The following is a 144,179-nucleotide window of genomic DNA, read 5'->3' as shown; positions in this document are numbered from 1 at the left end:
ATGGAACAAGTACAGATTCCATCGGTTGTCTCTACTGGGAGAAAGGGAGGAGATGAAAAACACCTTAGTGAGTGAAGCAAGGGACTCATTCATGCATCTTATGCGAGGATTTCTTTATTTATTGACGGGAGACTTGGAAGTTACTCCCACATATATACATTCCAGGCAAATCTGCCAAGTTTACATGGAGCTGTTGTCTCCATGCAACAGCTACAGAAACTGGTGTTTTCAGGTCTTCACCCAGAGATGGGACATTTCTCTTCCCAAGCACTAAGCCCCAAAGAAAGGCTTCAGCACCTGTGTTCCCTGTTCCATAGTTCTGCTGCCTCCCACCCTCTCCCTCCAGAGGCCAACAGGTCTCTCATTCTGGGATGTATCTTGCAGGAGAAAATTGATTGGTGGCAGAATGGGTCATAGGAATCATGTCTGCAGCCTCACTCTGTGCTGCTTCTCCAAATGAGGACTCCAAACTATGATGTTCCATGCTCAACAAAGCAAAACAATGTTCCATGGCATCCAGACTAATTAAATTATCATGCCATAAGGCTACTTTATCAGATGTCTGAGGTACAATCAATGCGAGAAAGATTTAAAAACTTGCCACACTAACGGGATTGCAAACTGTCTGGCAGCTGAAACTATCAAGTTACACAACTTTTGAAAATAAAACGAATTTTAAAAACCAACAAGGAAAATCAGACAAATATTGTTTCTTTGTGTAGGTTGTAACCAAACCCACTAATGTGGAAGCACTTCTGCCTTAAAAGCAAATGGTTTCATGTGTAATTGAGGCCCAAACATTGAGCTACAAACATGACTTACAATGTGTGGAGGAATGCAAAATTACATGCTTTCATTTTAAGCTGAAAACACTCATCTGACAAGATACTGCACCTAGTCTGCACACAATAGATAATGCACTTTCAATGCACTTTCGAAGTAGATTTTCCTGTTCTGCGCAGGAAAATCCAGCTGCCAAAGCACATTATCCTACGTGTGCGGAATGGGTCTAGAAGACCAAGTTTTTTTAAGTTATACATTTCTGACTAAAGACAACTCGCTCCTAACTGTGATTTTGGCACTATGTTGCTGTGTTGTAAAAGAAAAATGGAGGTTGAGTGCCATGTCTTGGGAGAAATTTCTCACTTTGGGTAGTATAGCCTGGAGACCATTCAGAAGCCATTTTGTGAGACAGAACTCCAAAGGTGCACAGTGATTTTAAAGGAGTGGCACAAAGCCCTTGTTTTTGATGGTAGTCAACAAGCCTCACATGAGAGTTTAATTTCCCCCAGAGTCACTTGTACCACTTTATCATTGTGATCATAAAACACGGGTAGAGGCTTCACTTTTGTTTCCTCAGAATACTCTGTGGAGCTGCTATTGGCTCCATTACATGCAGCCATGTAAGTCAAAGGATGTCACATCGATCCATTATGCATGGAGGGGAAGGCCCACCTTCAAGCTGGAACGACGCCGGCAGAAATCCCTGATAACGCATGCCGCCGGCAGCGGCCAAGCGCAGGTTTCATGCAGGTCGCCGAAAAAGTTGTGTCAGGGAAATGCAGAAGAAAGCAAAGCCTGCCGGCCAGCCAGAACACAACCATATGCAACACCTGAGAGAGAGCATGCATAATTGGGGAGGGCTGCTGCCACCGCGGCTGCCCTGCGCTCCATCCTGCGGTCTCTGGCCCCTCAACTGCTGCGGGCCGCTGTGCCCTCCCTTGCCCTCTGCATCTGCTGGCTCACCCCCCTTCCACTTCCAGTGGCCTGGATGCACCGAGTGAACCCACCATACACGTTGTCCGCGCATGCGCGCACCCTTGGCAACCCAGCTGTCGGGCGCTTCTGGTGCAGCGGCCTGCTTGACGGGCCGGGTCTGGGAAACCCCGCGCTGCTCTCCCGTCCTGTTTGCTCCGCATTGCCATCTCTTTGGCTGCCGCCCCGGGCTGCTCCGGATATTGCTGCCATGCCATTCATACACAGCTTGCCGCGTAGTTTCCTCCTCCGCATCTTCTATCCGACCCCCACCCGCCGTAGTGGCGGCCATGCATAATGGGTCTAATAGAGGCAAATCAGCTGTAGAGAATGGTCTGAAGAAGCAAAAATGACACAGTAGGGAAGGCTGCTTGCTGTCAGACCTTTCCTCAGAGAGGCAGTTTATAGGTTATAGAGGCAGTAACATTTCTCCATACAGTACCCCAATATCTTAGTGCAGGGCATTGCTTGGAGCAAGATGGATTCCAATTAGGCATCAGCCTAGGAAAACAATTTTAAAATGTGGGTCAGAGTTGATGACTCACTATATCCTCTCCCTGCCCTGCAGAGATATATGGCTACAGAACAATGGATTGCCCCAGACCTATTGATCCAGTTAGTATAATCATATCATCACTCCAGCTTTACTTCCTCTCACCCACTACACCTTGATTAAATGGCCATTAATTTGCAGATATCTTATCACCTTCTTGATTCCTCTTCCCATCTAGTACCTGTAAGTTGTCAAGTTTTTCATACTTTTTTTCATACCTCCAGTTTAGTCATTTTCTGCCAAACGTGTCATCCCCATCTGAGGGTTTGCTTTGCCCTGTAACTGGACCGCCCTGTTGCCCCAGGTGTGTGTGCGCCTTGGGCTCTCCTCTCTCTCAAAAGATTGGTCGTTTTGCTGCTTCTGCAGAACTTTCAGATTGGTAATTAGTGCCCTTTCCTAAAAATCTCATTCCTTCCTGTTTTCTTGGTTAGTTCTGTGTTTCTGTGTGAATGTGTTTTTTAAATTGTTATTTTCCTTTTAATAAAAACCTTTCTAGCTGAATATCTGCCTGTTTTATTTGAAAGTTCTCTGAAGGGAAAAATCCTGTTATACATAGATGGAGAATCTCAGTTATCTGCCTCTCATTCTCTCTCCTTTGCTAATTCCCCCAACTAATTCCCCCAACTAATTCCCCCAACTAATTAGGAGACTGCTCATTCTACCACCTGCATCAAGCTGAACTACTACCACCCTACTTGGCGCAGTGTATCTGCAGGGCCACCTCATAGCCTATACTCCCCAAAGAGTTCTATGCTCTGTCACTTCCAACTGGCTAGTGGTCCCTGCCCCTAAAGAAGTTCATCTGACCTCAACCAGGGCCAGAACCTCTCTATCCTGGCCCCCACCTGCTGGAATGAGCTCCCCAAACAGATCAGAGCCCTGCCTGAGCTATTGCAGGCATTTGGTTGAGGTCAACCGAACCAACATCATCTGCTGGGCCCCCCAGAAACACCTCCCCATGAATGGAATCATGATCTGACCAATTTGTGGGACCTATTTTTGCTATTGGATTGCATTGAGCCTTCGGGGAAGAGCGGGATATAGATATAGATATAGATATAGATATAGATATAGATATAGATATAGATATATAGATATATAGATATATAGATATATAGATATATAGATATAGATATAAAATTTATTTGACATTATTGTATTATACTGTACTTACCCCTATGTTTCATGTAAACTGTCCTGAGCAGCAAGGGAGGGTAGTATATTAATATAATAAAATAAATTTATATCCTGCTTTCCTTTCTTTGTGGAATTCAAGATGGCTTCCATCAGAATCTCAGAAGGCATCCTGTGCAGGCACTGACCAGACCAGCTTAACTTCAGCAAGGAGACTATTGCCATGCACCCCTTTTGCATTTCTTTCTGTCTCTCCTTTGCTTTTAAGTTCTAAAACAAATGTCTTTGGAGAAAAGCCAAAGCACTGCAATGAATGGAGCTGATGAATGGAGCCAAGTTTCCTGTTGACTAGCTATTGAAAAAATTGCAACAAGGATTCTCAATTTGATGCCCAGCAGGTCCCCCCAAAGAGTTACAAGGTAACATTGCCCTGTACTCTACCATTTCTTAACTCCAAGTCAAGGATGCAACTGTCAAAACTTTAATAAGAGGCAAAACGAATTGTCAGCCATTACCCTTAAGAAGATCAAGTCTAGCCAGTAATAGTTTTGCATTGTTGTTAAGTTTTTGATGAGTAGAGTTGGCAGATATCCTTTTGCTGGAGAATAGGCCAATTACCTGGCAAGATTAAGGGTCAAAGCAGACACAAATGAGAGCCAGTTTGGTGTAGTGGTTAGGAGTGTGGACTTCTAATCTAGCATGCCAGGTTCGATTCTGCACTCCCCCACATGCAGCCAGCAGGATGACCTTGGACTCTCCACAGCACTGATAAAACTGTTCTGACAGAGCAGTGATATCAGGGCTCTCTCAGCCTCACCCACCCCACAGGGTGTCTGTTGTGGGGAGAGGAATGGGAAGGCGACTGTAAGCCACTTTGGGTAGAGAAAAGTGGTATATAAGAACCAACTCTTCTTCTTCTTCTTCTTCTTCTTCTTCTTCTTCTTCTTCTTCTTCTTCTTCTTCTTCTTCTTCTTCTTCTTCTTCTTCTTCTATGCAGCAGTTGCCCATTGATTCCTGAAGAAGTCATGGGAGGGAGAGACAGTGCAGTACAGGCAGGAAAACTCTCTTCCCCCCCCCCCCCAGCAGCACTCTCTCTCCTTCCAGAGCTCCACAGCAGAAGTGTTGTTGTGTCCCCAAAAGCAAAATATTTTTTTAATTATTTTGGAGGGGAAATGATGATCAGGACTTGTGTGTATGAGTGGGTGAGGTAGGAAGTAAGGGGGAAATATCAGGAGAAGGATTCATTCTTCCCTCCCTCTCCCCCATCCATGTTTTTGGGGTGTCTGATGGCAACTGGCATCTGCAAACACGGGACTGCCCATGTCACAATGGGCAGTATGTGTGCTGCCCTGCTAGAAAGGAACACTCACTCCAACAGAAGCAGAACCCTGCAAGACAAAATTGTTGTGGCAACAGAACTTATTCCTGTTGTTCCTGGATTTGATCTCGTGCCTTGTGAAGGAGAAAATGCAGAGGCCAAGACTTTAACTGTGAAGAAAGGTAAAAACATCCCGGGGACTAGAAGTCCCAAACCTGCTCCTTCCAAATAAACTGCAAAGCAGAATGTCGGAAGGAACGTCTTCACCCGTAGACTGAGATATTGCACAGGAGGCACCAGAGCATGTCTCCACCTCTGGAACCACACCCATCCTATCATGCAGTAGCACCCTCCATGTCACTGATAAGACTGCAGAAATAGTGGAGGCTGATATTATAATTTATATAGCCTTTCTGATGTGCCAGGCATTTTATAATCTTTATATACTGTGTTGTGTTTACAATATGCCAGTGATACAGTATATAGTCACGACTGTTCCCATTGTACAGATGGAAACAAATGAGGATTTGTCATCCAGCTTGTTTCAAAACTAAGTCACACAGGATCTTAGGCTGGTTGCCAGAAAACCCAGCTGTCTACTTCCCCCAAAAGGCTGTATCCTGTGTCGCTTGCTCTCATCAAACCAATATATAGCCTTTTGATTGTCTGAGAAAAGTGGATGCCTATGGGCAATCACAACAGAGCAGCATCAGTGTAACATCCCCAAACATAACATGTGATGATAGAATTTAAAGTTATAGTAAAAACAAGGCATGGGCCATAAAGTGTTTCAAGTTCCTTCAAGTTTATGTCAGATAAGAACCTGCATGCTTAGCAAAAAAAAGTACTGCTCACATACTAATTTGCTTCCATTTATCAAGATCAAGAAGACTGCTTGGGAGGCATCAAGAACCCATCCTCAGCAGGCCTATTTGGAATACTACTCAGGACTATGGGGCTTCTTCTTAAGAACGCATTCCTAGGATTGCCTGCAAGGCTTCCAGTTTTGATTTACACTTTTTGGGACCAAATCCTTTCCCCTCCCCTCCTTTCTCACTGGCTAGGGTTGCCAAGCAGCCCCCCCCCACCCATGGTGGCCAGCTCCTGCCCTCACCCTACAGAGCAGCAGGAGGCTCCAAGTGCCCTTGCTGCATCAGCACCACTGGAGGAATTTCCCACGTTTCCATTGGATTTGGGATAGAGATTTAGGGAACTCATAAGCACAGGTGCAACAGTGGCATTTCTAGCCACTCAACCAGAACTGATGTGATGGGGTTTGTGCTGCTCCCCCTCCGCATACTCTGCCCACAAAAGCTCTTGGGGGATGACCTAGACGCTCACTGGCACACACTACTTGGTGGACAGCCTCTTTTCAGAGTGTGTTCAGCAAGCCATGTGTGCTGCATGGGAGGCTTTTGTCATCTTGCATGAAGGAGAGCCTCATCAGCTGCACTCCAATGCAAGTCTGAGGAAAACATTTTCTTGTGTGTTTTAAAGGCATTGGCCTGTTTTCTTTAACATACTAGATCAAAGCCCGTCCCTAAGGACAGGTTTCGAAGGGCCCCCACACCCTGCAGCCGCAGGGACCCCTGCTGGCCTTCCCTCCCCGCCGTCCATGGGGAAGCACCCCCGCCCACCCCCTCCCTGCCCAGGCCCCAGCTTCTCGGAAGGCCCTGGGGAAGCCATCCCCGGCCCCCTCCCCATTTGCAAAATTAACACACACATACAGAGTTGATTTGCCATCTAATGCTGTGGCTGCTTTATTATGTTACTAGTAATCAAGCCCGCTGTAGAAGGAGGCCAGTACTGAGGTGGGAAAAGTCCTCCGAAAAGCTTTCAGAGGTGCTTCTAGAAAAAAGACAAGCAGCACATAAAATCGTCCCCTCCAGATTCAGCTGAAAGCTGCCATTGGTTTTCTCCATAGAATCTTAATTTTATATCAAGAGCAGAAGAACTGTACTGTCTGGGTACTATTCAATATATCAAGAGTATAGGTTCCATTTGTTGCAATTTCCCCTTTTTTTTAGTTTAATTGATTATGTATCGTTTCCTGTTTCCACACTGTTGTACATCATTTGGTTAGCCTTGGAAAAGGCACTACATGAATTATGTTCTGAGATTTTAGGATGATTCTTTCAGGACATTTCATGAATCAAATAGTTAATTGTAATTTCTTGTTCCTCGGTGCCCTGATGGTGAGGTGCTTAAATACAGCTTTTCATTTTGTAGCCAGCTGGAGTAACCTCTGTTTAAAAAATCATAGTTCAGGATTACAGCAGTATTTCATAACTATACTCATATTAAATTTAAATGGCAGCAGTTTGATCTTCTACAAAGTGAAAAAGTACCATTCCTTCCTTCCCACATGACAAGATTTGATCATCCAGAAATGCTGAGGGAGAACCCAGGAACTCAAAGACCGTTTATGCACTGGAGGTTTCATGCCAGGCTGCAAGCTGGAGTTTTAGTCATGGCACGTTTTCCCACCGCTTCCTGCACCCACATGGGGGAGCATTTGGCCTGGTTCATCTCATCCACCCCCGATTTGTACTCCTGCATGGGAGCTGGGGCAGTGAAGTTCCCAGTGCGTAAATGGTCAAAGACCAGAGAGCCATATGGCACCTCAGCACTACTGTGCGTGCCCACATGAGGCAATCTGATTCTGTAATTACTTGGAAAATGACACAAGCCAAGCCTGAGACATGACACAAAAAATGCTGGAACATAACAGGTTGCTCGCCATGTTATTTGGATTGTTGGATTAAACTGAGAGACCTGCTCATGGTAATTCCAGAACTAAATGGCAGCATGGAACCACCCATGAAGACAGGCAGAAGTGTGCTTTCTCTCAGGTTGACTTTCTAAGCTATAGCAGTCTTAATTATTTCTACACTGTGATGGGGGAGGGGTTGTAAATATGACAGTTTAGATTATTTCCATGCTCAAAATATTTGGACAGTGTGTGTCAGTGATTACACACACATACATACACACATACACACCCCTATTTTTTCTGGTTTTGAAATCTCTAAATTTTTTGGATAAAAACTGATTTTGTTTCTGTTTAACTTCTGATTGGCACACATATGCTGATTTATCACTTCCTTTTACTCTTTTATTTTCTAGTGTTGCAGACCATTCAATAAATATGCTTTGATTTATATTTTTAATGCATCATGTTTAATTGTTTTTACAATTTAATTGTTTTTACATTCTTTTATTTTATAAAGCACATGAAGCTTCTTTGGAAATGTTCTTTAACTGTATGAAACAAACTAAAAGTTTCCTTTTTGATGGGTAAATAGGAAAAACTCAAGAAAAAGGAACGAACAGATCAGTTTCCTAAACTTGTTAGCATCAGTAAAGCTCACTTTGATAGCCTGTGAATTAAAATAAATGTAATTCTGGAAAAAATTATTCATGAAGAACATATTATCCTTACAGTTGGATTATTTATGGGTTTTATGGGATTTATGCATCTCTATGCATTTATCAAATCAGCCTTAGTTACATTATTAGGTAAAACCTCAAAGATTGTAATGAATATGTGCTTTATTATTTATTTATTTATTTATTTATTTATTTATTTATTTATTTATTTATTTATTTATTTATTTATTTATTTATTTATTTATTATATTTATATACCGCCTTCCCCGGAGGCTCATCTCTAGATGGATTAATATAGCTGTTAAATTATCCTCCAAACTTTCTCTGAATTTGTACAACTGATTCAAATAGGGTACATAAAAAGCAGCTGGTCTTTATTAGTGAAGTAAATGGAGACAAATGTCTATTCTACATCCTTTAATAGCATAAAGCTGCCACTGTCAGTTGAAAATTTTCACTTCGGTTGAAATTAAAATATACTTTTGAAGACTGTTCCTACCACCATGGCTCTTCACAGAGTCTAGAGGCCAAAAGTGTTGGCCAAACCAGTTGTTCGGTCACTGGGGTATTTTGTATGTATTGTTGAAATAAAAAGCATGTCTTTACATCTCTTTGCCATCTTTATTGCCCTTGATCACCTTATTCAAGATTTCCACAGTCATCATAAGTATTTTATAAAAACTAAAACTGGAGAAAGATATACATTAAAGTAAAATGATACCAATTCACAACCAACAGATATGGATAAGAGTGAAAAGGTTGTTCTTTATGAGACAAGTGTGCTAAAATATGGACAGAAGTAAAATGTGGGCATTTGCCACTAGGGGGCCAAATCCAGAATTGTCTCCAATATTCTCCAAAAATGGTGTATTCAGGCTTGTAATATTTGGATATCTTCTGTGGCCAATTCATCAACAGATCACTGATGTATTCTTGCTCATCTATGAAATGTTACTCTTTCAGAGAGACTTGAGATCATTGCACAAGGGAGTTCCACAATTACACGCATCAATAAAATATATTATTTAGAATCTGACAGTGAGCTGATTTATTGATTGTCAATTCTAAACAGAATGATAATTTTCTAGGTCCTTTGTGAAGTCATTGGACTTAGAATGTTGTAATTGTTTAGGAGTGCCCTGTGTGACAGAGATCTACACTAACATCTGTAGGGGATCTTCATGTAGTAACACGATTTATTTTTCTCAAATTTTTTATAATAAAATCAGAATCCAGTAGCACCTTTAAGACCAACAAAGATTTATTCAAGGCGTGAGCTTTCGAGTGCAAGCACTCTTCGTAAGACTAAGAACTGACCATCATAACAGTAGGAATATATAAGCAGAAGTTAATCTTCTTACATTAGTTAACTGTGTCACAGCATCCAAACACAGGTCAGTGGTGTCCCTCTTTACCAATCTTAAAATCTGGTCACCTTATGGAAGCAGAAAGAAAGAGAACTTTGACAGAGAAGCGGAAGTGGGGAGAAAGCAAAGGCAGGCGAATGCCCTCCTCTCACAAGTTCCTTGCGAGTCCCCACTTGTGCTATAATATCACTGCATTCTAAATTTGAAAAAAAAACAGCTAGAGGGCAGGGTGGCAACTATTTTGCTCCCACATGTGTACTCTGAAAAATCCCTATTTAAGCTGGAATAACCAACTGAAGAGTTCATGTATTTATCTACAGGCCACAAACTGCACTTAAAATCATTGTTTCTTCTTTGGCTGCATATCTGCCTTCTTGTGTTATTTCTCGGAGGATGTACAGATCACCAGAAGCGCGATTTTTGCTTTTTGCACCAACAATGATCTCGGTATTATATTTTTATTAGGATTGTGACTCCTTAACTTTTTATGTTCATTTAAATTAATATTAAATCTCTGGTGTAGGATCCAGTAACAGATGCCTGGTCATCTTTTATTATGACTTTAAATGCAAAGACCCAAACAATATTTCATCTATATAGAGAGCATTGCCTGTTCACAGTCCTGCTCAAGGTAGCTCACAAAAAAATTATAATATTTAAGACCAGGTTTTAAATATTATATATATTCATCCCTCCAAGATGCTGAAAACTAATATTATATCTTCCTCATCCTCGTATGATATTTCACAGACAGTTACTTTGTTCAGAACTTTGTCCTAGAAACAGATGAAAATACCTAAAACAATATAATAATTTAATCTCAGCCAAGTCTATGCTCTGAACTAGCTCTATCTTTATTGCATCTTCTGTCACCTCCCTCCCCCATGCTGCCTTTATCTACACAGTGAGAAACAATTGTAAAGTAGACCCTTCTGAGTTCTCTTTAGATTCTCCAGATGAAGGTGATACCTGCAATATCCTTCTTATCATCATTCGTATTATCAAGAAGTCCCTGATCTGTTCAGGTCATTTCCCCTCGCTCATTCTTACACATGGAGTTCTAGCATACGATTGAAGAGCAAAGATCCCAGAGACCAAAATAGATGCAGTACAAAATATCTGTGAAGTGCGTACCTAGAAGTGTGATAAACTAGGTTGTATTATAAATAGGTATATTTATCAGATATGGGGTTTGCAGCAGTTCCCTGTTGTTTGGTCAGTGGCACTTTTTCCTTCTCACTTCCTCTGTTTACTGTCTCAAAAAAAGCCTCAGGGCAGTAAAGCAAACAATGAAAAGTAGTCACCACCTGTATGACGCCCCATCCCACTTCCCTCCCTCAGAGGCAGATTTTCTGTTTCCCTTTCCCTGTACTGACTGAGCCATCTTAGTAATGTGTTTTCTTCTTTGCTTAAGAACTCTGGCTGTCCCACCCTGTCACAGTATAATATTTTAGTTGTTGGCTCAGCCGAGAAACCTGAGGGAAGGATCAGGAAAACAACTTAAATGGCATTTGAGGCCTTTTGAAATTCAAAAATAACAAATGAGTTTATTTAACATACTGAGGAAATGTTAGGCGAAATCAGGGGTTGGAATTCCTGAGGTAAAACCTTAAGCACACAGGCTTAAGTTCTTACATTTCAGGCTAATGAGAGTTTCTTAAGCATTTTATAGTGTCTTAAATCTTGAGAGACTTTTGTTCCAGTGTTTCCCCAAATACTCTAGTACACTTTCTTTGAGTATCCTCTAACTCTTCTGGTTTCCAGAAGGCTGGTACTAAAATCCCTTCTCTCTAAACACCAATATTCATCTTGAGTTTTTAACTGACTCATAAGGTCTCATAAGGCAGTTTCTAGCCACAACAGACCAGGAATCTCTCTGCACTTTTCAGAGCTAACTCTGTGGGCAATTCCGCATTCGTCCAAAATAGCACAATGGTTACTAATTGAAATCGCTACAGTTTTGCCATTATGCACAACGTCTTTGACAATCTGCAACACTCCTGAAACCAATCTGCAAAAAGCGCTTCATTGTAGCGCTTTCAGGGAAATCCCAAAAAGTGGATTCACTCTCCGGAAAGCGCTACATTCCTGCAACCAATCTGCAACACTAGCTGGAAAGTTCTGTGCGTTACCATTGTTGCAGTTTCTGCAAAGTGCCTCCCCCTAGCTCTCTCCTCTGATCTTCCGGCAAAGCGATCGACATTTTTTTTTCTCCGAGCGAGAGGAGATCAACGCACCGGCAAGCCTTCGTTTACCCAGCGAGGCTTCCCTGGCTGCAGCCCCTCTGTTTAAAAGTCACCAAGCACAAGCATTGCAGAGGCCCGTTTGCTGGTTTATTTTCACTTTATTTTTCACACTGTTTTCAGTCGAAAATCCCGCCCGTGAGGGGGGGGGTTTCACTCGGGGGGGGTGTGGCAACGATGAAACGGCAGCTCAAACAGCACCTGCTAGCTGGATGGGTCTCTCCCTTGCAACGAATCAATGCAAATTCGTTGCAACGGGTGTGTGGGGTTTTTTTTAAACCTTCCTTAAAGGGAAAGGGGCTGTTTGGGAGCATGATAACGGCTGCCCATTGGCTGCTTGACCGCCAGGGGCGGGACACAGCTTAGCAATAGCACTTCCTGGCTAGCGATTTTTGCAGAGACCGGAACCCTGTGGGAAACGATAGAAACGCAACTGGATTCCACTACAAAGGCAGGTATGCGTTACGCCGAATTCCACTGTTTAAAATGGCAATTTTTCGTTCAGCAAACAATTTGCTACGTGGATCCCAGTGCGGAATGGCCCTGTATTTGACTGGGTAGGGAAATTCTCCTCTCACTAGAATATCTATTCCTGTTCTTTTGCCTGAATGGGAGTCTACTCCAACTTTTCCCAGTTATTCTGTCTCTGTTAAACTCCTCTCAGTCAGTTCCGAATCCCAAATGTGTCAGCACTCAACTATTCTCAGCTAGGGCTGAAACCAGACTGAACCGTCTCTATATCCAGTCCAGTTGTCTTTCTCTGGTCAGCTAGTTCTAAACAGTCAGATTCTTTATAGAATCATAGAATCATAGAGTTGGAAGGGGCCATACAGGCCATCTAGTCCAACCCCCTGCACAACGCAGGATCAGCCCAAAGCATCCTAAAGCATCCAAGAAAAGTGTGTATCCAACCTTTGCTTGAAGACTGCCAATGAGGGGGAGCTCACCACCTCCTTAGGCAGCCTATTCCACTGCTGAACTACTCTGACTCTGAAAATCCTTTTCCTGATATCTAGCCTATATCGTTGTACTTGTAGTTTAAACCCATTACTGCGTGTCCTCTCCTCTGCAGCTAACAGAAACAGCATCCTGCCCTCCTCCAAGTGACAACCTTTCAAATACTTAAAGAGGGCTATCATGTCCCCTCTCAACCTCCTTTTCTCCAGGCTGAACATTCCCAAGTCCCTCAACCTATCTTCATAGGGCCTGGTCCCTTGGCCCCAGATCATCTTTGTCGCTCTCCTCTGCACCCTTTCAATTTTATCTACGTCCTTCTTGAAGTGAGGCCTCCAGAACTGCACACAGTACTCCAGGTGTGGTCTGACCAGTGCCGTATACAATGGGACTATGATATCTTGCAATTTTGATGTGATGCCCCTGTTGATACAGCCCAAAATGGCATTCGCCTTTTTTACCGTTGCATCACACTGCCTGCTCATGTTTAGTTTATAATCCACAAGTACCCCAAGGTCTCGTTCACACACAGTGTTACCTAGAAGCGTATCCCCCATCCAGTAGGCATGCTTTTCATTTTTCTGACCCAGATGCAGAACTTTACACTTATCTTTATTAAATTGCATCTTGTTCTCATTTGCCCATTTTTCCATTGTGTTCAGATCTCGTTGAACTCTGTCTCTATCTTCCGGAGTATTTGCCAGTCCTCCCAATTTGGTGTCATCTGCAAACTTGATGAGTAGTCCTTCCACCCCCTCATCTAGATCATTAATAAATATGTTAAAAAGTACCGGGCTGAGCACTGAGCCCTGAGGTACCCTGCTACTCACCTCTCTCCAGTCTGATGAAACACCATTGACAACAACTCTTTGAGTGCGGTTCTCTAACCAATTCCCTATCCACCTAACTATCTGAAAATCCAGATTGCAGTCCTTCAATTTATCCATCAGAACATCATGGGGAACCTTATCAAAAGCTTTACTGAAATCCAAGTAAACGACATCAACAGAATTTCCACGATCCAGCAAACTTGTCACTTGGTCAAAAAAGGAAACCAGGTTGGTCTGACAGGACCTGTTGGAGACAAATCCATACTGACTTCCTTGGATCACCAAATTGTCCTCCAGATATTTGCAGATCGCTTTCTTTAATATCTGCTCCATTATCTTCCCCACAACAGAGGTCAGACTCACTGGTCTGTAGGGTCCCAGGTCACCCTTCCTCCCTTTTTTGAAGATCGGAATAAGGTTTGCTCTCTTCCAGTCCTCTGGGACATCTCCAGTCCTTAAAGAGGTCCTGAAGATGATGGACAAGGGTTGTGCAAGTTCTCTGGAAAGTTCTTTGAGCACTCTCGGGTGCATTTCATCCGGCCTAGGGGATTTGAACTCATCCAGTGCAGCTAAATGCCTCTCAACAACCTCTCTGTCCATGTCAACCTGCCACCCAGACACTATCTCTTGGCTACTGCCATCTCTAGATGTGCCTAAACCCTTTGACCTGTGGGGAAAACGGAGCAGCTGGTCACTCAAGGCTGTCTGGCTCTATGAAGAATTGACCCTTATTTATGTATTTTCACAGCATGTTTACACTTCTTAAAAGTGCAGTCTGTCACAAACTGCTTCTCCCTGTCAGTTCTAAGTAACATTCCACCCTTTCATGAAAGCCGTATGTAAGAAACCGCTTTGTAGCATGCCAAGAAGGCCCAGAGATCCAGGTTGCTTAAGCCAAGTTGCTTAAGCCAGGGGTGCCACCTGTAGAGGAACATAAAATGAGACCAGAAAGAAATGATATATTGCATATGTCATGATGTAAACATTATGTATCAAATTCTCTGTCTTTAGTTATAGCACACTTCTTAATACTTAATAATGAATTGTTATTTGTAAGAGGGAACAGGTGACAAATCTTTTAGTGGCTACTCAGCATGAGGAAAAGAAGTCAGTTGTTGTCACATTTAAAAAATGTGTTTTGCATTAAAATTATAGCACATGGCGGGGTTATTGTGTTTGCATGACTTTCCTATTTTTTCATATATACACCTTGGCAACACATACCGGAGGTAAAACTCTCAGGGGTAATGTCTCCTCACTCCAGGGCACTTCTTCCCCCAAGGTGCAGAGGGAAAGGCACCCTAATCTAGAGGTAATTGACATGCTCCTTTTCAGATGGGGCTGGAGGAGGGAAGAACTAGGGGAGGGAAGAACCAGGTGAGTGCATGGTGTTGCAGAGAGGGCTCCTTGCATCTAAATCCAGTGAAGTTGCTACCAAAAGTTCATTCAGATTCAGCTTGGAAAGGTAAACAACACAGGGTGGTTAACTGGGACCTTTGGTGCATTCTGAATGCCCATCCCTATGCTTAGCTTTGGAAAAAAGACGGATCCATTATGCCTCCAGATGGAATAGTGTAGATACAGGGCATAGTTTTCTGGATATTTCAACCCAGAACACACCAATTTAGGAACATCACTCTTACAGTCTCCATGATTTTTATTAATTTATTTGCATTTACATACCACCCTCCCTTGTGGCAGTTTACAGAAAATGTTAGATAGGTAATGGGTGCAAGTAAATTTGGGAATGGTGTCAACAATTTTAACATCAATTTTAGCAACAGTCATGACTTAATATAGTGTATTCAGGTAACTATATCAACAAATCTTAATGTCAGTAACAGTCATTGTATGATATACTATGTTTCAGATAACATTTTTGTAATTCCATAGAGCATGTTCATCTAGATAGAAGGGAGGGGGCTATATTTTATGCAGAGATTTCAGACTACATTTATTCATTCATGTGACTCCAGATGGAAAGAGAGTCTCATGTGGACAAGCAAACATTATTCTTGAGGTGAGAACAACATCTTTTACTCTTCTTCTACTCTCAATTCCTATGCAACATTTGCAAAATGCATTTCTTTTTAGCTTCCACTCTGGAGATTCAGGGTTAATAGCATCCTGGGTTGTTCTCACATTCTTTTAATTGATGGAATGCTGCTTCCTATAAAGGGGTGAATAACAATAATTACACACTGGTTGTTGTAAACTCTCTGTAAAAACATGCCAAACATATTACAACTTTATTAAAAACATAGTTGTACATATGTAAGCAAGTAGCCCTTGACATGCCTAAGGCCCAAAGATGTTTTCATCTATAGACTATGAAGATTTTGAGGGGTTTTTTTTTGAAAGCAGGTACATGTTTTCTAAAAGCCTTACATAATTTTTCCCCAATCCTAGATCAGCCAGCAATAACACAATCAACAGAAATAGTAACATATAAAAGGAAATCTATAAATAGCAATAAAGATTCATAGTCCCATTCTTAACTAATGTCCATGATAGGTTCATAATTTTTTTAAATTAACCTTTCTTGTCAAACAAAAGATTTAACCTTCCTTATTAAACAAGATGACTTACAGAGTTTAGCTAGCATAAAGGCGGTTTCATTAGAATGATTTGAATGAAAGGACATTAAAAATTTGTTGGATTTGCCTTGAAAATTAGATAGAATCGGAGTGATGTATAAATAACAAATGTTCTTATCAAATAAACGATCCGATTGTACATATTTAACTGTTTCAACCACATTCAGTTGGCAAGGACAAACATATTGGGAACAGGGGGGAGTTTTCTTAAAGCAAAAAGGCACAAGATCCAGTTTATATGAACATTTTAAGTTTATCTGAATGTCTACCTGTTATTTACAAGCCCTGATCTGGATAGCCCAGTCCAGCCCAATCCCATTAGATCTTGGATGCTAAGGAGAGTTGGCCCTCAGTATTTGGATGACAGACCACCAAGGGATACTAGGGTTGCCATGCAGGGGCAGCCAATGGCCAACCACCTCTGTTCATCTCGCACCTCATCTCGCATTTGCTGGCAGGGTCTCATGGGAATCGTAGTCCATGGACATCTGGAGGGCTGCAGTTTGACTACCCCTGCTAGAGGGTAGACATAAGTTGCTTGTGACTTGATGGAATAGATATAGATATAGATATCCTTTAAAACTGACCGTTTTCTCCCAGGCCAACCCCATAACCCATAATGTGGGCTCTCTATTTATGTATTACATTTTGATTCCTCCCTTCCTCCAAGGAGCTGAAGATTAGGTACATGGCTTTTCCATTTTCTATTTTAACCTCACAGCAATCCTATGAGGTAGGTTAGGGTTAACAAGAAAAACTGGCTTAAAATCATCAACCATCAAGCCCACAGAATCAAATTGTATGATTTAGGCAAAAGACAAATTCAAAAGTGGTTTTAGCAGAGGGCAATCCATGTAGAATCATAAATGCTTAAAATATAAGGTGTCAATGAAGCCTAAAGAGGAAGAAAACCTGCACAGGTGGGTTATTTGGTGGTGCTCGAATCTTACTTAATTTAAGGGGTGAAAGAGGCAAAAATATACATACACATATATTTTATATAGCCACAAGATGGCATTAGAGAGGCACCAAAGAACTTTCAGTTGACTTCAACCTGTTATTGCTTCTCATTCATTAACCTTCTTTTGCATGATCATTGTGTATGCAAAATTAGCATAAAAACATGACCAGAACTTAAGAGCTGTCTTACAAGGTGGCACCCTGCCAGAAGCCTTTTTCTCTTGACCAACAGCAACAACAAAAATCAACCAAGTGAGATTAGGGTAACATTTGGATTTGGATGCTAATCATACTTTGCTGAAATCCCAGGCTTATTATTTAGGTGCCTGATTTAGGTAGGTAGCCACGTTGGTCTGAAACCTTCAAGATGGTTGGATTGATACTTTTGGTGTGTTGATATTGTGTTATTGTGATCCATGGCAAATGTCAACAATCCCGTTACGTGCCAAAAAGTCGCTGTGTAGCTTTTATGTGAAATATGGACAGAAGGGAAAAGTCGGGGGGGGGGGGAGATAGAGGAAAGTGCACAGGTCTCCCCCCCCCCCGGAAGCTTCATCACTGACAAGTATTTCTTTGCCTTCATAGTGGCAATAAAAGCAACATGGAGATTCCTTGCTGTACAGAAGATGTCCTAAGGAATCAGTGGCAGAACCTGTGTCCATCCAAGAGCAGGAAAGGTGCTCCGCTTGGTGAGCCTTGTGACTGCCAAATGCACAGAAACGTGAGGTGCACAAATCAGCCTGTGGGGCTTTTAAACACTGTCAAGTGAAACACTGATGTCTCAGCATCAAGTCTACTTGAAATCATATCTGCTCCTGTGCAGCTGCTTCATTTCACCCAGTATCCCCCTTGCATACGGCATATTTGGCAACAGCCCCAGCTTCAGCTTGTTCAGCGGTGCCTTCCTGGAGAGGTCAGGCTTTTTACCCTCTTGGCTTTCTGGTGAGGTTGTCATTCCAGGGAGTTCTCAAGACACAGGATGGGTTTCAAATGTATATATATATAATCTGAATAAAATGTCTTTGTGTTTATCATTTTTCAAAGTATTGTGGTTAGCTACTTTGGTTCCTGAAGTGCTCAGGCAAAAGGCAGGTGTATAACTGTTTTAATTAAATTACAGTGGCTGATTACAGAGTCAGGAGCCCCAGAGGGCTATTTTAAGTTCTCAACATTAAAATGTTGTTACTGATTTACAGCCCCTTCTCAATCAACAGCAGGCCCTCCGTCCCATAAAGGGGAGGGAAACCTTTCATATTGACCTGAAAGTATAATCTCTGCTTCCCTTATCAAAATGTAAAGCACTCTCTCCCCAATACATTTGGTACTTGTCTAGCTGATAGACCAAAAATGTCAGCTTGTGGACTTCACTGCCTGCATAACAAGGGACTTTAGTGACGGATACACACAGAAGCCCCCAGTCTCACACCTTGTTCTTTACACACTTGACTGAACCTGACATGCAAGCAGAGGGCTTAGCAAGACCTCACACTCAGTTATTTGACTATCCAGTAGATACAATAAAAACAAGGTATTCGTTCCAAAAACATGAGCACGGAGCCATTTCATACTCATATAGATGTTGATGGTATGAATTATAAACAGGAGTCTAGCAGCTGACAAGATTTTATTCCAGCATAAACATTCACGATTACAGTCCACGGTTCACAAAAGCTTATTTGGGCCACTACAGACTAATACAACAACACCTCTAGAATTATTACATATAAGTTACTAGTTATTTGCTCGTGTGTGACCAACTCAATTAACCCCATAACAAACCATTAATCACATCCTCATTCCCTGTTTTTGCTGTCTCCTTTTCAGGCTTTGACCTTTCTTGATGATATCCCCTCATTTCTCGTGGGTTCTCCTAGATAGGATGGAACTTCACTGAATCACACAACTTATTTAATATACACCCTGAACTTTCAGACTATAACTTTGTTGGTGAGAACAGATTGAGTGGATCCATTCTTTTTTGTGTTATGCATCTGCTAAAGAAACAGGAGCCTTGTAGAAATCTTGTGTTCATTTGAGTTGTGGTTCCTTGCCAATGTGCATATAAACAGATCCTCTGACAGAAGAGATGAGCCCTGGCAAGGAGCCCTGTCTTAAACTGAGTCCCCAGCATGCTTTGAGAGTGATCATGCCTTCTAGCAATCATCTCCACCCTCCCTTGAATTAGCAGATCAGGGATTTGCCTCTCACATACTGACAGGATGATGATGATGATGATGATGATGATGATGATGATGATGATGATGATGATGATGATGATGTTCAGCGATTCTATAAGAAAGTCTTTGCCATGAGCCCCTATCTCTGACTGCTACTTTCAGTTGGTTCATGGTCATTCCTGTATCAGTTTTGATCATGTTGAGCCAGCGGATCCTTTGGTGGCCATGTTTCCTTTTGCTGCTGACCATACCGAGCATTAATAATTTTTCTAATGAGTCTGATCATACCGAGCATTAATGATTTTTCTAATGAGTCTGATTGCATGATGTATCCAAAGTTAGTGAGCTTTAGCCATAATATCTTGCCTTCTAATGACATAGTTGGTTTACTCGTCTTATTGGTAACTTTGGCTGTCCAGGCTTGTACCTCTGCCTAGGAGTAGCCTTACAGTTCCAAGGTCAACAGCCCCACCTTCCAATAGCAGTAGCAGCTCTCAAAAATAGACCTGACTGAATGAGCAGCAGACCAGATAAAATGCCCAAACAGACCCAGACAAAAACATTACTCTCTAACAGGCTACAGGCACCCGCTTACCCTCATATTCTGGTCCTCTCACAAAGCAACCTCAGTTAATGCTCCCCAGTAGTTGATCAGTTTAGGGAAGGCAAAACAAACAAATAAAAAACAACAAAAAAAACCCCACTCACCTTCCCAGCAGCTCTTTCCTGGGTTCTTTCTTCCAGCCCAGCTTCTAGCGGTCTTTATTTTCAGGCTCAATTGCAACATGTGGAATGGGTGTAATGGGTTGTCAGTCTCCAAGTGGTGTCTGGAGATCGTCCAGAATTACAACTGGTTTCCAGTTTACAGAGATTAATTTCTCTGGAGAAAATGGCTGTTTTGGAAATTGGACAGTACCACATTATATTAGAGGTGCCACCCTCCAGGTGGGACTGGAGAGAGACCGTCAGTCCAACAAGAATGCAAGCTGATAGAAAAACTGACCAGGCCAGGTTTCACAGTCCCAATTTTAAAAGGAGCCATTTAAATGAGAGAAATCTCACATTTCCAATTATTGGTTTATTTCTCCTCAATGGGAATCCAAAGCAAAAGTATATGGTTCTCCTCTCTTCCTTTTTATTCTCACCACAACCCTGTGAGGTAGCTTAGGCTGTAAGTGTGTGACTGGCCCAAGTGGTGATTTGAACCTGTTCTCCCAGATACTAATTTGACACTATAACCCAGCCTTTCTCAACATTTTTACCATTGAGAAACCCCTGAAACATTCTTCAGGCTTCAAGAAACCCCAGAAGTGAGGCAATCTTGCAGAATATGGTTGGAAATCATAGCTGTGTACACACCTGCCCATGGCCCCTCCCCTTCCCACCCCCTCCAGGCCCATCATTGGCCATTTTGGGAGGGGGAGGACCAGTTGAAGCCTGATAGATGTTTGATACATTTTAAAAATATATTTTAAAAATAATTAACTCCCACCCATTCAGGAAACCCTTCCATGGCTGTTCTGACCATTACACCAGGTTGACTTTCAGATGAGTCAGTGTGTGTGCGTGTGTGTGTGGGGTATAAACAGATACTATGGGATTCTAGCAACTATAATCCAAGGCTATACTGAATGAACTTTCAGGAGCAAAAGTAACAATAATCTGAAACAAACAAGAATCTTGTGGCATCAGGATGAATTTTTTCAAGGAGAAATCTGGACTAAACGCTGTGGACAAGAAGAGGATGATATCCATGAACATTTATGCTAGAATAAAAACGTATTATTCTTCATTGTGTGAAAGTGTTCTCTGTTTTCATTTCAACAGACTAACACAACTTCTCTTCTGCTATTCTGTTAATTTGAGTCTACACAAGGGCAAAGAATCTAGACTTCTAATTCATGTCGCTCAGACCAGCTCCAGACTACCATAAATTTAATAAATAACACCCCCACACATGTGCACACACAATCCATACTGAGTGCTCTTTTATCATCTGGAGCAATATTTTTAGTTCCTATTTTACTAACAGCTACACATTTACTTTGGGTGCCAAAAGGATTAAGGAAGTGGCAATCACTAATTGCCTGTTATAGTTTAACTTTTTTTTTTTGCCAGCTAGATCTGTGCAACTCAAATATCCACTTTCGCTTGAAACCATACAAGGAAATATGGGTTTGCATCAGTTTTGTACTAGCAGATTAGTCACTCTTCCAGGAAAACACTTTTTTCCTTTTGTTTCCTTAGTAGCGCAATCCTATGCAGAGTTACTCCACTCTAAATGCATAGAAGTCAATTGGTTCAGACTGGAATAACTTTGTGTGGGATGTACTGTTAGTCACTGAACACATATTTTCAGTTTATTTACTGCTGTGTTTTCTTTTTTCCAGAAAAGATCCTTAAATCACAATTAAAACTTGCAAAAGGTGTTTAATTAAAGGGCATAAAATGTTTTAACCAGTTATGCATGTTTAATTCTGTCAGTGTCTCCTGTGAGCATTGAGCTATGCTAAGCCAATCTGCATACTGCAGAGTACACAAGAGTCTGATGTCTCCACCCTATGTTAGACACAAAGTCACATGTGAGTTCTCTTCAGTTCCTACTTATACAGTGCCTTATTTGGATCAGGACTAAGGCACAAATGGAGGAGGAGCTACATCCTTCTCTCTAGTGCCACTTTCCTGGTTTGAAACAATCCTGAGGGAAACTATTTGAGGAAACCCATGTGTGAGAAAAGCATGTTCCCTGTGGTTTGAAATGAGCATTTTTTCCCGCTCTAAACAATTTTCCCCACAGTCTAATTGCTCTTCAGACATACCTGCATACGAATGCTAATGGGTCTAGCTATCAGATAGCCAACATGGTACAGTGGTTAAGAGTGGTCTTTAATCTAGAGAACCAGCTTTGATTCCTCACTCCTCCATATGCAGCCAACTGGGTAACATTAGACAAGTCTCTTAGGGCTGTTCCCACAGAGCAGTTTTGTTAGAGTTCTCTCAGCCCCACCTATCTCACAGAGTTATTCTGCATGGCGGCAGCCACACTGGTCCGCTGCTGGGAGTTTGTGATGGGTCCATTTGCCTGCCACTTCCTATGTCTACAAGGAGGGCCATTTTTGGTGGTGGAATTTGTCCACCCCACATTTCTGCCTTCACATGAGGCAGTTGGGGCAAAAAGGTTCTGTTGTACAGGGAGGTGGTGAGGTCCTTCAATTTTATTTTCATGGAGGTGGGATTGTTTAGCAACACATTCACACCTTTGTGAAAAACATTAAATGCCCCATTCAGCTCTGTGCTGCCATGAAACACTGCAGAGATGACTGGGGCATTTTCTGTCCCTTCTGGGACATGTACGAGGGGGAGGAGCCAGGTCTGGAAGTCCTGACTCTTCCCTTTCCACATGGGCCTGCATGGGATAGGTCCCACTGGCCCCTGGGGAGAAAAAGGGAAAGCGGAAATATCCACATTCCTTTAATGTGGAGCAATGGAGGACCTAAAGCAAGCCAAGCCTAACATCTGATAGAGTAGCGATCCCCAACCTGTGGGCCGCGGACCACATGTGGTCCTTTGACTAATTGGAGGTGGGCCCCGAAGGATGCCTTCTTCCCCCCCCCCTTGGCCCTTTACTTCATCCTCCCGGCCCTTTACAACACACTTCGGGTGTCATTGTCTCCCATCACTCCCAGATAGGACTATCTCGTTGCAGAGAAACAAGCTCTGGGTTCTCATTGATTTGTCATTGTCATGAGTTAAAATTTCCATGAAAATAAAATGTTCCTTATGTTCATTGTTGTGGCGTGTCTGTATCTTATTTTGAAGCGATGTTTAAACATTGCCATAGCGATCAGAGAGCGTTAGGGCAGTGGTTGAGAGTAGAGGAGTAAACTACCCCCCCACTGGGCCTCAGTAAAAGGCGTTGAGTGGTCCCCGGCGTTGAGTGGTCCCCGGTGATAAAAAGGTTGGGGACCACTGTGATAGAGCATGTAAAGTGAGTGGGACAGAAGGATTTGCATTTCTACCCCATTTCTTTTGAAAGCTTTTGCTCTGTCTGGTACTGTTCTAAAAGTACGCTCGTAAAATTTTTCTTTTTAGAAAACAATTTATAACTTTGGATGCTGGCAGCAGTTCTCTATACCACATAGACCTCTACCATCTCATACACAGTATTGTAAAGAGGAGTCCTAGGGAGGGAGGCTGGCAACTGGTAAGCAACTATTCCTCCAAGGGCCAATCTGCCAGTAAATTGTCTTTATTGTGGCTAGGCACTGTGCAGCAGGAGACACAGAGGAAGGCCTCAGAATTGAAAAGAAAAACTGTGAGTTCTGACCCTCTTAGAGGGCAATTCCATATAAAGGTCAGTGCTGGCAGAAACAAACCTCAGGAGTTGGGAACCCCTTGGAGTAGGCTGGGTAAATTAGGGCCTGCAGGGCAAAGTAGGCCCATTCCACCCTACCATGTGTTCCTTGGGCTACACATGAGCCACATATTATCCCCCGCCCCCACAATTGGTGTAGATTGGGAAAGTAGCTTGGACAGATGAAAGGCTGAACTTGTGTGACATTTAAATCAAGAATCATGCATTCCGTTTCAGAATGCCATCTCTGCAAATGAACTCTCCAACTGCTTCAGTCCTGAGACCTAACTTCGTGTAGTTTTTCTAGGTCCATATCCTGGCAGTTAAGACTTGCACAAAAAGATACTGCAGTTTTTCTGCTCACTAAAGAGCTATAACAGAAAACCGGAGATGTTCAGGGCCAAAATAACTTATGCATGTGACATTAGGGTCATTAGCTACCAATCTGACTTGCAGTCAATGAGACTATGTGCTCATTTTGACTTTCAGTGGTCACAAGGAAGAGTTGTACAATTGGCTCTTATCTGGGGTGCTAGTTCTTACTCACTCTGTTCTATGATGTTGAAGTGAAGATATTTTTCATCTCACTGTTTTATGATGTGAAGATGCACTGTTTCTTCCAGATAAATAAAAGACTGAAATACATTTAGTGTGGTTGAAGTAAACTTTACTTTAAAAGCTGTGTCATTGTTGAAGTTGCTACATCATTTTCAGGGGAAACCATACAGTAGCTCTAGGAATCACCAGAAACTCTGGTTTTATCCCCAGTTCTTCCCCATGGAAATGATGTTGCATTCCCCACGCCCATGTTCCCACCCCGATCCTCCTGCCAGTTGCCTATTTCCTAAGCACTCTAGGGCCCAAATCAGGGAACACTTGGTAATGTTAGTTCCCTGAAGTCATGTGTGATTGCATGTTTGTGCAGGGGCCTCAATCTGATATGTATTATGTCATCTAGTTTGGCCCTCTGAACTGGCATTTCTCTTTATTAGCCGCCTATAGCTGGGGGGGGGGGGCACTTAGTGCACTCACCTTGCTGAATCTAAGCTGGACTAGATTTCAGTCTCTGCATGGATGGGATTCCTATAATCTTGTGTAAGCTACTTGGAGGCTTGGAGACGCAGAATATAACTTCAAATCTGCTATACCAAGCCTGTGCAACAGAAGGACATTGGTTTTTAAAAAGCTGGGGAGGGAATGTCCGGTAGCCCATTGCACAAAGGATAATGGTGGCTCCTTATACCTCAGTTGTGCCATCAATGCTGAGCAGCAAGAGGGAATCTAACTGTACATGAAGCAAGAGTCGGCATATGGAAAATGCTTCTGTTTTGGCTGCAGCGGCTGAAGTAGGACTGGATTGCCCCACACTCCTATCAGTCAGTAGCGGCTGGGAAGATGCAGGTCACAAACGACAGACTGTGCAGATTCCAACGAGTCCAATCACAACAGTAACAACCTCGACAGCAAGGTCAGTGTAAACGAATGCCTCCGACTCCGTGGTGCTTTCCACCACTCCTTTCTCTGTAGATTCTCCTGTGCGCTCCAAGCACATGGCTTAGTTGTGGTCTACTTTTAGCATCCTTGGCAACCACTGTGCAAGGTAAATGGCATGCATCTGCATTAAAAGGCTTTGCTGGACCAGTCGCCCATGAAGCATTCTGTCCAGCTTCACAGGCCATTGCAGTTCCCTTGCTGTTAATGAGCAGCACGAAGTAAACAAGACTCCCTCCTGAACTGCCTTGACCCAGACTTGGAGGAAAGCAGCTGGCCACCTGCCCACGCTCCTGTTCAGCCACATGGCTCAGGAGCCCAACAAGCTGCAAGGGTTGCATTTTCCCAGCTGCGTGACCCTGCTGCTGAACGCCTGGCTGACTATCTACATGCAAGCCCAGCAAGGAGACCAAACAAAGCAGCTTCAGCCAAATTGTGCTTTAGGGAAGGATCATTAGAAATGGAGAAGCTCCGAGTTGCCAGATGTCCCTACATTTTAAAGAGATGTACTTAATTGGAGGGAGTTGCCTCGTACTTCAAAACATGCCATTCCAAAGAAACATACAATGATTGTGGCTGTGGCAGGGTATTTCTGGCTATGCTGGCCTGTCAGTCTTCACAGGGCTGTATAAAATGGATTTGAGCCTTGCGTCAGCTTGTGGCTTCCTATTGTCCATCCCTGGCATCAAACAATAGGGGAGTCCCTGGTTCCCCTCAGCTTTCTGTCTCTCATTCTAACGGTGCACACTTCAAGAAGTACTTTAAAATTCCCTGGCACTATCCTGCTGGTACAATACTTGTTTTAGAAGGAGAGTGGAAAGGCCTCTCCTTTCTACAAGACAGCTTCACCCCCAATGATAAAGGTTCTGATTGCTTTGGAGGTGTCCTTCTCTGCTAAGGTCCCTCCCCAACCTCCACACTGTTATATCAGTATGATGACAATATGCCAATCTGCATGCCATGGTTGCCGCTCACTTTCTTATTTAAAGGCGATTTCTAGCCTCTTTCATTGCAGAGTTGTGCCATTCCCCTAATATCTCTGTAATGAAAGGGTCCAGAGATTTACTTTTTAAGAATAACAAAATATCTGATAAAACCCTAATAAAACCCCCATTAAAACAGGACAACAATCAAGAACAAACCTAAGCAATATGGTGGAAATACATCAATCCCACAACCAGTCTCTAATAGGGGGTGGGAAGAGGGGCCAAGATAACAATGGTCCAACATGGGGGAGTGCCCAAACCGATCTTCCTCATTACCCCAGCCTCAACCATAGACCTGGCGGAAGAGCTCTATTTTGCAGGCCCTGCGGAACACAGGGCCCACAGCTATCATGGAAGCTCATTCCACCAGGTAGGGGCCAGGAGCGAGAAGGCTCTAGCCCTGGTCAAGGCCAGGCGTACTTCCCTGGGGCCGGGAATGACCAGTAAGTTTGAACCTGCAGAGCGTAAAGCTCTGTGGGGGGCATAGGGTTATAGGTGGTCCCTCGGGTATGTGGGTCCCAGACCATGGAGGGCCTTAAAGGTCAAAACCAAAACCTTGAACTGGTTCCGGCTAGCAACTGGCAACCAATGCAGCTGCCTCAGCACAGACTGGATATGGGCCCTTCACGGTGTTCCTGTGAGGACCCTAGCAGCCGCATTTGGCATCAGCTGCAGTTTCCAGATCAAGGACAAGGGCGGGCCCATGTAGAGCGAGTTATAGAAATCTATTCTGGAGGTGACTATTGCATGGATCACCGTGGTCAGGTGTTCAGGGACAGGTAGGGCACTAGTAGCCGAGCCTGGCAAATCTGGAAAAATGCCTGTCAAGCTACCCTCTTGACCTGTACCTCCATGCTAAGTGAGGCATCTATGATTACTCCCAGATTCCTTGGCTGGGGCACGGTCGTAAGTTGCGTCCTGACGAGGACGGGTAAGCGTGCTTCCTGACCTGACCCCCTACCTTCCAGCCACAGGACCTCCATCTTGGAGGGGTTGAGTTTCAGACGACTCTGCTCAAGCCATTCAGCCATTGCTTCCAAAAAATCTGGTAAATGGTTCTGGGGGGGAGTCCGGGTGGCCGTCCATGAGGAGATAGAGCTCGGTGTCATCGGCCTATTGATGACAACCCAACCCAAACTCTACACCAGCTGGGCCAGAAGGCTCATAAAGATGTTAATGATGATGTGGGGGGAGGGAATGGCTGCTTCTGGGGGTTCAGGTAGAAGAAACCACAGGTGAAAGCTGTGTTGCTGTCATTCTGTATCAGAAACCTCAGCAGCAATGGGGGAGGGGGGACAACACAAGCCTGTCACCATGTGCATATCCCAAGTGGTGGATACCATCCCGCTGTTCTCCACCCTCATCACTAGCAGCATGGAGAATTGCAAGGGAAGATCCACGTCTCAGTAGGTCTGTGGCTTCGCAAATCACCTGGTGGTAGAAAGTGCCATTAAGTCCCCGCTGACTTATGGCGACCCTGGAGGGTTTTCAGGCACGAGATGGACTGAGGTAGCTGACCATTGCCTACCTCTGTGTCACAGCCCTGGACTGCCTTGGAGGTCTCCAATCCAAGAACTAACCAAGGTTCATCCTGCTTAGTTTATGACATCTGATGAGGTCCAGCTAGCCTGGGCCATCCTTTCCCTCCCAGATTTCCCACCCATACCGTGAATTCCATTCTGTAATTATCATGAACCTGCTTCTTCCCTGCTTATTGTCTATGTCTGTGAAATACATGTAATTTTTCCCGTTTGAGCTGATTAGCACTATTAAATTATGACATCAGCAGCACACCTGGCTGTGTCGTGCTGGTGACCAGCATAGCATGCATAGAGCTGATCTTTTTGTACCCTGCTTTTTACTGTCTGAAGGAGTCCCAAGCGGCTTACAATCACGTATTCTTCCTGTCCCCACAACAGACACCCTGTGTGGTAGGTGGGGCTGAGTGAGCCCTGAGAGAACTGTGACTGGCCCAAGGGCATCCAGCTGGCTGCATGTGGAGGAGGAGCAGGGAATCAAACCCAGCTCTCCAGATTAGAGCCTGCAGCTCTTAACCACTGCACCATACTGGTTCTCCTTACATAGGTAAATATCCAGATAAGGAGGCTAATGAGCTGTTTCCACGTAATAAATACTCTTTGTTTAATAGCATGTACATGCTGAGTTCTGAAAACAGTCCTGCTGACAAAAAATGGCTGGGTACAGTCCACTTGCACAAGCAGATAGGCCCTTCTGCTCCTGCCATTAGCTCTCTGGCTCCAAAGAGCCCCATGTTGGGACACACAGCAGGCAGCAAGGGGAGGTAGAAAGGATCTGTTCCACAAAGATCTAACCCAATGCTTGGAACAAAAAAGCTGCATTTTAATTTCCCCCTTCTTCAAGGGTTCTTGCAGAGAACATCCTCTTTTCTTTGGCTACCTGAGGACTCAAGCGTAAAGCTTTTGTGCTGCAGTGATGTGGCCTGGGAGGGAACACAACGGCAAGCTGGAGAAGAGACAACAACAACAGGAAGGTTACTGACAAGTTTCACCCAGCAGGAAGGAGGTAATGCAAGCAACATGAGGGAGACCTGAAGATTCATCAGCAAGGAAGACACTGAGCCAGGCTAGGCAATACCGATAAGAATAACCAGGGCAGCAGGATGGTGAGCAGACAGAACTCATAGTGCTCAGCTAAGGCAAAAAAAAGTGTCACGATCCCAGCTTCTTTGGAATCTCACCTGTGACTGACTGTGGCCTTTATACCCATATTTCATGACTGTTGCTCAAACAGATATTTTGAAGACCTCGGCTTCTTTCCCACACAATTCAGAGAAAGTCAGAATATTAACGAGTGGTTGTTCAAGCAACATGGAGTTAGGACCCATTTCTAGATTGGCCAGCCAGCAGTGTGTGTGTGGGGGGGATCCCTCCCCCCAGCATTTCCTTCTGCTACTCTGAACAGTACTGTTAGAAAAATAAATTTTAAAAATGGCCATCAGTTGACAGTGTGACATCACTTCCAGAAAAACTCAGATGTGACATTATGTGACATCATGCTTCTCTAGAGAAGTGTGACGTCACTTCCAGATTTTTCTGGAAGTGATATCAGACCATCAGTTGATGGCTGAGCTGAACTCCTCTTGCACAGGTGGAGGGGCACTTACCCATGCCCCCATCCCCTGGTCTCCCATAGGCCTGGCAACTCTAAGCAGTTCTCATGTTACAGAGTCTATCTGGTGAACATGTGGAATGCCCAGAGATGTGTCCTATTGAGAACTTACTTTTCAGGCACAGCACAGACAGGGCCAGTGTGGATCAGGCCCATGACATACAGGAAGAACAGAATGGCCCTGAGAGTTGCTATTCTTGGGGAAAGTCATGTGCAGTCGCCAGTATATGATAGCTTCCTCATGTGCATGATTTATCTCAGAGCATCAGTACTACAATTAGCCTGTTACAAGGGGGGAAATTCATGGCATATCACAAGTAGATCAATTCATGGGACCCCATTTCCTCTCAGTTTCTCCTTTGTCAACTGCTGCCAATGCAAAACAGGATTCTCTTGCCATAGGTAGGCATGCAGATGGGAAAATTTCAGCTAATGCATCTCCTCCCATTACTGCAGCCCTATTAGGGGAGACATGGTACTAGTGAAAATAATTCCTTTCGGGCAGTTACAGAAGTCACAGGAACCCCACTTCCGAGTGAATACAGCATACCTTTTTCTCAGCATCAACTCCCTTGTGATGATGGCTCTGCCTACTTCTTCAGCAACCTTGCATGGAAGAAATGAATACCATGGCAGTTCTCCTCTACACCCCAGGCACCCCTTCTGTTTATAGTGTACAAAGATTTCACGCTTTGCCATTGCGCGGGCATAACTCTATTTTTACTAATGTGTGGAAATTCCCTTTATTTTCACTTGGAGAAAAGGGAACTCTGCACACAGAGGGTAGCTCCTTGCCAAGTTGCCAAGATTGCCTGAATTTTTATGAACGAATGGTGTTAGAAGGAGACCACAAATAGTCTCAGTATGGACCAGTGAGTCTGACCTCTGATGTGGGGAAGATAATGGAGCAGATATTAAAGGGAGCGATCTGCAAACATCTGGAGGACAATTTGGTGATCCAAGGAAGTCAGCATGGATTTGTCTCCAACAGGTTTCCTTTTTTGACCAAGTAACAGGTTTGCTGGATCGTGGAAATCCGGTTGATGTCATTTACTTGGATTTTAGTAAAGCTTTTGATAAGGTTTCCCATGATATTCTGATGGATAAATTGAAGGACTGCAATCTGGATTTGCAGATAGTTAGGTGGATAGGGAATTGGTTAGAGAGCCACACTCAAAGAGTTGTTGTCAATGTTGTTTGATCAGACTGGAGGGAGGTGAGTAGCGGGGTACCTCAGGGCTCGGTGCTCGGCCCGGTACTTTTTAACATATTTATTAATGATCTAGATGAGGGGGTGGAGGGACTACTCATCAAGTTTGCAGATGACACCAAATTGGGAGGACTGGCAAATACTCCCGAAGATAGAGACAGAGTTCAACAAGATCTGAACACGATGGAAAAATGGGCAAATGAGAACAAGATGCAGTTTAATAAAGATAAGTGTAAAGTTCTGCATCTGGGTCAGAAAAATGAAAAGCATGCCTACTGGATGGGGGATACGCTTCTAGGTAACACTGTGTGTGAACGAGATCTTGGGGTACTTGTGGATTGTAAGCTAAACATGAGCAGGCAGTGTGATGCAGCGGTAAAAAAGGCAAATGCCATTTTGGGCTGTATCAACATCAAAATCACAAGATGTCATAGTCCCATTGTATACGGCACTGGTCAGACCACACCTGGAGTACTGTGTGCAGTTCTGGAGGCCTCACTTCAAGAAGGACGTAGATAAAATTGAAAGGGTACAGAGAAGAGCGACGAGGATGATCTGGGGCCAAGGGACCAAGCCCTATGAAGATAGGTTGAGGGACTTGGGAATGTTCAGCCTGGAAAAAAGGAGGTTGAGAGGGGACATGATAGCCCTCTTTAAGTATTTGAAAAGTTGTCACTTGGAGGAGGGCAGGATGCTGTTCCCGTTGGCTGAAGAGGAAAGGACGTGCAGTAATGGGTTTAAACTACAAGTACAACGATATAGGCTAGATATCAGGAAAAAAAATTTTCACAGTCAGAGTAGTTCAGCAGTGGAATAGGCTGCCTAAGGAGGTGGTGAGCTCCCCCTCACTGGCAGTCTTCAAGCAAAGGTTGGATACATACTTTTCTTGGATGCTTTAGGATGCTTAGGGCTGATCCTGTGTTGAGCAGGGGGTTGGATTAGATGTCCTGTATGACCCCTTCCAACTCTATGATTCTATGTATTCTTCACCTTTGTGTCAATTTTAATTAATGTCATCTTAATGTTTTGTATTTATTATTTCTATTTTGTAAGCTGCCTTGGGTAGCTTCATCGAGAGGTGGCATGAACATGTTCTAAATAAATAAATAAATAATGCACACGCGCGCACACACCATCACTACTACAGGACTGGGGCAGACCTAGATTATGGATCAGTCATGACTGTGTCTAATTTGAGCATCAGAGTTAAAACCTGGGGGTTAGAGCCTAACTATCACCAAAGGAAATAATAACAATCTCCTGCAGTCCGTTCTGACTCACAGAAAGTAGATTCCCAGGGTCACAGGATGCAGGTGAATTAATAGACATGGGGGGCTCTGCTGGGAAGAAAGAATGAGGTGACCCTTTTTGCCTTTTCCAGCTGCAGAGTTGTGCTGAAGAGGGCCATGTGCTGTCTGTGATTGTCAGAACTTTCTTTGCACTTTAGCCAAGTGAGAACTGAAGGGAGTTACCCTACAGCTGAAAATACTCCCAAGAAAATAAACATTTTCCCAAGCCCTGCAGTGTATTTTCTCATGCCCTGGTGTCAGGGGCAGTTCTCACCTACAAAGAGTGAGAAAGGAGGGAGAAGAGGCCACTCATTTGGTGGTTAGCATTGAAGACATTTTAGTGCAATAAATGATTGCAGATGGCGTAGTTCAGCCCGTTTGCCTGCTAGATAAACCTGATACAGCGTGAGAGACTATAGTTGCTAAGGCTAAGCAGAGATCTAACAAATTAAGCAAGCTTAATTCAGACGGTCTTCAAACAATGCCTCCACCTGTTTTTCTGTTGCCTGACCATCTGCTGCTCTGTGTTACCTGCTGCAGTAGCAGCTTTCCCAGGCAGTAGAGTTTAAGTCATGTCATATCACATCTTGTCACTAAAGACAACAATGACATCAGCTCAGCTAACCTTGATAGCCCAGCAATTATAGAGTGGTACACAACTCGGCAAAGTGGTTTACAAGAGTCACTATAGCTTTGTCATCTCGTGCGTTGGGGAGATGGCAGATAGCTTCCAGCCAGATTCTGTTAATTATGCATCAGAGATAATATGACATTGCAGGTAGCAAACATTTACAGCTCTGCTGAGTGACCAATTCAATTGAAGTCCAAAAACATTTCTCTGACAGAACAATTGTAAGAGTTGAGCAGTTCAAATATTCCAGGCTGTACTCTACCTCAGTGCTATCTTTTGTTAATGGCAGATTAGTCCAAAGGTATAGATGCTAATATTTATATCCTCTGCCTTCCTAAGGCAGTATGCCACAGAGACCGATTATCTTATGCCCAGGAATCTGAATGTTTAGATAACCAGATTTGGATACAGTTCAGGGTTTTTTATAGTAGACTCCATTCTCTCAGCCATCAAAAGTATTACATATACCAAAACCTAAACCTGTCCTCCCAACTGCAGCCCCCCCCCTCCAATTGAGCTGTGGGCCCTGCTGGAGCTTCTAGCATTCCACCAGGTCTACAGCTGAGGCCAGGGCAGTTAGATAAATTGGGTTGCCCCCCGCCCGCCCCCCCCCCCCCAAAGTGCTTAGCAGCATCTAGGCAAGGTGGTATCGATTATACCCCTCTTCTAACCCTATTATTAGATGTTTTGGAGATAGTTGATTGTTTAATACCGCTATGTTTCTGTGCTGCTATTGTTGTTTACATCCTGTATTTTAATGTTTTTTTTATTGGGGTTTTAGAGAAGGACAATTGTAACCCGCCACAAGCTGGCCTTGGGAGTGGTGGGAAATAAATTTAATAATAAATAAATATGTTCTTTTTGTTTGGGGATGTTAGTTTTGCCATTCAGCCATGTAGCCAGAGTTTCTGTCCACTACGTATAGGTATAGAGTAGAACTTTTAACCATGCACCAACTTGCAGTAGATAGAGTCTCTGACTATAGTCAGGACCAAATTGCACATTACATCTTCCCCAGGTCTTCCCGAGATTCATATGACCAAAAATGTACTGCAGGTTACATGCTGGGAATTTAATCCTTGGCCAGGGTCACCAGCTCTGGGTTGGTAAATATCTGGAGACTTTAGGGGTAGAGCTTGGGGTGTGGAAGGACTGCAGTGTTATATAACGCTATGGAATCCAGCCTCCAAAGCAGTCATTTTCTCCAGGAAAATTGATCTCATTAGTCTGGGGATGACCTGTAATTCTGGGGGATCCCCAGGTCCTACCTGAGGATTGGCATCCCTAAGCACACATAAGCCCAAATGGGAACATGATGAAAGTGCACAGGGAGAAGAGACTTCTGCCTTCTCTCCCTGCACCATTTTCCTGACCTGAAATAGCTCTGAGAGCATGCTATCTGCCGTTTGCCCTAGTTTTCCCTGAAGAATTGGTCCAAAGTCCATGTCAGGTTGGTAAAATGGCAAGAGGCTTATACCCCCTCTTTCCATGTATGATGGTCACAATGCCAAGTGTGGCCATATATTCCTGAGGTGACATTCCCAGCACAAGAGTTATAATATCTGTTTGATTGTAGGGATCTGGGAAAAACAAAATGTGTTAGATAATGCAGCAAACCAGTGCTCACCTTTCTTCTCTAACTGTATCTCCTTTCATATTTCCTCCTTCAAACTGTAATTCTAAATCTTGCTTTGATCCCTGTTCAGTATCTCAATCTGTGGAAAGTCAACAAACATCACTTTGCATTCAGGCAACTTTCTTTCACTCACCCACAGACACTGCCTGTAAAAATCTGGTCTGTGGGCAGATCATTTCCTGCCATCATCAGGAAGGAACAAGTAACAGTAACAAAGGTAGGTGAACTTGATCATTAGTAATCTTAGGGGGTTGAAAAACTGCTTACAAAAGTGACTCGGAAATCAGAAGAAATGTGTCTTTACCACATACAATCTCCATAAAACTCTCCTCTTTCCTGCTTACACATTCCAAATTTCGGGGGAGGGGGGGTGGAGGAGAACATAACCTTTCCAGATTTTGCATTGTAAAAAATTAGTAAAATATATGCCAATTTTCCATATTTGGATAACTGATCTGAATTTTTGTGGTTGTGGAGTTTTTATTTATAGAAATGTGTAAGAAAATGCCATCATTAAAAAACAAACCTAGAAATGAAATAGAAAACAAAGATGATGTTAATACAACGGGCTACTTCCTGTATTTCAGACTATTGTTGCTTCCATCCTGCCTGCCATTAGCTTCTTGCTCTACTTCCCTTGATGCCAGGTGAGGGAGTTATGATGTCCTCTCTAATTTCCACTTGTTTAGGCGCTTTAAGAAGAAATCCATACTAAGTCTATTCAGAAATATTATTTAATGACTCTTAATCATAGAAAAGAATCTTAGGATTACAGCATTACTATCCCAGACTTGCCTTTGCCCTATATATCTGTTTAGAGAACAACTGGAGACCTTTGAATCTAAATTCCAAGAGATCTATTCTGGTACAGTGGTTAAAGTGTAATATTGGGATGGGTTCAGATCCCCACTTACCCATGAGATTCACTGAATAACCAATTATTCAGTCTCTTAGCATCATAGGGTTTGGGGAAGGACAAAGTTGAGGAGGGGAGAATAATACCTATTCCCTTGCCTTCTTGGAGAAAGAATTAAATAAAAATGCAATAGACAAACCATTCTGAGATCCATGAGCATTAAGGTTTAAGGAAGAGCTCCATACATTCAAGCTCTGTTTTGTACATAATTTCATATCACCTAATTAAACATGAAGCCCTGCCTTTAAACCATGCTCTCTGACAATAACAAAAAATACCATCCCCCATGTAAATCTCAGCAGTGAAAGCTAGTACATGTTATGAGGAGGAGGCAGAACAAAAATGTTGAGACAACAGTGGTATTTACTATAGTAATCTGAGAGCAGTCCCAGGCTGGTCACATGACAACAAGATCAGGCTTATAGGCCAAAGAAATGCTTACAGAATGCAATGGGGGGGGGGCTTCTCAGCTACAGAAAAAGTCAGCATCTACCTGCTTCGCCTAATGTATGGAGGCATGTGTTCTGTATGTGTAATGGGCATCAGAGAGAAGGTAAACATGGACTTAAGTGTAGCTTACATGTACTCCTTCCACTAAATAATGCTACCTAGTGTGGCTTGTAATGGCTATTTACTTAGTTAGGAACTCAAAAGTTGAGCTGAACAATAAAAATAATGTAAAACTTGTTGGTTGTTTATTATGGTGCACAATTAAAAACAGAATAAAAACTTCTTAAAAACTATACCGAACTAACAGTACATAGAACCAAGGACCAAACGTGTTTCGACCCTTCTGGGTCTTCCTCAGTGGTCAAGATTATGATGATACACTCAATATATAAATGTACCTATATAGAACTCTCTATAATGTATAGCTCAATGGTTGAGTGGGATCCTGAAAGATAAATATTGGAAAATATCAGAATGAGCATAATTAAAAGAAGAGTCTAATATGTACATCATTCAAAAATAAGTGATGACTTACTGTAATGTGTAAATTTTATCCTTTTTGGAGACAAATTCCTAAAGTCACCACTCTGTAAAAATAAGAAACAACTGCCAGCTTTATTAATATCAGGACCAGCACAGATTCAGGTGGGTACTCATGTTGGTCTGAAGCAACAGAACAAGGTTTGAGTTGGAGGACTACCAAGTTGTACTTCTGTGTATTTCAATTAATGCTGAGGGAGCAAATCAACTACTTTTCTGTTTTCTAAGGGAAAGTGGCCAATTTTGGCTACTCTGGCATCTGAAGCTCTCTCATTGCCTTAAAGTCTGCAGTCCTTTCTGGTCTCCGTGTCAAGATGGCTATAATTTGCAGGTTATGAAACATCTGCTCCCCTGTATCTTTTGTTTTGAACAACCAGCTTGATGAAGAGTTGATGAAAAATTTGAGTGACAGGCTGCTTCAAGCAATCTGATTGGTTAGCATCATTTAAGCAGATAAAGACTTCTGAACTGGATGCTGAGGAGTCAGGGCCCTTCTGCGCCCTGAAAATAAAGTGCAACACTTACCCCCTGCAGACACTATATTTTTGGCGTTTCAAACAACGTTGTCTGCATCCAGCGTTCCAGCAGCAATCTGGCAGTCACATCCTCCATTTTAACTCACTAGTTGGGGAATTCCCTAGCTTTGTTGCATGTGCGGGAGGAGAGCAACCAGCAACCACCAGCAAGATAGCAGTGCATAACAATGTGGCCAGAAGTAGCGCAATGTCTGTCTCTAGCACCTGCCCTCGAGCCCGCTTCTCTTTCCCTTCTCCCTGGAATGGGGCTTTTTTTTGGGGGGGGGGAGCAAGCTGCCTGGACCAACGAATATGCATTGGTCCATAAAGGCAGAACAAAAAAAATTCCCACCCACCAGTTGACACACACAGCATGCCTCTCAACCTCCCCCCCCAAAAAAAAATGTCCATCCATACTAATATGTCCATCCATACTATTTTGAGCCATCAGCCACTTTATATTACTACTTGTATTGAGGTTGTGAAAGAAATACTACTTAGATTTATTACATTTAAAAGAAGAGAGGACTTGCCACTGAGGAAAAGATAACAGAAAACGGATTTTATCTGGCTAACATCCTTGGAATGAAATAAACTAAAAGTAAACTCAAGAAAAGACATTGTTTAAAAACATTTTTATTGTTGTTTAATGCTATAAGGATAGGTCTTTTCTTCTTGGTTTAAACTTCCAAAACAGGCTGGCTAAATTATGCACTATGCATCTATGGTTATATGCATAGGCATATCAATGGATAAGTTTTACTTTTAAAAAAAGATTGTTTTCCCTTTAAAGCTAGGAGAAAGCTGATTGGCTGACTGCCATGATTGACAGGCAGGGGAGACTTGCTGGTATTGCGAGTCCCTCTCCACAGCCATTTTAATCAGCTGTGCGGAGTGCCAGGAAGTGTGAGAAAGCAGGAGAAGAAACCAAGAAAGAGAGGAGGTGAGAAATGGTGGAGGGCACATTTTTCATAGCATTAAGTAATTGCGGTTGCTTAACACTATGTTTTTAGAAGTGCAGAATGACCCTCAGAATCAGAATGACTGGATTGAGTCTGATTTCAGTCCTAGCTGAGAAGAGACTAGTACTGATAGTTTTGGAACTCAGCCATCACTTAGAACAGCTTAACACAGACAGGAGAATTGGGAGACAGTTGGCAAGAACTCATGGGTAATAGATGGAGATCCCCATTCTGGCCAAAGAAAAGTGGTATGTCTTCTAGTGAGAGAAGCATTTCCCTATCCAATCAAACAAAGAGTTGACTCTGAAGAGTACAGAGAAACTGCCTGTAGAGATCTAAAGAGTCAGTTAAATACTCAGAGTACTCGTGTTTCAAAAGAAGGGGGTTGGGTACTGGAAAGAGTGTACCTGCCTTCTGGAAATCTGAAATGTCAGAGACTATTCAAAGAAAGTACACTAGAGTGTTTGGGAAAACACTGGAACAAAAGCCTCTCAGCACAAAATTTAAGTAACTATGAATGGCTTAAGGAATTTAAAAAGTAATCTGAAATATGGGGAGAGAGGCAAGACAGATAATGAATCTGAGTTTGAATCACTACTATGAACATCAGTCATTTACATTGCAATGGTGAGAAAAAGTCATTGGTCAAAACTTCCTGTGACTTCTATTTTAATGTTTCATCTTTTGTAGGTTCCTGACAGAGCAAAACACTGTCTAGGGTAACAGAGAACTGTGTACCTCCCCTAACATGTAGCTGTCTTCATGGAATGCCGGTGCAGGTTAAGCGGCCAGACGTCCAGTGCCAAATCTGTAGAAATATGGGTTGGCCAGTTATTACATTGCTTGGGTGCGGACTGCTTGTCACATTTGCACAACAAAATGTTTCGGTTGCAGGAGGTGGCATAAAAGGGATGACTAAAAATAGGTGGCTGACCCATTCCACTCACTTCCCAAACAAAACTGAAGTTCAAAACTTTAAAGCTTGGTCTGAAACAAAACTCACTTAGCAAGTACCAAGAAATGAACAAAGCCAACACTTAAAATATGCTTTTTGTTGAGGAAAACAGGGCAGAGATTTGACATGATCCTTGTTTATATAGTTTTCATTGTGAAAATCTGGACTCTGCTTCTCAAGGCTAGAAAGTCCTTGTGACATGAATAGCTCTAGTGCTGAGATCTTCCTGCTTCGATATGGGTTCAAAGTTTCTCATGAGCCTTTATGTCAATAATTTACAGGCCTAAGAAGAGTGTGGTTTTGTGTTTTAAATAAGGTAGTGTTAAGGGCCACATAGATCACTCCCAAACAATGAACTGAAGGAGCCGTGGGACAGCCAGTAGAGAATTGTTTTATGCTGCTAACCCCACATTGAGGATACAATCCCAGATTTTTTTTCTTCAGACCACTTTAAAGAGCAAACAGGAATCAAACCAAACATTAAGGGATATGTATGCCTCCGTGCATTGATAATGCTGCATATCTGGCAGGTGGTAGTGGACTAACGCCCTGAACTTGATAGCCCAGGACAGCCTGATCTTGTTAGATCATAGAAGCTAAGCAGGGCCTGCCCTGATTAGAATTTGGATGAAGGGCCATCAATAAATACCACGATATTTATGCCGAGGCAACGGCAAACCACCTCTGAACATATCTGGCTTTGAAAAGCAGAGTTACCATAAATAGGCTGTGAACTGACATTAAACAAAAGTGGTTAATAATGGTTAAAAATTACTGGCTCAGAGAAACCAGAAATTATAACTAGCCCAGATACCCATCTCCTGTGCTGCTGCTCCCTGTCTTCTACCCCTCCCCCATTGCAGTAGTGGTGCATTTCAGTTTTGTTTGATTGTTTTAAACCCTTTTATTGAAAATTTAAAATTTCCTAGGAGATACTCAAATCTGGAAATAAATCTCTTCTGTCAATATGGACCTGATCCACAGATATAAGTATCCTCAGATAGGCCCACACTGGCTTATTAGAACAGAACATTCATAGGTTAGAGTGTCACTGGGATGCATTTTGGAATTGCTTCACTGGCAGCACCATGCAGCAATTGCAGTTCTTCCCTACTTGAGTCCATTCCTCACATTTATAACCCATTCTTCCAGTAATCCACTCAGGATAACACTTATGCACCCATTCATCCTTGATCCTCACAATAGCGCTGGGGGTTATGTCAGTATGTAGAAAGTCTGCAGCATTTATAGCTTGGCACAAGTAATAAAGGCCCCTGGAATTTTATACCCTCACTTTCCCCTCTCAATGGCCTTGAAGGACCCTAGATGGAATTCTTTCTCACCAGCAGGTCCATTTGTGGGGAGCTGTTGTATTATACCTAAGAACATGCCCTATTTGCACTTCATTACATCCATTATTCTTGTCTTCCAGCATCTCCTATCTTAATTCTCTCTCCTGAACATGTACTTAGTCATAAAAGTCTCACACCCAATCCAACCACACTCCTTTATTGCTTCTCAAGAATCTGCATAGCTTTCACTTGTCTCAGCTCCCTGCCTTTCCCTCATCCTTTGCCCTAGTAAATCTTGTGTTCCTTTAAATGAACCATATTTATCTGCTCACTTTCCCTACCATTCTCCAACTTATTCTTTGTTCCAGACATACACATAACCCTTTTCTTTGTCTTTTCTCATCTATTTTAACAATGTAATTATCAATCTCAAAAACACAAAGGACATGACAGTTGGAGTTTAGAAGTGAGGCAGACAGATTAAGCTAGGTTCCCCCAAATGTTGGGTAATTTGGGATGTATCAATGGTAAATACCTTCTGACAGCAGAAAAGCACGAAAATTCTCAAAATAAGACTAGGGGTGAAATTATGGAATACCAATAATACGTTTTAATCTCTGATGTGTCCTTACTTAATGGAAAGACATCTATTTTTTTTAATGAAACTTATTTCAGCATTACTTTTTATTTTGTTTCCAAATACAGACTACTCAAATATTATTGTTACCATCGGTTCTTAAAATGGCCTAAATCTACTGTTAGTTTCATCCGTATCCATAGTTTATATATTTGTGAAACAGCCTGGGGGGTAGAACGTGTCCGGCTTTCAAAGTTGGAATAGGGCCAATCAGGGTGCAGCCAGCAATGGCCTGCTAACGATGGCCTGCTAACGAAGGCCTCTTGGACTGCTAGGCTGTGCCTGCTAACGAGGGCCTCCCTGCCTGCTAAGCGGGGCCTGCTAACGAGGGCCTCCCTGCCTGCTGAATGCCTGCTAAGGAGCTCTATCCTGGGCCTGCTAACAAGCTGGCCAGCCCCCGCCCGCCCCACTTGATCGGGCTGTGAGCTGCAGCCCAAAGCCACCTTAAGCTGCCTGGCTGGGAGCCAGGGGAGGGGACCCTTTCAAGGCCCGTTCTTAGGAACGGGCTTTGAAGCTAGTTAATAAAATAAAATGGTAAATCATGAGATTAAATACAAAAGTGAAGGAAAGACCTACGCTATTATGGAATCAAGAAAAGAAATTTAATCCCAAATCAGAGAGATAGGAAAGGTTCTCAAAAACAAAGCAGGAGAGGAAAATATCAAATTGCTAAGTGAGCAAATGATGACAAATATTTCACATATTTGACCTGGCAGTTTGCAGAAGCACCTATTTTATAAAAGTGAGTGAAACGAAGACTGATTTGAATTCTTACTCAGCAAAAATGGAAGGAGGAAAGACAGGAGATTTCCAATACACCCAGAAGAGTGATAATAAAATTTTTAAAATCAGGCACAGAAAGAACACATTTCATTACCAGCTTCAGGGGATACTCACAGAGAATGGCACAAATGCAGAAAGTGTAAGAGGAGATGATAAACATCACACAAATAATGAACTAGATATATAAAATAATAAATGAAGTATGCGTTATTGGCACATAATTGTCTTATATTCAGCATGCTCTTTGCCTCTATAATTTGGCAAGAGTAATTTTGTACATGCAACGGTGATTTTTAGCATAATTAGGACCAAACAGAAATAGTTAGGTGGATGCAATGAGAGCAGTGGCTGGATGACAGAAAGAACAACAGAAAAGGATCTGTTAATGAACAGGAGTGTAGTGCAATCATGGCACAAGTAAGGAATATGGGTCTGGCCCTTGAATCTGTCACCAAGAAGCATAGAATGCCATTACAACCATTATGTTGTTACCTTATATACTAGGAATCCTGTGCTCCTTTGGTTGTATGTGCAGCAGTGAAGGAGACGATGTACACCAGTGGAGGAGTTTTGCCTGAACCCCCTGCCATAATGCCAAATATCTGAAGAAAGGTTGTGATTATTTAGTGACAAAAGCAGGATACTCTACACATGCTTTAAGACACAATTAATTAAGAATCTTTCACAGGCTCCCAAGTTTGGCTTTGGAAATCACAACAGGATCCAGGGTTTCCAATCTGGTTTAAATGAAGGTTTATCCATAACTTGTCATTGCCATTATCCAATTGCTATTATACATCACTCCTCAATACATTATTTATCCTGAGGCAGGACAGATGCTGTTGCCATGAATAATCTTGCTGTTTCCCCTTAATTTCTTACAATCACTATAGCTACTGCTATTACAATTGCAAGGATAAAGTTTGATGTGGGGATTCTGGAGGATAGCAGCAGCACTGTCATTTTATTGGAGGGATCTCTATTGCATTATCACAATCATCTGGGGAGCCATTTCACACAAACCACTTCCTACAGGGCACAGTGCCCACACTGTTCCCTTTGTTTATGAACTGGGCCTAAAGGCTGATGTGGCATGTGTGAAAATCAACTCCATGTGTTTCTCCACATGGAAGCTGTAAGATCTGTTGTTCTTCAGCTGACATAAGCACATTTAAAGGCCCAATTAATTTGCAAAATAAATAGATTAAGTGCATGCATATTCACATAAGTAGATCTGCACACTTTAATCTCTTAAATTTATAGTCAGGGTAATATATGCTGGTTGAAGGAGCAAGCCTTGTTTTGGAGAAGGGAAGGGGGAAGTTGGATTTCAGAACCATTTGTCACATCCTGCACCACAATTGCAACTTTTAACATATTTGTCGGCTCTCTGCAATAGCTGATTTTTTTGTTATTGAATCATACCCAACTTTGCACAAATAAAATGATGTCTTCTTATTACTAGAAAATGTGGGCTTTTAATTATTCTTTTACTTCTACTTTGTTTTCTGTGGTCCAGGAAATCGAGGGTTAATTCTGGGTAAATTTGGTAGCCTGGTCAGCATGTGTGCTTTTGCTCTGTCAGAGTTCCACATGCACTGGCAGATATTGGGGGGGGAGGGGGAGAGATACAGCCCATACTTTGTCACTAGCCCCCTCTGCCACTAAATAGGAATTAAATAGGAATACTGTGGTATTCATTACACACTGGAATCTCACACACTTATGAATACACATCACTTGATCCAAGGTATCTAGCAGCTGAATGTGTGAACTGATTAGACCCAAATGTATCATGTTTGAGATGGAGTTGTATCTGTGGAAGTATATGTGTATGCGTGAGGCACACACACATGTGCAAGTCAACGATGCTTCAGTCATCAAGTGATGGGCATGCTTGTGCAAATACAGCCTGTTATCCTGAGATGACAGCTGAAGCAAGCACCCCCCTCCCCCCACACACACTTGTTCTTTGCCTTGGCCTTGAACAGAACTGACCTTTGACTTGTAAACCACAGTCTGAGGCTGCAAAACTTTGCAGAAATTTAATGGCTGATGAGTAAGATTTAGGTTACAAGCAGGAAAAGCCATTGTGAAAGGCTGATGGCCATGATTTTGTTCCACAAAAAATCTGTGGTGTGGATGTCACAGCACTACCAGTGCCTCGTGTCAGTTGTCACGCAGAGGAAGACTAGCTGGGGCCAATCTTCCCATACCATTAGGCTTTTCTCACTGAAACTGCTCTTCCTCTTTAACAAAACAAAAACAAAAAACTGTAACGTACCGCAGAAACTGCAGCACAGGCCTTATTGTCCAGTAGTGCCAAACACCTGCTAAAAAGGATCGTTGCCCTGAGATGAATGTGCAGCAAGCAGTTGGTGCCTCATTAAAATCGAGCCATACGTGTGACCTAAGGCCACGGGTCACTAGAGTCGAGAAGCAGCGCCTGTGCTCAAAGACCTGCAAGAGTTCTCATTTTAAAAAGCGCCCATAAAACCCTCTCACGTGTGTGGCCCCAACCCACCGCGTCCTTGCGCGCCGACAGCAGCCGCCATGGGGAGCCCCAGCAGCACATTGCGATCCCAGGCCGCCGAGAGTTAAAATGCACCGCCGCTCGCTGCCTTGTGGCTTTTGTAACCTGCTTACGAATTGCTATTTATTGTGAAAGGGCGATCGGCAAAAGCATTAGGGCTGCAAACAGAAGCTTACGGTCAATCCCTCCAACTCGCCCCCGCCCACAAAAAAAACAACGGGGGGGGAGGATGTGCACAACAAGAAAAACAGCTGAAGCAGAGAACCAGCCGCCGCTCGCTCTCCCACCGCAAGCCCCGCCCCTCCCAAATTTCGTCACCTTCCAATCAGCACAAGAGAGAGCAGGGAAAGTTACTGACCCAGCTTTCCCGGAGCTCGCTCTGGCGGTGGGAGGGGGGCATCGAGTCATGAGCGACGGCTTATTTGCATGGCCCAATCGGGTGGCCGCATGCAAACGAGAGGCGAGACGGTTGGCTAGGGGTTGGCAGGATAACTCCAGCCCAGGGAGCCTTTGTCCCTCAGACGCGCTGCGCGGAGCTCGGCCTGGGCGGCTGGAGGCGAGCCGGGCTGCGGAAGCCGCGGGCCGGTCGAGCCCCATGCACGGAGGCGGCCAGTGGGCTTGAGGGCGGAAGCCGGGCAGAGAGGAGGCAGCGCGGCTCTCCCTTTCCCTCCTTGCAAGGGGTTTGCGGCTGCAACATGACTCTGGAGGAGCTCGCTGGAGACCACCAGACTTTGGGGAGGTATAAAGTGCGGCTCCAGCTTGGCAGGGCTTCACCTTGTGCTGGAGGCAGGTCGCGCTGCCTGGGTGGGACCAAACGGAAAGCGACGGTGCAAAAAATGCCTGAAGGGGATCTGAGAAGAGGCGATGGGGGGGGGGGAGGAGAACCGCGCGTGCGTGTGTTTGGGTGTTTTTTGGTGTGTGTGAGGCAAAATCGGAGAGGCTGTGGAGAAGTGTGTGGGGCGGGGGAGGTATGGGTTGTTCCTGACAGGAGAGGAATCGGTGCCTGCTTAAATCGGGATCACTTCGGCGGAGAAAGGATTCCGCTGTGGCTGCATCTGACGCCCACGACTGCTACATGCGTTTGGTCACTTGGGATTAAAGGGTGTGTTCAGTTCAAACCCTTCATTTTGCACCGTGAGGAGGGTGCAGGGAGGTTATGGATGCTGCCAAGTAGCCTCTGAGAAAGTGATGCATGGTTACTTTATTTGCTCCCTCTTGTCAGGAGTTTGTGTTTTTCTTGGTTGTTCCTGTGAATCTTACAAGTCACTCTGGCTTTTTTCAGCATGGAGAAAGTAGGGGATGCCTTGGAGGAAGTCCTAAGCAAAGCCCTGAGTCAGAGAAACATCACTATTGGAGTATATGAAGCTGCCAAACTGCTTAACGTGTGAGAATTAATTTTTTTTCTGGGGTACCTTATTGTGGGTTGATTAATAACCACTTTCCTTGGGCTGCAGTGTCAACTGTCTTATGTTGTTTTTTTTCTTGTTCTATCTGAGGAGACTCCTGTGCACTCAAGATCAGTTGTGTGCTCAAGGTCTGAATTTTATGGTTTGTGGATAGGGTTCAAGTTGCTAATGTGGCCAAACAGATAGTGTAAATATTTGTTCATCTGTGTTATGCATGCTCTACAAGCATTGAGTGAGTTTCTCTATGGGCCAGATTTCAGAAGAACATCTAGCCCTTTTACCCAGAATGCCAGAGTTCCAAGCACCCAGTGACAGTTGATACAATGGGAACTGCTGGCCAGTGGTTTTGAAAATGTGCCCTTCAGTTTAGTGCATAAAGTAATCAAGTAAAACAAAATCCCCTTTTTCAATTGAATCAGAGTATTGAACACTGAGCACTTGAAAAATCAATTGGTTAGTGAAGGATCAACCACATCCAGTATAGTGTACCTGTACTTCATTTTGTGTTCAGCCAGAATTATTAGCTACATTTCTTTGCCCTCTGACTTTAGCATGGGAGGGGCTGTGGCTCAGTGGCAAAGCATCCACTTGGCATGTAGTTCCTGTTTTGTCCCATTTCTGTTATTGTCAAATGAATAATTGTTTATGGGGCTGTGACTGACTCTGCCTGCATTGTTTTATCCCTGCAGGGATCCAGATAATGTAGTGCTTTGTCTGCTGGCTGCAGATGAGGAAGACAATCAGGATGTTGCTCTACAAATTCACTTCACCCTGATCCAAGCGTTTTGCTGTGAGAATGACATTAACATTCTCAGAGTGAGCAATCCAAGCCGGCTAGCCGAGCTGTTGCTCTTAGGAGCAAGTGGGGGAGGTGAACAGCCTGCAGATCTACACTGCATACTTGTGACGGTAAGTGCCCAGCTTTATAAACAGCTAGAGAACTGAATGAGGGTGGCCTAACTGCTGCTTCAGGGCCTTGGTCTTGGCTGCAAAAGTTGCATTTCCTTGAGATAAACTTGAATTGCAAATCTATCTAAAATCTTTAGCCATCATTCTCTCAAGATGAGTTCCTCAGTTTAAGCTGTAGGTAGTGTGGAGACCATAAGGAAGGCCGAGCGTCAAAGAATTGAGGCTTTTGAACTCTGGTGCTGGAGAAGACTCTTGCGTATCCCTTGGACTGCAAGGCAAACAAACCGGTCAGTCCTAGAGGAGATCAGCCCAGACTGCTCCTTAGAAGGCCAGATCCTGAAGATGAAACTCAAATACTTTGGCCACCTCATGAGACAGAAGGACTCCCTGGAGAAGAGCCTAGTGCTGGGAGCGATCGAGGGCAAAAGAAGAAGGGGATGACAGAGAATGAGGTGGCTAGATGGAGTCACTGAAGCAGTAGGTGTAAACTTAAATGGACTCCGGGGAATGGTAGAGGACAGGAAAGCCTGGAGGATCATTTTCCGTGGGGTCGCGATGGGTCGGACACGACTTCGCACCTAACAACAACAAAGTGTGGAGATTCATTCAGTACCCTTTCATTGGTACACTTGGCCATTTCAGGTTTACAAGGCAGGAGTCTGAACTTTAGATAGGCTTTCTTCTGTACAAATCTCATCACAGTTCCTACTTTGCTCACTAAAATTTTCAAAGCACAGATATGTTCAAACATGTTCCATCCTGTTGACAACAGGAGAAGACAACTCCATGAGTCACCTTCCTACAGTAACTCCCTGCCTATATTTGTCATTACTTATTACTAGTTGGCTCAGAGGTCATTGTTAGATAGCTTATTGTAACCATGATGAAAACACACTATTACTCAATGCTGAGGTGTTCACAGAATTAAATGTGATTTGTAGGCGGTGGAAATCATACTCTAAAACACATGCTTATGTTTTTTGGTTCCAATTTTCTATGCCAGTACTTTCACGGTATTTACTCAAATGCAAGACTAGGTTTTTGTGCAGGTATGTAAAAAAAAAGGTGTCATCTGATACAGATTAGTTATGACAGTAATTCATTAGTTTGTATAACCTCGTTTTCCTTTTCAGTAAATATTGCATTGTAAGTTTTTGAAGTCAAATGATTAGAAATGTGCTTAGAAGGGAAACTTGGTGGGGTGCTATGGGGGGGGGGGATAGGTCACTTTACCTCCAGGTATGAAATTACAGAAGTGTGAGGTTTACCTTACCTAAAGCTGCTATTTTGCAAACATTCACATGTGATTTTTTTCTGATTGTTCATAGAGATTGAAGAAAATAGACAGCCGAATACTAAACATTTACTTCCTGCTTAACATAGTACACTTTAGTAGAACCAAAAATTGTAATCAAATTGTATTAGAACTACTGCTTAAATTTGATCATAAACCTTACTATAGGCAACTTCATAAAATAGTCTGAATTACTTGAAGAAACTTGTGTAAAAATTATACTCCTGACCTCACAAAAAAGAAAGAATTCAAGCACCTATAAGGATTTCAATTTGATAATCTATTACTTTCACTTTTCTCTTTCCTACTAAGAGAAACTTAATGCATAATACACAGTAATATATACTGTTGCAAACATATACAGAAAGCCAGATCTAAAAATCCTGCAAAAGGTGTTTGGTTGTGACAGAATAAAGGAGTCAAGGGTCTGTTTATTGATTTTGTTTTACAAAATTTATGACGCACTTTTCTGCCCTCACAAGGGCTACCAAAATAGCTAGCAGTTTAAAACATATGAGAAAATTGTATTTTAAAATCATGAAAAGCCCACACCCCTCAAAACACACACCATTAAAGCAATTAACAAGAAAGTTAAAATACATACATACATACATACATACATACATACATACATACATACATACATACATACATACATACATACATACATACATACATACATACATACATACATACATACATACATACATACATGTTATAAAAAAGAGTAATTAAAACATTGGTTAGGAAGGAGGGATCACTGGAGGAATGTAAGATAAATCTTTACCTGATGGCAGAAGATGGCAACAGAAGGAGACTGATGAATTACATTATAGAACACCTTGGGGCATCTATAGATAGGCTTGTTTTATTACTGCCAGAATTTCATTTTATGCTGATTTATTGGTCCTTTTCACTGTAGAATCCACATGCCTCTCAATGGAAGGATCCAGCCTTGAGTCAGCTGATCTGCTTTTGCCGGGAAAGCCGTTATATGGATCAGTGGGTCCCAGTGATCAACCTTCCTGAACGATGACAATACATGGACTGAGTTGAACTGGATCTTTAAAAAATTTGCACTGAAGTTTTAAAATACTTTAGAAGTTTGCTCAGGAAGTAATTTCTCAGCATAACACAAGGATTACAGTCACTGATATCAAGTGGGATGGTTGAGGTTGAGCTGTACATTGTGTGAAGCTGAAGGATGTTTGACTGCGCTGTTGGGAAAAGACTGAACGCAGAAGCTGTGTTAAAGGAGCAAAAGGAAGTCCTTGGAGAAAGTCAGGCCTCTTTGAGAAGGTTCTGAAAAGAGGGCAGCGACATTCTTGTGAGAGCACTCCAAGAGCGCTTGGTTGGAGTTGTAAAAGAGCAACTTTTTTGTTTCCATTTTTAAGTATCTTTCTCTCATATGAGCTTAAAGTTAATAATTTTTAAAACCATTCTATTTTGTTTGAACATGCTGATTTCTTACGTTTTTATTCTAAGAAACATTAAGTTATTTTATGATATTGATGAAAGATTTATTTATGCCAGGGATTTTCAAGAGCATTCAGCTTGCACCATATGTATTTAAAAAGTTTGAATAGCTACACTTTAATAAATTGTTTGCAATTAGATTGTTTCACTGAAATAAAACCTTAAAAGCCACTGAACATGGGAATATTTGATTTGTAACACACTTTTTTACAGCACAGAGAATTGGGCTTTGGTGACACAGTTCTTAGAAGGCTGATAGAGGCAGGATCCATTTCTGGCTGAGGTAAGACATCTCTAAGGCCTATTATGCACGGCCGCCGAAATGGCGATTTCGGGTCACATGGAAAACGCGGAGGGGGAAGACGCGAAGCAAACCGCTTACAGGACGGGATGCAATGGCGGCAAAACCCAGAGTAACCGATTGTGCACGCGGTGACCCTGGCGCCACTTCTGGTTGCGCCCCGGTCACCCGGAAGCTCCGCTTCCGCATTTCACTAACGCGGCTTTTTCGGCAGCCTGCACTGAATCTGCAGCCGGTTGCAGCTGGTGCCGTGCATTATTGGTGATTTTAGGCAATGCCATTCCACCCCGAATGCGTGCTATCCCCCCCATGCATAATGTGCCAATGTGGTCACTCAAGGAGGGGGGCAATTTTTTAATATTTACATAATATTTCTGCAAAAGTTCTTAACAGCTTGGTATTTGGTCTGCAAAGAATGGGATGAACAGAAATTGTAGGATATTGAGGAAGGAGAGATGTTAAACTTATTTTAACAACAACAAAAAAGCTGGTTGACTAGTTCTGTACTACACAGCTGTTGAAAAATAAATATTTAAAGAAAATTTGGGGGGGGGACTTGTCACAAACAACAGCTCAGGAAATACCCAGAGGCAGCGGGGACAGTCTTAACCACATTTGGACAAAAGCAATTGCAACAGCAGCTCTTTGCACTCTCCTAGTAAATACCCCATTTTCCCAGATGGAAACTACTGCACTGTGTGCTTGGGAAAACAATGCAAAAGCAAGGCAATCCTGATGTTGTTTACATGTGTGCACAACAAATGTTCATGTATCGAACAGATGAAGGCGAATCATTTTCTGTACTTGGATTAGTGGCTTTATACAAGAGTTTCACTCCCAAAAAGTACTGCTTTGTTTTGATATAGGTGATAGCTGAGAGATAATGCAGCTAGCGGATTTGTGGCCATTAACAAACCTGTGTTTGAGACCTCTGAATACAGGTAAAGATAGGTGGGAAGGTGGTTAAATCTGCAAACAATTTATATCCTTTAGTAATACCCAACCATTTGTCATGGATCAATTCATGATGCTCAATGGCAGGGTCTGGTTTATGCTAAATATCTTGTAAGGGGAATCCCTTATAGCAGTGATCCCCAACCTTTTTGTGGTCGAGGACCGCCTCTGGGGGTGGGGGAGAGCCGGCGGCCTGGGCACCGCGCACGCATGGCAGCTGTGCATAAACGTGCATGCGCGTTTTTGCCAGCAGGTGGCGCAAACATGCATGTGTGGCAGCTCCACGCGTGCGCATTTGCATTGCTGGTGTGCCGGCGGCTGCGCCTGCCTCTTCCCCCCCCATCACAGCAAGCAGCTAGCTGGGCCGCGGCCTGGCAAGCTTCTCGCTGCGGGGGGGGGGGGAGGCAGGTGCGGCCGGCGGCAGCCCGGTACCGGGCCACAGACCTGGGGGTTGAGGACCCCCGCCTTATAGTACACCTATACATAGTACAGGGCATACCTCCAGGTCTTATAATATGGCCCCTACCACTAGCAATAGTGTAAACAGCACATTTAAAAGCAGCCAAACATTGTAATCCTATCTTCAGGAAACATTTAAGGTAGATAAAATCTCATCCATAAGTTATCTTAGACTTGGTTATCATACTGAACTTGTTCACCATACTGTTATCATACTGAACTTGTACACCATGCAGGCAAGTCCTGAGGTAAGATGTGGATGGTGTTGAAATTTATTTAAGCCTCCAAGATCAGTATTAGTGTCTCATGTTGCATTGCACACAAAAGCTGCATGAGGAGGAGAACAGCTGAACATGACTAATCAGTTTTGAGAAGCTGGCTCCCAGGAAGATTCATCGGTCTCTAGCGATGGTTGTTTTCTGTTACTGGGTGAAGCCTTTTCACACTGTTATGGAAAACAAGGAGTTAACATGGAGCATAACTGGAAGAATAACATGGCATTAGCAATAAAGGAAATTATACCATTATTTGAAACATGATATTGTACCTTTAAAATGACTTGGTGCTGTACATTATAATATTTATTAAATTTATATTCTGCCACTTCTGGTGATCCGGCTTGTGGCAGGTAACAACATAAAAACCCACAACTATAAAATCCCAATAAAACCTTGCTCCCCATACCAGTACATCTGTTCCTGGGGCAGCAGGGGGCTATGCCAATAAAATCTCCCACTGACAGATGGCATGTTCTAAGGGGGGGGGGGTCAACAGAACATCCTGCACCAGCAATATGAAGTATGAGCCTCTGAAAGAATACACAAGGCTTTTTTTGGGGGGGGGTATTGTTTTCCACATTTAAGGGCAGGAATGTCAGACACTGAAACTGCAATTTTGGAACTTGCCCCGCAGGGAGATTCTGTCTTCATCTATACCTGCTGGTGGCTGATAACTGAGGACTTGTTTGGTTTTCCCTCACAAAGTCCCTGTTTTTGTGTTTGTGTCTGTTTCATTTAATTGTACTGAGTACTTATTGTATTTTAAACACTAATGTCTGAAATATTTGGGTTGTTTTAAAGTTTGCTGCCTTGGAGACATGCCGTTGGCTGAAAAAGTATCAGAAATGTTTTAAATAAACATACTTGATTTTAAAAAGGTTAAGTTCTGTAGAGGATTGGGCCCATCCTCCAAGGACAGCCACCATGCAATCCTGCAACTGACTGAATTTGACTGGAATTAGTGAGGACCATTCAGCAACACTACCAGCTGGAGCTCTACAGCTGTAGTCCTGATCATACAGATCTGTAATTAACTACTGATGCAATTAAAGAAGATATTCACATTACTGTTCTAAAGCAGATGTTATTAGTCATTGGCCCAGTTTCAAATAACATGATAAAGGGATGAGGGTTTCATACAGTGGGTTTCCTTATGTTAATAGGCCATCTCTGAAGTGCTATGGTCATTTCAAACAATGCCATTTCAGTAGTCTTTGCTTGCTGATTCTCAGTCTCTGACAATTGGAGGCATTCTGCCTCTGAACCCAGAAGTCACATTCGGTTACCATGGCTAATGGACAACCAGGGTTCATTCAGGTATTTATAGGCAAATTTGGTACAGCTCCTTTCTTCTCTAACCATATCTCCTTTCATTTGGTCCTTCCCCTTTGACTCTACCATTTCTTCTTTAATCAAACAATTTTCCATTTCAGAAGCTTATTCTGATGAACAGAAATCATGCAAAATTTTCCTTTTTTAGTTGCATGAAAGCAACATGGAAAGCCATCATGTGGATGATTTTCATCCAAAGGCTTTCAGCAGAAATGTTTAGGTTACTACACCATAGTTAACATAGAAAAAGAGTCCATATTTCCTAAATCAGGTGAGTCTTAGAATTTATCAAGTGCAGTTTGTTTAAAATTCCAGAGAAACATTTGGAAAAAAGACTTTTGTATCCTCATCACTCCCATTCTGATTTTCAACACATTTACAACTAAGGAATAACTTCTACCATGCTTTAGATGGCTATGGCACTTCGTTGTAGGCACTTCTGTCATTCTCTAACTCAATGTTTTTTTATATTACTGTTCCTAGTTGTACCTCATACAACCTGAACGATGGACCAGTAGCAGCCTTGCATTTCTATAGGTATGTGCAGGAAAATCACTCTGGGAAACCTCAAGGGGAAGGGCAGGGAGAGGCAAGGCTTGGTATGAATTATTGCTGGTAATTTAATTGTTCTATTACCTCTTTTATGATCCCTGGCCTGCAGCAACCTGAATCTCTGCTTTTCACCACAGCTTGAGTTTCTTTTAATTTATATATATATTTTTTTTCCAGAAAAGATAGAAATAGAGTAGATACCTATAATAAACATTGGTGAAGCAGTTGTTTAGAATCTAATCATATTAGAACATGCCCCTTTCCCCATCTATATTACTTTTTTAAATAGTTCAAGTAAGGTCCCCATTGTTCCTGAAAGGCTTCTTCCGATTTTCCATTAACCATTAATGTCAATTTAGCCATCTTGGCGAGATCCGCCAATTTGCTCAACCAGTCTTCTATTGACAGTAGCTCCTGCGTTTTCCATTTTGCCACAGCTGGAGATTCTTAGTCAAGTTTGCAATGGCAATGGTTAATCTTTAAGGTGACACTGGACTTTTGTTCTATAAAAAACACAATTATTCACAGCTGGGACATTAAATGTATGCCCTGGGAAGCCTTCAGCATCTGCCTCACCTCACTGACTGAACATGCTGGCTGTGTAGCTAATGATAGACCCATACTCCCTAAATCTATCCAGTCCCCTTTTAATTCACTTACACTGGAGGCCATCACCACATTTCCTGGTAGTGAGTTCCACAAATAAAGTACCTGTTGTATGAAGCAGCGATTCCTTTAGTGTGGCTTGAATTTTCTGTCAATAAATTGTAGTATGGAGGGGAATGAAAAGTTTCTCTCCATTTTCTATATTCCAGGCATAATTTTGTGGACTTCTGTCTTGTCACCACATATAGTAAAAATAAATTAAGAAACCTCCAAGTACTGCATGTCTCATAGGCCAAGAGATTATTCTTCAATATCCTTTTTGATATATTTTATGAGTGCTGGAAAGATCCAACTTTACTGTTGACTTTGTACCATCACCATTGTTGTTGCAGTACTCATTAGCTCCTTGCACAGATGTTTAACCAGCATATTCTCTGATGCTTCATTTCCAGAGCATTATCTTGTTCATGTGCCAGTAGAGCAGCTTTCACTACTTATTTTCCTCTATTACTTTTTTTGGTTGTTTGAAGTTCCTCAGGTGAACTGCTGCTTAGGTCTTCAGAAAAAGGGGTGATCATGTCAAGCAAAGGTTGCTGGTTAGGTATGCAGGTCAGTTGCAACCTCACCTGCCCTCAGTCCACTGGTCAGAGCCAGCAGTGGCATGAATTCCAATGAAATGCCAAAGCAATGGTGGGAACTAAACATATGCCAGTATGGGACTCTAGCACTGGAAGAAGGTGCCACCATGTAGCAATACAATGCAGTGCATGGGGTAAAACAAGGAGCAGAAAATTATAAGGGGAATAGCACTTAGGAAAAATGTGTTTCCAGGGCTTAATCTCACTGGTGACCATGTAATATTACACCAACCAAATATGTAACACTACCAATACAATCAATGGAAAGTACCATATGACACCCCCTGGACTGTTTCAGGGGTATCTCCTCTTTACTAATTCTAATTCATCATTAGTCACATATTTTGCAACTATTCCTTTGCCTGTGGCTAAGCTGTTGCTCTGTGGTGCAAGAGTTCTGGTATCGCTAACACCTCCATAAGTGCACCAGATTCAAACAGAGATGTTAATATGTTATTAGACAGTTTAACTGAAGCTGTGAATGAAATGGATAACACCTTTCCGAGACAGCTATGCCAAGGGGCACTTTTATAAATCTAATAAAACAAATCAATTTCCTATACTGAAAGCAAGTGAATGATAATGAAAAGCTGATTTAATTAAAGTGTTTCATATCCCTGGTACTAAATATGTGAATTGGAATCTTTTAATCCCTCTTATAACTACAAGAAACCAACTTTCAACAAAATATTTCAATGTATTCAGCTTTAATAAGAGATCAATTGCTAGCAAAAGGCAAAAACAAGTTAGCACTATTAAAATTTCAGCAGTTCTTTTTTTTAAACCAAAGGCAAATCATTGTGGTATTCTTGTCAATCTAGGATTACAATAATACAAAACAATATTTTGCAAAAGCAATCCAAAGAGATAAACCAAGAGAACATATGTGCCTGTAAAGAAGTAAGCAGAACATGATTTTTAAAAAGACAGGGAGAACGCTAAGCATTTCCTTGAACAATGCTTTAGTAACTGAGGCATTTCTAATCAAAGCACCAAGATGAAGTGTAGTGGTACAGTTGCTGAAAACATGTTGTAAATTTTATACACTTAATTTCAAAACCTCACAGTGGTCTAGCAGATATTTCGGATGATTTGTTTATTCCTATTTAATTTTACAGGGTATAATCATACAAGCACCACAGCTATGTAACCCCCATTCCATTTTTATGGAAGTAAGATACAGATCACATTGAAATGAACTGAGAATGAGAAGGAAAATTGCCTCTGAATGCAACATTCTCTATACTTCTCTTTATGATTATACCAACACTACAAAGTCTGCTTTATTACATTTTGAATACAAAAAGAGAGAATGAATGCATGTATTGATTCTTTAAAAAAAAACAACCCGAAACACATATCTTGGAACAAAAGTTAAAAAATGAAATTTAGCAGTTACCTAAAATCATCTAGAATATGTGAACAAAACTGACATTGTATTTAATTTACAGTTGCTGTGACTAAAAAGTGTGTTGGACTTAACAGGGGCAGATTTCAATCCCCATTTTAGAATAAAAGTCAAAAGGCATTTCTGACTTTGAAGTTGGCACAGTTTTTTACATAATTATAATTATGTCCCTGCAGTTTTAAACATGGTACTTTAAATACTCACCTTATGTTAATAAAATATATGCATATTAAAAATCTAAAGCACTGCTGGTGAAAATATTTGGATCTGAAGAACCACAAGCAGAAGGAAAACAGCAGTTAGTGCTGATTCACAAGTACATACAGTGTTCTAACAAGGAGGTGTTTCCTCATGCTTGCACAAACAGAAGACTGAGTTGCAGTTTTCTGTAATTTGTTCATTGAGTGTCTTCTGTGCAGGCCCTATCACAGGACTGCGATTGTATAGGCCAGCCATGGAGATGTTTCAAGCTTTAGAACACCCCCACAGTATACAAGGTGGAATTTCCCTGCCAAAATTATTATATTCCACGAGGAAGAAGCAATCCCTCCCCTCAGTTCTCCTGAGATACTGCAAGCTCAAGAAAGAATAAGCAGAAAAACATATCCCTGTACAGGAAACGCTCAAAGAACAACAGTTACAGATAAGTACAACCCTGTTTTCATGCTCAATTTTTGTGAGAATTTAATAAGCAACTCACCAAGGAGGTGGGAGCGAGACTATCAGTGAAACAAAGCATGCATTATGGCTTTTCACATTGCTGATTCCTTCTCAGCTGAAGCCCATGTGGCTGTTCTGCAGAAGCCCATCAGAGGTGCCTTGTGCAGAAAGGCTACAGAAGAAGCTTTTTGGAATGTGCCCATAGGTAGAAGTGACATGATACTCCAGTTTGTTGATAACATGGTTTCATGGTGCTAACAAATTACCACAGTTTAATGGTTTTAACAATCCATATTGATAACATTTGAGCAGAAGCAAATTTGCCTTTACTGGGACCCAAATAACAAAAAGATATTGTCCATTCCTAAATGAGTATGTCCTTTCTAAAGATCTTTTAACATCCAATACGTGCAGTGTGTGTTCCACATCTGATGAGGAGATGGGGGAAAACTGGTAAAGTGATATCTTGCAGCAATTGAAATCTAGACACAACTTTAGGAAGAAATCAGGGATTAGTGCACAAAACCACCTTTTAACCATGAAGCTTAAATAAAAGGAATATCTGCATGGAGCACTGCTGGTTACCCAACTCTTCTGGCAGAAGTAACCACTGCTAGGAAACAGACTTTTATGGAAAGTAGTGCCAAGAACAAGTAGCCAGAGGTTTGAATGACTATGCATTAATAGAGAATACTAAAGAAAGACTCAACCAAGGGACTAAAGGGACCATAGGTGGGAAAAGCTTAAATCTCCCTTTTGTAAGCCGTTTAGGATATGATGTGAGAAAACAGTTTTATCTTCTATCAGAGCATGAGAAGCTGATGTGGCAGCTCAAGGGAGATATCAAACTTAAGTGTGAGTAGGTAACCAACAATGAAGGGTAATCGCCAGGAAGGGGGGAAATGCTGTGTCAACTACCCTTTTCCACCTGGAAGCATACGTAGTATGAAGAAGATTTGTGGATGTTCAGTAAGATGTTAGTAACCTGCTGAGAAAATTTCAATTGGAGTGAGTTACCAACCACAATGTGAGTTCTAACTTGGGAATGTCTTTATGTAAGACTGGCTTCTTGTGGGGAAAATTGGGAGCATGTAGAACTTGGCCAACTACATGATGGTCAAGAACCATACTTATTGAGGCCACAAGGGATCCATTAAAATCAGTGGGGATTTTCTGCATGGATCTTGCAAAGGGAATCAATCTAGGAAATGCAGGGGAAGAGGTGTTCTGCTAAGGCATTTGAAAAGCATCCCCAATAGAATCTGGATCACTCTGAGACATGAAATAAAAAATATGCACCTTCAAATTTTTGCTCATTGTTAAAAGCTTTACCAACAGGAACTCCTACTGAAAATTGATTAGATATAAATGTCCATGATTGAGCACTTGTGGGGAGAGTACAGAAATTTGCTTAAAATTTCTGCCCTGATGTTTATACGACAGATGTTGATAGTTGCAAGGTGGCCCTGTACTGACTTGCTCAGTTCCATATAGAAGTTGCTTCTGTGTATAGAGCTGCCCTTGAGGCTTTGTGAAACCCTGTGGTTTCTTGATGGCTCTGAAAGGTTTTCCTGAATGGGTAAATTAATTAATTTTGAATATATTTTGTTAAATTTGTTAAATATTTATTGGGTGATATGACCATATATGGTCATGTTGATCTACCCCCTCCCAATGGCCAATAATGGGCTGGAGGGGGGGGGGAGGGAAGGTAAGGTGGGTGTGTACACAGCTGTGTTTCCCAACTACATTCTGCACAGTCATGCCACATCTGGGGTTTCTTGAAGCCTGAAGAATATTTCAGGGATTTCTCAGTGGTAAAAAAGTTGAGAAAGATTGCCTTGAGGCTTTAAAGATTTTACCCTTCAGGATTTGGCTCAAGGGAAATCACATATCTCTCCAAAGATCTGCCATTCACGTCTTTTCAGATAGTCTGATATATACATGTAACAATATAGGAGGACCCCTCCCCAATCTGGAGGTGGAGCCAAAAGAAACTGGGAACTAAATTCAGATTAGGGAACATCACCATCCTTTATTGAAGCAGCTTGGCAAGTTTAAAGATAGTTGTGGAACGGGATGAGGACTAAAACTAGTGGATGACCTCAAACCTACTGTTGGAAGATGATGGAACCACTTTTTGGCATGGGATAAGAATAATCTCCCTAATTGGTTCCATACACCGGAAAGGGAAAATATGAGTACAGTTGCCAAGGAACCATTTGCAACCATTGAGGAGGTTATAAAGAAACACAACGTTTTTAGCTGGTGTTGGGTACAAGGTGGTGACTTCCTGATTCTCATCCTCAGACATCAGATCTCCTGAACATGCATGTATGGAAATGGTGTCTGGAACTGAAATCCTCCAGACAGACAGATTTCAAGATAAAAAGTTGGAACGTAAGGGGCTATGCCGGTATGTTTAGGTGAGGCTGGAAACAAGAGGGGTGCATCCTTGTGCTTAGATTATGCCCTTGCCTTTTCAGTGGAAGTTCTGACAAACTCCTCTGAGAGCCAACTGGAATCAGATTCAGCGCCCAGGCAATCTGAGGCTGGAGCTGATGGAAGCAGCTTTAGGAGTGAACTGCTGACAGAGGCAGCATGTAGAGGCATTTTAGGCCTCACCAAGGCACAGTAGACAGAATTCTCATCTGTGTTATATTCATGTCACACTTTCAGTAAATAATTCTGTGAGAATTTCTTCTTTTAAAAACATCTTTCTTTGTAGTATCAGAAAGATATGAAGAGTTGTGAGCAGAAATACTGAATGAAGCAACAGAGGAGGATTATAATCCTCCTCTGGAGGACTGCAAACTGGATTTTCAAATAGTTAGGACTGCAATCTGGATTTTCAGATAGTTAGGTGGATAGGGAATTGGTTAGAGAACCGCACTCAAAGAGTTGTTGTCAATGTTGTTTGATCAGACTGGAGAGAGGTGAGTAGCGGGGTACCTCAGGGCTCGGTGCTCGGCCCGGTACTTTTTAACATATTTATTAATGATCTAGATGAGGGGGTGGAGGGACTACTCATCAAGTTTGCAGATGACACCAAATTGGGAGGACTGGCAAATACTCCGGAAGATAGAGACAGAGTTCAACGAGATCTAAACACAATGGAAAAATGGGCAAATGAGAACAAGATGCAATTTAATAAAGATAAGTGTAAAGTTCTGCATCTGGGTCAGAAAAATGAAAAGCATGCCTACTGGATGGGGGATACGCTTCTAGGTAGCACTGTGTGTGAACGAGACCTTGGGGTACTTGTAGATTGTAAACTAAACATGAGCAGGCAGTGTGATGCAGCGGTAAAAAAGGCGAATGCCATTTTGGGCTGTATCAACAGGGGCATCACATCAAAATCGCAAGGTATCATAGTCCCATTGTATACGGCACTGGTCAGACCACACCTGGAGTACTGTGTGCAGTTCTGGAGGCCTCACTTCAAGAAGGACGTAGATAAAATTGAAAGGGTACAGAGGAGAGCGACGAAGATGATTTGGGGCCAAGGGACCAAGCCCTATGAAGATAGGTTGAGGGACTTGGGAATGTTCAGCCTGGAGAAAAGGAGGTTGAGAGGGGACATGATAACCCTCTTTAAGTATTTGAAAGGTTGTCACTTGGAGGAGGGCAGGATGCTGTTTCTGCTGGCTGCAGAGGAGAGGACACGCAGTAATAGGTTTAAACTTCAAGTACAACGATATAGGCTAGATATCAGGAAAAAGTTTTTCACAGTCAGAGTAGTTCAGCAGTGGAATAGGCTGCCTAAGGAGGTGGTGAGCTCCCCCTCACTGGAAGTCTTCAAGCAAAGGTTGGATACACACTTTTCTTGGATGCTTTAGGATGCTTAGGGCTAATCCTGCGTTGAGCAGGGGGTTGGACTAGATGGCCTGTATGGCCCCTTCCAACTCTATGATTCTATAATTTTCTGCTGCCAAAGAGAGAACTGAAGGAAAAGGACATTCTTTTCTAATGACCCAAGACTGTTTCGGCAGGAGAATGCCATCATAAATGCTGAACCTTTAGAATCCTCTAGTGTTCTAAAGGTAGAAAATTATTCTCCATGGCTGGCCTGGGTATGCCTAGTCCACAGAAGACCAAAGTTAAATTTGGATTTTATTTCACATTTTATCATGCAACACTCTACTGTGAAATAGAAAATAGCTCTTCCATGAATAGACAAAGTCTTCTGCACATGGAAAGGCATGCATTCATCCAACTTATTTTGCCTGGTATTGCAACACAAGAACAAGTCAAACACTTGAATAAGCTTTTAAAATACACAAGATTATAACAGCATTGATAAGGAAGGAAAACAAGAAGCAAACTTAGAACCCAGAGGCTCATACTGTGGCAGTACACAAAGGACATTTTTTGGTTGAAGCAATCCTGGTGGATTTCCTCTACTTGAATCATTCATCAGTCAGTTCAAGGTTTTCCTTCTAGACAACAGGGTTACCTAATGTAGGGTCCTTTTGAAACTATCATTCAGCTGCCTTGATCAATAATTGCAGTACTGGCTTAAACTTGTATGTGGTGTTTATAGAGTGGTAAAGCTGCCCATATTTGGATACCTAATAATCCGAAGACATTTTATGGAGATTGTAATTAACCCATGACAACTAGGTTAGTTACTCTTGCCCCAGAGGGATGGACCAGATCCAATGGGATTAAATTAATTCAAAATAAATTCTGTTTAAACATCCGGAAGAAGTTCCTGACAGAGCAGTTTCTCAGTGGAAGAGGAGGTGGTGGGTTCATTTTTGGAAATTTTTAAACAGGTTGGATAGCCATCTGACAGAAGCTGATTCTCTGAAGATTCAAGGGAGTGGAAGGTTACAGTGGATGAGTGATAGGGTTGTGAGTGTCCTGCATAATGCAGGGGGTTGGACTAGCTGACCTAGGAGGTCCCTTCCAGCTCTATGATTCTAAGTGTGTTCTGATTTCAAGGTTGATGAATATGGACTGCTGATAGCAAGTCGTGCTGGGTAAATGGAAATCAGGAGACTATAAATCCATTAATGTCCACAGAATGTGCCCAAATTTTATTCTATAAATAACAGCAACATTTCCTGATTATAGTGTATGCAACCTCGTAGAAGGCTCTATGTGACTATATATTTTTATTGCCATTAAAAAGAGACTCTGATTATTGTAATAATTTCTTTACTAAATTGATGTTAACAAACTATGTTTTTAAAGCATGAATCAATTTGATGAGTAAAAATGGCTATATTAAGAAAACAGTTCTAATGGACTGAAAATACAGACAAATGGCTAAAATCTGTCAAGGCTAGAAAAAGCATAAACGTTTCAGCTTTTTAAGAGCTAGCAACACATTTTTAGACACTCAGGCAAAAGGCACCTGGGATATTTCCAGCTTTTGAGCTAATATTAGACAACTACCAAAAGCATAAATGTGCCAGACTCAAAGAGACTCGCAAAGGAGTAATCATTTGGCAGTTGTGCCTATCAAAGCTCTCTTCACTAGGAAGATTACTTGCAGGGGGTGGACATCCTATTGTCAAAGATGTTTGTTTCCGGCAACACATTCTGTGCTTTCCATATTCTAAACAACAACTTTAAGGCTGTGTGAATCAGTAATATTAAAAATTGGGTATAGACAATGTATTTTCAGTTTTTCTACTTATTTGCCCCGTCTGAATAATAACTGTCTATAGCCATCACATTTTGGATCAAAACACTTTTCATGTGATAAAGACATGATTCAGATACATAATGAATTTGACAAGACAAATTCAACTCTTACTAACCTGCAGAGCATAAAATCAGATGTCATTATGTGACAACTTGTCTAAGCCTTCAGAAAAGCATCCCTAGTATATCTCATGCTCAAAAATTAAACTACTGCCCAAGATCTTAAAATAAGTAAAAAAAAAACAGCTTCAGCTGAAAATATGATCCTAAGCATGCTTACATGGAAGCATGTTCAATTTAAATTTACAGGCCTTGCTCTCACATGAGCTAGTTTAGATCAGTATGCAAGTCAATTATATATATCTATATTGGCTATTCTTTCTTCGTTCTAAATGAATTCGCCATGCAATTGCAAGCAAAAGGGTGTCAACAGGTAGTTAGCATATGGATGTTTGATTCAAGATACTGTTTAATGTACATTCATTATGAAAAGGCAGACCGAACTACCATAAGCAAAAGTTTGAAAGTTGTTTATTGATTCCATTAGAAAAATAGTTTAATTTGCAAATACTTCTTTGGGGATAGTAAGGTTATTTACCTAAGCAAACACTAAGGGTATTTAGGTGGTTTGTTTCTCACAGGTGGCTGATTTCAAGTTTTAGACAAAACAAGGTACGCATATTATCATCAATGACTTTTTAACCTATAAATATGTAGCACTAAAAGAGAAACAGGCTAGAAGATTAAGTTAGTGCCACACGAAGAACTAATGAGTGGGGCAGGGATCTTGGCTTGTTGGCTATTTAGCCAGGTTTTACCTGCAGAAATAGCGAAGGGAGATTTTTGTTTTATTCTATTATACAGCAGGACTTAACTACCACATGTTTTAACAAGAGAAGTCTGTCTCTTGATCGGGAATGTAGTGGTTGACTTTCTGTTCCATGCTCTCAGGGCTCTTCTAAAAGAACTTATCTGTCAGGTTCCTTATCCTCATACAAACCCCTATATATTTATTACAAGGCTGATCCCAAGGTACTTAACATAATCTATAAATGCATAGATATGGCAGGCCACAAAAAGCTCTTAAAGGGCTGGCAGTGGCAACAAATGGAATACAATACATATTGATGGTTTGGGAAAAGTCAGTATTTTAACTTTCCACCTTGTATATTAAGTGCACACAAATATACTAATAAAGCTTACATTTGCCAGGAATTTGATGTTGGACCCCAAATAATTTTTTTCAGCACCACCCCCATTAAAAAAAAACCAAACACAACTAGGCTTTGTATAGAAGCAACAGCACCATGAACTGACTGTACTCAGAGCCTGCCAGTTCCTTTAAGATATTATTTGGCATTTATGACATGTGAAATTATCAAAGCAAAAAATGCCTGGATGCTTACAGACAAGGCAACAGAAGATGTGCACGGCTGGCGGTAGAGAGAAATAGTTAAGACGTTTTTACTTTAGACTTCGTTTTTAGAATCTGTGTGCAATTGGAACACTAATTGCAGAACAAATATAAAAATATAAAATCAAAAGTTATGAACACATTTCAAATGATCATGGGAACAAGATTTTATCCTAACAACACTTCTATTGACTCTTCAGATAGTGAAATACTTAAGACTTACTTGATGGTAATGATATGAACTGTGTGTCTCAATAAATGTAATAATTAATTTTGAATGGTGCATTTTGTTAAAGAATGCACTTGGAATGTGTATATATACCCAAACAAATATACGTACATGCTCTAGATATAGACACCAATTACATACACAAGGATAGACACCAGTATAAAATCAAAATGTAAAGTAAGCTTGATTATAACTCTACTTTTGCCTCACTATTCTGTAAATGAAGCTCAGGCAACTTTGGTCTGGATTGTTCAACCTAACACCTTGAACTGTGAACACTCATTGCACTTTAAGTAAAACCCACCCCACGCATTTATCTTCTCAAAAAAGCCAACAGAATCCAATTATCAATTATCTTCTTTAAACCATTCCATTTTACGGGAAGTAACTCTAACCTTGCATCCCCACAACGAACGCTATAAAGAAAATAAATGTTTTAGAAAACTTAAAAGTTCATTGATGCACAATATAAATGGATTGCTGTTTTATGTAGTTGGTACCACATGATCTTCAGGTTACTTCTCTAAGAAACTGCTTGGTTGGTTTCACAGGGAGGGTCTTCAAGGCATCTTGATACTTTGCCTATAGGATTGTACAGGTCTTTTTATCCTTGAAGGGGTTTTCCGAAGCAGGTATACCCATTAGTAAAGGATCCTTTCTAGCATGCTCCTCACAATAGCACATTAGATCTGCTGATGCCTTGGATACCTGTGCAGAGAAACAAGCTGTAAAACTATAGACATTCTAGAGTAGTTTCCTAGAGGATTAGCTGGATAACTAATCCATTTTATATATAAAAGTTGTAGTCAGTCTCCACATAAGCATGATGTAAAAATAACACAGAAAAAGTTATATATATTTTAAAATTATATATAAAATATATAACTTTTCTGTTTTACTTTTACATCATGCCTATGTGGAGACTGACAACAAATTAATGTAAATTACCATATATTTGCAAATTAATGTAAATTCATATATTTTGACTGTAAATTAAATGCATATGGCATTCACACATGCCCACAAATTATCTATAATTTAGGTATGGTATTATAAAAAATAACATTTATAAAAATTTATTTCAAATTTCAGCTCATCTATAAGTCCACCACCTTATAATACAGGACACCCCAATACAATGAATATTTATAATATTTTGTAACTTCCAAAGCAGTTATTAAAAACTATACTAAGGGACAATTTAATATGATATAGTAGTTTTTATAAAAATGAAAAGGTCATTTGTTGTTCAGTGCATTGAAGCAAGATTACTTTGCAGTCTGTAGCCTGGATCTAGTGATCCATACAGAAAGCACTTCCGAAAATTTTTCAGGGATGTCTAAATTGCTACTACAAGAGGAGAGCTGGAAATCCACACATGGAATTTCAGATTGCACTGGGGAATAAGCTTGTACAACATGTTTTTAAAGGTCTTTAACTTTTATATTTGAGAAGTTTGTCGATTTGTTTCAGTACTGAAAGCTGCATACTTCCATTAATTCTGGGCTGGCCTATTTCCCAAACTCCTGAGTTTTCTGTCTCTCTGTATTCATACTGATTTTTTTCCTTCCCTTTGGCTCTTGGAAATGTTGTGGGACAGGTAAAAATATGTATTTATTTAAAACGGGTTTAGGAGGTTGTTTATATCAGATACATGTCTAAAATTAGCAAATTAAATGTATGACCCTATTAATGAATGTATGTTTTGCATATCTGTTAGTCATTTAGAGAGGATGCATCCTCAGTAGGGTTACCAGGTGAGGCCTGGAGAGCTCCCACTTTTACAGCTGATCTCTAGATTACAAAAATTCATTCCATGGGAGAATTATCATGCTGTATCATGCTGAGGACCCTTCCTCCTCAAACCCCAACACCTAGGATCCATCTCTCAAAATTCCAGTTTCCAATTTCCCAACCCAGAACTGGCAAGCCTAAAATTGACCAAGCAATATATGAAGTATTCATGATATTGCTGTTCATTTGTGCATATTATCCATGATGTCCAGTTGCTTAGTTTACATGTTCTCAGCTCATACTGATCAGAACACATGTATACACAAACACATTTTCAATATATCAGAAGTATGAAACCCTGGCTGTTTGAGTCTAGGTGGAGTAACATATTCTGAATAGCTGCCCAATAGACATCTAAATAATTTACATGGAATCTAAGGGCTTAAGTTGCAACGTGCATCGTCTGAAAATGGATTGCAACACTGAGAACTGTATTCTAACCTCCATCCTTTGAAAGGCTATTTTAGTTTTTAAGCTTATTGATTTTAATTACTAATGATTTTATATTTTATGGGTTTTTGATGTGGAAACACATCTTCTAGCGTGGTCTCAGTAATGGATATGTATAAGGATGTGACATCTGTATGTCCCACATGTTCCCCCCCACCACCACAGAGCAGAGCAGAAGGTGAGGCGAGGCAGACAGGTGAAGGCAACCAAAGTGAGCGCAACAGACCCAGAGGCCTGATGGTGATGGAAAGCAGGCAGGGAATCGCAAATAAAATGAGGCGGTGGAGGCAGAGGGAGTGGGGCAGAAGACATGAAGAAAACGAGGCAGAGGTAACAGAGCAAGTAGGCGCAAAGAAAATGAGGCGGAGTCAAAAGAGCAAGTGGAGCAGGAGGCAGCAGCAGCAGAGTAAGTGGGGCAGGGAGGTGCAAAGAAAATGAGGCAGCAGCAGGAGAGCACGTGGGGCAGAAGGCATGAAGAAGATGAGGTGGTGGCAGAGTGAGCGGGGCTCAGTGTTGCATCCTGCCAGCTGCCCCAGTCCTGGGAGATGTGTGGCAGCAGTGGTTGGCCAGGTGAGCCGCTGGGCCTCCCTCGCCACAGCATTTCCTCTATCTCAGCCACTTGTCCTCGCCAATTTAGCCTGCTGCGCTCATTGATCATGTCTCAGAAGCCTCATGGGGGGTGAAAGGCAGTTGCTGCCTTTGTAAGCTGTGGCTTTGAAAAGAGAGAGCATGTAGATCCCCCCCCCTCCCCGGGACTCCTTTCTTGGTATATTCACATTACACTAGAAAGATATTAAAAGTAGAACAGAGAAGCATTCACTGAAGCAACCAGGAAAGATGTACATTTGAGGGGAGATGGCTCAATGTCATTGATAAAAGTTCATTTTTAAAAAGAAAAAAAAATCCTCCAAATTGGTGCTGGGCAAATTTTTGTCACTTGCGTCAAAGGCAAATGCAGTTACAAGGTGTGTGCTGGGGTTGGCTAACCATTCTTGAGAGGCTTTTGGTTCTTTTGAGTAGGGTTGTACGCAACCTTTCCTGTGTGCAATGCTGCTAAGAGGAAATATTCTGTGGGAGAAATTAGACAAAACTTAAAACGTACTCCAAAGGAAGTTAATTTCATTCTCTTTTTGCTTATTTTTTATTATGGCAGTGGGGGGAAAGATACAATTTTAGTTTTAATCAAAGCTATTAAAATGACAAATATCTAATCTATCACTATTATCTAATTTTAGAGAGAGATCAAATCTATATAAAGAGAAGGCGTTTTTTTCAACATGTACAATATTATACTTTTCTAAACACAGCAATGATTCCAGGTCTTGTTAGACCTATAATTGTTTGATTTAATATTTTCTGTATAAATAGAATGAATTTACAACGAAATTAAGAACAACAGCATTCATGCAATTACATATGCGAACTTAATAAACTTTTGCTTGTTGAATGATATTTTACAGTCTCTCCTTTCTCACTGGAATCCTCCGGGCTCCTGACATTCAGCTCCTAGGGGTCAGTGTCCCAATTGAACCATGGAAAGGATTCTTAGGATCCAAGACAATGCATTTACAGTTTTGGAAAATGGCAAGGGAAAAAAGGTGGCCCATGACTTATATTTATATACTACACTTAAAGAACTGTAATTAACTTAATTTTAACATTTTTCAAGAAAATTCTAATATCCTTTGGGTTACTTGACAAAACACTGGGAGCCCCATTAAATTATAGATGTGACTCAAGTTGGTAGGGCCCCCCATCCAATTCTTGTAATACCATCAGTTTTGGACTCCCAAATCACATATTAGTATAATACCTATTAAGTGTTTATGCCAACCAATTCCTGTTATTATTACTGTCACAGAAGGGTTTAGATTCCTGTATTGTAACATCCCTGTACATCCTTCCCCAAGTTAGGTCAATGAAGTGCTGGTGAAATGCTAACCTAGCTACCCCCAGTTTCTGTTTTCCTAGGGGCTGAAAGGAATACAGTGGTCTCAAGCTCCAAAACAGCCTATAATTCTATCCAATATCAGCAGCTTCTACACTATCTTTCAGGTGAGGCTTACACTGCATGCAATCCAGTGTACATATTAACAAGCCATAAGCCACTGTGGTTTCAGTTTGCACCTCTGCTGAAGAATCCCCTCAGGTTCCTGTCACTCACATCCTGCCAATCACATAAGAATATGATTCTCTGGCCCAGATAGCAGGAAGCCAGGTGCCCACTATCCACCACACACTCTGCCCTTCTGGCAACCACAACGGCCCCACGACTATGGTGCCATGGACAGCAGGAGAATAGAATATATTTCTACATAATCCACAACAATCTGATTCTCGCAAATGTTTTATTTAAAATGTTGTTAGCCATTCTGAGACTTTTTTAGAGAGTGGATGCCTAAAAATTCAATAAATAAATTAAAAATAAAGAGTAATAAAAAAAACAGATTTAAATAAACATATTTGCCCTTCTTCAAAAGAAGGAGGGCCTTCTTCTCGTTCTTACCTTTATTCTTTCTATAGATGCTTCTATTCTCAGTTGCTGAACAGTTCTTCTGGCCTGGGTTATATTGTTCGGCGTGCCAGAGGTTTTGCTAGACATTTTCAATGAGATCTTTCAAGATCTGTTGAGAAAAACGCATCCAGTTAGTTTTCTATCAACAAATGACGGCTAATAATCAAAACTTGGAATTTCCCAAAACTCTTCAGCAAGCTTCGTATTTTTTTCAACAGACCTTGCTGTTATAGCAGCATAACACAATATAAAGATACAATAACAGTGTGCTAATAAAGTATTTGGTGTAAAGATTTCATAAATGTGAACCTCTTAAGAAAAAGTAAATTGCAATTTCATCAGTTCATAACTTGGATACTTGTTCATTTCAAATATTTTCCAAGGAGTACTGACCAAAGTAATTTAGAATTCATTTAAAACACATTTATCCAGTGCAATCCCTAAACATTAAGACAACTTTGACATGACTATTACAGATAAGTCTGACATCAGCTTTGTGCTTCATTCCATTAATGTATAGCTATTTATTTATTTAATAGTCTGCTTTTCTCACCGATACTTGGCAGGGTATAAAACAGTGTAATCAGAAATATTACAATACAATTACGGAATTAGAGAACAATGTGGACAACGGACTATATAAGGCAAGATATACTATATACCATATAGAAAGCTGTCCCAGCCTAATGCTAGGAGCGATTGAGGGCAAAAGAAGAAGGGAACGACAGAGAATGAGGTGGCTGGATGGAGTCACTGAAGCAGCTGGTGCAAACTTAAATAGACTCCAAGGAATGGTAGAAGACAGGAAGGCCTGGAGGATCATTGTCCATGGGGTAGCGATGGGTCGGACACGACTTCGCAACTAACAACAACAAATTAGTATATCAGATATTTCGGCGAAGGCTTTTGCCAGATTGCACAATCTGTCATCATTCAAGCTTTCTGGCAGACAATTCAGTCCTTACCATTTTTTAACAAACAAATCTATATGAGGTGAGAAGGAATGTACAGTAATATGACAGGAATTCTCTGAGAGGGTTTCACATTCAAGGGAAGGGGAGACAATTTTTAATTGTCTCTTGCTAGGGAACATAATTTCTAAAAATCTTATTCAACTTGTTCTGTTTAGGAAGACAAAAAAGAAATTCTTTCCCGCCCACTACAAAATCAAAACATTAAAAGTGTAACATTGGTATTGGTACTGCAGACGCACCAAGCATCTGTCACCCAGCATGGACAGCAGCTCTCAAGACTGAAGTTTTAGGTCCTGGCGAATCGCCAACAATCTTCAGGGTGCTGAGCCATACAAAGTAAGTAAATTATGCTCAAGAAGTCTCAGAAAAGCAGTGCATGAAAGAAAATTTTCTTTTGCATAAGCACAGAAAGTTGAAGCACAGTTTGGCAGAAAGATGTATAATATTGTCCAAGCAGCATGGAAAGAAAGATATTAAAAATCACTTGAACAAGCTTATTAGTGGCTCTGCCAGCATTGCATGTCAGACACAAAAAACTCACAAGAGATCACATTTGCTGTTGTGAAGTTAAGTAAACAGATGTCTGAATACCGTCTGCTTTGGACAAGAATGCATGGATAATCAGCATGCTTCTCAAAGACTGCTTACTAGAATATACAGTACCCATCGCCAAACGTCCCGACACAATCCCAAGGCCTGCACCTGCACTGATGAGTTTATAATCCTAACAGTAACAGGGCTATATTATTCTGTAGTAAAGAGCCAAGATGGCAGACAGTGACTAATAACTATTTTTTTCTTTTTTTTAAAGGAACAACTAGGTGGAGGCAAGCTTTAACAGACCAGAAAATCAGGACGTGATTAGTTGGATTATGTCATGTGGCTTTACAAAATGAAGCACTTAAAATCCCACATTTCAGCAGAAGTCTCCCCCTCCCTCCAGGCTCTTGGGTCTCCCAGAGGTCTCCCACTCCTTCCAGGCTCAGGACTGAGTATTAGACCTACCTGAGCAGCTAGGCAACCTGCCCTATTTTGTCATCTATGGTCATTAATGTGTAATCAGTTGCCAACAACCTGAAATGTTGAAGGAAGAGTTTTTACAATGTATTGATTATATTGTACCACCATTTATTTACTGTTAATGTTTTATAGAGTTTTAAGAGCAATTAAGGGGATTATTAATTGAAGAAGTTTTATTCTTGTGATGTTGTTTTATGATATGTTTGTGAACCACTGCATGCCGGCTACACTGGGAGCAGCAGCATAGAAATGTAATAAATAAAATAAAGTAATATAAGCAGGGGCTGAATCTTTGCAGTTTTGGCTGTAATATGACCCCCTTTTTAAAAAAAAGTATACCTCTTGTATTTACCAATAGCTAACATGTTATATTGTTGTTGTTAGATGCGAAGTTATGTCCCCATGGACAATGATCCTCCAAGCCTTCCTGTCCTCTACCATTCCCCGGAGTCCATTTAAGCTTGCACCGACTGCTTCAATGACTCCATCCAGCCACCTCATTCTCTGTCGTCCCCTTCTTCTTTTGCCCTCAATCGCTCCCAGCATTAGGCTCTTCTCCAGGAAGTCCTTCCTTCTCATGAGGTGGCCAAAGTATTTGAGTTTCATCTTCAGGATCTGGCCTTCTAAAAGCAGTCAGGGCTGATCTCCTCTAGGACTGACCGGTTTGTACACCTTGCAGTCTAAGGGACTCGCAAGAGTCTTCTCAGGCACCAGAGTTCAAAAGCCTCAATTCTTTGACACTTGGCCTTCCTTATGGTCCAACTTTCACAGCCACACATTGCAACTAGGAAGACCATAGCCTTGACTAGACACACTTTTGTTGGCAGGGTGATGTCTCTGCTTCTTAGGATGCTGTCTAGATTTGCCATAGCTTTCCTCCCCAGGAGCAAGTGTCTTTTAATTTCTTTGTTGCAGTCTCCACTTGCAGTGATTTTGGAGCCCAGGAAAATAAAATCTGTCACTATCTCAATTTCTTCCCCATCTATTTGCCAGGAATTGAGAGGGCCAGATGCTATGATCTTCATTTTCTTGATGTTGAATTTCGGGCAAGCTTTTGCACTCTCCTCCTTCAAGAAGCTCTTTAGTTTCTCTTCACTTTCTGCCATTAGAGTGGTATCATCTGCATATCTGAGGTTGTTGATATTTCTCCCTGCAATCTCATATTAACAACCACCAATAATAACTCCAAAAATCCTTATTCCAGATACCGCACAAAAAGTCTCTGAAAAATACTTCCTTTGTAGGTTATCTTTTCTTGCCTGATGATTTTCATGTAGTCACAAACACTGGTTGTTGAGAAGCATTTTTCAGAGGCTTTTTGTGCAGTGTGTGGACTAACGACTTTTGGAGTTATTGTTGATGGCTGTTAATGTAACGTATGTTAGTTGCTGTTTGTAAATACAACATTTATGTTTTGAATAAGAGACTCCACTATTTGTACACAGTAGTAGTATACTTTTGGAGTGAACTTTCCTGCTACTGCGTGTTTTGTTTGTTGTTCTGAATGTGCTTTTAAAAAAAGACAAACTTGACAACTTAGGATAAATTAAAACCACATTTTTAAAAGAGTATGTTCTAGCTTGCCACCACCTGAAATTATGTCAACAGCCACATGTGTCAAATGTTAAAAGTGTTATTAAAGTAACTGGCTTTTAAACATCATTTTGTACTAAGCATTTTATGGCCTTCCTACCCTATTTAGAAAGGTTATCTTCAAATATTTTTAATATTTAGAAAGGTTATCTTCAAATATTTTGTTTAACAAAAAACAAATTAGTTACACAGCAACAGAGGAGGAGAGCCACAGTTTGGTTACCCCTGCTTTACAATATATGCTTCCAGGTTCAAATGTGTGATTTCTTTTTCTTCTCTAGTGATACTCTGAACATTCAATTTTGGACTTGCCTACAGGACCGACACAAAGGCAGACCCACTGCAAGAAAGTACTATCATGGTGGCAATTCCACTGACATAATAGTACTTCTGTGCAGGAGTGAGTGATTTCCCCCACTCCTACTTGCCTCATTTTGCTCTTCTTGCTGTTCCTACAAGTCCCCTGATCTCACAGGGAATTTTTCACGGAGTTTAGTGGCCTGCAGAACAAATGGGGGAGCTAGAGAGTCCTGCTCCACAAGTTTCATTTGGCTTACTGAAATTTAGATTAAGCTCCATGTTATTTTTACATGCACAAAGAGAACTATGAGTCAATTTGTGCTGGCATTGTATTAATTAAAATCCTCCTCTTGGGCTTTATATATTTACACAGGCACACACTCAACTGTCCTACTTTAAAAATAATTACAACTTGACTAATCTGTGATAAAACAGAACTACTATAGTCAACCCAAAAACTAATCATTAAAATTTTATAACAAAATGACTGAAGTTTAACTGTAGCACAACATATTTTAATCTTCTAACTAGGCAAGGGATGATTGGTCAGTTGAGTGAATGATCCATAGAGCATAGGATTGCCAGATCTGAAGACTATACTCTAGACCAAGCTTTCTCAACCATGATTGTGTGAAACTGTAAGGTTTCTTGATGACCAAGGAAAGATTTCCTGAATGGGTGGGAATTAATAATTTTAATATATTTTTAAAATATTAATCATGTGTGTGATATGACCATATACAGTCATGTTGACCTCCCTCCTGAAACTGGACAATATTGAGCCTGGAAGAGGAGGGGCCCTGGGTGAGTGTGTACACAGCTATGCTTCCCAATTGCATGACTGTACTACTTATAAGGTTTCTCAAAGCCTGGAGCATGTTTCAGGGGTTTCTCAATGGTAAAAATGTTGAGAAAGGCACCTAGACACCAAGAGAATTTTGCTAGTTATTACTGCTGTCATTGCAGAATTGTGACCTGGCAACTTAACAAGAAGGTACTGAATTCCACACAGTAATTTAAACTAAGCAGCCAATAAACTGCTTTATCTAAAAATAATCTAAGTATTCCCCATTCTCTGCCCTCTTATGCAGATCCACATGCCCATCTGGAGAGCTCAATCTACAGAGAGGGGGCGAAGCTCTGACACTCTCCTAGCAGATATGATGCCCACCAGGAAGATAGTCTTAAAGGTGAGCTCCTTAAGCTGGCAAGTAGCCATGGGCTCATAGGGGGCCAGAGAGAGAGAGCTTTCAGCACTGATTCCAGGAGAAAAACTACTGTGAGCAAGGAGGGTTCAAGAGGGACATTCCTAAGAAATCCCCTCCTTGGTCCTTCTAATCACAGAAATGGCAGCTGCTAGTCTTTTAAGGATGATTGTACTCAAACTCTTATCTGAAACTGATTGGAGAAAGTCTAAGAGGTCACTCACTTTAGCCCTGTGGGGATCTAACCCTTTGCCAGAACACTATGATTAAAAAACCTGCCAAGTACTGTTGCAGGCCCTATTAGTAAACCCTTCCTAGATGCCACTAATGCATTTATAACCATATCCATAACCTAGCTCCCTAAATTAAGACTGCGCAACCTCCAGGCTATAAGTCTTAACAGGCTGAGGATGGAGCAGGGGCCCTTGATGCAGAAGGTCCTTCCTGATTGGAAGGTACCATGGTTCCTTGGAGGACAGCCTCACCAGGTCTTGGAACCACAATGTAGCCAAATAGGGCTATTAGAATTAGTCCCACTGTAGATCCTCTGGACCACAGTTTAATTGGATAGGAGGGGAAATGTACAGGAGTTGATTTGGCCACGTGCAGCTTAAAGTGTCTACTGCTATCGATTGAGAACATCTCTTCCTTGTCATGATTTTTGGAACCTGATGGCTGATCTCTGATTTGCAGATACTCACCTTGACAGTTAAAACTGTGGCAGACCACAAGGAAGATCCCCCTGGTCAACATCCATTCTGAGTGATTCAGGGGCTCTCAACTGAGCCAGCCCTCCATGTTATTGGATGCTCTAACCACATGGACAGCTTTCAGTGACTGTAGCTAGATCTTCACCCAAAACAAAATCTGAGTAATCTCCACATGAAGAGAGATGGATCTCATGCTGCCCTGGCAATTGATATGGAATTTGGTAGTTGTGTTGCCCATGTGGATAAGGCCTTCCTTCCTACCCACCTACTCTTGCAAGAATAACAGGCCCCATCTGATCACCCTAAGTTCCAGGAACTTGATAATTCAGCTGGCCTCTTCCTGTGATCAGAGCCTCTGAGCCTTCCTTCCTCGGAAATAGGCTCCCCACCCCTGAAGGCTGACATATATGGCCAGAAGTATCCTGTCCGGTTCTCAAAAAGGTAACTCTTCCTGAAATCTGGGAGGATACATCCACCATTGAAAATTCTGCAAAATTTTCTTGATGCTTGATCCTTAGGGGACTTATGTGTGCTATCACTTCCTGAAAGAGAAAAAATAGCCTCTGGAAGGAAGCACCTGAAATCTTGGCCATGGAATTATGTCCTGATAGGATACTAGTAGCCTCAAAAGCCTCATCAGGAGCATGACCTCCAAGTGGGACTGTTGACTGATCTCCCAAATCAAGGAAAGGGTATTTTCCATCCTCTTCTGCGACAGGAAGACTTGGTCCTGAATGGTATCTATTATGATCCCCAAGTGAAGCACCCTCCAGGAGAGCTGAGGGCCCTCTCTGGGTTCTGCAGGGCCTGCAAGACTGAGCTCTTCCACCAGGTGTTTGGTTGAGGCTGGGATAATAAGATCTCGGTCCCTCCCCCCCCTCTTTATAATCTGTAGCCCCCCTGCTATAATCTGTACTCCCCCCTAAACCTACATTGCCAGTGGTCAGATATCGGGGCAACAGCAACTGCCAATAGAAGGGTTGAGTGTTGGTACAAGAGAGCAGGATGCTTTTTGTTGCCGCCATTGATTGTACCAGGTTTTATGCTGTTTTTATATTTTATGTAAACCGCCACGAGTAGCAGTCTATAAATTCAATTATAAATAAATAATACATCTTCTCCCAAATGATAATAAAAATCTTGAAAGCAAGGTAGTCTTCCACATCTGCTTCCCCCTGTTGAAGCATCCAAATATGGAAATGCACAGACACCCTGGTTAGTTGGACAACTATGAGCATAACCAGAATCCTGGTAAACACGGAGTGGTTTTGCGTCAGGTATGAGAAATATCTTCCACTGTATGCAAGGAATTTCCAATGGGCTCCCTGAATAGGTATAAAATATCTGAGATCTATGGAGGAAATAAAGTCTTTCTTTTGATTGGAGGAAATTATGGAAAGCTTCTTTTTGTTATCTGCCGGTTTAGCCATTTTAGATCCAGAATGGCCCTGATATCCCCATTCTTCTTCAGAACAATGAAGATTGAGTAAATGTACAATGACCTTTGATACTTTGGAACTGGTTCTATAACTCCAATGTCCTGCAGATGTTGGATGACCTGGAGAAAAAGGTGTTTCTTGGGGCATAAATTGGTTGGAATTTGTATGAACATGTCACAAGGAGCAGTTTGTAGTTCCAGGGAGTATCAATGTATGACTGTGTCCAAAGACCACCATTACCAATAGACAACTTCCAATCATCAGCAAAATGCTGAAGACAACCTCCAATGTTTGGTGGGTCTTGTCAGTTGCCAGAGCCATGTGGCAGAATTCTTCTTTGTTCCTTGAGAGTTCTAACTATTATTTTTTGTGAAAATAGTGTTGGAGGCTCCAGCTGTTTTGGGCTCCCAATGGCCCATGGAGGACTTAAGAGAGTCAAAAACTAATTTCACAGTTATTAACCTCAACCGGAACATCAAAAAGCTGTGATATTCTGTGAAGTGGTTGCTGGCCATTTAAACTTAAACAAATGACCAGTCTGCCAACCAGCTGTTAAGTTTAAATGGTCATCTGCCATTTAAACCCTCCCTTTTACTTCCCCCCTTCCAAAGGGAAAAAGGACTGCTGGAATAGCTCCAAGTCATTCCAGCTCTTTTCGCTCCTCCCTCTTTTGGAAGGAGGAAGGAAGCAAAAGGGAGCCCTGAAATGACTGCCAACCACTTAAACGTAATAGCTTGACCCGTTTGCTAGTCAAATGTTAAGTATAAATGCCCAAAAGCTATTTAAACCCTCCCTTTTTCTTCCACCTTCTAAAGGGAGTGAAGTGAAAGGGATTGCTGGAATGACTTGCCCTACAGCAGGAAAGGTTAACAAACTTTAACAGTTTGACTGGTCTGCTGATCAGCTGTTAGTTTAAATGGCCAGCAGCCATTTAAACCCTCTCTTTTACTCCACTTCCAAAAGTGATTCGTTTTTCTTCCTTCCCTTTGGAAGGGGAGAGGAAATGAAAGGGAGCCCAGTTTGAGCCACCCCCCCCCCACACACACACACAGTCCAAGCCCATCCTGCAGAGACGCTTCTCTCTGCTGTATGAGGTGTTTGGTGGGCTGCGTGGGGCCAGTTTGAACTAGTTGTTATTATTATTATTATTAGATTTATTTCCCGCCTCTCCCGATAGGCTCGAGGCGGGTCACAACAACTAATCCCATTAAAATTCCAATTAAAACATCAATCTACTAACATGGCGGCTAAAAATCCCGTCCCTCCCCCAATTATTAAGAGATGAAGAGGAAAGGATAGGGGAGTAGCGTACACTCCAACTCCTAGGGGGCGAGCGATGTCCCTGATTCACTGACCCCAGCCTCAACCATAGACCTGGTGGAAGAGCTCCGTTTTACAGGCCCTGCGGAAAGCTGACAAATTCCGCAGGGCCCGCAGATCACCCGGGAGCTCATTCCACCAGGTAGGGGCCAGGACTGAAAAAGCCCTGGCCCTGGTCGAGGCTAGGCGCGCTTCCTTCGGGCCAGGGACGACCAACAGGTTCTCACCCGCAGAGTGTAAGGCCCTGCGGGGGGCATAGAACGGTAGGCGGTCCCTCAGGTATGTGGGTCCCAACCCGCGTATGGCCTTGAAGGTTAAAACCAAAACCTTGAACCGGATCCGGGCAGCAATTGGCAACCAATGCAGCTGCCTCAGCACCGGCTGGATGTGGGCCCTCCAAGATGTTCCAGTGAGGACCCTGGCAGCTGCATTTTGTACCAGCTGTAGTTTCCGGATCAGGGACAAGGGTAGGCCTGCGTAGAGCGAGTTACAGAAATCTATTCTGGAGGTGACTGTCGCATGGATCACTGTGGCCAAGTGGTCAGGGGACAGGTAGGGCACTAGTAGCCGGGCCTGGCGAAGGTAGAAAAATGCCTGGCCCACTACTCTCTTGACCTGAGCCTCCATAGTCAGGGAGGCATCAATGGTCACACCCAAATTCCTAGCTTGGGGCACGATGGTAAGTTGCACCCCTGCTAGGGTGGGTAAACGCGCTACCTGTTAACGCCCCCTTCCCCCCAGCCACAGGACCTCCGTCTTGGAGGGGTTGAGTTTCAGGCGACTCTGCTCGAACCATTCTGTCACCGCTTCCAAACATCTGGCAAATGGTTCCGGGGGGGAGTTCGGGTGACCGTCCATTAGGAGATAGAGCTGGGTGTCATCAGCGTACTGATGGCAACCCAGCCCAAAGCTCCGTACCAGCTGGGCCAGAGGGTGCATAAAGATGTTAAACAATGTGGGGGAGAGGACCGCACCCTGAGGGACCCCGCAAGGGAGTCTATAGGGCCGCGAGAGCTCTTCCCCCACCGCAACCCTCTGGGACCGGTTCTGGAGGAAGGAGCGTATCCAGCACAAGGCTGTGCCCCGTATCCCCGTACCGGCCAGGCGATGGACCAACAGTTCGTGGTCCACGATGTCAAAGGCCGCCGATAGATCTAAAAGGACCAACACGGCTGATCCGCCTCTATCCAGCTGGTGACGGAGGTCATCCAGCAGAGCGACCAAAACCGTCTCCACCCCATGGTCAGGGCGGAAGCCAGACTGATATGGATCAAGTGCTGAAGTTTCCTCCAAGAATGCCAGGAGCTGATCCGCTGCCGCCCTCTCCACCACCTTGCCCAGGAACGCTAAATGCGACACTGGGCGGTAGTTAACAGGGTCCAGCGAGTCCAGCAATGGTTTCTTCAGGAGAGGGCGGACCACCGCCTCCTTGAGCCGCTCAGGAAACTCTCCCGTACTCAGGGAGGAGTTGATGTCTCTGAGCTGGCCTCCTATCTTCTGGCCACCTCCCTTGAGGAGCCAAGAAGGACAGGGGTTGAGGGGGCAGGTGGTCACCCTGACCGAACCTAGCAACTTGTCCACTTCAGAGGAAGAGAGCCGCCTGAAGCCATCAAACCTCACTACCAATGGCGGCCAACAGGTCTCCAGTTCATTCACTGTATTAATTGTGGCGGGAAGGTCGCGGCGGAGTGACAAGACTTTATCCGCAAAATAGCTCGCAAATGCCTCGCAGCCGATTTCCAATTGTCTAGTGTTTTGGCGCCCCTCAAGGGCGGTAAGTGATCTAACTATCCTGAATAATTGGGCCGGGCGAGAACTTGCGGACGCGATTTCCGTGGCAAAAAACTCACATTTAGCCACTTTCACCACCATCTCATACGCCCTCATAAGCGTGCGATAAGATGTTCTTGTAGCCTCGTCACGAGTCTTCCGCCACACTCGCTCCAGTCGTCTCACTTCCCTTTTCTTCTCCTGGAGCACCCCCGTGTACCAGGGGGCCCGTTTGAGTCGAGGGCAGAGAGGACGTTTAGGAGCGATCTCATCTATGGCGGCCGTCAGGCGGGACTGCCAGTCCCCCACCATGGCTGCAAGTGAGTCGCCAGGAGGCATCGGGTCCCGCAGAGCATTCTGGAAACCGAGCGGATCCATGAGTCTCCGCGGGCGGGCAAAAATACGCCCGCCGCCCAACTGGGGAGGGGGTGGCATCTCGAGCCGGGCCCACAGGGCATAGTGGTCTGACCACGGCACAGCCAAAGCTGTATCCAGATCCACCTCTATCCCGGAGCCAAAAATCAAGTCGAGTGTGTGGCCGGCGTAATGGGTGGGCCCAGCAACAAATTACGAGAACCCCAGTGTCACCATGGATGACACCAGGTCCCCGCCAAGTCCTGAAGAGGGCGCGTCCGCGTGGACGTTGAAGTCACCCAGGATTAGAAGCCTGGGAAACTGCAACGCCCAGGCGGCCGCCGCCTCCAGCAGGCGGGGCAGGGCATCTGGCGGAGCATTGGGCGGACGATAAACTAGCCAGATAGCCAAGCTCTCGACCGAGCACAACTCAATACCGACACACTCCACCTCACCGATTTCTGGCCCCGGGAGAGCCCTGTAGGAGAGAGCCTTCCGGACCAAGATTGCCAACCCCCCCTCCTCTCTTGTGGGTCCGGGACTGGTGAAGAACAGAGTATCCTGCTGGGGCCAGTTCTCTCAAGGCCACCTCCTCTCCATCTCTCAGCCAGGTCTCCGTTATGCACGCAAGGTCAGCCTTTGACTCCGAAAAGAAGTGTTGCAGAGTCACAGCCTTGTTCTTGATCGACCTTGCGTTGCACAAGACCAATGTCGTTCCCCTGCACAGCACAAGATCATCCTGTTAAACAAAGTTTCTGCCTGAAATGTTGAAGAATTACTATCCAAGTTATGCATAATTTCACTCCTTCACATTTTGTAGTTGGTTTCACCTCCTGCAACAGCCGTTTTATAATCACACCCACCTTCCAAACATGCCCACAGCCTTTAAAATCATGGAGTCTCTGCATTATGGTAATAGTAGATAATAGACAAGATATTTCAGTCTCTATATTGCTGTAAGGATAATCTGCTGTTCCCTGTAACCGCACAAGTCAAATTCATGCAACCGTTTTAAATTAATAACTAGAAAGTTAATGCTAACAAAATATAAATACGAAAAATAATCATTAACTCATGTTATTTCTTCCAAACTAGACTAGATTTCAGCTGTTCCTTTGCTCTGATTAACTGACAATATCCAGTGACTACACTATTACAGTAAAAATCCAGATCCAACTTCATGACTGTTGGGGTTCAATGGACGATGACGGGGAACTAGAAGATGTGTGCTCTTCTCCCTAATCTAACTTGGAACCTCTTCTTTATACTTTGATGATGTTCAAGTAACCAACTAACATTTATTTCAGCAAGCTAGTGCTACTAGAAGGTAAGGCAACTGTAATGTTTCTCTACCTGTTCATATACCATGCATCCACTATATACTTTCAGAAGCTATGGAGTCTATGAGTATGACAGCAACAATTCTCTATAGACATAATGAAACTATGACATTTTAGTAATTTCATGAATACAAATTGTGTTTGTGTGCATGAATGAGATGGATACTGTCTTTTGGAGCCTCATTTTGTTTGGGTTACAATTTGGGATTTTGCCATATGACATGCTCTCTTCAATGGGATTTAACAACCGCAGACAGGACTTCAAGCATCTTGTCACAAAGGCAAAAGCCCAAGGTATAAGCCCAACAAAGCTAAGCATGTTCATCTGTACACCGCCCGTGGCGCCGCGGGCGCCACGGACTAAATAAAATAGTAAGGGGTTCTGGGGCGGGATGTGTCCGGGATGAGGAAGGGTCCGGATTGGACCCTTCCTCATGACAGACAATCAGAGGGACCAATCGGCAGGCGCGAAGCGCCTGCCGATTGGTCCCTCTGATTCCCAGCCTCAGTAACTGCGAGCCGCGCATAGCGCGGCTCGCAGTTGCTCCCGGCCTGACGCGTCAGGCCGGCCCCTGAGGGAGCCCCCGGCAAGACTCCAGCCGCCGAGACTCCAGCCGCCGAGAGGGAACCACGGCCGGGCCGCGCCCACGCGGCCCGATCCGCGGGCGCGGCTCGCGGGTGCGGCCCGATCCGCGGGCGCGGCCGGGCGCGGCCCCGCGGGCGCGGCCGGGCGCGGCCCCGCGGACGCGGCCGGGCGCGGCCTGATCCGCGGCCGTGGCCTCCTGGAAGCAGCGGAAAGAACCCACCCACCCCCAGCCGCAGAAGATCAAATAAACGCACAGGATCCGCCGCAGCCCAGCGCACCACGCCTGGGACTCCCCACCAAAAACCAGGAGACGCCGAGGAGACGCCACCCGCCTCCTCTTTCAGGTAGCCTGTCCCTTGCTCTGTCCCTCGCCTGCCCCTCGCTCTGGTCCCTGCCTGCTAGCGCCCATTGTCTTCTGGATACAATGGGCTTTTTTACTAGTAATAGTATAAAATAACTCAGAAAGATGTTTAGTTTGCTCTTACTTTAAATGAATTAAATGTAAAAGGAGAGGAATGGGAAGGCGACTGTAAGCCGCTTTGAGCCTCCTTCGGGTAGGGAAAAGCGGCATATAAGAACCAACTTTTTTTTTCTTCTTCTTCTATTCAACTTTGCCTGAATTAAATCCAATTGAAGATAGCAGGTCCTATCACTGTATTATTCTTTTCATGATTCAAGCATTAGCCTTTCCATATAAGGCAATCTGCATGCCATTTCTTGGCCTTCCATTACTCAGTATATTATGATTGTCTCAGGCTTATTCAATGCTGAAATTGCGAGCTGATGAAAGCAGACTCTGAGCAAGAGATTCTTTCTCTAAAAAAATATTGTCTAAATATGACACATTCTTCCCAGCACTGTAAAAACTATACACTCTCACTAACTTAAGAGCATTTGCTTCAATCTGAAAATAAAACATATTCAGGAAATCAGAATGTTCCCTGGTTCTTTGATGAAATAAACACTTGCATGAACCAGTACTGAACCTTATGAGGTAGACTTCTCCTTCATGTGTTTTAACTCAGCACTTGCCCAGGAAGGAGGTGATCACACCAATCAAAAGATTACACAATGCACAGTAAGCATCCTCGAACTGATCTTTGTACAGGACTCCACCAAACAGGCAGCAAACCTATCCATTGTAAGGAGCGATGTAGTGACTCATTTTCCACAGGAAACCTCTGGTAAAAAATTAATCTACAAACTCTCTTTCCCTTTCTGGCTTATCATTCTTCCTCATCTGTTTGTTAAATTAAATACCCGTATGGATAATAGTTGGATGTATGGGTGACCTGAATAGTTCAGGCTAGCGTGATCTCATCCGCTCTCAGAAGCTAAACAGGGCTGGCCACTTGCTAGTATTTGGCTGAGAGACCTTCAAGGAATACCAGGGTTATGAGGCAGAGGGAGCCAATGGCAAACCACCACTGAATATCTCTTCTTCCTATGGGCCCATTCCATAGATCAGCTATGACTTGATGGCAAAAAAAAAGGAGGGGGGATAATGTGCAAGAAAAAGGAGACCAAAATGCAAAGGAAGATTTGTATTTCTAAATGCTTGCACGTACACACACACACACACACACAAAATACAATAAACCTTGATTGGCATACAAAATAAACTAATTAAAGCTATAAATGAAGATTCCAATATTGGTATATATTTATCAGGATAAATATTTTAACTCTTCATATGCAATCACATTTACTGTAGGTATACCTACTCTCCACTGGTAAGGAAGGGTGAAAGACAAGCAGAGACCCCTGAACATCTGAAGACACATATCAGGGAGTCATAACTGATCAGGGTTCCAAGGGTGTATCCTAGAAGGTTTAAAAATGCACATCTGCTGTACATCTGTACAACTGCCATGAACACAACTTCTACATATAGCCTGAAGCAGCCCTTATAAAAATGCTTGCTCATTAGTAAACCTGCTGTAAATGGTTACTAATCTGTGGTCTTAGCTGACATGTTGTTTTTGTTTGACTACTCTAACCACCACTTGTAAACAATAATCTGTAGATAGATACTGTCCCACATAAAGAATAAAGATCTAGAAAATAAAAAGAAGAGGAACAAATGCTTAAACTTAATTTTGTAATGTCTTCTGGTTCTTGCAGAACATTCTACTTTGACCTTCAGCATTCCTCTCTTTCTGGTCTCCTGGCTCCAAATCAAACTTTGAGTTTGCCCAACAGACACTCTCACCTTGTATCCTTTTATAAATGGACTTGGACAAGTGAACAGCTGTTACTAAAAATGAAATGTAAGGGAATAAAGACATATATCCTATTACTGGATATCTTGATTGGAACATAAAATGCAAAGACAGCAGAAGACAGAATCAGGATATAGGATGATACTGACAGGCTGGAAAACTGGGCTAAAATGAATTTCAATGCTGATAAAGTTCTACATTTAGGTAGGAAAAATCAAATGCATCACTATAGGATGGGAGACACATGTCTTTTCAGTAGTATGCGTAAAAAGGATCTAGGGGTCTTAATAGATCATGCACTGTGTGTCTCAGCAGTGTGATTCAGTGGCTAAAAAGACAAATGAAATTTTGAGCTGTATCAAAAGCTCTGTATGACCAGATCACGCTTTACTCTGCTCTGATTAGACTTCACTTAAGAGTACTGTGTTCGGTTTGGGGCACCACAATTGAATAAGGATGTAGACAAACTGGAGCGTGTCCAGAGAAAGGCAATGAAAATGGTGAGGGTTTTGGAGATCAAGACTTATGAGAAAAGGTTGAGGGAGCTTGGTCTGTTTAGCCTAGAGAGAAGACAACTAAGAGGTGATATGATAGCCATCTTCAAATACTTGAAGGGCTGTCACATAGGATGGAGCAGAGTTGCCTAGAGGGTCAGACCAAAACCAGTGGGATGAAATTAATTTTTAAAAACTCAGCTAAACATCTGGAAGAAGTTCTTGACAGAGCAATTCCTCAGTGGAACAGGCTTCCTTGGAAGATTTTCCTTCTTTGGAAATTTTTAAGCAAAGGCTAAGTAGCCATTTGTCAGAAATGTTGATTATGTGAATGTAGGCATATTATAAGTGGGTGGGTAGAAAGGACTGTGTCAGTGCCTGGCTCTTGTGGACCTTTCTTGCATGCCCAGGGAAATGCCGAATGCCACTTTGGGGTCAAGATGCAAATTTCCTCCAGGACTCCTATGGCCAGGAATTGTGGTTTGGGGTAAAATTGGGGTCACTGTGGGAGAGGCAGATAGTTGTGAATATCCTGTATTCTGCAGGGGGTTGCACTAGATGACCCTGGATGTCCCTTCCAACTCTATCATTATATGCTATGTCTTCCACTTTAGTAGTATATCAACTGAGACATAATGTTCAGTGATCAGAAGTACCCCATAGGGTCATAGACTTTCTCCTCCCCTCTTGGACTCCCTCTTCCCTTTCCCTATTTGCTGCTATATCTTATTCAGGCAATGTACAGCTGCTGCAAGCCTTTAAGTCATAATTTGTAGCCATAGTTTAGAGAGGAATAACCATAGCCTGTTGTATCTAGACCCCATGATACATTTCTGTTCTAGCAAACCAATCTTTGTACAAAAGAGTAGAGGTATGCACAAAAGCCTGTGGGACACTCCATAATCACCAACTGCCTCATGCAGGTATTTCGAAGAGGCAGTATATAAATTTTCTAAATAAATAAAAAACACATTTTGCCAGTTGGCTTTTTATATAGGAAATTTGTATGCCACCTAGACCTCTGCCAGAAACATGGGGGTGATCTTTGATGCCATTCCTACAAAGGAATTACAGAAACAGAAGGGTGGGGCCCAGAGAACATACAGAATAGTAATTAAACCAAAGGTCACTGGGACACCTATGAGCAAGTTTTGCATAGCTGCTTTTGGAGTTGTTTTTCAATAGCCTTGTAAGTTTCTATTAGGACCAGATTGGATGTTAAAATGTTGTAGTCTCTTGATTTTTACTGCTATATTTTTTCCTAAAATATTTGTTTGTCTTTACAGTAGTTGGCTGCAGAACTATTCTACTAGAATTGAATATTCTATTGTATTGATTTTCAGTATGTATTCATGATATGGCTTAATTATTTTTTCAATAAAAATATTATTTTACACTTTATTACTATTGTTTTGTACATTTTCGGTTTAAAGATTTTGGAATTCCTTGAGAAAGTACTATTTAGTGAAACACATTGGGAGTCATTAAAGAATACTGCTAATTAAAGAAATAATTTTTGAAGATTGAAGACTCCTTGTCTATCTACTTGCTACACCAGATTCAGCACTCTTGTATTACCATATAGATATCCCAGTGTCCTTTGGTTTAATTACTACCCTTTCAATGGAGGCACAGATTGCTTCACCTGGCACAGATGGTAGAAAGCTTTCTACCATCTGCACCAGGTGAAGCTACTAACGCCCTATCTAACCCCGGAAAACCTAGCTACAGGGATATATGCAACAGCCACCTCTAGGTTAGATTACTACAACTTGCTCTATGCATGTCAACTCTTGGCCTTGACCTGGAAATGGTAACTGGTGCATAATGCACCTGCTTGGGTCCTCACTAAGATACTCTACAGGGCCCATATAAGACCTGTTTTCCAATAAGTGCAATAGAGTTGAATTCCAGATCAAGTTCAAGGTATTGGTTTTATCTTTAAGGCCTTGCTCAGTCTGGATCTTGCATATCTGAGGGAGTACTTCTTTCAATATACCTCCAGAAGAACACTAAGGTCATCAGTTGCTAATATATTGATGGTCCCTGGACCCAAAGAAATGCACCTGGCCTTCATCAGGACCAGGGCCTTTTCAGTCCTGTTCCCAGCCCAGAAATGTGGAATACACTGCCTGTGGACATCTGGGCCTTAATGGAACAACCAAAGTTCCGCCTCTATTCTACCAGGGCATATGGTTGGGGCAGGACAAACAAATAAGATCCATTTCCCCCTCCAGAGCATCAATATAGATGACCTAAAGACACAGGGATAAGAACAAGGCCAAGAGGCAAGACAACTGGGGCATTCAGGAGTGTAGTTTTATGGTTTTTACTGTTTTTATAATTTTATTAGCGTTTATATTTATGGAGACTTTTAAAATGATATTTACTGCCCTGAACCTATTATGGAGGGGTGGTTTAGAAATCTACTAGTAATAATACTTGAAGGTGTTTCACAACAATAAAATAAGACCAATAAACACAATAAAATAAGGTAGTAAAACAAACCACATAATTTAGCCAGTGAATAAAGTAGATACAGTAGAATAGATAAAAAAAAACAGGTCAATAAAAAGCCATAACAATAAAACAAGGCAACACAATTAAAGGAGCTGGGGCATAAAAGCACATGAAAAAGGCTAAAATTAGATTAACAGACCAGGCCTTCATTGTAGTTTTTAAGTCACTATTAATAAAATCTTTAACCCGCTCCAAGCGGAGCGGATTAAATAATTCGCTAAGGGCACCCAAGGCGGGCCCTGTCCGTGATGAGGAAGGGTGCCCATAGGCCCCTTCCTCCAGACTGACAATCGGAGGGCCCAATCGGCAGGCGCGAAGAGCAGCTCGCAATTGGTCCGTTGGCGCGGGACTGATCCTTCCACCTTCCACCTTGTCCGATTGCGCCACGCCACCGCCATTACCACCTTGACCTTCCAGCTGCGCAGTTGCTGCGTCCCCGCCCGAACACTCAGGGCCGCCCGCCGTCGTCCTTGCCCGGCCTCCAGCCGCCCGCATGACGAACACCTCGCCACAGCCCACAGGCCCAGCCCGCTAACCTCCCTCACTGTGCACGCTGCCGCACCCTGCGACCGCCCTGCTCCCCCCGCGGAGCCTTGCAGCATCTCCGCCGGCCCCAAAGCCTCGAGAGCCGCACCCTCGCCTGCTCCGTCGCCTCTGCTGCGAACGGTACCGTATGCGGCGCCGCGGGGAGGGTGGACACTGGACGAGCCGCCCCTTCCCTCCCGGCCCTGTCCCGCCACAACCCGCGTGACTCCCTCGGCCCGCTAGCGCCTGCTGCATTCAGCCTGCAGCGGGCTTAATTACTAGTATAATAATAAAGGAATGATTAACATACAATGGTACTTACTTTCATTAGGATACATTTTTATGCCAGAATTTAAATTCCAAATTTCATTAATCTACTTTAAATCTATATTATTGGTTTTGTCTTTATGGAATACTAGTACAATTATCAAAGCCCATTTTAAAAATGGGCTCTAGAAAGTGGCAGCAGGCGGGAAGGCTCCTGCAGTGCGTGATGGCCCAGCCACGGGAACTGGGCCACCAGGGCTAGCATGGAGCGTGGCTAGTCACATTCCCTCAATCCCTAATGGGCAGGCAGGTTCCTGCAGAGTGAGCTGGACTGCCAGGGTCAGTGCTGTACCTACAAGCAGATTGTGGACAGCTTCCTTCCCCCATCCCCAGCTTACTGTTTTTCCAGCTCTTCCTCCTTGCTGTCAACTGCTTAGAGGCAGCACAAAGGAGGAGGACAGGGGCAGAGAGGACCCGCAATTGGCCCTCTCCATATTGGGTGACCCCACTGGGTGTCAATAAGGGCAGGTTTTACCATGTGCGTCATCTGCACACAAATTGGATTTTATTAGGGCTACAGATTTGGTATTATATATCACAAACCTCCTCACTGCCCCCAGGACCCTTCCACTTACCGATGGGAGGGGGGTATACCGCCCACTTTGGATACCCCTAGTGTACATAGTAGCAACGTTAAAACCATGCTTGAATATCAGACTGCATTAAAGTCCAAACAAGCTTCATGTAAGCTGTAATCATTTCACATACAAAGTTGATGAACCAACGTAAGACCAACGTAAGTGCTTTGGGCTCAAGGGCCTTTCTCAGTAATCAATAATACAAATGCTTTCAAAAAGACATATCTACAGAAAACACTGTAATTCAATCCTAAATACATCTAAAATGCAAAGAAAGAAAAATGAGAGAAAAAGCCAAATTGTTACAATAGAAATAAGCATTAATGATACTATATTGGAAAATAAAAATTTAAAGGGGCATAAATATAGAAGATAGATATTTAAACTGAAATAAACACCTACCTCATATTTTGTGATATGCTGCTATGGTAGCTGCACCACTTTATGACTTTTAATGCAGCCTGATACTCACGCCCTATGGTTTTAACTATGCCACTGTGTATATATCATATCATCTCTCTCTCTCTCTCTCTCTCTCTCTCTCTCTGTCTATCTGTCTGTCTTCAAGGACAAGAAGAGAAGTGATTCATTTGAACTGAGGTGTGGGAGAAGGCTTCTATGGATTCCACAGACAGCAAAAGTAACAAACAAGGAAATATCAGAATACATAAAGCCTGATATATCACTGGAAGGCAAAATCACGAAACTCTGGCTCATTTACTTTGGCCATATCATGCAATCCAACTCAATGGAGAAAGCAATTATGCTAGGATTGTCAGTGGTAAAAGAAACCAGGCTAACACAGTGGTTAGACACATTCAAAATGGACATTAGCCATAACATTATGCAACTAAAAGAAGCGGTGCAAGATCAAAAGATGTAGACACAGGTGGGCCATAGGATTGACAAGAGTCAGACACAACTGAGTGGCTAACATCATCATACCATATAATAAATAATTATAAAGATAAAGGTAAAGGTATCCCCTGTGCAAGCACCGGGTCATGCCTGACCCTTGGGGTGATGCCCTCTAGTGTTTTCATGGCAGACTCAATACGGGGTGGTTTGTCAGTGTCTTCCCCAGTCATTACCGTTTACCCCCCAGCAAGCAGGGTATTCATTTTACCGACCTCAGAAGGATGGAAGGCTGAGTCAACCTTGAGCTGGCTGCTGGTATCGAACTCCCAGCCTCATAGGCAGAGCTTCAGACTGCATGTCTGATACCTTACCACTCTGCGCCACAAGAGGCTCTTTAAATAATCATATCATACCATATAATGTTTAATTCAATATTATTTTATTTGATTGATGTAGTTTGACCCTTCAGTATTATCAGTTTATTTTGAGATGAGTAAGTTTCCCCTTTACCTTTTTCCTTTTATGTTTTTTTCTCTCTGAAAAGACCGACAGGGATGCAGGAAGACAATAAGATGATTGGTCATTCAATAATTAGTTGGAAGGCTGGTCATTTTATTGCCTTTGCATCTGTCTCAGGAACTGGAATAAATGCCTATGTGAATAGCAAAACCACAATCAGGAGCAGGCTGTAGATACACATGGTCAGTTCTCACACTGAAGGGATGTAAGGAGTGTGGTCCCTCAAGGATCTGTATTGGGACTGATGGTTTTTCAACTTGTTCATAAATAACATGGAGTAAGGAGTCAGATGCAGATAATACCAAATTATTTAGGTTGGTTAAGACAAAAATAGATTGCAAAGTGCTCCAAAAGGATCTGTTCAAAGTGGATGAATGGGTACTGAAATGGCAAAATTAAGTTCTATGTGAGCAAATTAAAAATGATATTACTTTACATACATATTACTTTACATAAAGTGATACATATATATGAAACCCCAGTTTCATATATACACTGATGGGATTTGAGCTAGTAGCAATAGACCAAGAAAGGGACCTGGGGGGAGTAGTAGTAGATAGCTCAATTAAATTGCTGACTGATCGGAAAGTGTGGCTGCTGTGAAAAAGGCAAATTTCATACTGGCTAAATTAGAAAAGGATCAGAAAATAAAACTGCCACGATCATACCGCCCTTGTGCAAATCTATAGTGAAACCATACTTGGAATACTCTGTACAGAACAGTCAAAATGATCAGAGGGCTAGAGCAGCTGCCCTATGAGGATCAGTTAAACTGCTTGGGACTATTCAGCCTAGAAAAAAGGTGATTAAGGGAAGACATGACAGAGGTTTATAAAATTATGCATGGCATGAAGTAGACCGGAAGAATTTTTTTCCCCTCTCCTATAATTCTAGAACCTGGAGTCATCAGCTGAAGTGTGAGACAGTCAAGACAGGCAAAAAGTATTTCTTTCCACAGCACGTTGTTAATTTCTGGGACTCACTGCCTTTGGATGTGGTCACAACCAACACTTGGAAGGCTTTAAAAGGTATTGCTTTTGATCTTGTGGTCATTAGCATTTTCCATATGTCTAGAACCAGAATCTTCCTGCTTGACCACTTGTAAAAAGTCCTTGGCTTTGAAACTAATAATGAAACAGGAAACCGTTTTTGAATTCCCAGCTCTAGAAATAAAAATGTTCTCCTGCACAAAAAAAATTCTATAAAACACTAAACTTCATACATTCCTACAACAACCCATGTTTAAGTAAGGCTGCTTACCCTATCAAAGCATAAGAGATGCTTCTAGGGGTATGCATTCAGACCTACATGACCAAAAATATACTCCAAAATATTTTACTGGTATTTTTTGGCTAAGTTTCAGCATTCCAAAGGTATCTAGGATTTTGGGGGAGGATCCCTACTCCCTATATTCAGGAAGATTGGCAAACCCCCAAAAATAGCTGAAAGGGATGGCAGAAGACAGCCTGAAAAACTGCTGAGGCGAGCAGGAGGTATTCTCCCTGCCAGCTCAGCTGGTTTGGGCTCTCTTATTCAGGTCCTTTAACAGGACTGCACAAGAGAGCCTGAAATTCTGCTGGCAAAGAGCAGTCTCCCAGTAGGCTCAGCTGGTTTGGGCACTCTTTTGCAGACTTTTCAAATGGGACACCACGAGAGAACTCAAAGCTGGGCCAGGGAGGTACCTGTTTTCTTACACTTTTAAAAGGACTGCACAAGCGAGCCCAAAACAGCTGGGGCATTGGTCAGAGGCTCCCAGCTGTAGACTCTCTTATGTAGTCCCATTTAAAGGGGCTGCACAAAGGAGCCTAAAACAATTGTCTGCTTAATATTGAGCAAATTTACTTTTAGCAGAGGAGTGGCCTCTAGTGGACAACACAAGAAACAATTCAGCATAGTTTGTATAAAATAAATACTACTAGGGGCAAAGCCTGTTGTATCCAGGAATACAACAGGTGCTAGCGCTTGGTGGTGGGAAGAAGAAGGGGAGGAGTTGTCCAGTCTGTAAGAGCATGGGGTTGAATGTGTGTGTTGTGTGGGAAGTTGTGGTGCCGTGGTGACAAATGAGGGCATGGGTGTGGAGTAGGGATGGGTGCTTTGGCGTCCGAAGCGGCCGTTCCTGCCCGAAGCAGCCAGCGCCGTGGCGTGTGTGTGTGGGGGAGGAGCTCTGTGCCTGCATATGTGCACCAACCGGTGCGCCAGCACCCGTGCCTCCCCCCCGCCACAGCGCTGGCTGCTTTTGGGCAGGAGCGGCTGCTTTGGACACAGAAGCGCCCAAACCTAGTGTGGAGATATGGGAGTCAAGAACCTGTGGTGTAGAATGTTCTTTGAGTGTGGGAGAGGACTGACCTTTGTGAATTGTGGCATAGTGGTGACTAATGAGTTTTCTGGAGCCATGTCTTCAGATAGGTGAAGGGAAAATCCGACTGGAGACTCTTCTTAGGAGGAGATTACATGGCAACCAATTCCTCTCAGTTCTGCGTTCAACGTCATTTCCCTTCTTGTGTGAATTAGGCCACAGACAAAAATGTCCCCCTGCCCTAATCCACATGGGGTAGTCACAGTACACAGGTGTCCACCCTGCTCCTTCTATCTCCATTTCTTTCCTGTTGATAAAATGTTATGTGCCTACATGCTTCTTTCACAGTTGGCTCCTTAGAAGAAGAGCTGGATTTTTGTATCCTGCTGTTTACTACCCAAAGGAGTCTCAAAGTGGTTTACAAACACCTTTCCCCCTCATCTCCCCACAATAGACAATCTGTGATGTGGGGCTGTGAGATGTCTAAGAGAACTGGGAATGGGTCACAGTCACCCAGCAGGCCTCAGGTGTCTCAAGGCAGTTTCCAATCGCCTTCCCTTCCTCTCCCCATAGCAGGCTCTCTGTGAGGGAGGTGGGGTAGAGAGCCTCACTTGGAAGACAGCAACCCTAAGAGAAGGTCTGTCTGTGCATAGCAGTCTTAACCTTAGTCAGGTTTATGCACACCTAGATAGTGTGGAATTCCAGAATATGAACATACACCAATCTGACAACCAATCTTACCTCCTCTCTACAATGTTTTCTTGACCTTAAATATGTCAGGGTGGCTGCAGGGGCATTACACACTTTTGAGGCCCCACTTCCAGACTTTAAGAAATATGTTCAGACCAGGAACAGCCAATCTCCAGGTGGGGCCTGGAGATCTCCTGGAATTGCTGCTCATCTCCAGACTATAAAGATCAGCTCACTGGCAAAAATGGCTACCTTGGAGGGGTGACTGTTTAGCATTGTATCCCACTGAGGTTTAGGGATGCCAGTCTCCAGGTGGGATCTGAGAATTCCCTGGAAGTACAGCTCATGTCCAGGAAGTTAAGCTGAAGGGAAAACTCTCTCCCCTTCAAAAGGAATGCATGTGGCCCCAGACACCCCTTGGTTGCTTGGCTGGTGATGTCTGCCCTTCTGAAGCCTGAGGCGTACTGCTGGCAACTGCAGTCTCTGTTGTTGTCTGCAAGGCCAAGTCATTGCCTAATAAAAGTGGATCACCTAGTTTCCCCCAAAGTCTCACTGTCCACTTTCCTGTAAAGCTAACTCCACTTGAAATTTTGGGCCACTTATGCATTTGAGTTCATAGGACTTTCCTGGCAAGTACTGTTTTTTTTTTACTTACTAGCCAAGCTTGAAAAAAGTCATTTTCGTTCACAGCCATTTACTTGTTCACTATTTACAGTTTCAGCCTGAAAATATTATATATTTAGATCTTCCTGCACTTTCCTGCACTGATTGCAGGACGGATGCTGGCCTGTCTGTCTGTCTGCTCCCCCAGAATACTAACAGTAGCTGGTAAGGGCTGGCCAAAGCCCCGGAGGGACACACCCGCACCACTCCACCCCAACCTCAGTCTGCAAGCCTCTACCATCATCTCTAGATCGCTGCACATCTCTAGGTTATAATGATCAGCTCGGCAGGCAAAAATGGCTACTTTGAAGGCCAGACTCTGAGGCATTGTACAATTTTGAAGTCCCACCTGCATGCCTCCAGGAATATTTCCAACCAAGCGGTAGCCACACTCCAGGTGGGGCCTGGAAAGCTCCCGGAATTACAGTTCACCTGCAGAGTATGAAGATCAGCTCCCTGGGTAGAAAGGGCTGCACAGGCCTAACTGTCATGTCCAACAACTTCCCTCACTTTGCCTCAGACCACTGATGGAGATGGCAGGTGGCTAGTGAGTGTTCTCCCTCCCCCCTCCCTTCAGGCCTGCGGTGAAGGAGCCTCTAATAGCCCCTGACTGAGGTGAGGGAGGCGTTTCCGAAAGCAACGCAGAGGAGTCTGTGGGGGTATTTGTGATTTCATTTTGAGGGGGGGAACTTTCCCATTTTGACAAACCATTGGCTGACAGAAAAGCCCCTTCTCACTTAAAATACTTATCTGGCCGGCCTCACTGCTAGAGGGAAGAAGCAGCCAGGCCATGTGTATTTCTTCTGTGCGACTGAGGCCTACTGTACAGGGTTGTTGTGCAGATGAACCAGGAGGCAAAAGAACCTCTGCAACAGCATCCAGTTTTATCTGCACAAGCCTGTGTAGTAGGCCTCAAATCTACAGAGAGTTACTTGGCTGCCTCCTATATCACTGGCTAATTATGCTGATATGTTGGGGTGAGGGTATGTTCTGCATCCCAGAATGCAAAACTATTGAATTAACTAGATTCCAGTGGGTAGCTATGCTGGTCTGAAGCAGCACAACAAAACAAAAAGACCAACAAAAATTTATTCAAGGTGTGAGCTTTCAAGTGTCTGAAGAAGAGTGTTTGCACTCGAAAGCTCATGCCTTGAATAAATCTTTGTTGGTCTTAAAGGTGCCACTGGACTCTGATTTTATTTTATTGAATTAACTAGAAAGACATATGTAATGGCTGGAATTGCAAACAAGGGCTCTTCTCTGTCATAATGTTTACCTTCTGGTATGACGGACAGGAACAGTCTTGCAGTTACAGCACCAACTGGGAATCAGGTGATCTGACTTCCAAGTCTTGTTCTGCTACAATTGTTGTACTTGGCCTTTGGCAAATCTGCAGGGAAAATGAAACCATACTGGGTTCAGCTGGAGCAATACAGAGAAAGGACACAGTGATCTTTGAACAAGAGAGCTTAGATTTTTCGTCAACACGAACAAACACTACAGAGGGTAATAAAGCATTGACTATTCCCTTATCTTTGATCATTTGATAGTGTAATGAAAATATTTGTATGAAATATTTGTATGAAATGAAAATCATTTGTATGAAGAGTGTTAATAAAGCTAGGAGAACAAACAAAACTGGAACAACCTCACCACCAACTGCAAATGAGTCTGTTTCCGGTAGAACAGGGAAAGGGGTTGAGAGCACAGTAATTAAGACTAACCTCTTTTCATTTAATGTTTTATTCATTGGAATTTTATACATGAATATTTTACACTATCACCCCTAATTGTATGGCTTTACTTTAACATGTTTATGATGAGCTCAGGTCCAGTTTATTCAAGCACCATAACAAACTGAAGTTCGTTTCACTGCTAGTAACCAGGATTCTCAGCTTGTTTGAGCTTGGTTTAGAATCATAGTGCAGTGGGACAACCATTTTTGAAGTCCCCAGAATAAAGACATCACAACAAACTGAAGCATTTCTAATGTCTGAATGGAAAACTAAAGCTACAAACCATATCTAGTTGTTACCTGTCCTGAGCCTTTGGAGAAGGGTAGGTTATCTTCCATCTTTTACTACCCAGGTTGTGTCCCAGTGACATACCAGCTAAAACTCACCCCAACTGGCCCTCAGTGGGGGATGTGGACCCATTAAGGAGAGGGCACTCCCCCACTGAAGGCCAATTGCAAGTCTTCCCTGCCACCCAATTTCTGTTCTCTGCCACTTCTGGTCACTTGGCAGGACAGGAAAAGAGCTAGCCCCACTCTGCGGCCTCACTTCACAGTAAGACATTAAGGCATGATGGAGAGTGGGGGAGGGAGGGCAGGTCACCCTCTCAGACACTGCCAGTGAAGCACCAGCTCTGGCAGCAGTACTCACTGTCAGAGCCACTCTGTTTCCCTTTTGCCATGGGAGACCACAGGGGAGGAGGGCCAGCCACCCTCACAGGCACTACGTCTGGATTGCCAGCCCCAACATCCCTGCTTACTAGTAGGGTCCTCCCGCTGAGGAGAAGGGAGAGGAGGGCCATCCAAAAACCGCACACAAAGTCAACCAAAAAAAGTCAACCACACACAAAGTCAGCCAAAAGCTTCCAAAATGCAAATAAAACCAGCAAACCCAACAGAACCTGTATCAAACCAAAGAATCCCAGCAGAACCACAGGCCAATGTGGCAAGTCCAACAGCAAAAAAAAACTTAAGCAAGGAATACTGTTGCAAGACCAAAAAAAACAAACTAGAGCAGGCTTCCCAAACAGGCTTCCCTCCTACCTTAATGGACTTGATCACAAGTTAGGGAACTGGCCACCTCCACCCGAAGGGCAGGCCATGGGTATATAAATCGGGGGGGGGGGGAGTTGATTGCGACATGGAATGGGGGTGTCATCTAAGCTACTGCCCTTCTTCCATGAAGCAGAGCCACCATTGTAGTAACAAAGGCTGGGGAAGAGGGAAAAGGAGGGTAAAGGGTGTGGGTGGTTATTTCACTTTTGGGTGCATGGCAGGAAGGTGTAGCCAGCTGATGTCACTTCCCTGGGTCCTCAAAGTCTGAAAATTTATTTCAGGGGATCCTCCACAGTCAAAAAGTTGGAAAAGGCTGAACTAGAGAATCCAAGTTAAACCAACCTGGCAAGTCAGTAATAAGGCAGCCATCTGGATAGATAGAAATTGCAAGAAACAGATGCTAATGTCACATCCCCAAAGAAAACATTGAAAGCAAGAGAAGGGGGTCTCAAACACATGAGTTTTCCTGTCTCTGCAGCCTGAAGCCTATACTGTGACTGGCTTACAACCAAAGCCTCTGGACCAAGGGCTGCCCTTCTTCAGTGGTGTTCCTGTTCCCTCCCACAACTGTGAAGAAGACATGGAGTACCAGTATATCACGAATGATCTCTGTTTTAGGTACCTTTGTATATTCAGCTTGTTGTAAGAATTTATACACTTGGCTACCTTCCTAACACTTCATTTCAATGGCACATGGGATGTTTTTTCTTTATGAGACTGATAAGAACATTTTTCACACTGTACTTACTGATTTTCTGCACAGAATTGTACCATAAGGCAGTGGTCCCCAACCTTTTTATCACCGGGGACCACTCAACGCTTGACAATTTTATTGAGGCCCGGTGGGGGGGGGGGGGTAGTGTACTCCTCTACTCTCAACCACTGCCCTAACGCTCTCTGATCGCTATGGTAATGTTTAAACATCCCTTCAAAATAAGATACAAACATGCCACAACAATGAACATAAGGAACATTTTATTTTCATGGAAATTTTAACTCATGACAATGACAAATCAATGGGAACCCTGAGCTTGTTTCTCTGCAACGAGATAGTCCCATCTGGGAGTAATGGGAGACAATGACACCCAAAGTGTGTTGTAAAGGGCCGGGGGGGATGAAGTAAAGGGCTGGGGGGGGGGGAGAAGGTGTCCTTTGCGGCCCACCTCCAATTAGTCAACGGACCACATGTGGTCCGCTGCCCACAGGTTGGGGATCACTACCATAAGGTGTTGAGCTTCACCAATATCCCCCAGTGCCACACAGCAACTAGGGCTCAGTTAAGCTGTTTTTGAAGGGGATTTGAAGGAGTTTTCAATTTAAAAAAGAATATAAATTTGATTGTGGGTTTTATATAGTGCTAATTACGAATCAGAAGAGTATCACTGCAAGCACTATGTAGATGCAACAGTGGTACAAAAGGAACCTCTTTGCCACCCTCACAGGGTCTAATGAGTGATCTAGCCCCGTGGTCCACAACCCCCGGTCCGCAGACCGGGACTGGTCCGTAGATCAATCAGTACTGGGCCATGACTTCTCCTCATCCTCCTCCCCGGCTGCTGCCTCGGGGGCTACCCTGCCACTCTGCTGTCGGCTCACCTTTGGTACTCTCCGGCTGCTGCCATGACTGGGGCTCCCACTCGGCATGGCACTGTGCAGGTGCTGCTGGCAACGTCACCCCAGCGGGAAGTCAGGGGTGCCAGCAGGAAAGCAAGTAAAGCAGGGGCTCAGGCAGCGAAGGCAATGGCCCTTGGGAAAACTTGCCCCTCGTGCTGCAATACAAAGTTTCAGGTCTTTTAAAGAAGGCGGCAGGGGAGAGAGGGGAGGGGGACTTCTATATGCCCCTTTTACTGCCCCTGACTATCCGAGTAGTTCTTGGGGCGGATGCCTTTCAGAGTCATAATGCACTGGTCACTGGAACAAAGTTTGAGTCTGGTGGCACTTTTAAGACCCACAAATTTGTATTCAATGTGTAAGCTTCCTTGTGCAAGCAGGTATCTGAAGAAGTGTTCGTTGCTGATGGTCACCAAGCGATCGCGGGAACGGGGGGTAAGGACTTTTCTCACTGGCAGTGAGTGACAGTTTGGCCTCCAGGGCAGCCCTTGGTCTCCAAGCTGTGCAAGGCTTGATTGGTGATTCCAGAACTCCAGGTCGCACCTGGAGGTTGGCAACCCCCGGTGTCTCCAAGCTGGGCAGGCTTGAGTGGTGATTCCTGAACTCCAGGCCCTGCCTGGAGGTTGGCAACTCCCCAGTCAATGGTGTTCCTCTCTACCAATCTTAAAATCTGGTCACCTTAGGCAAAAGGCAAAAAGGGATGTTTAAACGTTACCATATCGACCAGAGTCAGAGAGCGTTAGGGCAGTGGTCAAGAGGAGAGGTGTAGACTACCCCCCCAAGCCTCAGTAAAATTGTCAAGCGTTGACCGATCCAAAGTTCAGCCGGAGTGTTCCTTCAATACTGCTCTGTCCCCATTGATTCATCATGCCTAGAAAAGCAGGAAGCTGCAGTATAATGAATGAGGCAACTTTTATAGGGGTCATCTCCATCCCAGAAGAGCTTTGACTGCACTACTACAGGAACTATGAACCACTGTGGCTAAAACTACATGGCAGTGTGTTGATGGAATAGTGTAAGCCTTCTTTGCTACCATCACTACAACAGAATAGGCTGTAAAGTGTGAACAGGGATGCAACTGCAAAGTCAGCCATGAAATACTCCAGAGCTCTCAAGAAGCCACTCAGATCTATCACTTTTCAGAAAGTGGACCACTTACTGTATATACTTGTGTATAAGCTGAGTTTTTCAGCACAGTATTCACACTGAAAAAGTGCTCCACGGCTTATACGTGGGTATATACGGTAATTGAAATAAAAGCCTGCTCCAGCCAGCCAATCGTTACATTGCTTCTGCAAGCCCCCTCCAAGCTGAAGCTTGCTTGCTATGGCAGCTTGTAGGACAGCCAGGGTTTGAGTGAGGGACTCTTATTTTTTTTTCCTTTTGCCTTCACTTCTTCCAAACTATTCTTTTGGTTTCTGTGAGTGGGGTGGTTTTGGGGGGTGCGTTGGGATTTACTGTTTCTCCTAAAGTTTATGTACTCCTGAGCTTTTCTAGATGGTCTTGGCAAGGATGTTAAAATTCCCCCAAATTACCAGTAGGTAATTCTACCTGTCTGCGCTGTGCCACTGGCTGGATTGCCAGCCCTAACATATAAATAAGTATAAAGTGGACATGCTCTTATTGTAAATCTCAGTGTAAATATGAGTTATGGATGTAATCTAGAGCAAATATAGATCTCAAATTATAATAAGACAACTGTGGAAGTTTTTCCCTTGCTATTCATCAATATTCCCAACATTTTGTGGTATACAGCAAGGCAAACTAGTCCTTGCCCATGTGATTAGAAAAAATAATTCATATTTGCTTATTTGCATTTGGCCAAATCTACTGGGATTTCCCCCCAAGTTTATATTTACCCTTGAATCTCAACACATTCTGCTCTATTCCATCAGGAAAGCGAAAAATCTTAGGAAGAGAAAATCTTAGGAAGATAAATTAACATCCACAGCATTTTCCAGCTTTGTTGTAAAAATGACTAGCAATTAGGAAAGTAAGTCCTTGCATAGTCTCTTTCTGTTAAATGTTGCAACCCTTGTTTAGCAAGAGCAGATCCTGAAATGGAAGGGTGGTTAAGCACCTAACTGACAATACCTGTCTTTTTTGCTCACAAGAGATAGTGTTTCAGCAACAACTCACATGAGCACCTTATTTGTGTTCTCTGGAGGCAAAAACTATTTTTTACATGTTGCAAACAACTTCAAAATGCCAATTACTTATTTATTTTTCACATTTATATGCCTCCCTCCCCAAAGGCTCAGGGCAACACAAAGACAAAAAACAGCAACTGGAAGTATAATCTTCTAATTCTAAAAGCGAAAATAAAACACACCAGAGAAAGTCAAATGTGCTTATGCTGCAGATTTTTACAAATCTTAGAAAGTGAATGCAAAGAAATACAACAAACATATAAGAGTGCATGTTTTCCTTCTGTAGTTCAGTAGCCCAACTAAATATTAAGTACTGGGAACCATATTTTTCCAACCTATAAGCCTTTCATATGCTGGAAAATGCCTAACAGGCATCACTGCCTAAGACTTGTTGGAAATGTGAACAACATGAAGTGAATGGAAGGGGCATTTTTTCATCTTTGGTGGTCATGTAAGAGGACAAAAAATCTTGGATACAAATATGTACCTTAATCCAGAATATATTAAAGACAGCTACAAATAAAACTAAAGAAATTTCTTTTAGGATTAATGGGAATTTTCTTTTTTTTAAAAGAACTTTGGTTCTCCATCTTACTACAGCAGTATGACTGTTATATGTTCAAAGGTGGAAAAGTTTCATATAACCTGCGATTGAAGAATGGTTGAAAAAGATGGTATAACTGGCTAAAATGGCCCAACCTACTGATTTAAATAAAGAAAAGCCAACTGCAGTGTTTTTAGCTAATTAGAAACCTTTTATGGACTTTTTATGTGATGCAAACAAAAATGAAATGATGGCTTATGGCTTTGTGGATTAAGGGGAAAATATGAAAATAGAAAAAAAGTGATTTTAATTATTTTATGTACTGTCACAGTGTCCTTTTCATCCTCTTTGCGGGGCTCACTGGTCAAGGTCGGTCTGCCTTCCAGCCTCATAGCTGGGGTGGGACAGCGAAGGAGGCTCCAGCCATGCTTGGCAGAGTCAACCATCAAGGCTGAAATTCTCCTCCTCCTGAGTGGGCATTGCTCTGCTGCTCCAACACGGCAGGTGAGGAATGCCATGCCACTTCTCTGAACACTTCCTTTGCAGTCCCCCCCCTCCCCAGGCTCTGGCTATAGAGGCTTCCACATCAAAAAGCCTTCACCTTCTCGCACATTGCACCAAGAGAAGGAAACAACTCTCCTTGGAGAGGGAATTCCATCATTTCGGTGCCATAACTGAGAAGGTGCCACAACTTTCACAGGCTGCCATCCATCTAACTTCAGATAGTGACAGTAATTGAAGCAGAGCCTCTGAAGATGACTGGAGTATATGGGTAGGTTCATGTGGAAGAGGTAGTCATTAAGGTATTCTGGTTTCAGTTCATACAAGGCTTTAAAGGTCAATACCAGTGCCCTGATTTGAGCCCAAAAACAAATAGGAAGCCATTGTAGATGGAACAAACTGGAAAGCCAGTTTGGTGTAGTGGTTAGGAGTGCGGAATTCTAATCTGGCATGCCGGGTTCGATTCTGTACTCCACATGCAGCCAGCTGGGTGACCTTGGGCTTGCTATGGCGCTGATAAGACTGAGCAGTGATATCAGGGCTCTCTCAGCCTCACCCACCTCACAGGGTGTCTGTGGTAGGGGGAGGAAAGGGAAGGTGACTGTAAGCCGCTTTGAGCCTCCTTCGGGTAGATAAATGTGGCATATAAGAACCAACTCTTCTTCTTCAACAAGACTGGAGTAATATGATCCCTATGACACATTGCAGTCAGCATTCTGGCTACAGTATTCTGTACCAACTGTAGCTATTGGACAGTTTTCCAGAGCAACCCATGCAGAGCACATATAGTAATCTAATCTAGATGTTACCAGGGCATGCACCATAGTGACAAGATCTTTTCTGCCCAGGAAGGACTACAACTGGTTCACAGGTGGAAACTGTTAAAAGGAGACTGTGGCCACTGCTGCCACTTGTTTATCCAACATGAGGCCTTGACCAGGAGCACTCCCAAGCTATAAACCTACTCCTTGATTACAACCACATTCAGAACAAAAGATAACGGATTTTCTGGATCAAACCTACCCCCACCAGTAACACCTCCATTTTCACAATTATGTTGCATTTTATTAATCCTCATCAATTCCAAAACTGCCTCCAGAAACCTGATCAGTTTCCTGGGGTCTGCTGGTAGTGCAAGAAAGAGCTGAGTGCCATCCACATGTTGGCAGCAACTCAGACCAGATGACCTCATGTAATGGTTTAGCAAATACATTAAAAAATATGGGGGACAAGATGGCATCTTGGGGAATCCCACAGACCAAACTGCAGAGCAGCTTTCCCCAGCACCACACTATGAAACCTACCCTTCAAGGTAGGACCTCAGAACAGCTCCTCCTAAATCTCAGTCTTAAAAGGTGATTTCATAGTTGATGGTATTGAAAACCACACGATGTGCAATAGAATCAACAGGGTCACACTCCCCCATTCCATCTCCCATTGCAAGCCACCCACCAGGCAACCAAAGCTGTTTCAGTCCCATACCCAGGCCTGAAACCAGACTGGAATATACCTAAACAACTTGATTCATTCAAGAATTTCTAAAGTTGGCCAGTAGGGTTATGCGCTTTGGCCGTCGAAGCAGCCATTCATCATGACGCAGGGGGGAGGGGCGCCAGTGCACTAGTCAGCACAGAGCTCTGTCCCTGCATGCGTTCACTGGGTTGCGCACCGCTACCTAGTGGGTGGCTTCGGCAGCCGAAGCGCACAACCCTATTGGCCAGTGACCACTCAATCACTTTGCTCAAGAACATCTTATTTGAGACAGGACAGTAATTATTCAATTCTCCTTTATCTTCCTGATATCTTGTAAGGCCACAGCCAATAGAAGAGACAAAAGATGGACCAATGGCAAGACTTCTTGCTATGCCAATACAGAATTAATCTGCAAAAACTTTAAAGTAACAAACATTAAACACTACCTGTTAAACTTCGTATTTCATCATGGCATTATATACCATCAAGTTACTTGTAACGGGTAGCCTATTCACTGTAAGATCAGGCATCTTTAATGGTGCTCCAATTTGTGAATAATCATCTGAACTATCTTGGCAAACACACTTAGGTTGGGGAATGAGACCTAGTGTATGTATGGTAATATAGAAACACTTATCTAGGTATTACTTTGAATTTGGTTTTATTCTCAGGACACCCTGAACTTCTAAAGCTTTGATTTCAATCAAAATGCCAACACTAACGTTAGGCATTTCCGGATTACGTTCCTTGCACAATAACTGTACTGTTGCTATTCAGTTGTGAGACATCCAGAAATATTTCCTCAATCTAAAGTTTCTATCATGGGAATATTGGATTTTCCTAAAATTCAAGTGCTCCACTAAACTACTGAAAAACAGTTAGATTCCTTCCACCCCAAATAGGGTATCAGTTATGATAGCTAGTCTTTCCAGACAGTTTTTAAAAACGCAGAAGTCAACAGAGTACTAATTAACTAATTATTTCATTAGACCTATTAAGAAGGGTGGGGAATTGCATTTTCTAATACTGACAAATGAAAAGATATATGAATATACTAGGCAATTACTGAATAAATAAAGATTTTATAAACCCTTTGTGCTATGTAAAATAAGGCAGCAAGAATGTTAAAACATACCAGGAACATATTCTGTTGTTTGTTACACTGATCTAATTGTTGAGGGGGTCGTGCACTTTTAATTAAAGTATTTAAGTGTGAAAGCATTTGTGCAACTCATAAAAATAGTAAATACAAGCAAAGCTTCTATGCCTGACTATTCCTAATTTATTTTTGAAAAACATCAAGATTTCTGCCCCAGCAATAAAAATAAAATATGCTGCTAATACTGGATTAGGACAATTGGAAATCTAAGACTAAAACTTGAGTGTCTTGAAATTAATTAATGCTTTTTTCAAGGTGTTTCATGCCCCTAATCTGCTTTACAACCCCCACCCCCAAAAAAGTCATATGAATACTCTGCGCTAAAGGTGTACAACAGGGAAGCCTCCTAGCTCCAAATAATTCAAAATGAAACAAAAATGTTAAGTCCCATTTTTTGGGGGGAAATGTGGAGAAAGCCCAAAAGGTTTTTACCTCCATAATACACATCTGTATATGGATTTTTCAAATCCTGATGTGGCATCAGTCTTATCCATATAAGGCTAATTTCCTCTCAAATTATACAATAGGGTTAAACTTCTGGACAAGGACTTGCTCAAATAACACCACCTCCAACTGATTTTTGTCACCCCAGTGATGGCACTAGTACTAAACTTATGGTATCCAAAATGTCACTCATATAGATGCATCACATGGAAATCAAACAAAAATAAAACATTTTTTCATTATAGAAAAATAAGTGCACTGAACATTATCAAAACATTTCTAGTCATGCAAGACTTTAAAAATAACATGGAAATGTTGTTTAAATAAATAAATATGTTATTAGGACAAAGACCTTATTCTAGCATTAGTTCAAAACTAAAACGTTTTTGGCAAAATTATGTTACTAGAAGAGTTTTGCAAAAAAACCAACACAATATTTGGTAAAGAAAAACAATTACACCTTTAACTCACTCATCTTTATTTCATGAATACTTTTGTTTCAGATGAACTTGAAAAAACCCTACAAACCCTACAAATTCTAGAAAGAAGACATTTACATGCCAGCTGAAAGACCTGTAAAAATCAAGAAGACCTTACAATTATAGCTTTACAAAGCAAAGGTGAATGAATCAAAATATTTTGGGCTTAAGAGTAACAAGAAAATGTTGGTCTGAAATGGCTAATATGCAGAGCAAAACAAGAGAGATTAGAAAGTTTAATCCAACTCTGCAAGATTTTACTCTGGTGTTTTATTACCATAGCAAACCAGCCTAACATTAAGCATGACAGAACATGTTCAACAACTTACTTCTTGCATTCTCCTGTCATTTTTCTTGTGACTGGCTCACCCATCATCAAGCTTCCATAAAGCCACTTGCCAGCAGTGAAGGCTCAGTGCAATGTGAGAAATCACTCTCTTCTCTTACACTCTGGAGAAGGGAGAAGACCCGCATATTGCACTGAACATGAAAAAAGAAATACAATATCATCTATCTCTCCTTCCCATTCCAATGTCAAGAAAGGAAAGGGGGAATATCTCTTATGGGACTGAGCTTCAGATAAGGAAGAAGTTGTGTGAGATGATTCTGCCTGCTTCAGAACTCACCGCACTGCAAGAGACATCCTTCTCTTTCTCCATCTGAATTTGTTAGCAGACTCAGGAAAGGGGAAGTGGCATTAGTGGCAACAGTAAAATATGGCTATCTAGTGAACTATGTCAAAACTTGCAGTCTGTTCAGACATTCTGCTCTTTTTGGTCAAAAATGCAATCATCAGCTCTTGAAAGCTTAGCATTGTTCTGTAGTTCACAGCCTATGGTCATATTACCTTTAAGTAGAACAATTACTTCCTTCACAAAAGAAGAAAGAACTTGTAATAGCATCAAGATAAGTTTTATCGGGTTCTCTTTCAGACAAGAATCTGGAAAAAGTTAAACACAAATTGTTGCAGAAGAAACCAAAAGTTAAAAAAACCTCACTGCATCCTCTGTGTTTAGGATTGTTCTCTTCCAATATATCTGTAACAGGTCCTTGCTGTCACTAACAAATTCTGGTATTCTTACAATAGAAGACTTAAGCATCCCACACCATTGTACTGACCAGAAATCTTTAGTGGCTCTTCATCCACGATCACTGCTCTACAGTACATAGAATGCAGGGCATTTACTCACTTCCAGTCACAATCACCAGCAATAGTAAGTTCATGGGGAGAGGATGTCCCAAGCCAGCACTATAGATCATCCACCAGGCACCAAAGAAAATAAACACTTAAGCCATACAATTGATGTTGAGGGAATAATCAGCATCACCATATATTATGGCATAAAAGCAGTTACTACTAGTATCATCTGAGGTAGGTGGCTTCCATTTACTACATGCTTGGCATGCCATATGGGACAGCAACAGAGAGTTGGAAGGGGCATCTGGTCCAACCCCCTGCTCAATGCAAAATCAGCCTAAAGCATCCCTGACAAGGGTTTGTGCAGCCACTGCTTGAAGACTGCCAATGGGGGGGGGGCACTCATCACCTCCCTGGGAGCTGTTCCTGCCATTCCTCTCATCACAAGCAAAAGCCCTTCTTTAGCATTTACCTCTTGGACACGGGAGAACACCCTGCAGTACCCTACCCTACTGCATGAGATAACACATCCAGATTTTAAAGACGCTGTCAACAAACTACCCTGCACTGGAATATGCGAGGCCTTTAACTTGGTGCTTTTTCTTCAATTCCCACAAGGCTGCACTAGTTTTCGGTCCTCTGGTTTGATGAATGTGGGCACATCATTGCGCCAGACCTCGTGCTGCAAAGGAGCCGATTCTTCCAGGCAAGTAGGGACGTCTGGCGGCAACCTCACACCGCGCCCTTAACTCGCTGCCCCCTAACCCAGCCTGGCATTCTCCCTGCTGACACTCAGGCACGAACACCACTGCTGGGCTCGGCTAGACCCGTTTCCTAAGAGAGCCCCCTTCCCCTTCCAAGCTCACACGGGCCTGGCCCCAGAGGTGCCCGCCGGGGCAGCCACGCCTCACTCCTCTCGGGGGGGGGGGCAGCTCCTGAGGGGCGATGGCCGTTCCGCGGGCGCCATCGCAGCGGCGGGGGCGGGCCAGCGCTGGGGCGAGGAGGAGGAGGAAGAGCCGTTCCTTCCTCTCCCGGAGACCCGCCCGCGGGCCTAGGGCGCTGCTTCGGCGCTGGGCCGTCCCACTCACCGTCCGGGCCAGGCGGGCGCCGAGAACTCCTTCGTGGGCTTCCGTCGTCCCCGCTTCGGCCGCCGCCGCCCTCTCAACTCGGGACTCCTCCGTCTCTAAGGGCGACCGGAGCGGGCCGACCTCTCACCCTCCTCCTCCTCCTCCTGCTGCTGCCGCTGTTGGCTCCGCCTGGCCCCGGGCGGGGAGGGCGACGCCGCTTCCTGGGCCAGGACCGAGCTCGCTTCGCCCGCCCAGCGCCTCAGTGCCTCTGAAGCCGATCCGGAGCGCGGTCTTCCCTCCCCCGCGCAGGCCTCGCCTCGCCTCGCCAGGACCTGGGAGGGCGGGTTTTGCGCCTGAATCACAGGCCGACTGCGCGGGGTGAACGGCGTCTCGCCCTCTTCCCCCGCTGGATGCAACGCGGAGCCATCGTCAAGGGAGGGGCGGGCTGAACTTGCGCCACACTCGGGGGCCATGAGGAAGAGCAGCTCATGTGGTCCTGCCCCGGGAGCACATCTCCGCCCGTGGCCTACACAGCCGAGTGCGGCTGGACGTAGGTTGTAGTGCATTCCCACTGATTTCAGCGTCACTTACTTACAGAGGGCTGCTTTCAATATGCATAAGCTGATAAGAAAAGGTAGGCAGAGGGCTTTATGTAATTTTATTATGGAAACAATCCCGTTTGTTTAATAGACTTGCATCTATTAAGGCTATAGGTACACCACAGCTTGAGTCCATTATTACAGAACCATTGAGTCCATTCTTGTTAACTTCCGCTCCATACCAGTATACACATTTGTGAGGAAAACAACGTTTTTGTTTTTGTTTTTATGGAGTAATCCTGAGCAGGCAAAGCAGAATGACTGCTGTAAAGCCATTTTCAAAATTGTTGCAGTCCTGAAAGTAAGCTTCCAATGGAAGAAGACTTGGCCTCTGGCTAAACGAGGAGGAAAGGGGATGGGAGCAATTAGGTTATTTGTGATCTCCTGCTGCCTATTTTATCGTAAGGGAGGAATTTATGGGGTTTTACTGTATTTTAATGTTTTGTTGTTGTAAACCGCCATGGACTGATTGGGAGAGCGGCTGTATTTAAATTGAAAAATAAAATAAGCTCCTCTTGAAACAAGTTTAAGTCTTAATTATGTATTTTAAGGACTTAAATCTGAAGTATAATTTGTAGTTGGTGGTTATATTGTATTCCTGAATGTGAAAATGATGCATCTGCTTATTAAGCAGATAACCATCTTTTCATTTCCTGCTCCAGATATGGTGATAGTAGAGTAATATTTAAGAATCATTTTAGTTCTCATATACAACTAAGTCATACATTATGAGATTTGTACTCTTATTTTTTAAGAGCCTCTTGTGGCGCAGAGTGGTAAGGCAGCAGACATGCAGTCTGAAAGCTCTGCCCATGAGGCTGGGAGTTCGATCCCAGCAGCTGGCTCAAGGATGACTCAGCCTTCCATCCTTCCGAGGTCGGTAAAATGAGTACCCAGCTTGCTGGGGGGTAAACGGTAATGACTGGGGAAGGCACTGGCAAACCACCGCATATTGAGTTTGCCATGAAAACACTAGAGGGCATCACCCCAACGGTCAGACATGACCCAGTGCTTGCACAGGGGATACCTTTACCTTTTTACTCTTATTTTTATAAATGCAAGACCAAACATGAAGGGAAATCATCAAAAGAACATGGTAATGAAAAGATTCTTCAAATTATGCTGTTTTATTTCCATTTGCACACATCCACAGAGACAGTTTGCACTTCTAAATGATCATACTTATAACTCAAGAAGGCATATAAAGAGATCTGTCAGGACAAAGAGGATTGAACATAGTTTAATGTTTTGGAAAAAGCATTTAATTACAGATACTGAAGGCTGTTAATGCTCTTTGACATATTTTGCCTACTACAGTTAAGTGAATGCACATAATTCTACAGTTAAGAGAATGTACATAATGCCTAGATTATGCATACTAAAATAATTACATTTAGTCAGTAGATGGCACCATCTCTTTTTGGAAAGTTGTTCTTCGGAGCATTAGTCTAATCATTTTGAAACAGCTTTTATCAGGGCACTGATACATGATACTCATCCGATCATACACAAAAAATGTAGTGGTGGAATAATTTAGCACAATTTTCTTCACCAGAAGTAGTTCATGCAGGTCTTCATGCTTGTTTTTGAGGTGCTAGTTAATTTTTTGGACAAGGCAGTAACTTGCATTTCAAGGAAGTACAATGGTGCTCACGGATGTGGCTGTGCCCTGCCTCCAAGTAGTGGGAGACTGTAGCTGGGGGGTGGGGGGACAGTGTCAACAAATAATGGTCATGTTATACAGGGGGCTGCAGTTAAGAGAAAGAAGTAGCCAAAATTGGCCTCAGCCTCCCTTTCACTGGTGTAGGAAGCATGGCAAAGTAAGCTCTTCATACATGAAAGAAATGGTAATTTCTCTTTACTGCAACCTGGGTACTGCATGGGATTCTTTTCCATGAGCACCAGCTTTCTAGAGGTCATGGAGCTTCTTAGGGAAATAAGTGTTAAGAGTATGCAGCCACAAGGACCTTGTGATCTTGGTATGCAAGACAGAAGCCATTTTCAATATAGAAATTGCTGTGGGAGGGGCTGTAAATAAACTAATAAATACATCCTAAGGGTCTTTGATAAAGCTTCATTTCAGCCACTGCAGAATTTTTCCAGTACTATTCAATTTGCCCTGGTTTGCTAATAACAGAGGGACAAGTGACTTTTCAAAGTGGATCATTGGTCTGTGGGCGGATCAAATCTTTCCCTTCTCCAGTCTGTACTAAAATTATTATATTTTACAGAACCCTATTTAATGTAACAATGTGTTGAGTTCTGCCAGGGGACACATTCTGATAATTTAGAGATATTTCTGTATATAAGAGTAAAGGAGTTGGTAATCTGCCCTACAATCACATGTAATAGCATAAAGACTGCTGATGTTTTAGTTGCTGTTCATATTGACGTTTAAGCCATTTTTCATTCTGTCATATTTGTGGGGAACCCAAAAAACATTTAAGGAGACACTGCCATACTATAAAATTTTCACCTGAAAGGACTTGCCTCAGCTTTGTATTTGATTTAGACTAATGCTATGGATGACTCTTTGGGATAGCAGTTTTTGTCTGGTGGTCTGTTTCTGATTCAGCCAACAATTTTTTGCTTGAGATAAAACTATATAAATTATGTTTCCTACAAATGCGTAGCATCAATCCATTGCAGCTAAAAGGGGGAGATATACAAGCTTTTATCATTCCCTCTTGTTGGCATCTCATTAATTTAGGAAACATTTACCATATTTTAAAAGATTGGCATTAATTTGGTTTTGACTGTTTAAGGATGGGATAAGAACTAAACAAAGTTATTTTAATTAAAAATGTTAAAAATCTAATCTGTTCAGTGAGACCAGTGATGATGACTAGAAAATTGACAGTAAAGTAGCAGAAATTAGTGTCTTGATTTTGTAATTAAATAGTATAATAGCACAAAAATACTGGGTTGAATCCCACTGATTATTTCCCTAAACACAAGAAGGAGATGATTAATTCGCCTCTCCTGCAGCAGATCTCCTACTCTACCATCATTCTGTTCCTGAAGCCCCTAACTCCAGGGCTAGCATGGGGGAGGAACATTTGGGACTGCATTGGAGGGAGCAGAACGTTGTTCAGGACAGTAATGTTGCATGTCCTGCTCCATGTTATTTGTATAATTTCCTTTAACATAATCACTATCCCAAAAATAACAGAGAGGGAAAGTTGTATTTCAGTGTGATTTCTTTATAGTTCCTTGCAGAAAGACATCAAGATTCCCTACCAACACATTTATGACTATGTCCTTTAGAGTTAGAAAATGACTAAAGCCAATTAGTGACAGATATAACTATTTGGCTGAAGGCCCAAACTGAACAGGCCAGGCAAGAAGAACCAGACAGAGAGGCAACAGTGAAGGAAAGCTGACAAGTAGGAAAACAGCAGAGAGCCTATGATGCCTTTTGGAATCTAGGAGGAAGAAACAAACACAGCTAATTTGTCTGGTCAAGAGCAGAGAAGAGCCAGTTTTGATTATTTAAAAAACAAACCTTCGTTTTCAGCCAGATCTAACTCAGAAGTTTCCACATCTAGCCAGAACCAACAATGAAAATTCACCAGTGGATTGACAGTTTCAAGTTGAAAAGGATGAAGACTGGGAGATACAATTTGATGTCTGTTTTCCCTAATAGTGAAATGTTAATATAAACAGATATAAAACAAAGCCAGTTTAATTTATCCACAAAATAAATCCTTTTCTCTTCCATGAACAATTACAACCTTACCTTGTGCCCTCTTCATAAATGGTCCTGACTCCTCGGCAGCTATTTCTTGATTGGTTGAATCTGTACTGACTGCTTAGGCTTATTTAAATAATTAACCCGTGTGTATCAAATGGCAAATTATCTCAAATGCCAGATGCCAGTTTATGATCCAGAGATCTGAAAAAGATATAGGTGCTGGGTTCCTTCCATATCACAGCATTTAGGGTAGAACAAAAGTACCATCTTGGAATAGACCAAGTGTTCTGTATTTTTTTTCGTATAGCAGCCAGTCTGGTACCACAGAAAGCCCACAAGAAGGACATGAATGTAACAGCCTTTCCTGGTGCAGCCCCCCCCCCAAAGAAACCTGACCCATTACATTGTAATAAGTCGAGTACACAATCAGACAACAGTGCATTACAAATAGTGCACTACTCAAGAAATACAAAAACTAGATTACAGAAATTGAAGGACAATGCAGTAAAAACAAGAAATGTATACAAATAAACAGAGCCATAATTACAATGCTCTTGTAAAAGTTTTCTATTGGTGAGAGGCTATGTTAAGGATTTTGCATTCTTTGGTGGGGATCTCAGGATACAGAGTTAATTTAAAGAAATCAAATAGGATGGGTATTAGCATAAATGTATGTCAGTACAGCAAACGTGCTCATTTAATACGCATCTCCTGACATGGTCATCCTTTTACATATCTGGGGATTTTGATTCAGGAAGATTAAAGTTAAATGGATATGAATTATAGGAAACTTCTCTCACAATCAGTCAAACAAATGGAGACTACCAATACCTTGATTGGGGAAGGTTGCTACTGTCAAAATGTCTGTGTTAGCAAGATTATTGTTCCATTTATGAATATACTAGAGGCAAAGCCCATTGTATGTCTAAATACAATGGGCGCTAGCCTTTCCGCGCAGGGAGCCCCTGGCAGCGGCGCGAAATGCTGGTGGCCCCAGCTCACTCACCGGCTGCCTAGCATTGAAGTGCTGCTGCTCCAGCTCAGGGACGACTCATTTGAGGGCGTAGATCTCGGTGCGCTGCCGCAGCTTGACGTCCTGCTGGGCGGAGCGCTGGTTAGCCTTCTCCCCACAGCTGCCAGGCGGCTCCCGGGCCTTGGGCGGTGGCTACTTGCGGCGATTCCCGCCCTGGCTAAGGGAGCGAGGCTGGCGGGCGGCTCCCGGGGCTCGGGCGGCGGCAGCTTCTGGCGGTGATTGCCACCCTGGCAAGGCCGCGCTGCCGGCCGGGAGAAGCCTGCCCAGCCCACCCCCCACCTGAGGCTCTGAGGAGCCTTCTCCCGGCCGGCGGAGTGGCCTCGCCGCGTCTCCGACGCAGCGAGGCCGCGCCGCCGGCCGGGAGAAGGCTGTTCGGGCCACCCCCCACCCGAGGCTCTCAGGAGCCTTCTCCCGGCCGGCGGAGTGGCCTCGCCGTGTCTCGGACGCGGTGAGGCCGTGCCGCCGGCCGGGAGAAGGCTGCCTGGCCCACCCCCCACCCGAGGCTCTCTGGAGCCTTCTCCCGGCCGGTGGCGCGGCCTTGCCGCGTCTCCAATGCAGCGAGGCCACGCCGCCGGCCGGGAGAAGGCTGCCCGGCCCACCCCCCACCCGAGGCTCTCTGGAGCCTTCTCCCGGCCGCTCCGCCACATTCCCTGGGCGGGTGAAGCAGCTTCCCTGGGCGGGTGAAGCAGCTTCGCGGCTCCTGATTGGCCCCTCCGAGTTTTTATCCCGGACAGGGCTCGCCCTAACTCCTCCCACACAGCCCTTACTGCTTTATTCAGTCGGTGGTGCTCCGCGCCACGGGGCTGTTTAAAGATTCCCATATCAATCAATCCTATAATATTAAAATGTTGACAAAAGTGAATCTTTACGTTTTTTGGCAAAACAACCCCCTAGAGCAGTGGTTCTCAACCTGGGGGTCGTGACCCCTTTGGGGATCAAATGACCCTGTTATGGCGGTTGTGGCAGGGGGGGCGCTTGGGGGGCGCCATCTACACAACAGCCTTGCTGGGTACATCAAGATAGTGTTCATCTGTATGGAGCAACAGAAAAGAGAGAGATTGGCATGATGGGAGAAGAGGCAGAACTGAACTGAGAAACCCTGGGGGAAAAAACAATTTATATACAATCATGAACAATGGATCTTCACGCCATTGGTCAGTTTCAGTTTAATTTCTGTGAAAGAACAACTGCATAATTTTATGGATGGGGGTCACCACAACATGAGGAAACTGTATTAAAGGGTTGCGGCATTAGGAAAGTTGAGAACAACTGCCCTAGAGTTTCTGCTAGAATCTTGTGTCTATAACATTCTTGTGGTGGATTGGTTATGCCTTATATTTTTATTAGCAACCTGTTAGATTAAGGTCACTATTAAGATTGTTTACACCAGATAAGAATTTGAGTGCTGTTGAAAAAGGGATAAACAGGAACTTGTCAACTATTGTTTAGTTTGTTGCCAACAAAAGAAATAGGCGTTTGAGAGTATTAATGCCAATATAGACATTTGGAAGAAATTGAGACCATTATTGAGTCCTGGTCTATCAACACTGACATCTGTTTTTTATAATGAGGAGGTGTGAGATGTGAGCTCTTAAGGAAGTATTCAGCTACAGAAGAAAGCTGTCTACAGTTGAATGTGAAAAAAAAGTATTTTTCAGGTTCAGTTATATTGAACTCAAAAAAAATCAATATTTACCGATATTCCCAAATCCCAATACTGGTATGGGATTTGGTAAATATTGAGGAATGCTGATTTTATTAATCTCCATTGTAACCCATGGAGACAATTATAGACAGTGGTCCCCAAAGGCTACGCTGAAGAATCAGTCCAGGGGTCTCTGGGAAGTAGAGCCACTAAATTTGCCACATACCTGCTGGTGCCTCTCCCAAAAAAACCCACCAAGTTTGAAAATGATTGGACCAGGAGATGCCCCCATCTCCCATTGTTTCCAATGGACAGAGGAAAGGCAGTTAAACTTTAAAGGGAATGCAAGCTGCAGAGGTGTGTGAACTCCAAAGACATTTAAAGGGCTTGCAGTTGCTTTTAATGCCTTCTCCAAATGGAGAGTTTATGCCAAAAGCATTTAACAGGACTGAGAGTCCTTTAAATGCTCTTCAGATGTGACTTTCCAGCAGTCTTGTTTTGGCTCAGATTAGCCAAATGCACACCCCTAGTTGAAAGTTGTATTATGAAATGAGGGTGTTCTCTATTATGAATTATAGCTAAAATGAAAAGAGAAACACTGCAATTATTTCAGTTCTTCAGATTAGGCATATTATTTCAGCATTGACTCAAAAGTACAGGAAATCTGGCAGAAAGCAACTTCTGAAAAGTTACTAATAGCTCTTTGTCTGGAAAAGTGTGTGATTTGTACACTAATTTTGAATCAAGCATTTGGAACACACCTTAGGAAATGGGAACGATGGCTAGGAGAAGAGATAATCTGTAAACCGCCCGTGGCGCCGCGGGCGCCACGGACTAAATAAAACAGTAAGGGGTCCTGGGGCGGGATGAGTCCGGGATGAGGAAGGGTCCAGATTGGACCCTTCCTCATGACAGACAATCGGAGGGACCAATTGGCAGGCGCGAAGCGCCTGCCAATTGGTCCCTCCGATTCCAAGCCCCAGGAACTGCGAGCCGCGCGCAGCGCGGCTCGCAGTTGCTCCCAGCCTGACGCGGCGAGAGGCGCAAAGCGCCTCTCGCCGTGTCAGGCCACCGCCTGAGGGAGCCCCCGGCAGTCGCACGGAGCGCGGCTGCCGGGGGCTCCCTGTCCGGCAGCCTGACGCCGCGAAGCGCCTCTCGCCGCGTCCGCGCGGCCCGACCCGCGGGGGTGAGTTCCGGGCGCGGCCCGACCCGCGGGCGTGGCTTCTGGGCGCGGCCCGACCCGCGGGCGCGGCTTCCGGGCGCGGCCCGACCCGCGGGCGCGGCTTCCGGGCGCGGCCCGATCCGCGGGCGCGGCTTCCGGGCGCGGCCCGATCCGCGGGCGCGGCTTCCGGGCGCGGCCCGCAAGCGCGGCCAGAAGCGTGGGCGTGGCCCGATGCCCTGCCGGTCCCCAGCCTAATAAAGGTTGGGGACCACTGCCTTAGCTGATGAGTCGCTGGAGGTTTCGTCTGCCTAGCCGATCAATTCGCTTACTCAAGCATCCCAGGGTAAGCAATTCTCTTAGTAAAGCATTCCCTTCCAGGAAAAGGCTAGCGCCCATTGTATTCCCACATACAATGGGCTTTGCCTCTAGTTAGTACAGTTTTGGAGTTGGTGACAAATCTCATAATTGCTGCTGGAATGTGTATTGCCAGCCACTGGAAGTGAGTGGAAGTCCCTGCAACATCTGAATGGCTTTACAGAATTCGGAAGATCACTAAAGTAACATTATGAAAATATCTTGGGTAATGAGAATTTGTATGAGGACAAATTTTTGTGGTATTGGACATTTTTCATTGTGTTTTGGAATAATAAATGTGAGGAGAGTGTACACCTATATATCTGTTCCACTATATATTTCTGAATTGTAGGAAGAGCGTGTCTTACGGCTTAAGTGCCACTCAGCGTTTAACACCCACTGTCCTGCCCCTGAGTGCCTCCTCCTCCAACCAGCTTGCCTGTCTTTCCAGCAGCCTTCCATCCCCCACCCCGGACCACCCCCTCCTCTTTCTGCTTCCCTCTGAGTCTTGGAGGCTGCAGATCCTTGCCACGTGAGAGCTGCCCCTGCTGGTGCATTCATAACAGCTGCCTGCAGCCTTTCCAGGTCCTGGGGGGGGTGGGGGGCCATCCGCAGAGTTCTTCCACTCCACACCCCTAGCACCCGTTGTATTCCTGAATGCAACGGGCTTTGCCCCGTGTGTGTGTGTGTATATACACACACACACAGAGAGAGAGAGAGAGAGAGAGAGACTATTCTATTCTGCTCAGCCTTTCCAGTCTGCATAGCTATTAAAGGCCATAACAGGGCAAACGCTGTGGTGTAATGTGTTTTAGATCAGTTGTTGGGAAAAGACCATGATTGTTGATTGCATAGATGACTTATATCTTCAGTATAATTATTATTACTGCTTTACTTTGTCTTTGTTTTCATGAAAATGATCATATAATAAATATTATATAATATAATGTATTAGTCTGTGTACAAATGAAAATTGTAAAAAAAAAGTTTTGAAAATCTAAGTATATAATATCTCCTCTTTTGTATCTTGCAGGAACACCATTTCGACCAAACAGGGCTCTGATGCACAAGAGCACAATGGCACATTTGGTCTTCCCTTTGAATTTCGGATGGCACTTCATAGCTATAAGAACAAAACAAAGGATGTTTGAAGGTATATACTTTTTTTTAAATCCATGTGAAGTTATGCTGTTACCATATAATATTTGTTAAAAGTGACATAAGGACATGAAGCATCAATGCATTTGCAGTGGTACCTTATAGTTGACACAGAAACGCACTTGATTTTTCCATGGCCTGGCCTGTTTCAAGGAAAATGTCGCACAATTGTATGAAAAAGATTACAGGTGCTAATCTTTCCCAGAGGTTCAGTGCTGAAAATAGAAATGCTGTTGACATTTTCTGTTCCCTTGTCCCTGACTCTGACTCATCCTCTGACTCTGATAGTCCATTACTAGTTTTGTTGATTCCAGTTGCCTCTCTTTGATGCTGTGTCAGTGAGCAACATAGCAGAAGGCAACATGGTCATCTAGTTCCCTGCCCCCCCGGGATAGAGCTGGGTTCCTCACATGCAGACATAGCTTGCAAGTGCCACTGAACCTCTAAATACAACACCATGTGAAATGTGCCCCCATACAGAAAAAAGAGAGATGTGCTTTTACCATGTAGCATCCCAACTACTTAAAATCGATAGTGCACTGCATCCCCACAACTGGAAAAACATTAGGAGTTATGAATGCATGAAGTTTTGCCACCCATGTGCCAGTGTCGTTTCTTTCTTGCCACTCTTTGGAACCCAAAGTCCAGCCTGCAAGTTCACTATTCAGTACCCACGTGAAGATGATTAGGTATCAGCTACAAAAGTAGGAAAAATGTTATACCTAATTGGGCAACCAGCAGCTAAACATAGCTCAAGGGGCTGGGGTAGCTTGCATCTCATTACAGTTCCTGTGACTGATTATGCTTGATTAGTATTCCACATCCCATTTTTCTGTGCTTGTGACAATTAAACACATATTACCTTCCTGGGAGTACTTTAGACTGGTGTCATCAAGGACCTTCATCCTTAATTATCTCACTCATTCCCCTTGTCAGAGATTTTTATTTGCTCTCTCCTCTCTTTGTTTGCGTTAACTGATTTTTTTGCATATCTACATTAATTTGTTTTTGCTTATTTCTTTTAGAGGATGAGAGTTCTTCTGGACAGTACATCCTTGACAGTTTTATAATCATGTGGGGCCAGCACAAACGAGTCTCTCTCCTGTTTTGCACATCAAATATTTTTGTGTATAAATGCATGTAAAGGTATACATAATTTCAGGTCTGAACAGGCATACTTACTGCCTTTTAAACACATGGAAAGATAGACAAGTTAGTGCCAGGACAATGGTGGAGCAATTAAAATGAAGCAAAATGCATTCGGGGGGTGCCTCTAGTAAATTTTAAGGGAGCTACAAATATTTCAATTATTACTTTTGGATTTACTCAAGATCAAGTCAAAGAGAGTTTTAAAAATAAAGGAAAATGTATTGCTGTTTCTATACCAAAGATGGAGGCTCCTTTTTATTTTTTTTATTTTTTTATTCATATTTATATACCACCCTCCCCGAAGGCTCAGAGCAGTTTACATATAGCAAACTATACATGAAACCATACATATAATAACATTATTAATATTATTAATTGATAAACTGGGTGACAGTATAACATAACAGTATATCATAACATTTTATATGGAATCTAAATCTCATTCCATCTAAGAACATTTGATTCATTCATTCAATTTATATTGAGCATGCCACTGCCTGTTCAGCCTGTGAATTATTTTTGACATTGTCATTAGTGTGTCCAATGAAAATTTTTCCTTATATTTTAGACATAGTAGAGATGAATTACTCCTTTTGAACACAGCCTCAGGGATGAAAGAGCTGAAATACATTTTCTTTATTTCAGGCTCTCATGTTGATGATGCTGTATACAACACTGTATTAGCCAAAGCATTTTTATGATTTATACTTTTTCATATAACACAACCTGAAAGCATTTTTTTTAAATGATGACTCCCACATGTGGTCATAAGTCAGGAAAACATATCATGCTGGCTATAGCCTAGCCCTTGCAATCCATTAAATAATGACTCTCTGATTTGTAACATGATCTGTATGTTAACCAAAGCAGCTCGATAAACAGAGGTAGATAGATAAACATTGAATGTCCTACTTTATAATAGTCTGTTGCTGGATATAATATTCATTAAATGATATGAGACACCAGTAGTAATCCTCCAGAGTCTGTATGAAGGTGATGGGACCAGAAAGCATAGTAGCCCTTATAATTAAAAAAGTGCATTAAAGGTAAAATCTCATTAATCCAAAACAAACTGAGCACAATCCAGCCAAAGTTAAACTCCTTTCTGCCCTATGTATTTCAGTACATTTCATTCACTCCCATGGACACAAACAGGACTTAGAAGCACTTAGCTTTGGCTATATTGTGTCTGGTGTGTTTAATGTAAAACATATTGAGAAAGAAAAGATAATAGAAAACAATTAACAACTTTGTTTTAAAAAGTGCCAGTACGAATATATAAGATTGCACTGATTGCCTTATGCTCTGCGGGTGAGCACCTATTGGTCGTTCCTGGCACCAAGGAAGCGCTCCTAGCCTCAACCAGGGCCAGGGCCTTTTCAGTTCTCGCCCTTACCTGGTGGAATGAGCTCCCGGGTAAGCTGCGGGCCCTGCGGGGTTTGTCAGCTTTCCGCAGGGCCGGTAAAACGGAGCTCTTCCACCAGGTCTACAGTTGAGGCTGGGGTCAGCGAATCAGGGACATTGCCCCCCCTGGGAGTGGGATGTTTATATCACTCCCCTCCATCTTCTTCATATTGATAGTGGGGGAGGGAGATGAATGGGATTTCTTTTCTTTTGCCGTCATGTTGGTATTTTTAATGTCATTTAATGGGGATTTTAAAAGGATTGAGATTACTGTGACTTGCCTCGAGCCTACAGGGAGAGGCAGGAAATAAATATAATAATAGTAATAATAATAATAATAATAATAATAATTTCCACCAATCCCCCACCTTGGTGGTGGTGCTCAGTGCCAGTGAGTACTATTGGGATATTGGTTAATATAGCAGAGTTTGCCAAGTCATAAAATAATGATACTGAGTGCAGCAAATAAATCTCCCAAGCAGTATATTGCAAAAAGGTAAACTTACATTTATTGAAGAGAATCCAGTTCACATTAATGTTACAGTCAAAGAAAGAGAATAAAGACTCTTCTAAAGAGTACTTTCCCTATCATAAGTGGCCAGCTTTCCTGGCATCATGTGTGTGGGAGTATGAGGGCACTGTATCCACAGGAGAAAGCTTCTGAGATATGTGTCGCCATGGAAGGCCCTGTGAAAAGGACAAAGCAAAAAAGGTCAGAGGACAGCTCCCAGATTAAGACAAAGAGAAGAATCTCATTCAAGGAGATAACACCTATACACCCTTAGAGTGATGTAGCACCCCTCCATGTTCAGACTTGTTGAGTCGTTCACTCCAACAACAATAAAAGCCCTGGCCGGCATAATGTAGCAGTTCAACTAGGACCTGAGACTCGCGTGTTTGAATTCCCACTGTGCAATGGAAGTTTGCTGGGCAAGGTACACACTCTTAGCATAATCTATCTCTTATAGTTGTGAGGATAAAATTAAGGAGGGAAGAATGTTGTAAGCTACTTCGAAGAAGAATTGGTTTTTATACCCTGCTTTTCACTGACCGAAGGAGCCTCAAGGCAAATGAATATTATTAGACCTGGTGGAAGACCCTGTTCTGTTTTCAGACCTTGCGGAACTACACAAGCTCCTGCAGGGCTCTCAGCTCTTTCGAGACTTAAATTGCCTTCCCTTCCTCTCTCCACAACAGGCAACCTGTGAAGTAGGTGAGGCTGAGCAAGCTCTGACAGGACTGCTCGGTCAGAACACTTCTATCAGGGTTGTGACTAGCCCAAGGTCACCCAGCTGGCTGCATGAGAAGGAAAGGGGAATCAAACCCAGCTCTCCAGATAAGAAGCCGCGACTTTTAACCACTACACCATGGTAGCTCCTTTGGATTTCCACTAGGAGAAAATTAAGGTATAAATAAAGTAAAATTTAAACTAAATAGGCCTATGATATGTATCAGTCTTTATTTTTTTACCATAAGCCTCTCAAAGTAGAGGTCTTTTTACCTCCCATGATCAAATTGCTGAGGAGAAACAAGAAGAAACTGAATTCAGTATGACAGAAGTGAAAGTTGATGGGGGGGGGGGAGAGACCCTAGGAGGAAATTTCAACTATGGATGGGTTTAGTATTATCTTCAGTGGATTCAATGAATGGTCTGGGAGCTTTGTTACATTGTGCATTTTTTCAGTTCCATTTGATCATCTGCCTTGCATACAGGACAGTTTTATATAAGAGGACTTCTGCTAACAGTCTGATTCTGATTGCTGGTTTTTCTTTTAATAATGAAGTTCACACTTTGTAGTTTGTATGTATTTGTTTTGATAACTGGTCTTTATTTTACATTGATGTGTGAATATGTTATGAGTTACCTTCGACTCCACTGGCAGATAAGGAAGTAAGGTGCAAATATTTTAATGAATAAACAGAATGAAGTAAGATATAAAGGCTGTGATAATAAAAATGCAGCAATTCCTAACACTTGATACAGCTCATTAACAGATGAAGCCACCACACCTCTTTTGTTGCATTTTGAAATTTTAGGTCTGGTCTTTCTGTTCCCTGGGCCATCTGGTACCATAAATACTATCCATTTGAGCCAGACTAGGGCTTATGAAGGAAATAAAACTGAATATTTGCAAAAATCTATTAAGACTATCCCTAGGGTCGATTTTAAAAGTATGCCTCAGGACTAGATAAGTCTTAACCAGTTGTTGTAATAAGGGGAGCCAACCACCAATCCAAGGGGGAAGGTGGTGTCCAGCCTGAAGGCTGCCCCACACTGGAAGTGGAAGAACTGTCTGAACTTTTGCCTTAGGATGATGTGGCACTGAGGAGGTCTAGAGACATGGATCAGACCAGTGTGGGGAGTACATCTAACAATGGAATTATTCTGAAAGAAGAAGAGTCTGAGAATTGGCCTTTGCCTCCAGTTTTGTTTGCCAAAAAATACCTGGAATAAAACCTAAGGTCCGGTTGCTTTATTGCCTTCTTTTTAAGGAGGATATCTGCTTCCACTAGCAACTAAGCATTGGGAATGAGTATGCCATGACATGCTAGAACTTAGATTGCTCTAGAATTCTACGGCATAGCCCTGTGAAATGATGTTGAGGACTAAGTGGTTGGTAGTCACTTTCTCAAAGTGACATGGACCACTCTTGACTCAAGTAATGGGAGAAGACTGCAGGTAGTTGTCAAAAGGCCTGTTTGGGAGCCTCAGTAAGCTTGGGAGGGGCTCTGGTTCTGCCTCTCTAGAAATTTAATCGCCTTCTGTTTTGAGATAAAGGTTTTGCGTATGAAACATTAAGAGGTCTATAAATGGACAGGTGTTGTGGGAACTGATAATCTTGCCTTCTGAAAGAATGGTAAAATTGACCTCTGCAATACCTAGCATTTTGGCTGTAAAAAAAATCTACATTCCTTCCAGAGCTTTGTGTGTTTTAGAGCTACAGTGCTCTATGCCATCAAAGGGAAGATTGTCCTTGTTTGCATGTGCTTTACAATTTTTAATGTGCTTGGTGGAGGAAATCTTCTGCCTAAAAGGTTTGTGGGCTTTAACCTACAAAAACTTAATGAAATTGTTTTTTGTCAAGCATGATACCTAAGTATGAGACAGTCTTTTCCTAAAGGAAAACTTGGTAATGGGCTATAATGACATGGTAATCCGAAACCTCAAGGAGTAAAGCAGAAGCAGCATAGATCTTCCTGCCTATGCCATTTTATTTATGGCCCTCTTTTGGGGTGGGGGGTGCATAATGATGAGTGCCCTTATTTCTCCCTTCAATGGAGTCTGCAATAAGGGAGTTAATTGTAGGACGATTAAACAGGAAAGGATAACCCTCTTGTTTTATTCTATAAATGTTTTCCATTCTTCTTGAGGATAGTGGAACCAATGCAGGTTTGAGCCATGGACCTATGGTGACTTTTAACAGTCCATCCATAGTAGCAAAAGCTACTGGGCCAGTATGCATGATTTTTGCAAGTAAACTAGGAAGCAAAGTAGTTGCCACTGACACAGCAGAGGCAAACAGGCTTAAGCCCCCCATAGGACCCTTCACTGTGCGGGTACTAATCTGTTGGTGGTCTCTGGCCTCAGAGAGATACACCTGGTCTTGACCCCATCCTGGTGGACGAAGCTCCCAGGAGAGCTGAGGGCCCTGATGGAGCTGTCAAAGTTTCACAGGGCCTGTGGAACCAAGCTCTTCTGCCTGATCTTTGGTTGAGGCCAGGTTCTTCAGATCAATGCCCCCCTCCCCCAGGCTGCACTATACCAACTGCAAACCCCAGGTGGATGACTGTGGGGAAGTAGGAGGCTTCTTATAGCCATCAGATAGTTATGATAATTGTGAGACTTTTAACTTTGTTTTAAGGATTGGGATTTTTATGGGGGTTAGATTGCTATTGTAATCCACCTTAAGTCCCTGGAGGAAGGCAGACTATAAATTCAATTGTTAGGTGCGAAGTCGTGTCTGACCCATCGCGACCCCATGGACAATGATCCTCCAGGCCTTCCTGTCCTCTACCATTCCCCGAAGTCCATTTAAGTTTGCACCTACTGCTTCAGTGACTCCATCCAGCCACCTCATTCTCTGTCGTCCCCTTCTTCTTTTGCCCTCAATCGCTCCCAGCATTAGGCTCTTCTCCAGGGAGTCCTTCCTTCTCATGAGGTGGCCAAAGTATTTGAGTTTCATCTTCAGGATCTGGCCTTCTAAGGAGCAGGCAGGGCTGATCTCCTCTAGGACTGACCGGTTTGTTTGCCTTGCAGTCCAAGGGACTCGCAAGAGTCTTCTCCAGCACCAGAGTTCAAAAGCCTCAATTCTTTGACGCTCGGCCTTCCTTATGGTCCAACTTTCGCAGCCATACATTGCAACTGGGAATACCATAGCCTTGACTAAACGCACTTTTGTTGGCAGGGTGATGTCTCCGCTTTTTAGGATGCTGTCTAGATTTGCCATAGCTTTCCTCCCCAGGAGCAAGCGTCTTTTAATTTCTTTGCTGCAGTCCCCATCTGCAGTGATCTTGGAGCCCAGGAAAATAAAATCTGTCACTACCTCAATTTCTTCCCCATCTATTTGCCAGGAATTGAGAGGGCCGGATGCCATGATCTTTGTTTTCTTGATGTTGAGTTTCAAGCCAACTTTTGCACTCTCTTCCTTCACCCGCATCAACAGGCTTTTTAGTTCCTCTTCACTTTCTGCCATTAGAGTGGTATCATCTGCATATCTGAGGTTGTTGATATTTCTCCCTGCAATCTTGATCCCAATTTGTGGACTCCTCTAATCCCGCCTTTCTCATGATGTGTTCCACATACAAGTTAAATAGGCAAGGCGACAGTATACAGCCTTGCCGAACTCCTTTCTCAATTTTGAACCAATCAGTGATTCCATGTTCAGTTCTCACTGTTGCTTCTTGACCTGCATATAAATTTCTCAAGAGACAAATAAGATGCTCTGGTATTCCCATCTCTTTAAGAACTTGCCACAATTTGTTGTGCTCCACACAATCAAAGGCTTTAGCATAGTCAATGAAGCAGAAGTAGATGTTCTTCTGGAACTCCCTAGCTTTCTCCATGATCCAGCGTATGTTGGCAATTTGATCTCTAGTTCCTCTGAGTCTTCGAAATCCTGCCTGTACTTCTGGAAGTTCTCGGCCCACATATTGCTGGAGCCTAGCTTGTAGGATTTTGAGCATAATTTTGCTAGCATGAGAAATGCAATGGTGCGGTAGTTTGAACATTCTTTGGCATTGCCCTTCTTTGGGATTGGAATGTAAACTGACCTTTTCCAATCCTGTGGCGATTGTTGATTTTTCCAAATTTGCTGGCATATTGAGTGTAGCACTTTTACTGCATCGTCCTTTAAGATTTTGAATAGTTCAACTGGAATGCTGTCACCACCACCAGCTTTATTGTTGCTCAGACTTCCTAAGGCCCATTTGACTCCACATTCCAGGATGTCTGCTCCAGGTCAGTAACTACCCCATTGTGGTCATCAGGGATGTTACTGAATAATAAGCAGGGCTAAGTAAAACACAGACTGTATGACAGCAGAAAGAGAACTTAGGGAAAAGTGCTCCTCACCACCATATCCAAATGGACAGGAAAAGGAGTGCCTCATGCTTCTAGAGCTTGCTTCATCTTCCATGATCAAGTACCCATGCAGATCTGAACAGGCACCATGATATTGAACTGGATGTTTTTTTACATTTTCCTCAGTAACTTCAGAAAGTCTCCTAGAAACTGCTTGTTTCAGTCATATATCCAGGAAAAAATGTTTAATGTTCTTTTTCTCAGGAAGTATAAGGTAAAGGTAAAGGTATCCCCTGTGCAAGCACGGGGTCATGTCTGACCCTTGGGGTGACACCCTCAAGCGTTTTCATGGCAAACTCAATATGGGGCGGTTTGCCAGTGCCTTTCCCAGTCATTACCGTTTACCCCCCAGCAAGCTGCATACTCATTTTACCGACCTCAGAAGGCTGAGTCAACCTTGAGCCGGCTGCTGGGATTGAACTCCCAGCCTCATGGGCAGAGCTTCAAACTGCATGTCTGCTACCTTACCACTCTGCGCCATAAGAAGTTCTCAGGAAGTATAGGGTCTGTATATAAACACTGGCAATATACCAAGCATCTCCATAAGGGCCTGAGAAATGTTTCCAAAAAAAAGAAATGAGTGAAGCCAGATGACCCACAAAACAAGAGAAATGCTTTCATTTTATTACCATTGTTTCCCACCTCTGATTTTTATGGCAGTAGTTCTCACAGGAGGCATGCTTTGAAGTTTTAGGAGAAACCATTAAATGTATGGGCTATCTGAAGACCCTGAGATTTCAATCTACCGCTCTAAGGCTTAGAGAATAATCCCTCAAACCTGAGAGCTGACAACTGAAGGTATATAAGAAGGCTGAGGCTGCTATTCAAAGAATGTCTTTGCATGAAAAGGTTTTGCATTAAAAGCTAGATGTCCATCTCCCTACTCCTCAAGAAAAACTCATGAAGATTTAGAATCCAGAATGATGGGAGGAAAGACTTAAACATCCCTTTCATTGGTGCTATTTCTCTAGTCAAATTATCATCTCCATGTAGCTATCGGATTTTATTTACTCCATTTATGCCCTACCTTTCTCCCTAATGGGACCCAAAGTGGTTTACATCCTTCTCCTCTCCCCCACTTTACCCTCACACCAACCTTGCAAGGTAGGTTAAACTGAGAGTGTGTGACGGGCCCAAAGTCATTAGGCAGGATTCCTTGGCAGAAGTGGGAATTTGAACATTGGTCTCTCAGATCCTAGTCTGTTGTTATATTCACTACACCACGCAAGGAAATCCTGATCATAGATCTCCCATGTTGATCTCTGGTTTGATTATCTAGGAGCTGAATATACTTTGTATGGTCTGAAAGCTTAGGAATGTTCTTTCAAAAGAAGAAAAGGTGCTTGTAGATATACTTGTGACAAGCATCCCTAGAGGATACTTATACAAGTTGCTTACAAATTCATGTGTGTCAAAAAGCATAGAAAATGTAACTTAGGTTGCCTGACTTAACTACCATGGCATGTAAACAATAAATACTTTGTACAGCCTGATCTCATCAGAAGCTAAGCCGGATCAGTACTCGGATGGGAGTCCAGCCAATCTCACCTGCTTCTCACCTGCCTTGACAGCCCCATTTGCTGGGGTTGCCATACATCAGGTGCAACTTGATGACCACAGAGACATCATATACAGTCTCACATTGTGCATGCTTACAACTTGGGCTGCATTCAGATTTTAAATAGTTGGGATGATAACATTCCTAATTCTTGACTGCCATCTTCTGCTGGCATGTTTTTTAAAAAATAAGCTGCCCAAAGTTCTTATCTCATGACATGTCACACTGTAGAACAGAAGCAACCAATGATGTTGAATTGATCCTTTGTCTTTTTCTCTTACAGATAAACATCATTTGCCAGCAATGACTGGACTGCACCGCCCCATTTGGCAATGAGATGTAAAAAATGTATTGGGCTTGCTTCACTGCATTTGTCCTTTATGTTGACACCTAGACCATAAATGTATGGGCATATACTTGTCACTCGTTACCTTCTAGCAACAGAAGGTAATTTTCTCAAGGCTTGGGTTATTCCTAGGGGCTTTTTGCACGGCTTCAAAATCGCACAATGGTTGCTAATTGGAAACGCTATTGATTTGCCTTAACGCACGACGTCGTAGACAATCTGCAACACTCCTGAAACCGATCAGCAAAAAGCGCTTCGTTGTAGCGCTTTCAGGGGAATCCCAAAAAGTGGATTCACCCTCCGGAAAGCGCTACACTCTTGCAAACAATCTGTAACACTAGCGATAAAGACCTGTGCGTTACCATTGTTGCGGTTTCTTCAAAGTCCCTCCTACTGAGCCTGTCCTCCAAACTTCCGGCGAAGCGATCACCATTTTTTTTTCTCCGAGCGAGCGGGGATAAACGCACCAGCGAGCCTCTTTCTGTTTAGAGGCTTCCCTGGCTTCAGTCCTTTACCTTTAGTCACTAAGCACAAACCACATACAAGCCCGTTTGCTGAAATAAAGTCCCTTTATTTTTTACACATTAATTCAGCCGAAAATCGGGCCCGTGAGAGGGGGGGGGGATTTTTTTTTTATCACTCGAGCCAGCGTGGCAACGATCATACGATCAAACGACAGCTCACATTAGGCAGCTGGATGGGTCTCTCCGTTGCAACGAATCTACCTAGATTCGTTGCTATGGGTCTGTTTTTTTTAAAAAAAAACCTTTCTTAAAGGGAAAGGGGCTGTTTGGGAGCATGCTAACGGCTGCCCATTGGCTGCTTGACGGCCAGGGGCGGGACGAGCTTGGCAATAGCGCTTCCTTTCTAGCGATTTCTGCCGAGACCGGAAGCCTGTGGGAAACGCTAAAAAACGCAACTGATTCCACTACAAAGGCAGGTATGCAAAACGACGAATTCCACTATTTTAAATGGCGATTTTTCATTCCGCAAACAATTTGCAACAAAGATCCCCGTGCGTAAAGGCCCCTAGTTTTCACTGAGAATTGAGAGACTAGGATTTTTTTATCCAATTCCTAGATTTAAGGTTCTTTATAAATAGTATTATTTAAAAGGTATACTTGCTGATCATTTGACAGATCTTTTTTTTAAAATAAGAAAATTTAAAGGGTGAACTGCTAGCTGAACTGCACTTCCCCCAGTAATTAGTCATTCCTGGCTTTCACACAGGACCTGGGGAGGGGGGAAAGTTTTAGAACGTTTCCTTATCACACCAAATGATTATTAAGACAGCTGAACTATTGTTTGGTACAATGTTTGAATTACTATAGTTTGCAAATTCTACTGGCAAAGTAGAATTTAAAATAAATACTTAAGACAATTGGATTTGCAACGCCTTTTTTATTCTAATTATGGCTTGGCAGGATGTCTGAATTTACTAGAGGGGCTGAAACACCATGAAAAGAGGAATGATGAATTTGTGAAGATGGCGATGCAGAAAATGCAAGTAGCAGCAACAACAATGCTGCCATGATTTTCTCTGCTACACCTCAGAAGCTCAGGTTGGGGGCTTGGGTACTCAGACCTGGTGTGGTTTATGGGTTAGAGTGCTCGACTAGGACCATGGACACCCAGGTTCAAACCCCCACTTTCCAGGAAATGTTTTGGGTGATGTTGAGCCAATCATTCTCTCAGCCGTTCTTGCCTTACCAGAGTGTTACAATGATAAAATGGATAAAAGGAGATCCATGTATGCCATCCTGAGCTCCATGGAGGAATGCTGGGATGAATTGCACTAAATAAGCTATGATTTGTGCAAAATCATAGTTTATAATGTCTGAATTGAACAAACATGCTCCTTTTACTTTTTAATCTCATTGACTATTGATACTTGACTGGCTCAATCAGAATGAGCCAATCAGGCTGGTGACAACTAGCAGCCTCTGCTGTCCCACAAGCCATTTGTCAGATATACTTCATGAGACAGCTGCTCAGTGGTGCCTCCCATCAAACATGGTAGAGCCCTCTTGACTCATTAAGATTCTCAGGAAGATGCCATGCTCCTATCATGTGAAACCAGTGGAAGTAAGGTGCAAAGCTTTATACACAGAACTCCTGAGCTCTGGAATTTCATCTCAAAAGAAGCTCAGTCCTGATAGTGCTGTTTTAACCGAGCAGTCCTGTCAGCCCCACGTACCTCACAGGCTGTCTGTTGTGGGGAGAGGAATAGAAGTCGATTGTAAGATGTTTTGAGACTCCTTTAAGTAGTGAAAAGCAAGGTATAAAAACCAACTCTTCCTCTTCAATAAAGTTACAACTTTTAGACTGTGCTTGGTGGGGGGGAACAAATTCCAATCTGAACTTGGAGTTGCCACCACAAGAAAGTGTTGTGTAGTGGTTATTTTATTTTACAGAATGACCTGAGAGGCTGAAATACCAGCCAGCTTAAAGGTTCACAAAATATTGGGGGTGGGAGGGGGGGCTTGGGATTTTTTTCTGTTTTTAAAAAAGGAGGAATCAGTAAGTACATACATACTAAGTACATTCACTTTAATAATTAACATAAAATAATTGCTGGTACACCACTCGTGGAATTTTAACATTGAACATGAAATAAGTAGCATGTCTTTGGTAAGGAATGCAGTCTCTTCTTCCTTGGCTGCACATACATTAACAAAACAAAAAAAACTATGGAATGTGATCAGAGCCCTCCACGTACTAGTCAGTGATCCAATTTACCCTCACTGTGTATATCTGAAAGCTGTTTTTTTTTTTTATTACACACACACACATATATATATGCAAGCAAAAATACTATGCCAGGCTTACAGACTATAGCTTTGGTGATGCAAGCTTGAGTCACTTGTCTCTTTATGCATTTGCATAATAGGCTCTATGACCTTGGAGATAATTTAGGAATATAACTGTATGCTGATGCAAGATGATGTCTGTTGCTCTTTATAACGGCTTATCCTGCTTTACAGTAGCCAAGAATGGTTGCTGTATGGAGGATGCTTGACAACTGTGATGGTATTTGCACACTAAGAAGTCTGTTTGGGTGAAAAGAAACATGCAAAATTTTCACCAAGTAAATATTTGAACCCCTTATACCCCAAACCCTCCAAGGGCCATTCTTCTCCGAACGTCCCCAATACCCATCCATTCTCAAGTGCATATGAGAACGTTCTGTAAGTCTGTGGTTCTGTTTTTGCTCCCAGAAGGTTCAGGCCCCAGCAGTTCACATTAGTGAGCACTTGCCTTTCAGCTTATCTTTCTTGCGCTGCTGTTTGGATTTCTTGCCGTCTACCTGAAGACTTACACTTCTTCTCTTTTCCAAGTTCAAGAGCTCTTGGAAAAGCTCCTGCACATGGTAGTTCATTTTTGCGGATGTCTCCATGAAGGAACATTTCCATCTGCTGGCAAGGGCTTCACCTTCACTGGCATCCACCTCTCTCTGGGCATCATCACTCTTGTTCCCGACCAACATGATGGGAACCTTCTGGAGATCACCTTTGATCTGACAGATCTGCTCATGGATCTGCTCCAGTTCCTCCAGGGTCTGCCTGCTGGTGACGGAATACACCAGCATGAAGGCATGGCCTTTGGAGATGGAGAGTCTTTGCATGGCAGGGAACTGGTGGCTTCCAGTGGTGTCTGTGATCTGAAGGGTGCAGATATTCTTGTCACAGCTGATCACCTGGCGGTATGTGTCTTCAACCGTTGGGATGTACGTTTCTCTGAAAGTTCCCCTTACAAAACGAAGAACCAAAGAGCTTTTCCCGACACCTGCTGCACCAAACACAACCACTCTATAGTCGTTGCTTTGCTCTGGCATCCTGCTGATTCAGTTGGGAACCAAGACAAAGTCCTTTGTGCTTACATGCCCGTGAGGGAAACAGTCCTGTCAAAGAAAGAGAGTATCCAGTGACTTCGATACATAAGAGGCTACAATAGGTAAATCTCTCCCTCCCAAAGCCAGACCTATGGTTTCACCCTTCATAGGAAACAGTTGTGCTCAAAGGGAAATGTAGTCTCCAGCAGCTGCAAAGCTCTTCCATTAGGAGCAATAAGATCATAATTGCCCAGGAGATCAGCCAGCCCACCTCATTAATGTGTTTCTGTCCCCAAGCAACAGCATCCTGCAGCTGGTGCAAATGCTTGCTGGTTGCCTGTACAAAGATTCTGCTAATGATCATCCTCCCCACAAATAAACCATTTTCATTTTCTGCCTTTGGCATGTGAGGCAAAGCGGTAGGCTGGCTGCTGAGTTCCAGGGTTGATAAGCTTCAAGCCCCTTCTCCAACTTATGAGCCTGTCCACAGTAGATCTCAAGAAGCAACAGGCTGAATCACACAGAATGATGAATGCAAACAAATACATCCAAGCCTCATGTGTCACTTGCTGGCATAATCACAGCTGTCAGCTAGCAGGCAAAGGAGCCAGTGCAGTAAATGGAACTGCCTTACAGGAAAGCACATCCGGACTCCTTTAGGAAAGACAAGAATGGCACGCGTATTCGTGTTGTACAGCTGCCATCCCTGACTTGGGAAACCATGACTTTTCAAATTGCGATTTCTTCCTTGTTCTTCTACTGCCCGTAAAAGAAACATGGTCAGCAGTGTCTCTAAGGGCTTCTGCTCTCCCATTCAACAGCTACTGGAGTACTCTGGGCATATAAAGCTGTCAGGCATTTAAAACAACTCAAAATAGGATTCCTTCGTAAAACCATTATGAGGCATTCTGGAGCCATCTGAGTCAGGAGTGACAACAGTCTCCCCATGCAAGGATCCTCTTGCAGTAGCTGCCTGTGGGCTGCACATATCCCAGAGCACCACAGTAGGCAGTGTACCTGGATTGAATAGTCTTTCTTCAAATATGCTTTTAAAGAGACACAGGTGAGCTCCAGCTTTCATTCTACTCTAAGAATGCTTGCTAGGGAGACAATATCAGGTATTTCCCTACACACAAAAATAGCATCCAGCTGCTTCTAGAGCTGGAAAACTATTCCAGGTCCCTGATGTCAGGATGTTTAAGCAACTGGGATTCCAAGCCAAGCATCCTGTAATTGATGGAGCTGTTTAAAAATGGGAGTTCCTTGAAGCTACCCAAATGATGCACCCTGAACTCTTCCAAAGTACCTATTACTTCAGTGATGGGGATGAAACTTGGCTCCTTGGTTGGAGGAAGAAGCAAGCAGGCCACTAAGAAACATCACTGGCTACTAGGTTAATGATCACTGCATTGGGTTGAGGGGGGGGGGGTTGAAGTGAGGATAAATTAGCATAAACAGAGTTAGAAATACAGCCAAAAGTCCTAAACTGAGTATCTCCCCCACACCAATGGCAAAGCGGTTTGTCCAGATGTCATGGAGAGCAGCTGAAAAGTTTGGGAAAGGATCTATACTTTCCATAAATACTGTTCATGTGATACTATTGCTAGGACACATGAGAAAATACTTTGGAAAGTAATAACACTTGCTGTATTGGGACTGAAGTACAGGTACAGACCAACCAGCAAGAGCAGTTCAGGCAATGAAGCTTCTCCAAACATATGGATGCTGAAGGGCAAACTCCACCTCTTCATGCACTTGCATTACAGCCCAAGAGCTTTACTCCCACCCCAAAGAAAGACAAGAACAAGAATTGGACCCCATATTTTTATCCTGCCTCTGATCACAGAAGCACTGCCTCAAGTATTTCTTTCTGCTCAGCTTTGGCCAAATCCACTGGGAGAAAAATACTGGATCTGGACATGTGAAAGGAGGCTAAATTTGGGGGGAATGTATTGGGCCACATAGGCTCTCATCCTTTTCTCCTGTTGAAAACAAGAAAGTTGCAAAGCCATTTGCAAAGGGAACAGCCCATCATAACCTTCTTGCGGAAGAGTATGTCTCATGGAACAAGCAACTACACTGAAAACAAGGATGCAAAAATGCCTCTGAAAAACATCGGCGCAGCTAGTGAGGGGGTCGGGGGCTAAGATCCTCCCCGGGCTCCTCCGAGATACTTTGCATGCACATCGAAGCCGCTTTCCCCCCGTGCTCCGTTCCTGCCCCCTTGTTCAGCCCCCCAGGCCGGCAGGAGGGAGACCCAGCCCCCTCCCCCGTCCGCGCCCAGCCCGCCAAACCGGCTACGGGGACCCCGGCGGCGCCGCGTCTTGGGCCCGGAGCCCCCCCCCCCCCCCCCCCCCGAGCTCACCTCGACCGCCGGCTCTTCCAGCCGCTGAGCTGCTCGCCGGGCGTGACCAGGAGCCCCTGCGGGGAAGGAAGGCACCATCGCGCCCGGGGACTGGGCAGCCACGCAACTCTCCGCAGCTCGGCCCGGCCCGGCCCCGCCTTCGCTCTGGCCCGCTCCGCTCCACGCTGCCTGCCTGCCTGCCTGCCTGCCGCCGAGGGGGAGGCCGCCCATTCACGACTCGTGCCGCGTCTCCGAGGAGCGGAGCATCCCGGCTGTGCGGCTGACAACGGATTGAGGCCCACAACAAAGCATTCCCCGGTTGAGATTTTAAACACGCTCGCCCATTTCTCTCAGCCCGTGAAACCATTCAGGCGACGTCTCCGCATGGGAGTATCCTGCTCTCCCCGGGCGTGGGGCAGGCTGCACCTGTTGAATGCCAGCCTTCGCATGCAGATATCAACGGGCAAAGCCGCGGTCAGGGGGGAAACTCGTACCCTTGGGCAGTTCAAAAACTTGTCCTTAATTTGCAACTACTGGGAATTTTAAAAGCAGCTTCTATATACAGTTTTAAAATAATTCCATATTGCTAAAAAAAAAAGAAAAAAAGAAAGTACAACTACAATGAAAAGCCAGCAAAGGGGAACATGGGAATGCATTCTATAGCAAACGCAAATCAATAAATAAAGACTTCTGTGTAGTCTCAGTATACTGCATATTTTCATCAAACTGATCCCATCTGGATGCATGATTGCAGGTTAATGACTTTCATCCGTAGGTCCCTTCCTCCTAGTGCATACAGCTAACAGAAGCAGGCATTAACACCCATTCAGACCAATGGGCCAAGTGTGGAGTCTCCCCTGTAGCAATGACTCTGTTCCTCTTGAGAATAGGAACCAAGAGGATGCTACTTTTTATATTCCATTTAGAGTTGTCATTTTTTCCTCTGACAAATAACTCTCTTTTAAACAGCTGCCCAATGGACAGAAATTCAAGATGTAGCTTGTCCTGGTAGAGGACTTCACATGTGGAATTTCTGCTTGCCATGTAGCTGTTAAAGAAACCCACTAGTTTCAGGAAATAAAACAGCAATTCTATTCCTTTTTCACAAATTAAGGCCAAAGGAAAAAGTCTCTCAAATTCGTGAGAGTCCAGTGTGACTGTCAAACAGCTTATTTCCTCTTGACTCATCATTATTTATTTACATCTAAAAGCAGACAAATTAGTTCCAAATCTGTATTCTGGCTTTATGTTGAAATATTTTCCAGCAGCTATTTTTTCAGACGGCTGCGAAAAGGGATGAATATATAAAATGCCTCTTTTCCCAGTTAAGGGGGTAAAAGAGAGTGAGTCATTTTTGCCACTACTTTCATATGAAGCCTTTTGAATGTTAAAAGGGGCTGACAAACTCTAGACCGTTTTAAAAACAATGCATTTGTAACCATATTAGCAAGCCTGATACCAACCTAATTTGATAGTTGGAGTTGCTGTCCTTTCTTAATGACCTTGCCATGCTTTTAATAGTAGTCCAAAACCCAAAAAAGGAACCAAAACCCAACCTCACTAGACAAGTTAGGAACCCGAAGCTACAAGGATAATTTTTAAATGCAAATGTTTATTACAATGAAGTGCACAAGTTAAAAATTTAAAATATCGATAAATCACAATTGTATATTGTATATCATTCCACAGCTTCACATGGAACTGAGACCAAATGTGTTTCATCCCAGCAGTCAGGTCATTTTAAAATGAACTAATACATAAATTTTGGGGCCTTGCTGGGTGGTAAAGAAAGTCTATATGATGCTGCTTCAACTAAACTATGGAATATTAAAAAATGTCAGGTTTGGAGCCCACAGTTCAAAATATAATTCCAAAGGCCACCACTGTCCAAAGGCAGCAAAGGTGCAGGTGAAGATTTTCCTGGCAGTATACTGCGGAGAGGAAGAAAATATTCTTCCTTCAAAGCTGGGATGTGTGGAATTTATTGAATGCTGCCTGTTCTTAACCACCGTCACCCCACCCCACCCCCAGTTACCTTTGGTAGGTCAAGGAGATTAATTTAAAGGCAAACCTTTAAAAAACTGATCCTGTTTGAAAAATTTCTCAGTGGCATGAGTTAAAAATTAAGAATGCCCTCTTCACATGTTTTGTATACATTTTGTAAAGAAAGAAAGAAATGCTAAAAGAAATTCTTCGGAGGAAGCCCAGAGCAGCCATGCTGGATGAATCACAAAATAAAAGCCATGTAATACCGTTGATTAGAACCAACCAAAAAATATAAAACAGTATGCAAGTGTTCAAGTTCTCCAGAACTCTCTATCAGACTGTATGTTTGTTTGTTTTTAAGGAGGAGAGGGAGAAAAACATCATTTCAGTAAGACTCCTTATCTTCCCCATGGTAGAAAGTCCAGATGACCTGAATAAATTAGATGGTGCTGCCTGTGGTTGGTGTATCTTAGCCTTGTGGGAAGGAAAAGAAAGAATGGCAAATCTCCAGATGAAAATACAAAAACCCATAGCTGATTAAGTATTGCTTTAACTTCAGTTATCATACCCAGGTCTAAAAGGACAAAAGCCAAGGGGAAAGGTCACTATGGATGAAGGTATTTGCAAGACATTCTATTTACCAAAGACCATGTAATTAGAGGAGAGGGTGGTATCAGACATCTCTGAAAAAGTCTTGATGCATGCTTGTCTTTAGAACAGCTGGGCTGCTGTGGTAAATTGGCTAAGAGTGAACACATTGAAACTAAACCCTGAAAAGACAGAGGCACTGCTGGTTGGGAAGGTAAAGATCTTGAAAGGCACTGTGCTCTCCCCTTCTGATGGAGCTCCACTGACCTTTCCTGGCTCAGTCAAGAACCTTGGCATTAAACTGGACCCAAGGAAATTACTGGAGAAGCAAGGTTGTGCAATTGCAAATAAAATAAAATAAAATAATGGCTTTCTCTCAATTCAGCCTAGTCTGAAAGATGCCCCCCTAACTTGATATGGCTGATTTGGACCTCTGGATCCACACCACAGTAACATCAAGTCTAGTCTTCTCTAATGCACTGTACAGTTTGGAAACTCCAGGTGGCTCAGCTATTGCCAGGAGCCAGACAGAGCATGCCTATTGTAAAATAGTGAGTTCGAACAGGAACAAGCGAGACGCAGTCGTGCAGAACAGCTCTTTTTATTTAAGAAGTGATTTCAGATGGAAGCAACCACGTTGACTGGGGCTTGCCTGGACAAGCCCCTGAATATATACACAGGGCAGAGGTGGACACGCCCTAGGCTGAACCTTGATTGGCTCAGCCGCGCCTGATTAGTTTAAACTCATTGGCTGCTCAACGGGGCAGCTTGGATCCTGTTCCAGACCCCAAGCTCAGCCTTCTGCTGAGTCACATACACAACACCCCTCCCCCCTTAGATAGTCACTCAGGAGGTGGTGAATAAAGTCCTGTAGGTATCTGGGGGGCACGCGGGTCCGCCCCGACCGGCGCGGCTCTGGAGGCGGCACGGGTTGACTGACCTCAGTCCGTACTGCCGCGCTCCTAGGGTCCGCCGCCGCGTCGGCTATTGCGGGCTCCATGCTGGGTGCCCTCGGCTCAGCCGCTGGACTGCAGAGTGGTGGTCTCCCGCCGGGGGTAGCGTCAGGGACGGGGTTGGCGGTGTCGCCTTCCCGATGCACGGAGTTGTCCCGGCGGCGCACCTGGTCCACGTGTCGCCGGAGGATCCGGCCGTCCTCGCCCTGGACCCCGTAGGACACGGGTCCCGTCGCGTGTGTGACGGTTGCAGGGATCCAACTGGGCCCGTCGCTGTAGTTCCGGACGTAAACCGGATCGTCTGGGGCAAAGGTGCGTGGCGCGGAGGGATTCTCGTGGCCCTTCTCCCGGGTTTCGTCATGGTCGGGGTGTAGACGATCCAGGAGGGTTCGGAGTCTCCGGCCCATTAGTAGTTCCGCCGGGCTCTTCCCGGTTGCCGAGGATGGCGTGGTGTGCTGGCGGGCGACGAACTGCGTGAGGCGCGTCTGCCAATCTCCTTGGGGGAGTTTTGACAACGCGTCCTTGGTTGTCCGGACCATCCGTTCAGCCTGCCCGTTAGTTGACGGATGGAATGGTGCTGAGGTCACCTGGCGGATCAGGTGCTGCCCCAAGTACGCCCGGAATTCAGCGGACGTGAACTGGGCTCCGTTGTCGGAGACTATCGTGTCGGGGAGCCCGTGGGTCGCGAACAGGCGTTGGAGGCTCCTGATGACCACGGCCGACGTCATGGCCGAGACCGGAACAACCTCCAGCCATTTCGAGAAGGAGTCCACGACGACCAAGAATGTGTGCCCTTGGAATGGCCCCGCAAAGTCGATGTGCAGGCGGGACCAAGGCTTCATGGCCGACTCCCATGTCCGCGGCGGTGCTCGCGGCGCCTCTGGGCGGTTCTCCTGGCAGGTCCGACAGCCGCTTATCCAGGACTCGATGTTCTTGTCCAGCCCCGGCCACCAAACGTAGCTGCGAGCCAGTGCCTTCATATGCACAATGCCAGGATGGCCATCGTGCAGCGCCTCCATGACCCGCTGGCGTAGCTTGGGCGGCACCACCACTCGGTGTCCCCACAGCAGGCACCCCTTGTGTGCCGATAGCTCCGTTTGCCTGGCGGTAAAAGGGGCAAAATCTGGGTCCTGTTTGCCCGCTGGCCATCCCCTCCACACCCAGTTGAGCACTCGGGCGATGAGGCGGTCTTTGGCCGAGTGCGCGGCGATGTCCGCCGATCGCAGGGGTTGCTGAGGCAGGGAGTCGATCAGCAACACCTCAGCAGCAGGGGCCGGGTCTGCGTCGACCTGTGGTAGCGGCAGTCGGCTGAGTGCGTCGGCGTGCCCGATGGACTTGCCAGGCCGATGAACGAGGCTGAAGTCATATCCATGCAAAAAAATGGACCAGCGCAGCATCCGCGGGGACAGGATCTGGGGCGTCTGGCGGTCCGTCGTGAAGAGGCCGAGCAAGGGCTTGTGATCCGTGACGATCGTAAACCGGCGGCCGTAGAGGTAGTCGTGGAATTTCTTAATTCCAGCGACGATAGCGAGCGCCTCCTTGTCGATCTGTGCGTAGTTCCGCTCAGCCGATGACAAGGTCCGCGAGTAGAAGGACACCGGGGCCTCGCGGCCGTCGGGCAGGCGGTGACCTAGGACGGCGCCGATACCGTGTTGCGATGCGTCACAGGCCAAGACGACCGGCTGCGCCTCGTCGAAGTGTGCCAGTACACTGTCGGACGTGAGGAGTCGCTTGACCGAGGCGAACGCGGCCTTCTGTGAGGGACCCCAGACCCAGGGAGTTTTCTTGTCGAGGAGCCTGTGCAAAGGCTCTGCCACGGTGGCCTTGTTGGGCAAGAAGGAATGATAGAAATTCAGGAGGCCCAGGAAGGCTTGGAGGTCGTGCTTGGTTTTCGGCGGTGGCGCGTTCTGGATGGCCTTCACCTTGTCTTCGGTCGGGTGGACCCCTTCCGCGTCGATAAGGAAACCCAGGAACTCCACCTTGGGGACGCCCAAACGACATTTCTCCCGCTTCACCTTCAGCCCGGCCCCGGAGAATCGGTGCAGGACCTCCCGGAGTCGGCTGGCGAGTTCCGGGACGGTTCTCCCGGCCAGGAGGACGTCGTCAAAATATGGGATCACCCCCGGAATCCCCTTGAGAAGGTCCTCCATTAGGTTCTGGAAAATTCCGGGGGCCACGCTGACCCCGAATTGCAAACGCTTAACTCTAAACGCCCCCCGGTGAGTGACGATTGTCTGCGCTTCCGCGGCTGCCGTGTCAACGGGCAGCTGCTGATACGCTTGGGCCAAGTCAAGTTTGGCGAAAACCTTACCCCCTGCTAGGGACGCGAGGAGGTGGCTGATCACCGGTACTGGGTACGCGTGCTGCTGCAACGCCTTGTTCAGCGTGCACTTGTAGTCCGCACAGATTCGTATGTCCCCGTTTGCCTTGATGGGCGTCACGATCGGGGTCTCCCAACGCGCGTTCGGAACCGGCTCGAGCACGCCTTGCGCCTGGAGTTTGTCCAGCTCCGCGTCTATCCGGGGCTTCAGGGCGAACGGGACCCGCCGGGCCTTGAGGCGAATGGGTGCCACCTGGGGGTCGAGGGCCAACGAGATTGGTGGCCCGGTGTAGCGACCGAGCGACGCGTCAAAGACTGTTGGGAATTCCCCGCAGATGTCCTCTAGCGCGGTGGTCTGGAGCCGCTGGATTTGAGTAATACCGCCGATCGTGATTCCCAGCGGCTCGACCCAGTCTAACCCCAACAGGCTGGTGCGCTCCCCTTCCACTATTACAAGGGGCAATTTTCCCGCAAAGTCCCGGAAGCAAACATGAAAATCCCCCACCCCCTTGATCGGCACTCGCCCTCCCATGTAATCCTTGACTATGTAGGGCAAGGGGCGGAGAGGGGGTCCCCCGTGCGGGCAAAGTCGCTTGAGGGTCGCGTTTGAAATTATAGAGAGCGACGACCCTGTGTCCAGTTCCATGGTGCAAGGGGCCCCCTCTATGCTTACCCTCAGCCGTATCTTCTCCTTGGGTCCGTTCCTCGTGGAGTTTAGGATGACGGTCCGGGTGCTGTTTGTCTCCAGGCGACGCTGGCGGCTGGTCACCTCACGCTGACCTCTGTTGCCTTGGGCCGCCCTCGGTTGGCGGTAGGCATTTTCGCCGGCCACGGGGTGGGACGCGGAATCCGGCTCTGAGCGGCATGCCCGGGCGATGTGCCCTTTCTTTCCGCAGACCCGGCAAGTCGCGTCGCGGAATCGGCACATGCTGCGTACATGCGGGCCTGCACAGCCAGCGCAGGGCCCCGTTGAGGTTGCTGGACGGCGGTGCGGTCGGGCCACGTTGTGGTCCACCTCGGCCTCCTCTTCCGCGAGGTCTCCGCCCAGGTCCTCGTGGTGGACGGCCGTCGTTGGCTTCTCCACCGGTGGGTGCCTCGACGCCTCATGTCCGCGGACGGTCCTGGCGCTGCGGTTGGCGGCCTCCGCGTTGGCCGCGTCTTCCAGCGCCTCTTTGAAGGTCAGCCCCTTCTTTCCGAAAAGCCGGCGCTGGGTGGCCTCGTCCCTGAGGCCGCACACAAAACGATCCCGGAGTGCCTCTTCCAGATTGGAGAATTGGCAGTCACGGGCGAGGTTGCGGAGTGCGGCGGTGAATTCTGCAATGGACTCGCCTTCTCGCTGTCCACGCTGGTAGAAAACATACCGGCACGCGATCTCCCCTGGCTGTGGATCGTAGTGTTCTTGGAGGCGGCGGAGGATCTCGTCCAGGTCCGCAGCGTCCACATCGTCGGGCGCAAAGAGGTCCTGCGCCAGGTCGAACGTGGCGGCCCCGCACGTGCTCAAGAAGACCGCCCGTCTTCTTGCGGCCCCGGTGATCTCGTTGGCCGTGAGGAAGTGGCGGAAGCGCTTCTCATAGCTTCTCCATTGGCTCGGGCGGCTGGAGTCAAACTGCTCGATCTGGCCCAAGGTAGCCATGCTGCGGCGTGCGATCTCGGTGCTTGTCGGCCCGGCTTGAGCGATTCAGCTGGCAGCTGGTTCCCCCCTTCAGACGGCTGGGCTCCACTCCAGTGGCTCGTGATGCCGGTCGGGTGCTGCTGGACTCACGCTTGTTAGCTGGCAGAGGGTCCCCAAGGATGGCGGGCTCTGTCCAGATGCGTGCAGGAGCAGCTTCGTTTCCTTAGAATCCCACCTTCGTCGCCAGTGTAAAATAGTGAGTTCGAACAGGAACAAGCGAGACGCAGTCGTGCAGAACAGCTCTTTTTATTTAAGAAGTGATTTCAGATGGAAGCAACCACGTTGACTGGGGCTTGCCTGGACAAGCCCCTGAATATATACACAGGGCAGAGGTGGACACGCCCTAGGCTGAACCTTGATTGGCTCAGCCGCGCCTGATTAGTTTAAACTCATTGGCTGCTCAACGGGGCAGCTTGGATCCTGTTCCAGACCCCAAGCTCAGCCTTCTGCTGAGTCACATACACAACACCTATCACTCCCATTTTGCAGCACTTCACTGGCTGCCCAGGCTCAGTTTAACGTATTAGTTATCACTTACAAAGCCCTTCATGGACTTGGACCCTCGTAGCTGCAAGACCTCCTGACTTCCTATGCTTTGCCACAAACTTTTATCTGAACAAGGTTTTCCGCAGGTGTCAACTTGCAAATATGCAAAATCAACTGTTAGTGGCCAGACCCCTCTCCACTTTAAGGTGAATTTTACCTGCAAACACTCTTCTCCAAGATTGGTCTACACACGGCCTTCACCTTGCTCTGCAATCACATTGACTAGCTAAAATACAAAAGGGATGTCAGTTGCATCCAAACTGGCCATGTTGCGCTGTCTGCTCCCAAGCAGAAATAAAACTGTACATGCCAGCTTGTTGTCAAACTCCCAGGCCTGGAGTCTTTGGAGGAGGCCACTGTAAGGCTGCAGGGCCTGTTAACCACTAACTCCTCCCCCTGCAAAACTGCAATGCCTATCTGCAGGGTGTTGCTAATGCCATCAACACTAAAATTCCCCAACTCAGGATCTAACTTGGCCATACATGTGCCTTCTCCATTGTGGCCTGAGGAGGTCAGGAAGGCTCCCACTCTCCTGGCTTTCTGCAAACGATGCCAACTTGTAAACTGGTCTTTCTACCTGTCTTCTTAACATCAATCTAATATACAGCAATTGTCAGGTAATGTCATTTGGCTCCATGTCACAGAAAGCTTCAACTTTTGTTAAAGGGACAGGACTTTCAAGATTTGAAGACTGAATGAGCCCAGCTAAAGATAGGATAGCAAGCGTGCAAGAGAAGCCCCGTGTCTTTAAAAGATGGCAGTCCAATTCCCAATGCATTTCTTCAGCCATACTCATCAGCATTTTTTTTCTGGGGATTTTGCCTGGGTTAGAATGCAGGAATCCCCCAAATCCCAGGGCTTTCCCCATTCAACCAGATCAAAGAAAAACCTCTTTTGATGGCATTCAAAGGGGAGACAGCAGGTGAAGCATCCATGTTGATGTTCCACCCACAGCTACTAATGTTGAAGGCTAGTTAAGGTCCGCAACCCTCCCTCCCTATTTGGTATTGCTGCTATCGCAGGAGAACATTTTTTGCATCCCTGTGGAGGTATAGCCCAGGTCCCCTGCAAAGGAAAATAAGCATCTTGTCACTCCAGTGATCCACAGAAGTACGATGAGTGGAGTCTCTTCATGCTTCTCTTGCTCCCATCCCCCTCCTTGACTCTGCACATTAATAGCATGATATTTCCACTGGTGTTGCAACTTCCATTTGTATACATGAATCTGATGGAATAGCCTGTTCTGTGGTAAGCCACAAGTTGGCACAGGCATTACGTCTCTCCAATAACCTTCTCCCACAGCCTCCTGTTCTTGGCTACTTCCCAGAAGCATTGAACAAGCTGCTTTTCTCCCCATTTTCCTTAGGTAGAGTGGCACAGGTTCAGCAGCCTCATTAAGGGGGTGTCAGTGAAACAGATGTTAAGGAGAAACAGCTTCAAGGGTCAGGTTTTATGCTGAAGATTATATTTGCCAGTGGCCTTGTGGAGCTTGGTCAGGGACACCTGCTAGGAAGGATGCTGAAGCACTGTACTAAGCAACCTGTCTAATAACCTAAGAACTATGCTCATACACAGAATAGCATCATCTTAAAAGTGAAGGATATTAAGTATTGGTAAAGTCTTAATGCCCAGAAAGTTAGCAGAGTGCCTTAGTATGGCAAGTAAGCACAGTGTGGAGCAGAGTGTGTGCAGCCAGAAAACAACAAACAAAGACACATTCACCAACGTGGTACTTAACTAATATAAGAACTATTTATTGGAGAATTTAATTCTATATACTTAGAGGTAAAGATTCCTATTCTACTCTAAATAGCTGGATGGAGAGAGATGCTGCAGCTGTCTCCCTTCTATCATGTTGCAGGCTCAAGAGATGGAGGAGGAGAGAGAGAGGCTGGGGAAACAGGAAATTACCCTCTAGGGACAGGTCAGTGAGATCAAAGGGGAGCGGTCAGTGTCCCTGCCTATCTCACCTAACTCTATGGTAAAAAGAGTTCTTGTTTACAGTCTCACAAGTCAGGAGACATTGCGCAGAGAGCTATTGCCAACAAAAAGTCCTTCATGCATTTTAAACCCTATTCTCCTTGAAATTGAAGTCAATGGAGATGGAAATGGGAGACTGTGTAACCTTCCTATCTCACTTAACCTTCCTCTCTCAGGGATCACATAAACTTACAAGTCAGCTTCCAAGGAGGATACTTTCACATTCAGGAATCAAGCAGGCATACAGTTGCCATGATCCAGTGAAAGATAACATGCAAGCAATTTGCAGGAGTGGGAACTGTCTGCAAGTATCAGATACACAAGCAGATGAGGAGATGGTATATCCAAAGTGGGGAAACACTACCCAATACATATTTAAACACATACTTCTGGCCCATATTCTGGCAGCATTAGAGCTGAACCTACACATTCATACTTTTTGCATACCTGAGGAGTTTCCTAAGCATGTACAGGCCCTTACCTCATTTACCAGTGGCCCCAATGTGCTGTTTTCATCACCTGCTCAGTAACCAACCAGGTTATTACTACACTTACTGATTATTGTTAACAAAGCTATCTATAACCAGGAATGCACACAGAGAGAAGAGGACGACAGCCGGAAGTGAGATGTAACAATCTTCTCTTGAAGACACAAACATTCATAAACACAGTATAAGCACCAAAGGATATGCACATTGTGCTTTTTGTTCACCAGCTAAGAACCAAAATAGGAGCCTTTGCAAAGCACCTCCTGCCCACAATAAAAAGACTGCCGTGTCATTATGAACTCCCAAAGATTCCCTCTGGGGCCTCCTCTTTCTACCTGGAGTCAATCTAAACATAGTATGAAAAAAACACACATGCTAGTAATGGTGGCTGGTCTCCATGGTGGCTGACTTTCTCATCTATGGCCTCCCGCTGAAGCTCAAAATGCTTCTCCTGGGGAATTTCAGGGAAAAATTTCAGAGGGCATGATATGGAAAAGTCGTGCTCTGCAGGCAGAAATCCTTCTGCCCACAAAAAGTCTACACCAGCCAATGTATTTCAGATTGAAATAAACAGTGTAACAGTATGAAGAAACATTCCACATGCTGCATAGTTGCAGTTGTTTATATAACATTCATTTAATAGAAGTGCAGGAAATAATCATTCTTTTCCAAATGCTTTAGTTCAATTATACAAGCACCCTCTAGAAAAAGGCCTGAACTGGGTCAGTTCAGTCACCCCAAATCAGGCTGTTGCTTGTTCTCTTATTTAAAACAATCCATGCTCCATGATTCCTCCTCATCCGAGAGTTTGGCTGTAGCCTGTGCAGGTCTCTAAAGTAGAGGCATAATGGATGGCTTTGCAGATTGCTCTGTGATGAGTTGATCCTGGGTCTGGACCAAGGAAAGCAAGGAAACTGGGAACCAGTTTAAGGTAATTGTGTTAGGGAATTATTTGTTATTTTTCTTACCCAACTTCACTGTACTGCATTACCCTGGAGGGTATTTACTGGGACAAAAGTTCAGGCATTGTTAGCAGAATTGCAAGTTATTAACCATTGTTGCATTGTTTGTTTTCTGTTAAATGAAATCCTTTAACAGAAAAAATTTCAACTCTGCTAGAGTTTTTATCAACATACACTGGATCATGGAGAAAGCTAGGGAGTTCCAGAAGAACATCTACTTCTGCTTCATTGACTATGCTAAAGCCTTTGATTGTGTGGAGCACAACAAATTGTGGCAAGTTCTTAAAGAGATGGGAATACCAGAGCACCTTATCTGTCTCTTGAGAAACCTATATGCAGGTCTGGAAGCAACAGTGAGAACCGGACATGGAATCACTGATTGGTTCAAAATTGAGAAAAGAGTTTGGCAAGTCTGTATACTGTCGCCTTGCCTATTTAACTTGTATGCAGAGCACATCATGAGAAAGGCAGGGTTAGATGAGTCACAAATTGGGATCAAGATTGCAGGGAGAAATATCAATAACCTCAGATATGCAGATGATACTACTCTAATAGCAGAAATCGAAGAGGAACTAAAGAGCCTGTTGATACAGGTGAAGGAGGAGAGTGCAAAAGTTGTCTTGAAACTGAACATCAAGAAAACGAAGATCATTGCATCCAGCCCTCTCAATTCCTGGCAAATAGATGGGGAAGAAATGGAGGTAGTGACAGATTTTATTTTCCTGGGTTCCAAGATCACTGCAGATGGGGACTGCAGCAAAGAAATTAAAAGACGCTTGCTTCTGGGGAGGAAAGCTATGGCAAATCTAGACAGCATCCTAAGAAGCAGAGACATCACCCTGCCAACGAAAGTGCGTTTAGTCAAGGCTATGGTATTCCCAGTTGCAATGTATGGCTGTGAAAGTTGGACCATAAGGAAGGCTGAGTGTCAAAGAATTGAGGCTTTTGAACTCTGGTGCTGGAGAAGACTCTTGCGAGTCCCTTGGACTGCAAGGCAAACAAACCGGTCAGTCCTAGAGGAGATCAGCCCTGACTGCTTCTTAGAAGGCCAGATCCTGAAGACGAAACTCAAATACTTTGGCCACCTCATGAGAAGGAAGGACTCCCTGGAGAAGAGCCTAATGCTGGGAGCAATTGAGGGCAAAAGAAGAAGGGGACGACAGAGAATGAGGTGGCTGGATGGAGTCACTGAAGCAGTAGGTGCGAACTTAAATGGACTCCAGGGAATGG

At 43.7% G+C, this 144,179-nt stretch overlaps 3 protein-coding genes and 3 long non-coding RNA genes across 6 annotated transcripts; 3 read left to right on the top strand and 3 right to left on the bottom strand.

Annotated features, from left to right (window-relative positions):
• Positions 1-28,250: 28,250 nt before the first annotated feature.
• On the bottom strand, positions 28,251-35,980 carry LOC143836815 (uncharacterized). The gene is made up of 3 exons (XR_013230761.1): positions 35,927-35,980; positions 34,017-34,104; positions 28,251-28,593 (listed from the first exon to the last, which is right to left on the bottom strand). It is a non-coding gene; the product is annotated as an uncharacterized LOC143836815 (long non-coding RNA).
• An 8,107-nt stretch (positions 35,981-44,087) lies between these two features.
• Positions 44,088-48,864, top strand: GADD45A (growth arrest and DNA damage inducible alpha). The gene is made up of 4 exons (XM_077333387.1): positions 44,088-44,347; positions 44,891-44,992; positions 45,704-45,923; positions 48,140-48,864. Exons 1-4 carry the CDS (start codon positions 44,304-44,306, stop codon positions 48,251-48,253), a joined length of 480 nt encoding a protein of 159 aa, XP_077189502.1. The 5' UTR covers positions 44,088-44,303; the 3' UTR covers positions 48,254-48,864.
• A 5,639-nt stretch (positions 48,865-54,503) lies between these two features.
• Positions 54,504-105,819, bottom strand: GNG12 (G protein subunit gamma 12). Its single transcript, XM_077333385.1, has 4 exons — positions 105,617-105,819; positions 93,518-93,631; positions 67,930-68,047; positions 54,504-63,887 (listed from the first exon to the last, which is right to left on the bottom strand). The coding sequence occupies exons 3-4, from the start codon at positions 68,023-68,025 to the stop codon at positions 63,762-63,764; spliced, it is 222 nt and encodes a 73-aa protein (XP_077189500.1). The 5' UTR covers positions 68,026-68,047; positions 93,518-93,631; positions 105,617-105,819; the 3' UTR covers positions 54,504-63,761.
• On the top strand, positions 79,701-84,666 carry LOC143835554 (uncharacterized). The gene is made up of 2 exons (XR_013230213.1): positions 79,701-79,950; positions 82,674-84,666. It is a non-coding gene; the product is annotated as an uncharacterized LOC143835554 (long non-coding RNA).
• Positions 105,820-106,039: 220 nt separating the features above from the next.
• On the top strand, positions 106,040-126,659 carry LOC143835553 (uncharacterized). The gene is made up of 4 exons (XR_013230212.1): positions 106,040-106,229; positions 115,116-115,235; positions 118,991-119,199; positions 125,216-126,659. It is a non-coding gene; the product is annotated as an uncharacterized LOC143835553 (long non-coding RNA).
• A 1,154-nt stretch (positions 126,660-127,813) lies between these two features.
• Positions 127,814-131,842, bottom strand: DIRAS3 (DIRAS family GTPase 3). The gene is made up of 2 exons (XM_077333384.1): positions 131,476-131,842; positions 127,814-129,179 (listed from the first exon to the last, which is right to left on the bottom strand). The coding sequence occupies exon 2, from the start codon at positions 129,111-129,113 to the stop codon at positions 128,517-128,519; it is 597 nt and encodes a 198-aa protein (XP_077189499.1). The 5' UTR covers positions 129,114-129,179; positions 131,476-131,842; the 3' UTR covers positions 127,814-128,516.
• Positions 131,843-144,179: the final 12,337 nt, after the last annotated feature.

Source organism: Paroedura picta, chromosome 4, assembly GCF_049243985.1.
Source record: "Paroedura picta isolate Pp20150507F chromosome 4, Ppicta_v3.0, whole genome shotgun sequence".
NCBI lineage: Eukaryota > Metazoa > Chordata > Lepidosauria > Squamata > Gekkonidae > Paroedura > Paroedura picta.
The sequence above is the reverse complement of the archived record's forward strand: the minus strand, read 5'-3'. Positions and strand labels throughout refer to the sequence as shown.

Excerpts from the sequence above, each read along its gene's own strand:
- GNG12 (XM_077333385.1), bottom strand. The coding sequence starts at position 68,025 with ATGTCTAGCAAAACCTCTGGCACGCCGAACAATATAACCCAGGCCAGA. Across the intron at positions 63,888-67,929 it reads CATCTATAGAAAGAATAAAG|GTATCCAAGGCATCAGCAGA; the intron begins GTAAGAACGAGA and ends TTCTCTGCACAG.
- GADD45A (XM_077333387.1), top strand. The coding sequence starts at position 44,304 with ATGACTCTGGAGGAGCTCGCTGGAGACCACCAGACTTTGGGGAG. Across the intron at positions 44,348-44,890 it reads GACCACCAGACTTTGGGGAG|CATGGAGAAAGTAGGGGATG; the intron begins GTATAAAGTGCG and ends GGCTTTTTTCAG. Across the intron at positions 44,993-45,703 it reads GCTGCCAAACTGCTTAACGT|GGATCCAGATAATGTAGTGC; the intron begins GTGAGAATTAAT and ends TTATCCCTGCAG.
- DIRAS3 (XM_077333384.1), bottom strand. The coding sequence starts at position 129,113 with ATGCCAGAGCAAAGCAACGACTATAGAGTGGTTGTGTTTGGTGCAGCA.